At 33.7% G+C, this 144179-nt stretch overlaps 2 protein-coding genes and 1 pseudogene across 5 annotated transcripts in view; 1 reads left to right on the top strand and 2 right to left on the bottom strand.

The window, feature by feature from the left end:
- Positions 1-5417: 5417 nt before the first annotated feature.
- TINAG (tubulointerstitial nephritis antigen) lies at positions 5418-76896 on the bottom strand. 4 transcript variants are annotated; one of them, XM_039852874.1, is made up of 12 exons: positions 76562-76896; positions 69362-69425; positions 68604-68693; positions 63663-63777; positions 52906-53026; positions 50287-50437; positions 47975-48155; positions 46411-46456; positions 43167-43290; positions 28857-28964; positions 14241-14286; positions 5418-7009 (listed from the first exon to the last, which is right to left on the bottom strand). In XM_039852874.1, exons 1-12 carry the CDS (start codon positions 76689-76691, stop codon positions 6875-6877), a joined length of 1311 nt encoding a protein of 436 aa, XP_039708808.1. In that variant the 5' UTR covers positions 76692-76896; the 3' UTR covers positions 5418-6874. The 4 variants fall into 4 exon arrangements, 3 of the variants coding, with proteins under 3 accessions (XP_039708808.1, XP_039708806.1, XP_039708807.1); XM_039852872.1 differs by having other exon boundaries at positions 76337-76886; XM_039852873.1 differs by lacking the exon at positions 28857-28964 and having other exon boundaries at positions 76337-76870.
- Positions 76897-107605: 30709 nt separating this feature from the next.
- Positions 107606-144179, bottom strand: part of MLIP (muscular LMNA interacting protein) — a 122818-nt gene continuing 86244 nt past the window's right edge. The window contains exons 11-13 of the mRNA XM_039853081.1: positions 137255-137461; positions 116265-116318; positions 107606-107927 (exon numbers count right to left, since the gene is read on the bottom strand). Of these exons, the coding sequence (XP_039709015.1) occupies positions 107922-107927; positions 116265-116318; positions 137255-137461 (267 nt within the window). The 3' untranslated portion in view covers positions 107606-107921. The remainder of the gene's footprint in view (positions 107928-116264; positions 116319-137254; positions 137462-144179) is intronic.
- On the top strand, positions 129116-129234 carry LOC120595189 (uncharacterized; annotated as a pseudogene).

A 144179-nucleotide genomic window follows, 5' to 3' on the forward strand; every position in this document is an offset into this window, starting at 1 on the left:
CAACAAAAAAGTGAAGATACAAGTCAAATAATTTAATAAATCGAGTACATAAGGAACTAAATTCCACTAATCTCAAAAAGCTTTTCTTTAATAACTTTAGCAAATTAGTTATGGCTCATCAAAAGAAAGCTATACATTTCCTAATGAGAAAACCTTTAATTTTTTTGGTAATTAAACCAAACTTTGTCAGTAGAAATTATTTATTCCAGACATTGTGCTTGGATTGGTCATTACATGGCCATGTTTTGTGCCCTTCAGGAGACGAGATTATAGTGTGGGATATGGGGTAGTAAAGTAGTAATAACAGTATAGTATAACTCAAAAGCTGTTATGTTCCAAGATGATGTGTTCTACGTTCATTTGCTTGATCATTATTTACCAAATATTTGTTGTGCATAAAATATGTTTGTTACTAGAGATAGAAATACTGAGGAATAAGACATAGTCTTTACCTTATAATGGCTTACAATTTACTGGATATCATCTTACTAAGCCATAATGATTATCATTAGGAAATATACCCTTGAAATTGGAAGATATAACATTTGTGATTTTTTTACTCACAAGTTAGTGGTAGGTCAATGACCTGTACAGTTTTAATATCCCTGATGCCAGGATTTAAATACTGCAACTATAAGCCTGTTGTGTAGATAACTGCCACTTACATATCAAAAGAAAGCCATGTACTAATGGAAGATGGGGGTAATTGAGGGGGAGGGATCAGTTTATGAGCTATGACTGACCTGAAGAAAAAAAAGTGAGTGGTCTAGAAAGATGACAGCTCTTAGCCATGAACTAAAATTTGTCTATAACTTCCACATAGTGTTGGAATTTTGGAATTTTTGGTAGCTTAGATCCATAATAAGAATCCTCTACCATAATGATCATGAAGGCAACAGTGATACTAGTGATGGTAATAGCTGTCATCTATTTATAGCTTACCCTATGCCAAAAATCATACAAAATATTTTGCATGCACTCTCTTATTTACTTCTCATAATAACAAGGGTTATAAGTACTTATAACTCTTTTTTACAGATTCAGAAACTGAGTCTCAATGACTATAATTTGTTGACTTGCTGCTACATACAGCAAATGTACTTAGAAAGAGCTCATGTGGAGTCAAAAAGAGATGAGACCTTGAGAAAAAGGGAGAAAACCGATGAGGTCATTTAAACCCCTGAACCAATCATGTTTAAAGCTAGATACTCTTTCTTTGTCACCCTATTTTATAGGTGTCATTCCTTTCTGTCTTAAGCAAATTTGACTTGGAATTCTGTGCCATATTAACAAATGAGGCTTATTATGAATGGTTGGACACTCACAATATTCTTGAGATGTAGTGCTCATGGATGACAATTTTTGTCCTTCATTGAGTAAGTTTAAAAATCTTTGAAATAAAAATCTCTAGGGTCTTGGGCTCTCCTTAAAACACACATTATTGAAGCATAATTCTCTCACATACTTTAATGGCACTAATACACCACAGTCTTTGACTTTGTATACCAGTGCTCTGTCATAAGACATTTCAGACTGGCTCCAGAGACATGCAGCCCAAGCTGGCATTCTGAGAGTGGCACCAAAGGTGATTTGTAAAGATAAATTCTTCCTGCTATATCAAAAGTCAGAGGTTAGGGTATGCCAACTTCTCCCCAAGAGCTCATTATGGGCCTTATTATTCAAAACTATCTAGGCCAGTCTCTGCCAAAGTGTTTCACAAAAGAATAATTTGTGAGATAAGATAGGACAGGCACTGTATCTCTTGTGGGTCCCCTTGATATTTATCTAGTACCTAGCACAGTGGCTAAGTGCACATAATAAATCACAAATACATAATATGTGATTTAATGGGAATTTTTAAGAGAAAAGGGTCTTTGGTCTTATGTAAAACTATTGTGCATAATTACACTTGTTGATCATCACAGAATAGTATCTGCTAAAGATGAGTAAGGACTAAAATCCAGGCAGTTCTTTGCCAGACTTTACTGCAGGACTTCTCAGCAGCCTGTGAGTTGTGAATATTTAAAATGATAGCTATAATATCAGGCATAGCTTACATTCTATGTAACAAGACACTTTTTCTCCTTAAATCTTAGAAGAAACAAAATCAAGCATCTTGCCTCACAGAGGGTGGAGGTGACAGAGAGGGGAAGTATGACAGAGGGAAGAGTTATTGCCAATTTTTTTCTAACTAAAGAGGTTCTTTCTGATAGTGCCTCTGAGGAGAAATCCCACTTTATTATCTTTACGTGTTGACAAATGTTTAAACATTTCTACCAGATATGATAGCAAAACGATATACAGTAGTGTTCATGGCTAAAGATGGAAAAGCTTTTAACTTCATTCAATCACCTCATTCTTGATAGTGTTAGACTGATTTTTTTACCTCCTTTTTTGACTTCTCTGAAGGAACATTTGTGTATTCTTTAGACATCTCTTTCAGATACAATGGCATCTGATAGATTGATGCTTTTTCTCTCTTAAAATGTTTTATAAAATAGTAGTTTGTGAAATACTACCTTTTCCTCCTCTCTTCCTTTTGAAAATGGAACCTACTTCCACTGAATGAAAAATAAATGCTCTGAGATTGAAGAAGGGCCCAGCTGGGACCCCTGTAGTAGAAGCCTCACAGTGTCCCTGGCTTTACTTTTCCTTGCTTTATAGCTTAACAATAGATTGTCCCCAGTGGCTTGACCCAAAGTTTGGAATGTCCCCTGCTGTAGAATGTTGCCCTGAAATTTATGATGAATGCCCTTATGCTTACTTATCATAATCCTTCTGATCTAGCATTCTTTCTAGACTACTCCCATCTTTGTTCCTGGCTTGCTAACACCACTGGAGGACCACACTGCCAGAGGAATGGCTCCATGAAGCATGACAGTGCCCCTCCCCATCTCCCAGAACTATCATGCAGCCTCTGGAATAATGCCCAGATTTTCCTTTAAATATCCTAAGCTGGACTGAGAAAGGAAGGAAGTTTTGAAGGTGTTAACCTGCTGCCTTTTCAGATCCCTGGTGCTCTGACAATAAACACTTATTCTAAATAGCCCAACTCCTGTGTTGGCCTATTGGCTGAATAGCACAGGCAGCAGGAGCCCCAGACTCAGTTGCTCTCTGGTTTCAAGATCAGATTATTATAATCCTTTTGGTAGGCAATTGTGGCAAAATATCAGAGTTTTTAGAAAGTACTATGAAAACAGTGAGGAAAAGTCTTTCCCTACAACGATTATAATATATTCCCTATAGGTTAAAAGATTATAACCAAAAAAAAAAAAAAGTACTTGTAATAGCAAGCATTATAGTACTTAAGATATATTTTTTAACCCAGGAACTGAGTTCATGAGCTAATCAATTAATGAGAAACCATTTATATAAGCTTAATTTCCAATATCTATCTTGAATGAATCGAAATTTATTTTCTATGTTTGCCCTCTTATTTCTTCCTTGCCCATATCCTATTCTCCTTTGTATCTGATAAAGGTTGTAGGATGACTCTGAGAGTTTAATTTCACAACCTCCTGAATCAGTCATCTTTCAGCAGATCAACCAGTGAGAAGCATTGATGAAAGTTTGGAAGGCATGAGGAAATGAGTAGTCTCAGAGTCTTTCCCCTTCTTCTCCAACTCAGCTGGCAAATTTGGCAACACATGTTTTTTCATGACTCCAGCTTCTACCACACCGGCCAGTCATGCTTCCAGCTACCATCAGAAAGATAACAGCCCCTACATTCCAGTAGCCCACCTTTTCACTTTATACCTTCAATCTAGTGAGGATGTTGGCTTTCTACTATTGCTCATCTCTGAACCGGTTCATTATCCTCTGTTGCCTTCTCTGCTCTTCTATCACCTGCACAGCCAATTCTTTCACTGCAGTCCTTCTGTCGAAAACACTTAGTGGTCTCCTTTTTTCAGGCTGAATACCAACTAACGAACTTCATTCTAATATATGCACTTTCACGAGAATTTGTGAGTATACATTATAAAAACAGGGGAAGGCCTTTAATTGTTTAGAATAGAATGAGAAAAGCCTCAAAGATTGTGAAGCAGGAAAGGCCAGAAGCCTGATCTTCAAGATCATCTTACTTATTTCTTATATGTATTTCCTAATGACGCCTGAAGAAAGAGTATTATTCGACTGAGTGGAAAGGCCAAGCTTTGATTCGATGTGCTATATTGGGACTATTTTTTTCTTTTTCTAGAAAAAAAAAAACTATATATAATAACCAGTTTAAACTGGAACCCATAAAAAGTACATAAATAGTACATACTTCTGAGTAAATAGGAAGAAAACCAGATCTCAGTGCTCACAATATTATCCAATTTGAGACATATTGTCCTGGCTGAGTGAAATAATCTTTATGGACAATTTTTCTCTCATACATTCTTCACACAAAATAATAAAACCCAATATATGCAAACAGAGACAGGAACTCTAAAGATATATGCACCAAATGTATGGTCCTTTCCATTGCTCTCTTCAAGCTGAAGTGGGCAGGGCATACTGCAAGGCAAGAAAAGCCACTGTGTAGGAAGAGACCATCTAGTTATCAGTCAAATCAATTATACACACAGCTTCTCAGTCTCTACAGTGGGCAAAAAATATGCCAATCACTGTTTTCCGAAAGGTGATGACGACTCAGGGCTTTGGGATAATAAGTAGAACCAAACATGCTCTTTAAAGTTGTAAAAATAAAGAGCAACATTATTCAAAGGAAGACAGTGACTCAACAAACTTCAGAAATATTTTTCTTATTCCCTTGGTATACTCTGTCTCAACTAGTCTCTGTTTCTCCTTTAACTCTTAGTCTGTAATTGCTGAACAAACACATCTTCTATCTTTCTATGGAGCTTAGTATTGTGATATTTTTTTCTTTTCTTTCCAATCATTGGGATTAGTTTCCCTATCAGCTGGGATAGTTAGAACAGTAGGAAAAAATTTAAAACAGCAGAATATAAGCCTACAATCTAGAATCATATACCACAATGTGAAAATTAATTCCAACAATTTTTGTCTATTTACATAACAAGGACGAGGTTGGATCAACCTGATCTCATAAGTGTTGTTAAAAGCAGTTAGTCATCTGGCATTTTAGTGCATTATCATTTATTATTTCTTCAATCTTCAGTATCTAAGGAAGGTTTTAAAAGTGTTTTAGCACCTCCGGCAGAGAAACTATTGCTGCCCCGCCTACATTGCCTCACTCATGCCATTTCAGCCTGACATCCAAATACCAGAATATACTTTTTTTTTGCCTATGGGTATTCCCTGGACACTGCTTTTCCCACCCTCATGCCAGATCGGAACAACCAGGAAACTCATGACAACCAGGAGCAGGCCTCAACTACCAATTACCTTTCCAGGGTGGCATATATCTGAGGAATATATCAACAGTCCCCAGTGGGATAAAAACTACTTGCCTGTGGCAGTGCTTGGCTTGGTAATGCACCCTTTACTGTCTGCCTTCACTATCCCATATCACTGCCCTGCTCCCTTCTCAGTGTCCCCTTCACTGCCCAAACAATTTGTACTTGATGCCTTGTTTCAGGGGCTGCACCTAAAGGGATTCAAAATAAAACAAAATCAAATTATTCTCAACACTCTGGGGAAACGTCATCCAGTCCCCATAAGATGAATCAGCCTCATGTATATTTTCTAGGGAGAAACCAAGTGAATAGATGCTGCTTCTGATAAAGCTGCAGTGACTAAAGGAGAAAACAATAATTGCAGTAGCACTTCATATTTCTTTTTCCTCACAGCCTGTCTGGCTTATTTAATCAGGGCCGTTTGGGCACAAGGACATAGAAAAGCCCCACGCTGAAAATTAAGATGACCAAGCACCCAGAAATTAAGACTGTGGATATCCCACCATTGTCATTGTCATCGGCCATGCTCACTTACTGATCAGCTTCGCTACTTCATTTATTCTTTTGCCATTTAAGATGCCAGTGAATTATGAAAAGATTATATCTTTTCCCCAACTATTATGATGATGCTATTTCTGTTTTTCTGGCTATAGAGAACTAAAATAAAAATTAAATGCAAATTAGTGCCAATTTAACTTACTTTTTAGAGTCTCAAGCAGTGAACTGTGAAACGGTTGTGATAAAAGTTTATTTATTCTTTCTGACTCATGGCATCAAATTACTGTTTTGGGGGGATAAATATGTTATCTTTCCAAATACAGTCTTGCAGCTGATTTTAATAGACTTTACACAAAGGGTACTGGCTTCTAAAAATATGGGTGTTTATGTGTCTGTAGACTGTATTTCTATTGTTAGCCTCTAAGCTATTTCATTACTTACCACCTTCTCCACATTACAGGCCATTTCACGGTACCATAAAGAGTAGTTATTTTCTGTGGAGAGTTACTTTCCTTTTGGGTTTGAATTACAAATTAGGTTTAGGCAAATAAAAAGAAACAGAATGTTAGCTTACTGAGAGAAACAATTAATAACCTATTTCCATTGCTCTTGGCAAAACACAAACAAGCTCTGATTTAAGAAAGCATTATTTAGTTTAAAAAATTGTAAGGATGGTAAATTGATGTTTCCATTTCTTTTTTGTTATCTGAAGTCCTCATTGGTCAAAGATAGAAACCACATCATTTCTACAAAAGAATGCAATGAACTTTGAATGCAAGTGCTAAAGACATCCAAGGAAGTTTAAAGGCATTTAGCCACTCTGTTGTCCTCTCAATATTTTTATATACTCGGTAAAATAAAGGAAGCAAAGCATAGAGTCTAGGGTAAAACCAGAAAACATTATAATAATAAGGTGAAGACACAAAGATTCACTGTCACAGACAACCTCACACTGCTTAATTTAAGTTTAAGGGATTACTTCAAAGCATAGCCTATGGAAATTTAATGATAAGCTATGGTTCATCTGAACTTGTCGGTTGGCCCCAAGCTGCGATAATCAACTTTTCAATGTCAGACTCATTTACTCCTCGAAGAATCCTGAAATAGCCATTCTCTCCCCATGAGTTTCCCCAGGAATTGGCAACAATCTGAATAAAAACAAAAAAAAAGAAAAAGATGAATATCACACTTTGATATTTTTTACTTATTATGATATTTTAGACTTATTATGAATTATAATTATTAAGAACCTAAATACTTTCTAAATAAGAATAAAGGTTACATCATTCATCAGTTAGATTAATATGCATGCATATTTATGTTACCAATAGCCAGAATTGGTGTAATACCTCTGAGTCCCCCAGAGGACAACAGTAACATATGCATGAGACCTTGAAATGCCACATCAGAAGACACGCAAGCTTAAGTTTGTGTCTATGATATGACTGGCCCAATGCTAGACACTAGAAGAACAAAGACAAATGCATTATCCTGTGTTCAAGGAGCTTATGGTCTAATGAAGTACAGCCAATATAAGACAAGGTAGAAATATGCAAAAGGTGCAACTGAGGTCAACAGAGGGGCATCTCATTTACTTGAATGGTTCAGAAAAATTGTCATGGGGGAAGCACCACATGAGATTCATATTAAAGCCTGAGCATAAATTAACCAGATTAAAAAGGAAGAGAGGAGATTCAGATAAAAGAAAAAAAGAGCATAAACACAAAATCATGAGGCAGCATGAAACAGTGAAACAAAGCAATAAAATTGTTATAAAATTAGGTCATAAAACAGAAGCAAGTTGGTAGGTTACCCATCAGTTAAATTAATATACGTGTATTTATATGCTTGGAACAGGAGGTAAGGACATCTATACTGAGAAAATAATGGTGAAAATGATAGCAAGTTATTGAGTTGCTTCCAGCAGGAGAGAAAGATGAACAAATTTATATTTTGATTACATTTTTGCATGAAATGAGATGAATGAATTGAAGAAGGTAGATACAAGAGGCAGGGAGACTAGCTAGTAAATTTGTCATAATCAAGATGAGTGACTTGTGGAAGTGCAGGGAAAATAGAGAGAGAAATAGAGAACATATATAAGAAATAGTCAGAAAGTAGAATTAATAGGAATTAGAACTTTTGTTTTATTTTTATTTTTTAAAAAATAATGATGGTTAGAGAGTTGAGATAGGTCTAGAACATTTCCTTAGTTTAGAGCTTGAGGAAATAAGTGTACAGGGAAGAAAAAACATTAATGCAGTGTATAGAAAATATCATGAAAGCCAAAAGGGCATACGGAAAGGAATTATCTGACTATAACTAAATGTGACAGAAAAACTCAGTAGGATAATTACTGAAATTATTCATAGGATTTGCCTCACGTTCACTCTATACTTGGCCTAAGATGAAAAGTTTTCTCAGATGTGATCTACATTGGTATTCTCAAGGTATAGAATGTTACATTCAAGTTTTACTGCTTTCTACCATGTAAGAGAGGGTAGATTCACTCAACATCAAAATCGTCAGCCTTAATGAAGAACTTATTCTCATTTCTTTTAAGATTTGACTCTTTGCCTTCTTATTCTCCAGCTTTATTGAGATATTATTAAAATATAAAATATGTTTAAGATATACAATGTAATTAGATATACATATATATTGCAAAATGATTACCACAATAATGTTAGTTAATACCTGTTTCTTAATGTTCATGATGTGTGTGCATGTGTGTGTGTGTGTGTTGATAACATTTAAGATTTAATCCTTTATCAACTTTCAAGTATATAATGCGGTGTTGATAATAATAGTTACTGTGCTATGCATTAGATTCCCAGATCTGGGTGTTTTTACCCTTTGAACAATATTTTCCCATTTCCCCCAACCCCAAACCCTTGGCAACCACCATTCTCTATTTTTGAGTTCAACTTTCTTAGATTATATATATAAGTGATAACATATATTTGTCTTTATCTGGCTTGTTTCACTTAGCATAATGCCCTCAAAGCCCATCCATGTTGTCACAAAAGACAGAATTTTCTTCTTTATGGCTGAATAATATTTTATTGTACTATGCACGCACACACACACACACACACACACACACACCACATCTTATTAATCCTCTCATCCATTGATGAACACTTAGAGTGTTTCTATATCTTGGCTATTGTGAGTAATGCTGCAATAAACAAGAGAGTGTAAACATTTCTTTAATATTCTTTTTTTATTTCTTTTGAACATATACTCAGAAGTAGGATTTTGCAACATCATGTAGTAGTTCTACTTTTAATTTTTTGAGGAACTTCCATACTGTTTTCCATAATGGCTGCACCAACAGTGTACAAGGATTCCCTCTTCAGCCTCACCAGAACTGTTTTTTTGGCTGTTGTTTTGGTTTGGTTTTTTTTGATAGTAGTCATCCTAACAGGTATGAGATGATATCTCATTGTGATTTTGATTTCTATTTCCCTCGTGGTTAGTGACGTTGAGCACTTTTTCATGTACCTATCGGCCATTTTTATGTGTCTACTTTGGAAATACATCTATTCAAATCCTTTCCCATTTTTCAATCAGATTGGAGGTTTTTTGCTATTGAGTTGTATGAGTTCCTTATATATTTTTAAAATTAACCTTTTTTCAGATAATCGTATTGCAAATATATTGCAAATATATTCTCCTATTACATAGGTTTAATTTTTATTTTGCTGATTGCTTCTTTTGCAGTGCAGAAGCTTTTAAGTTTGATGTAGTGTCACTTTTTGATTTTCCTTTGGCTGCTTCTGCTTTTGGTATCATATATGAAAAGTCTTTGCAAAGACCAATGGCAAAGAGAATTTCTCCTCCTTTTTTTCCTTGGAATCTTATGGTCTTCAGTATTAAAGTGTTTAATTCATTTCAAGTTAATTTTTGTAGGTAGCATAATATAAGGGTCTGATTTTATGCTTTGTATATATGGTTACCCAGTTTTCCCAAAACCATTTACTGAAGAGACTATCTTTTCCCCATGCATCTCCTTGGTTTCTTTGACAATTAGTTGATTGTATGTCAGTGGGTTTATTTCTGGGCTCTCATTCTGTTCCGTTAGTCTATGTATCTATTTTTATGTCAGAATCATGCTGTTTTGATAACTCAAGCTTTATAAAAAAGTTGAAATCAGGAAGTGTGATGCCTCCAGCTTCATTATTCTTTCTCCTGATTGTTTTGGCTACTCAGGGTCTTTTGTGGTTTCATATGAATTTTAGGATTACCTATTTCTATGAAATGTCATTGAAATTTTGCTAAGGATACATTGAATTTATAGATGGGTGTGTGTTGTATAGGTATTTTAACAATAATAATTCTTCTGATCTATAAACAGAGTATCCTTTCATTTATTTGTATCTTCTTCACTTTCTTTCAATTTTTTACAATTTTCAGTATACAGATCTTTCATCTTCTTGGTTAAATTTAGTCCTAAATTTTTTTCATACTACTGTAAATGAAATTTTTGTTTGCTAGTATGTAGAAACACAACTGACTTTTGTATGTTGATTTTGTATCCTGCAACTTTACTGAATTTACTTAATCTAATAGATTTTTGATGGAGTCTTTAAAATTTTTTATATATAAAGTCATATCTGCAAACAGAGACAACTTCACTTCTTCCTTTCCAATCTGGATGCTTTTTATTTCTTTTTCTTGCCTGATTGCTCTGGTTGGGACTTCCAGTATTATATCGAATAGGAGAAGTAAGAATGGACAGTCTCATTTCATTCTTGATCTAAACAAAAAACTTTTAAACTTTCATCATTGAGTATAATGTTTGCTGTGAGTTTGTCATATATGGCATTTATTATGTTGAAGTATGTTCATTATATTTCCAATTTGTTGAGTATTTTTATTGTAAAGGAATGTTATATTTTGTCAAATGCTTTTTTTGTACTTATTAGATGATCATGAATTTTATCTTTTGTTTTATTAGTAAAGCGTATCACATTTATCGATTTGCATTTGTTGAACTATCCTTGCATCCCCGAGATAAATCTCACTTCATCATAATATAATACCCTTTCAATGTACTGTTGAAGTCAGTTTGCTAATATTTCATTGAAAATATTTGCATCTATGTTCATCAGGGATAATCATCTATAGTTTTCTTGTAGTGTCCTTACCTTACTTTACATCAGAGTAGTTCTGGCTTCATAAAATAAGTTAAGGAGTGTTCCCTGCTCTTTGATTTTTTAGAAGAGTATGAGAACTATTGGCATTAATTTTTCTTTATATGTGTGGTAGAATTCACCAGTGAAACCATCTGGTTCTGGGCTTACTTTTATTAGAAGGATTTTGAATGCTGATTCAAGCTCCTTACTTATTAATTTGTTCCAATTTTCTATTTCTTTATGAGTCAGTCTTGGTACATTACTTATACATTTCTAGGAATTTATCTATTTCATCTATGTTATCCAATTTGTTGGGGGAAATAATGGTCGAAGGGTACAAACTTCTAGTTATAAGATGAGTAAGTTTTGAGGATTTAGTATACAACATGGTGATTATAGTTAACAATACTTCTATTGTATGCCTGAAAGATGGTAAGAGAGTATATCTTAAATGTTCTCACCATGCACTCAAAATATGGTAACTATATGAGGCTATGGGAGTGTTAACAAACATTTTGGTAAGCATTTTGCAATATTTATATATAGAGAAATCATCACTTTATACACTTTAAACTTAAACTTACCTAAAACTTAGTCTCCTGTCACACAAATTGCATATGTATTATAAGACAGGAAATGTTTTCTTTTACTTCTCCTAGAAATACTTTATACTTTATCTTCACATATCATGAGAATTAGACCTGTAGCCATTTGTCTAGTTAATTGATCAAATCCTAAAGGATAATAAAACTTCCCTTAGCTCCCCCAAAGGGCCAAAGTGTTAGAGACCAGACAAAATTCTAAATTATAGCTCAGGTTGCCAGGAGTACTGGGACATTATCTCCCTCTCCCTCGGTATTTACATACTAAAAGGTATAAAACCCATCATTTGGAGACATTATCTGGTATGCATCTGGCCCCAGACATATTTATATTCCTCAGGTTTAGGGTAAGAACAAAAGACCCATCCCATTTCAACTTAATGGAATACAAGTTTTTTCACTCCTTCCAGAAAAGAAGGAGTTTGTCTGTCTCACTCCTCCATATAAATGAAGAAAATACATCGTTTTCTGTCTCTCATACATAGAGATTAAATTGTCACCTCTATAGAAAAATTCCATTGACTCTTATCACAGCACCTGCAAGACTAAAGTACGGGGGTCCAATGCTGTGACATTGGCTATTGATTTTGTTGTATCGGTTAAGAACTCTTTTCTTCTGACCCAAGTGTCTTCATATAAGTGGACTAGCATCTTAGACCTTTCACAATTCTTGATGAAACAGTAAAATAGTTTTTAAATATTTCATATTTTAATTAAACCAATATTAAGTTTTATACAAAATGAAAATAATTTTAGTGATGACTGGATTTATAAATTGTTATTCATTTACACATTCAACAAATATTGTTTATATTCCTACTATATACCAGTAATTTTGCACTGCTCTTTGTATACATTGGAAAATAAGACAGATATGATTCTGGTCTGAAATGAATATATAGTTTAGTGGGGAAAAAAAGTCAACCAAAATTTATAATAAAAAAATACAATAAATTTTCAGTCCGAGTCTTATATTTCTACCATTTACATGAAATAATGTATCTAAAAGAGTGACAGTAGAAAGAAATCCTGGCCATATGCCCATGAATTAATGTTTTCTTTGAAAATTTTTGGTAAGTAGTAAGTTCAGAATTGATAGTAACTACAAGAAATGTAGTTTAAAAGGATAGTGTACATAAAGAAGTACAAATTAGTAGTTGATAGTTGGGCACAGGGAGCATGGCAGAGAGAATGCAGTTAGCATTAATATGATGGCTAAGTGGAGGGCCAGGGAAGGGAGGGAGCAATTAGAGGGATCATTTTATGAACTATATAGATGTCTAACCAATGTACTGTATACTTGAAACTAATTTAAATAAATTCATTTTAAAAAATACATATCAGATTTAACTAGCACAGAAAAAAGAAAGGGTAGTGTACCTGTGTTGAACAAATGAGTGTGAGTGTGTATGTGTTTATTACCCATGAGGCTTTAGGATGGAAATGGAGTTGAAGGTAAGAAGATCACAGAACGTTTCCTTTACATTATATTCATATTTACTCAACACAGTCAAATTTACTCAATAAATACTTACTGAGTGCTTTATGATAAGAATTGTTGTGAAATAAATATATTAAAGAAATTTTTGGCTCTAAATGTTACATTATACGATTGGATAACTATTCAAATTAATTTAATAAAAATCCCATATAAAAATTTATTTGTAGATATTCAAATATCTTCTTTCATGTATTATGAATTTAATTCTTGAATATTAATATTAATTATTGGCTACTTCAAGCTTTATTTTAATAAGAAAAATGATATTTAAGAAAGCTGAGTTTAAAAACAAAGAAGCATCATTCTACTTAAAAACATAATGTTGCCATATATCAAGACAGATACAAGGTTAGGACCACATACTTGGGTGACTGATTTTTGTGAGTGACTTGTGGAGAACTCTAATTAACAAGATTCACTCTGGTAAGTACAAGTACTAATATCTGGTGTTTTGTTAGTTATAATAGACCCTCTACTGCATACATTCAAGCTCAAATTTCATGATGAATATCATTCTCTAAACTTTATATTATTTCTGAAAAAAAATGTATAATAATGTAAGGACTTGGGACAATTCATCAAAGTTTACTGTAATCAACTGAATATTTGAGCTAATATGTTGTAATCATTTTCAAACTGTTTCTTACATGTAACTTTCTATTAATATTAAGACTAGACATTGTTTTTTCTCCATAAAGAAACATGTACATGTTATAATTGGCAAAAGCAAAAACAAAACACTTAACCTTTATATATAAATAATTGACACAAATAGTACAAAGGTATCATCCATAGCAAAAATAATGTAAGAACGCAAAATTGATTGACACATATGACAGAAATATAACCATTACTTTAAGTTTAATATTGATAATAATATGAAAAAAAGTTTTCCTGTTGATTCTCATTTTGAAAACAAAATACTGGTTTTTAACAATTTAAAATAAGAGGATTTGAGGAAAATTATTACTATAATATTAATGATTACAATGACTTTTGTGTTGGAGAAAATACTGGCATTGCAAACAATATTATAGTGACTTAGGATGTGACTAAATAATGCAAAGCAGGAGTAGAGACACAGAAGATTCTAAAATATATACTTCATGGTAGAAATTCAAGTAGAGTTACATACCCAAAATTTTTCTTTTCGTCCCTGGGCTCCTCTCAGTGTGCCCCATCTACAAATAGTAATAATAATAAATATTGGTATGGTTAAAAATGTTTGACTTGCATCTTGATAAAATGTAAATTATTTTCAGGATTGTATCTTTTCTATTTTCCTTTGCTCCACCCTCTTTTACTATGCAATTGTCATTATTGCCTGACAGAAATGTGCTTGTATAGTTTTCTTTTTGACTACGACATTATTTACTTGCTCAGAAAATAGTCATTTATATCCAAATGGTTTGAAATCAAACTTATTGCTCAAAGGAGATCCTAGGGCAACTAGGGTATGAAGGTTTTATTTTGTTGTTGTTGTTTTTGTTTTATTTTTTATTCTATTAAAATACAGTTGACATATATTTATTTCAAGTAAAACATATATATTTGATAGATGAATGAATAAGATGTGAGATTTTATATATATATATATGGATGTGTGTATATATATATATATATAATATATATATAATATATATATATATTACCGAGCCATAAAAAAAAAAAAACTTGCCATTTATGACAATATGGATGGACCTAGAGAATATTATGGTAGTGAAATAAACCAGACAGAGAAAGATAAATGCCATAGGATTCCACAAAGGTTTCAAAATACTTAATGATGCCTACCTCTTTTACATCTAACTCTCTGAAACTCTACCTACCCTAAATGGCATAAACCACAAACCTCCAAGACTTGCGATACAAAACATAATGTAAATACAGAAAATTGTTGTAGATAAGAGAATTTATGTAAAAATATTAATATGTATATATTATTTTATAAACTGGCTATGCACCGAATTTGTACCTATAAAAATGAAATCCATATTCCTAGTACTGGCTCATTTTCAATGTAGCATGTAACAATTCATTAAGAACCCAAACCTACAATACCTCATTTTTTCTCTTGACTAAGCCCAGTGAGGTAGATATTACTAATGTGTTTTATTTACTAATGAAATAACAAGATTTGTCCAATATTATAGAGTGAGAAATGTTGAACCAAGACTCCAAATTCCATACTCCTCTTCATATCTTATATTGCTTCTCTTATAGAGTCCACAACTGCTGTATGTCCTGAACAGCATCAGTTTTATGCTGAGAAAACAGTGATGACCACTTTTACATGATTTGTGGATTGTGAGAATATAGTTCTGCCCACATATCACCCCATCGATTCAGCCCAAATCCCATCATCCGAGGTCCTTTAAGCTAAATCATGATGTGCCATTACATAACATTCCTGAAAGAGATACAAATTTGTTCAAATATTTTCAATATGTCAATTTACAGAAAGTTATTTTTCATAGTGCAGAATAGAACAATGTCATCATGGCATGGAGGCATTGCCTAAAAATGATATTCAAGAATATACATTAATGCATTTGGATCTTTTGGCATCAGAGTGAGGGGAAAAAAGTGATTAGGAAGGTAGGAAGCTAAAAAACAATTTTTCTTTCTGTTGTTCCTGATAGGAGCTAGGATTGGCAATTACATTGGTTGTCATTTCTCTTATAGTTCCCTGCTGCACACAAGGGTAGAACAGAACACGTTAAGATTTCAAATATTCTATGTAGATTAATGTATAAATTCAAACTGATTCGATTATTTTCCAAACCATTTTTGCAGTTTTGTAATTGCATTTACACACTTTTAAATTTTCTAAAAAGTCATCACCATTGAAAAAATTTACCAGTCACAATATGTGTCCCTAAACTTCAGCGATCATTATGTACTTTTAGTAGATGATATCTGAAACCTCAAGTCATTCATTTCTACTTACTTATCATGGCTATCAAAACAATTTCAAATAGGCTTTACCACTCAATTTAACTTTATTTCAGATGATCTGGCTACTACTTTAGCTATTTACATAAAATATAAAACATCAGACTGAATCAGGACGGTCAAAGGAACCATTCAACTCCAAAATTATACAGGCAGGAGAGAAACCCCATATCTGAGATCTCACCAGACCTGGTGAGAAGTTGGGGGCAGTCTTGCTTGAGGCGCTAAGGGGACTCCTAAGAAACAACTCCCAATTAAGGAAGAGGTATTCAGACATGGTAAACAACTCCCAATTAAGAAAGAGGTATTCAGACATGGTAAGATCTGTCCAAACTCAGCTCTCACACTGGACTCAGGCAAGTCAAATTTGTTATATTAAAACCTGAAAGACCTATTTTGCTAAAAGCTCTGCATATTCTATAACACACTTTAATAATACTCAAATAGAGGGTAAAACCAAATGTGGATAAAAGTTTCTTCCCCACTTTATAAGATCTTTCAAACTTCTTGGCTTCTAATGCATTGAGGATGGTTCAAAGGAAAACAAATATTATACAGAATATTTATAAAAAAAATTATACCATAAAATAAGAATTGCATTTATTAATAAGACTATTTTAGATACTCTGGAGACTCTCAGAAAAATTGAGACATTGTTTGGGGGCATGAAAATCCACAATTACATATGGAGTTAAGGTTTAGCAAAATAATGACTACACATAATTCTCTTACCAACAGATCAGAGACTAATTCTAAGGAAACAGAATATTTCCTCACAAAGGAGAAGAGGCACTTCAGATTGTAGCTTTATAATTTTTCTTTTTCTAGTACCACAAATAAATTATAAATGAAATAAACTACCTCAGTTTGGAGACACCTAAGTAACATAAACTATCACTTTAATTTTTGTTCGATTGCCTATATTTTTCAAATGTTCCTATGAATTTTGATTATTTAAATAATATTTTTAATGATATAATAGACAGAAATTGATTTTTACCTTGCAAATCTATCAACTCTTTGGAGTTGCTGTAAAGTTTTTTCAAGAAGTGTTGCTATTTATTATAACTTTAAGATGCATTGTGTAAAATACGAGTCATTTTTAACCCAGAGAGAATACCAGAATTCAAATTATTATAAAAAAAATCTCAAAATGGGCAGGAAAAAAAGTCTTTAAATAGATGAGGGAGGAAAAGTAAAGCAAGGCTGCTGAGTTTGATAGCTTCAGAAACTAGGATGCTTGCGAAAGAAAATTATTATTATTTTTTTTTAAAAAAAGGACATTAACCTTTATGCAAAATTCATATGGAAAAACATATCACATTCACCGCAGGAGCTATTGTGTAGTTCCCCTACATTATAGCCTCTGTGTCAAATGACAAGCAAGATTCATCCATCACAGGTTCTTACACATGTACTGCGACCTTCAGTTATCTTTTCTCTCCTCTATCTTCTCTAGACAGTTCTTGAGATGGTAATCAAATATCTCATAGAGTCGCAATGGGGTGTTGTAGAAAAATAGACTTGTGGGTTGTTTTCTAAATATATCATGTGCTGAAAGACTGAGAGAAATCACTTTGCCCTAGGTGATTTCCCATTAATACTATAGCAAATTCATGTAATTAAAAACTTTCTCCACACTGAAATGAAGGTTAACTGGTACAAAGCAAGAAGACTACTTATTCATTTACATTCATTTTATTATTATTCATTTATAGGAGAGAGCTCTTCTGACCTTTGAAGGGCATTTTTCTCTAAGATACATATGTTTCTGAATTGTGGTACTGCACTTTTCCATGACATTATACCAATAGGCTGAAAATTCTTGATATATGTATATATTTTCACAAATGTCTTCCTGTAAGTCAACAGCTGTCTTTGAGGACATGGGAATCTTCATTACATTCATATTTTCTCTAAACATAACTACACTCTTCTTTACTTCATTTGTACTTCTTCATTTTAAGGACTATTCACAAGCATTTGTTTAAACAGACCAAAACTCTAACCTCAGATCGTCTCCTTGACCTTGCTACTCTAAAACAGGTTGTACAAAAGGTTCACAGGTTTGAGAGATCTTAATAATGGCTTTTCTTGCCTCAAGTGATTCTACTTCATATGAAGATTATACTGTTCTTTAAAATTTTTTCTACCTCATTAAATTATTTCAATTATTTGTTAAGACCCACTAATGTTTATTTTCTCTCAAAATTTAGTTACATCTTGGGAAATGCTGGTACTGAAAAAATCTGGGCAGGTCCTAGCTCATGGACTATATTTCCTGAGGATGCCTGAGATGCCTACATTGAGTCAATTCTCACCTCAAGCAAATGATCATTTAATCTCTTCCTTCTGGATTCATCTTATATTCTCCTTTTAGGTAGCTCTAGAAACACTACTCTTTTGCATAATATGAAAATTCTTAGTGGAGAGACCATAAATTCTGCAGAGTAAAGCATGAAAACCCATTAAGGTATGATGTAAATTTTGCATTGCTAAGGTTATGACTGTCTTTATGCATGTTCCCTTTAAAAAGAATGTTATTCTTCATGATAACTGTGCTAAACAATATTAGATTTCTTTAAATCCTATTTTAAGGTATATCTAGATAACAAAATTATTGGAATTGAATAAATACTATATATGAGATTTTAAGTTACAATTTTTTATTCCCTTGGTTTTGATTTTGCCATTGAGGTTCATATATCTAGTAATGATCATAGATAACATGGAAATAAAAGAGAGTTAAAATAAAACTTTTTTAAGGTAATATTTATATTCCCATAAATAATCCTTTTAAAAGGAAAGCATAGAATCTCTGTGTACTTCGTCCGTTTATTTCTGCCTTTTCCAGCAAATACCGTTTTAGTACGGAGAACATATGTCTTTTGTCTTCAAGATACTGGCAATCCAATGAGAGTGTAGAATTTTAGTCACAATAAATAAGTGCAAAGTCACAAGAGAACCAAGAAAACCTCATCTTGGCCTTTTCTAAGAGCAGCAGTACTCCAACGTGACTGGAGAATAACAATGGGAATGGCAAGAAATAAAATCGGAAAAGCGGTTTTGGCACAGGCTGTCAAGAGTATTCGTGGTTACCCAGCATGGCATTTACAAAATTGGTAATAGAGAATCATCTGAATATAGGATGTGACAGGATCCAGACAGTCTTTCAAAGGGACAATTCTGGCATTAGCATGAGGGATAAGTTCCAGGGGGAGGAAGTTGAAAGAATGAGATAAATGCTGTAGTTAAAGCAAGAAATAATAAAATCTTGAATAAGAATGTAAGACCCACAAAGCAAATAGTTTATTCTTTTTTAATAACTGTGTCTCCAACACGTAGAATAGAGACTATCACATAGTCGACCCTATGTAGATATTTTTGAGCAAGTGAGTTGAAGTACACTGGCAGTGGAAATGAACAGGAGGGCACAGGTTTGAGATCTATTTTGGAGATAAAGTAATGGAATTTCTTGGCCAACTTATATTGACGGAAAAGGAGAAGAAAGAGTCAAGGTTAACCCTGGGATTCCAAGGTTGAGTAAGTAGATACTTCAACTGTGGCATTACTTGAGGTGTACTTCACATTACACAGAGATGTGTTCCCAGTGATCAGGTTGATTTCTCATTGCCTAAAACTGTAATTATAGAGTTGTTTCCTCTTCTTTGAGTTCCCTCTACTGATAGTGGTTCTGCATATTAACCTTTAAATTCATGGCTTTTCAGGATTTCTGACAGTTAAAATACTATAAGAATTAAGGAAAGCTGATTATTAAAAGAAATTGTGAAAGAGCTTTTCTGCAGAGTGAAGAATTCTTCTGTGATGAGAATAATTATTTCCTAACTCACATTTCAAGATCACATTTGCTTAGAAATCAAGTTCTTTAAAGCAGCAGGTCTCGCATCCATCTAAGAATCTAGAGTTATAAGCACACACATACAAATGTTTTATTTTATACTTGGTAGCTGTATTATGCTGTAGCAGAATCATCTAGACCAAAAAGTTGCAATGCTTCTCTGATGAGTGGTTCCTTATGGGGTCCCAGCATATGCTCAGTAGCCTGACAACAGGAATTCAAACTCATGTTTTCTGAGAAGATCAATTCTCTATTAGTGAATATAGATCCAGACAAATAAAAACAAAGTTTCTAAACAGTGGACATGTAAAAAAAAATTATATAGTACAGCCTACTAGAACAGGTGATTTTGGAAGAAAACAAGGAACAAATACATTTAAAAAAAAAGAAGAAGAACCCGATGCAGAACTCCAAACTTTCTTATTAAGGAAATGAAAGCTAGATAGGATACGAGTATAAAAAAATCACCACATAAGCCTCAAGTCAACAACAATGATATGACTACTCTGGACATAGGATATTGCTTTTAAAGGTGAGACTGCAGATAGGCTGTCAGCTCCCTTTACACAAGATTTGAAAGATAACTATAGTAAGAATAAGGCAGGGATGTGCAGGCTTTTGTTGCTTACAAATGTTCTACCAGAGACACTTAATAACTTCACTCAAAATAAGTCAAAATAAGAAACATTCGAGTCTAGTGACTGTGGAAGTATTGAATGTGATAGAGAGCTATCAGAAGGTATTAATTAATGCTAGATCAAAGATGACTGAAAATAGACTGCATAGGAAAGCACAATAAAATGAGAGCACTCCCCACACATCCTTCTTCATTTTCAACTGTAACAAAATGTAAATCAAGCCAGGTTCACTAAATTTAAGATCAGATACTTTTATTGATATATTCTACAAAGGAGCTTTCAATTTTACTATAGATTGGAGAAGCACATGGAGATTTCTAATAGATATTTTTCATTTGGAAATGTTAGAGATAATTGTGTACTCCTACTATTAATCATTTAACCAATACTATTTATTGAGTTGCTGACATATCACTTAACCAACACTATCTTACTATTTCAGGAACAAAAACATTGTAAGTATATCACATGTAATCTGACCAATAAAAAGGAGGTTAGAAGACATTGTCAACAAGATTGTGCCCAGTTTATGCTCTGGTCAGAATGCTCTGTTGTGGAACTGAGAGAACTATCTCTCTGCATTTATTATATCAACAGAATATACATTAAGATGTCCACAACCATGTGAAATGTGTGGGGGAGAGAGAGTGCAAGGCTAAAACCAGCCATCATCATCAGTGATAGTTAACTAGAGTAATATCTTATGAAGATATACTTTAAAGAAAAACTTCAGTTTTTGATGTTAGAAACAGAAATGACTTATCTTTTCATAAAATTTTAGCACTGGAAGGAGACTGAGAGATTATAGTATACTCCGGGGGTTGTCCAACTATGACTCACAGGCTAAATCTGGCCCACTGCCTGTTTTTGTAAATAAAGTTTTATGGAACAGTCAAGCTCATTCATTTACATATTGGCATGGTTGCTAATGGCAGAGTTGAGTAGTCAAGACCCTATTGACTCCTGCCCCGCCCCCACCCCCAAATTAATCCAACTCTTCCAATTTCTTGGCTTCATAGATAAGGCAATTGAGGCCCAAAGAGGTTAAGTAACATTTCAAAATTATATGGTAAGTGGCTTAATTGGTGCTTGTATTAAGGAGCAATTAATAACATAAGTGATCAAAAGTAGGACTAGGAGAAGGCAAAAATGGGTGGAATCATTTTCAACTGTAATGAGGGAAGACAGGATGGGCCTTAAATAATTTATAGGAAATAAGGACCTATCTGAGAAAAGAGCATGAAATAATGCCAGGAGCTACCCTTCAGGCATCCATAGAGAAATCATGAAAGGTTTGGAAAAAGGAGGATTGTAGGCAGCCATAGAAAATAAAGCAGGTGATGGTGAACAAGATGAACTAAAATGGAAAAGTGTGGGTGTTGGAGGCAGGAAGAACAGTTTGGCCATTATAACAATATTCCAATCAGGGTTCCATTCATCATATCTAACCATCTCATTTGTATCAAGAAATGTAATGAACATAATTATTATAATCATGGAGATAGAAAAGAATAATATTTAATGCTTTTATTTTGAGGATCAAAATAAATCAAAGTTGTCATTTAACATCACAAGTAATACTCATTCATCATCTGCAAAATTCATTATTCTGCAACCTTTTTCTTTTTATTGTAACATACACTTGACCTGATCTTCTCTTTGGTCTTATTGAAGTAGTCAGTAATATCCTACATATTTCCATTTAGAGAAAACATTGTAAATTGCCATAGCAATACATGCCTTTTAACAAAATCTCCCAGTTCGTTTATTCATTAGAATTGTCATATATATCATACTCCTAGAGCATAGGATACAATTCTGATCCTAGATTCTAAAATGGTAAGCTTGTTACCATTATATGCTTCCTAAAAATGTACAATGATTATATGCTTTCTAAAAATGTACGAAGTGCTCTCTTTCAAGGGACAATCAATCCACACTCTGACAGAAAAAAGTCAGAAGCCACTATATTTCCTACTCCTGATGTTCCCCCCGCCCAACCACACATCTCTGGAAATTCACAAACATACAATTTATCTAACTTCTATGTGAATTCTATTATATTTGGAATTTTGATAGGCACTTACTGGAAAAGGCACTAGATTATAAAACAACCCCCCTCCCCAAAAGAACTTATTAAACTAATTTGGAAGGTAGCACTGTACCTTAATAAAATTCCATTACACAGGCCCCCAAAATCTGAAGTACCCATGGACATTAAAACACATCTCAGCAAGAAAGTGTACTTTTCCAATAACTGGAAGCAATTCTCAGCCTTAGTGTAACCCATTGCCCCATTCTCTTTTAATTTAAGGAATTTGTCTATAATCCCTGTCCTCAACTGAACCATTTGTTCACGTACCACATCTTTCCTTGATATTTACCAACTAGGAAATTATTATTTCCACCCACATTGATTTCACACAATCTAGCAGAATTAAAGTGTATGTGACCAAATTCCTACTACTTATAGAGCTTTCTTGGTACAAATAGAATTATCTAAGGTCATGAAAACTGTATCGCATTTACCAAAGAAATGAATCACTTCTCCCACAGTCACATTTCTCTTCCCCTTCTCATCCTTATTCATCTACTTGTATTCTAAGAGTAAGCTGAATCAATTTTTTTAATGATAATAAATTGAAAAAATAAGTGTAAAATATATTATATCATAGATAAGTACTTATTCATGACATAATTAGAATCTGCTACAAATTATACTTTTAAAAAATATTTCTGAAAATAGATTTAGAGTAATAAAAAAGTTAAAGTATGAATTTTTAAAAATTAAAATGTAAAGTGAGTAGCCTACTAGGTGGCAGACACACTGTCTCATTAAATCTTCACAACAAGACACTGAGAAAAATTTATTATCCCAATATAATAGATAACTGAAATATAGAGAGATTAAATAGCTTGCCTGAGATCACACAGGAAGAAGGGCAGAACCAGCATTTGAACCTAAGCTTGACTCCAAAACCCATGTCCCTTATGCACCACAATGTTGTCTCCAGAATAAAGATTAACCTTGAACTACCTTGAAACAAACAAACAAACAAACAAAAGATCTTAGAGAACTTGTGTGTGTGTGTATGCATGTATACATATGCATGTTTTATAAGCTACACTTTTCTGAATGTCAAGAAGGCTAAGAATTATTTTTAAAACAACACTTCTACCGTGCCTTTATCTAAAGAAAAATAAAGCTTATCTTTTTTGCTAAAGTTATTCTATTTTGTAAAAGGCCAGTTTGTAGTAATGGCAGTTACAGAGTAGAACGGACCTGGTCAGTGTTTCAGATGACGAATCAATGAAAGACCAATGTTAAACAAGAGAAAATAAATGGACCACAAACTGTCCTGTCAATGTGATTCAGTACTGACAGACAAGAAAACACAATTCAATCAGCGCTGAAAATAAAAGAAAAGTAAAACCCATTTATCAGCTTCACTGTTCTCAGGTCCCTCTCCACCTCCTCTCTTCTGTCAATAAGTTCACCTCAAAGGATCCCAAGAGTCTGTGGAGCCTCCCAGTGGCTTCTCTGGATGATTGATTAATAGCTTTCCATAAGTGTATTAAATCAGTGGGTCTTGTTTTATTTATTAATGCTATCCATGTTATTTATCTCAGTATCTTCAGCACCTAGCAATCATTTCTCAATAAAATTTGTTGAACATTTGAGTTGAGAATCAATTTGGGGAGCATCTACATTAACTAAATAATTGTATTTTTTCACTTTCCAATTAAGGTTCAAATATTTTTCAGTCATTCAGTATAAAAGCCAAGGAATTATTTTAGCCTTTGTATAATCTTAACTAGTTCTTTTTAAATGTTGATTAAGTTTAATACATATCTAGTATGAAAACATGAATCTCAAGTATACTCACACAAGAGAAATTAAATTTGACAGGACTCAAGATAGAGATAAAAGTTCTAATATAATTTGCACCCACAATTATAACAGGTATAAATGCAAAGATTCAGCAAGAAGAATCAACTTGTTTATTCTTTTTCTACAGACTTTGATATCACCAAATCCAAAAGGCATTTTTCAAAAACAGTATCTGTTTTATATGACCTCATTAGCAACATTTCACACTGCTAACCATTCCTGCCTTCTTCGAACCCTCTCTCCTATGTCTGTGTAACACCAAGCCTAGTTCTCCTTCTCTGACTACTTCTCAGTTTCCTTTATGATTCTCTCCTTCTCCATTTGACTTTTAAATGTAGGGGTTTTTCAGGTTTTGATCTGTAATCCTTTCCACTTCTATGGCTTTAGCTACCATCCAAATGCTGATCGTTTTCAATGGTTTCTCTTTGGACTCATAAAATTCTATAGTTTCACTCCAGAAATATATATAATTAGTTATTTGACATTTCCACTGAGATGTCTATAGAAATCTCAGACTCAATATATCTAAATTAAACTCTTGGTTCTCCTACCTCCATCTGAATCTTTCCTACTGTTCAGTAAATGGAATATCTATGCAACCTGTTGTTCATGAAAAATACCTGGGACTTACCCTTGACATCTTCCTCTCCAATCACTATCCCATCCTCTCGTCCAACAAATTACCAAATGCTGTCAATTCTACCAGAAAATATTCATATTCAAAACTTATTCATATTCAAAACTATCAACCTAGTCCAACTATTAATATTATTTGATCAGGGCTTCTGACATTAATTTCCTAATTGTTCTTCCTGTTCCACCTTCAACCCCATAAATTCATTCTCTAAAAACCACATATAGCAATCTTTATTAAATATGCAAAATATGTAATTTTCCTGCTGAAAGTCCTTGAAAATTATTTCCCTAAATCTTGAGATGAAATTCAAAATCCTAATCATAGCAAGGCCCTGCAAGCTTTGTCCTACGCCTACTTTCTTTCTTTCTTTTCAACTACATTTTTCATGTTTGTTCCTCCTAATCCCTTCCTAGTAACCCACAGATAGTACCTAAAATAGTGAAACATAACATTTAGGGCAACATATCCTTCTAAGGAATGCGTGATAATTTACTATGGAACAGTAATATTTGTTCAGTAGTGACAATACTGATTGGCACAGCACCATGGTCCATCTCAGTGCAGTAGAGCTTAAGGAGAAGTATCAATATAGCATGACAATGGAACTAGGAGTTGTACACATCAACATGAACCTTACTTCATAATGTAGTCTGGAGATTATACGGGAGATCAAGGAGATAATGAGTGAGGCTAAGAGCAATCTACAGCTCTATCTGTTGGCAATCACACAGAGTCGGGATAGATTTCTTCTTGTTCATGGAGGAATTAAAAGAGAAAGGCACTTTTTAATTTGGTTTTTGGTTTCTCTAGTAAGTTGCTAATAGTTGATTTGCTTTTTTAATTTATCCTAAAATACTTATCATTTTTAAGGGAGCTTTTGAAAAACAAGAATATTTATGCTTCAGAAAATCAATACATCTGTTATTACAATAAAAGTAAACACTACAAATATTTTAATATTATCTAATTTAATATTATCAAAGTCAAAAAGGAGACAAAAATGTTAGTATATTCCAACGTAAAATGAATAATTTTACATATTGCATTTTTATCCCTTCTACACTCTCACATAACAACTTTTTTAAAAAATAGCACACACATACAGTAATCTCTGTGTATATTACACAAGTATAAGCATAAATTAGACAAATACTGCCCATAACTTTTGAGCTAAAACATCGCAATTTGTTGTTAAATACTTTTTTGCTATATATCCTTAAATAATATTTTAAACTGTATCAAGAGTAAGAGTATGGTGTTGAGTTCATATATATGAAGCACTTAAAACAGAACTAAGTAATTTAAACACTATACAGATAAGTTGCAACAACTGTTACTACTTTTATCACCATCATTGTACTATATTATTATGACAACCTTGATAAGTTAATTTTCTGGAAAACTAACTTAAAGAGCTAAAGTCAAACTATGACTATAAAGTAAATTAATAAAGATATAAAATAATTATTACCCTCAAATAGCTTTAAGGTCAGATAGTGTAAAAAAAAAGCTACCTTATAAATAGACTATTTTCTGTATCTATCAACATACCAAAATCAATTTCCTTTAAATTTTTTATTAATTTTTATTATTACTTGATATTATCTTTTTTTACACAAAAAGGTTCGTTTTATTTTCATTTCACTAAAAAATTTTAAATCTATATTCTGTCCAGGTTTCCCCCAGTGAAAATCAAGGAATGGTGTTTAATTAGGTATCTTCAGTTGCCACCCAAGAAACTCTTCCAATTGTACTTCTGACAAATAAAAGATATCTTATATTACCTATTTTTCTCTAAAAGTACTATATAGTCTCTTTACCCACTTTTAAGTATGTGACAGCATTTAAAGTATCCACATAGCATCATTGAAGCTAAAATTTTCAATTAAATTCAAACTTTGAAAGATAGCAAATCACAGAATGTAATTTTATACTCTATTCCTCAGTAAAATTTATTCTAAAGTCAATTACCAATAGCAAAGGTGGCTTTGTTTGAGAAATCTTGAAATAAAATTGCACAGTTATTTTATAATGTATAAATTTAAAATCTTTGAAAGTATTAGAAAAGAAACAGTGAGTCAATGTTTAAGAAATATTTAAATGATATCACTTGTTTATTATACCCATGATGGTTTTATTTTTCATATAATCAGTTCAAATTTTTTAGATCAGAAGTTTAGCTTTTATTCACAAGGAAGGAATCTGATTAACACTTATAATTTGAGAATGTCATTTAAAATTATTAGCCTATTTTAAATGTTATAGATTTGGGAAAAAATATAACACATTTTAAAGTTGTCGAAGTATATTTATATATATACATAATTACAAATATAGCCCACGATTTCCACTTTTGATATTATTACTAATAGTTAACATTTATTGAATGTTCTCATATATCAGGCACACTACTGTCTGCATGATCTCATTTATTCCTTACGAACACTCTTTTATCCCCAGCTTACAAAAGGCTAGACACAGCTAACTAAATGGCAGCAATAGGTTTTGATAGAAATGTATCTGACTTCGACATGCCTACCCTCAGCATTGTATTGTGTCCCAGTGGTTTATCAAATGAGATTAGTAATGAAGTGGCTTGAGCCAAGTATTGATTCTGCAACTAACCAGCATGTAACCTCTGGAAAATCTCTATCATCATGTTTTCTTTTAGGTTATTGGGTAGATAAAATTCATGGTTCTTTATAAATTTAGGTGGATAAAATATTTTAAGCTTGAAAAGTAGTAAAATTTTTAATCCATTGAATCAAATGATCATTTTAAGATCTATATTTAATATCATTTACTATTGAAATACTTGAAGCTGGTAACAAAAGTGAAATAAAATAGTTTAGCAGCCAGAGCTTCAATTTCAAAAGTTGTATTTCAGAATGTTATAAAGATCTTAGAGTATAGAGAAGAAAAAAATGTATTACAAAATAAAATTCTTGAAAAAACATTTCTCTAAAAAGAAAAACAAAATAAATTCAGAGTACTTAATAGTAGCCTTTAAAAAGTAAAAAAACTTTATGTTATCTTTTTTTATAGCTAAAACATACTAGTCAAATTTAAGTAAGTATCATTGGGAAAATAAACAGGAAAACAATTGGATAAATATTGAATATATGAGAGCAATGAAGCAATGCGAACACCATCTGGTATTAAATTAAGTTGTAGAAATTGAATAACAGATATGAATATTTTCAACAGGACACCTCAGAATAAATATAGAGATAATGGTAATATATAATTATATTATAATAATATAATGATGAAATCGTTATAGAGATAATGATGGGATCATGATAAATATATATAAGAATTTAATAAGCAACAAAAAAAATGCATTTTAAAGAGTACAGAAGGAATGAATTATTCATTGTGTGACCCTGGTTCTTTTACTCAGATTTTGGAGGAAACATTAGATCATCACCACACATTATTCACCCAAATGTCTTTCAGGTAGAATTTTGAATGAATTATTTTAAAAATAGAACTTTAGAATTCTTAAAAGTTTAAAATTAAAAGTTAAAGTATTGTCCAGGTCAAATTAGAAATTAAAAGTTAAAAGTATTATCCAGGTCAAAAATCATTACAAGTAAATTTATAAAAGCCAACAATAAGCTAGGATTTAGTAAATATAAAAAGCATGAATGTTTCCAATGTATTATGAGCTCATACATGTCAAGATTCTAAAAACTAAGACTATTAGAAAAATGAAGAAAGAGTTCACAGTGGAGGAAGAATTGCAAAGGAATAATAAATATATTCACCTTTTTCTAGGTTCATTTCCTACTATACTCTTCACTTGTACCATTTCTAATGAATCCACACTCTTAGGCAAGGTTTCCCTCCTCTGCTTGCATCCACTTTCATCTGATCTATTTCAAAACCAATGACTTACATTATACATTTAAATAAACAAATGGATATATATTATATATATATAATATATATCCATTTATAACACACACACACACACACACACAGACATACACATACACACACAGATTTTAAACACTTTAGGTCCAGGCAAGTGTATGCATGTATTGCCCAGAGCTCAGATCTGTCAGTGTGTCAGGGAAAGGAAGATTCCTTTTTCATTTTGAAAGTTCTTAAGTTTCTGCTACTTGTCTTGTAGCAGTTACTGAATAACTGATATAGTTTATTGAAATCCTATTTCTTTTTTTTATGACAGTTTCTGATCTAAGATTTGTCTTATCTCAAAGTTAAATGTCTCGGAAACAGGATGCTGAACTGAACTGCTTCCAAATGTGAAAGACTTTATTTGGTCTGTATTGGGAACATTGTTTCACAGGAAATGGGGTAGAGAGGTGTTACATTGACACATCTTGGAACTTTCACTATACACCAAACAATGTTGCTGCAAAGGCATGTAAGTTAATATAGAGATAATGATGGAATGTGAAGCAGACTCAGAAATAGCAAAGCAGTCAGTCAGGCTAGGCTCCAAGATAAGTAAATAGAAGAATGCCTTTCTGACTTGATCACCTCTTAGTCTCATTTTTCACTAGATTCTTCCTTGCTCTATACTCAACCCATATTAGGTTCTTCCAATTTCTTAAATATATCATATTCTCTCTCACTGTAAGATTGTGCATTTGCTGTGCACTTTTTCTGGAATATCCTCTTATCGTTCCATATACCTTTTATAATTTCTACTTGCTCTTCTAAACTCCATAGCAGGTGCCACCCCTTCCCAGAGTTCTCTCTGGCCCCAGAATTAGAGTTCTATGCCTTCCTATATAATGTACATCCTCACTACTCATTATAAATTCTGATACTATTTCTATCTCCACACTTAAGACATTGTGTATTAGCATCTGTATACTCCTCTATCTTTCTCTCCCTCTCCCTCTCCCTCTCCTTGAATGAATTTGATTGAAAACAGAAACAAAATATTATTGATATTTGTATTCTTAATGCCTAGCACATGTTATATACTTGAAAATTTTCTTTTTAACAATTTAAGTAAAAGTCTTTATGTACAGATTAAAGATATATGGTCAAAGCAAGTGAGAATAAAATTTCAGATGGGAAAAAAAAGGATGTACTTATTCTTACCCTAAGAACATTTTTATTAAAAGAGAAAATATAATATTTGCTTGTGAAAATCTATTTGGTAAACAGACATTGAGTGGCTCTTGACATTGGACCATCCTTGTACATTTATATAAAAATGTAGCATTGGTAGAATATTAGCTTTGAAGTCAGAAGGACATGAAAGTTTTCTAAAACATTCTCAGTTTTCTATTTCTGGTAAACTGGAATAATAATTTCATCTTACAAGGATTTTAAGTATCAGAACTGTGTGATAGTACCACCTCAGTGACTGTAGAGCAGTGATTCTCAAAATCTCTCAATGAAGATTCTCTAAAAACAGAACACATAATCGCAGAGGGCCTGGGAGATGTAGACCAACTCAGCTCTCCACACACTCAAATTCTGAGTCTTTTTTTTCCTTTAAATATATGTAAATTTGGAATTTTACTCCAATATTTAGCTCTATTTGATCTGATATTAAAATGTCCCTGCCAAATCTTTTACATTTACCAGCCATCTTTGAAATTGGGTAGAGCTATGTGAACGAGTTCTAGCCAAAGGAATGTGAATAGAATGATAAGGATCATTTCTGAGTCAGGGCTTTAAAAGAAGTAAATTTAAGAAGTCCTCTTCATGTTCTTCTTCATTTTCAATAGACTAAATGAGTCACAACATGTGGCTCTAAGAGATGGCAGAGCAACAAGGTAGAAAGAGCCTGCAGTCCCTGAAACCATGTGGAAGAAAGCTACCCCAAAACTAGGACCATCCATCTTGAACTATTATGTGAACAAGAAATAAACTTCTAATAATACTATTAAACATCTAATGAACTATTAAAGATTTTAAATCTATCTGTTGCAGCAGCTACCATTATTCAAGTCCATATTCCCTCCACCCCCCAAAGGAGAAAGAACTAAGCATTTTGCAGTTGAAAGATATCCTAACACCCAAATTAAATGTTTTTATATTGTCTATACTAATTATCACACATGCATTTGCATTTTCTAAATAAGTGTAGTTGAAATGTTTATTCAACTGTCTTAGACCTTGCCATGCATTAAAAACCTCTAATTAAAACATCTGCTCAGAATTTATTAATTTGCCTGGGGTTAAACATAACATAGCATGAAAATTTAAGCTTAACATTCAGTTGTTATTCAGAAAGGAAGAGGTAGAAAAAAGATAAATGGAGAAAAACAAGTAGTGGTCCCAATAAAGCTGTCAAATAATTTGTAATGCCACTAAATAATGATTTATGCTCCTGGAATTCTTCCTATTTATGATATGTAGAAAATATGGGGAAAATATGTTAGAAACTTAACTCTGAAGCATTATTTGTATATTCTCCTAGAGAGCAAGTATCTTTAGATAGATAAATGGATATCAAAGGTTTATGACTACAAAGTAGACAGTTAATATTACAACAATTTGGCACTAAGATAGTAAATTATGACTTTTAGTCACTCTATAACACTGTATTTGTAATCTGTAAAACATCACTTCTTTATTACTATTACTTTTTTAATAAATAATGATTAAAAATCTAAAAGGTAAAAAGGTAAATTAGAGAATCATAAAATCACTGAGATCAGAATTATCAGAGCCTCTAGTCCAATGATTTTTCTATTTTTTTCCAAATCCATCAACTTTCTTTTTCATGTCTTATGTTTTCTGTCCTTTAGCAATAATTACATCAATACTTATATCCTAACCCTTTGTTTTTCTGACTCTTCATTGCACCCATGAAAACTGTCAGTAGGATAAACTCGGCTACCCATTGCTCTTTGTGTGCACCCAAGCAGCTGACTGAAACAGCAAAATGCACACACAAAAGGGCAGACTGGTCCCCTTAGTGAGGCATGGTAGTCTCTTTAGGTTCCTCTAGGCAACACATTCTCCTAAACATCTAGAAGAACTTTGCAAACCCTCTCTATTCTCTTCAAATTTCTGATAATGGATCCCTCCCACTAACTCCTCCCTCTACAGATAACCTTATTTTCTACTTTCTAGTGGTAAGATAAAGAAGCAATCTGATAGGATTTTCCTTAATCTATCATTATATTAAATATTAAAACAATTAATCTTATCTCATCGTCTTTGCCTTTTCTCCTGATACAATAGAGTTGCTACTTAGTCTCTCTCTAAGACCAATCTCTTCACATACTCTGGATCCCAACCCTTCCAGCATTACAGCTTTCTCAAAAACCTTACACTGGCAAAAAATAAATAAAACAAACAAACAAATAAACAAACAAACAAAACACCTCGCTGGCCCCTTCTTTTCTTCCTTTGTAGACTCATCACTTTCTAGCCAGCCATTATATATCAGATTTTTCTATGGCTTAGTCTCAAACTTTTCCTTTTACTCTGTTCAGTCCTATCTATCTTCAACCTTAATCTCTCCTATGACCTTGAGAACAGTATATGTCTTCTCTGACATCAATCTGTATTTTTACATCTCAAAGGCATCTCAACATTATCAGATCCAATACTGAACTCCTTCTTTCTCTTATTGTCTATGTTCTATTCCAAATCTACATCGAGTCTGTCAGCTTTTCTCCTTAAATATTTCTTAATACTCATGTCTCCTCAACTCTTCCACCATCTGACCAAGTCTCCACTGTTATCTTTTACTTGGATTACTAGAATTTGCCTTTTTATATCACATTGTTATAGTAAAACCATCTTTAAAAAACACAAAAGAAGATCATGCCAACTTCCTGTTAAAAAACTTGAATGACTTCCTTTTTCTCCTAAGATCCTTAACCAAATACTTAACATGCTTGACTAAATTCTGTAAAATGGTCTATAAACGCTTGCCATCTGAGATTCAGCATAGTATTGTGTTCACATAAGGTTTTATATCCTCTGACACAAGCTGTTCCCTTTGCTTGTTTCTAAACAATCCATAAATCTAGCTCAGGCTTTTCTTCATTAGGGACATTTCTCAGATTCTAAAGTCTAGATCAAGTATTGTATGCCCTCTTACCATTTTCTACCCTGCCTTTGTAAAATGTATCATAATTTTACATTTTATGTGTTTTTGTTTAATAGCTAGTTGTACTATGAGATCAAGGACTTTTTTTTTTTTTTCCTCACCACATGCCTAGAACTCAACACAGCACCAGGAACATCATGGGTTCTCTTTTAATATTCGTCGAATATACAGAAAAGAGAAACTTTGAATTCATTCTATTTGTGCCCAATTTTAAGTCATATAATAGATTTGCATCAAAGTTTACAGAAATTTCTGACTTGATTTTTGGATAATTCAGTCAAAACATATGTCTTCACATTTACTTATTGGAAGCATAATCAATTTCTATCACTTTGCAGCATTTTTTATGTATTTTGGGGTGTTCAATTTAATTTTTTTAAAACTGACAAGTATCATTCATAATCTACTTGAAAAATCTTTTATTCTTTAATTAGTTCTTCTTGGACAATTTTAAGTTTGCTTTCTTTTTGGCTTCCATTCCACAATGATTTTGTCTCTTCTCTCTCTGAGTCACTACATAATATTGTTTATATGGAAAAGTGTTGATACTGTTGATTCTGAATAAACACACAATAAGTTTAATACAGAAAGTCTGGCCCTTATAAAATACAATTTTAATTATCTAACAGCTATAAAACAACTAGTAGAATATAAGTTTGATAAAGACCAGGATCTGTGTCTATTTTGTTCAGTACCTGGCACATACAGGTACTCAATAAATGCTTGTTGAAAAAAAAACTTTCACATAAAACATATTAAACAATAGAAATAATACATTCTAAAATTATTTTATTATTCTCTGTCAGTGATATATAGACTATATTCTCAATACAATTCTGTCCTATAAGCAGGGATGACAAAATGAAAAAAAAAAAAATCAATGTTTATCCCAATTATTTCTCTTAATTTTCTAAAATTTATAACTGCTTGATTTTTCTCATTTGAGTTCTAGTGGTGATTCCCAAAATGCCAACATTGTAATGTTTACAGTCACATGTAAAAATAATGGCATTCATTGCACTACATTATCAACTTCTAACTTAGGGATTAAAGAAAGCACAGAACATTTTGTGGACAGGGACACAGGAAGAAGTATAATAGATATAGAGATGTGGATAAAACAGGAACCGTAATATAGAGAACACTGGCAAGGATAAAAATCTCAAATACCATATTTTTTCAATTGTAAGGCATATTTTTCCCCCTACATTTTAATATCTCTAAAATTGAGATCTATCTAACAATCAACAGAATTTCTTAGTTTAATTGTTAATATTTCTTCTTATTATTGGTATATAAAATGATGCCATGTCTCAAAATATCTGCCATTTTTAATTCAAATAAATACTTTTTATAACTATAATATTCATAATGGGAATAAACAGAGGTTTTGGAAAGAGAAGGAAGAAGAGTAAATAACTTTAGGAACAAAGCACAACATTATAAGTTTTTATATACCTACCACAATCCTGTCCTTTACACGTACATGAAAATATATAGCTTATCACCTTATGGTTGGAATCTGTTGTGAATGTGTCTGTCTCATTCCCTAAACTCCTTAAGAGCAGTACTAGATATTGATCCTCCTTATATTCCTCAGTGCTGGCCACTTGATGGAAGTTTAAATTCATTTGTTCAAGTTAAATATAATAGTTTTGTCTTCTACAGAAAGGGCAGCAAATAGACTTTATTGCAATAAATTTGTAAGATACTTCATAAGAATATATTAAGCTCTCTGATAAGGGACAGTAACTTACTTAGGACATTTGATTACTCTCTAATTCACTGATGTATTAATTTTCTACATGCAGTAATTACCAAATCAGGAAATACTAATAGAGAAATTAAAATCTACTGCTCTGGGCACCTAACAATGCCCTGGTGACATAAACTATTTCTGAAAAATAAACATATTCTCCAAAAGTAACTTGCCAGAACTAGCCTTGTTAATTGTCACACATGTGATATAAATTTATAAAGGTCTGAATTTTCTAGGAGTTTATAAAAGTGAACATACTATTGCAATTGACACACTGAATGTGGAAAACATACTAATAGTGTCAGAATAATTAAATATAAACATATTCATATCTTGTGCAATGACAGTATGAGCAAATTTAAAAGACTGAAAATAACATAACCAGCATGGCTAAATAGGCGGTAGAGATGATAAATGTTCAGTTCTAATAAATCAAGGAAGATTCCTGTTGGCATTTTTAGTGTTCTCTGAATAATAGAAAAATGTATTTTAGTCACCAAGTATATGGTAGAAAAAATTTTCCAATCAAGGACATCACTAGAGAAGACAAAAATTGGTAATGAAACATACATAGGAGGAAAAGTTTAGAAGGAATGGGACTTTCAAACTGAAAAGAAGTGAAATTCAAGTAGAGGTGAATTTTCAGTTACAGTGGCAATACAAAGGCATTTTTATTCCAATTTTCTTCCTGAAACATTATTAAACAACTAAGAATTAAGAAAATAAAAATAAATCAAAACATATTTTAAAACCCCAGTACTTTCTTTCTATCTTTAGTGAACCGAGCAAACAGCCATAATCCCAAATAACAACTTTGAGGAAAAACAAAAAAAAATACATTTTGTTCTCTACCAAAGCAAGAATAGATACTGAGAAACGATACACGCCACAACCCTCCCCCTTCACCTTCAGGCCTGAATAAGAAAATTTCCCCTTAAAAGTATGTAAGACGGTCCAGAAATATTCCCTCAGGATCTTTATAATGAGGGCCATGAGCAGGCCCTGGCAAACTGGACTATGTCAGTTTCTTCCCATACCACCCATGAGAATTCTGCTGAAGAAGACATCACACTGGAAGGACATTGAGTTGCCAAAGTCTTGGAAAAGCCTACAGGGGGCAATGTTTGAATGATAAAGCAGGCTGAAACAAAAAAGAAAGGCATAGAATAGCACATGACAACAGAGATACCTGCAAGAGATGTATTGTGAGTCCCACCAAACTCCGGGATATGCACTAAGGGTAGAGTTGATTTGGTGAGCATGGATCCAAGAATTACAAACTTCAATCAAAGCTGAAGAGTGCCTCCACTCTCTCCTCCAACTTGTCTATTTTTTAACAGATAGCTGCCGCATTTAAAAATGAGTACCAAATGAGAACTAGCATAGAACATGTGCTAAAAGAAATCATTTTTTGAATAGAAAAAGCATTAAGCGTATTATGGATCAGCTTGTATTATGTGGTTTGGCTACATAATCAATGAATAATACAGACATCTCCTCTGTAGGAGAGACAGACAATACAGAGTCAACATACAAAGCTAATTAAATTAAACAGTATGTGAGAAAGTGATAATTGTTATGAAAAAAATTTAATAGATCGTGTAAGGGGAATCAGAAGTGCTGAAGGAAAGGGTAGATAGCAGTATTAAATAAAACAGTTACGGAAGCTATACTGAGCAGATGAGATCTGAGTAAAGACTAGAAACTAAGAAATCAGATGTTTGAGAAAAGAGTATTTTAGGCAGAGAAAGACCCTGATGAACAGGTTCCTGAAACATTAAAGGACTACTAGAGCAGGAAAAACAAGATACAGATAAATAGAAATTAAGATCACAAAGTTGATGAGGGTGTAAGCAGGCAGATAGGGGAGTCCTCAGATCATGCAGGCCTTTGTAGGCCATTGTAAAGACCTTTGCTTTTACTCCTAGGAACAAGATCTGACTAATGTCATAAAGGAACAACCTGGTTGTTCTGTTGAGAACAGACTGTTGAGGGCAAAGGTAAATTCAGGAAGACTTGTTAGAGACTAATTCAGTAATCCATGTACAAAAAAATAGTTAATGGTGGTTCAGGTAAGGGTGATGGTAGTTCAGATATTGAAAAGTGGTTGAATCCTGGATATAAGTTAAAAGAGCCAACAGTTTCTGACATACTGAAAGTGAGTTGCAAGGAGAGGAATAAAAGATAATTTCAAAGTTTACAGCCAGAGCACTGTTGTTGTCATCATCTAAGATCCTGTTCAGCAAGTATAAAGGAAAAAATTGGGAGTTTATTTTGGAAATGCTAAATTTGAGCCATCTATTTGGTATCCAAGTGTGGATCTCAAGTAGTCCATGGAATGTATGAATCTGGAGCTCAAGAGAAAGATCTTAGCTGGTCATGTAAGTCCATTTGGTGTCAAGTTTAAACGGTTCTCAAAGCAGGATGAGCTCAGAGACTGAAGAGTTTAGAGAATGATTAAGAATGGAAGAGAGAAAAGGACAAAGAACTGAGTCTAGGCTAGGGCACTCCAACATTAAAAGTATAAAAGTACAGGAAAAGAAAAGAAAAAAATAAAACTAGCAAAGAACATTAAAAAGTCACAGCCAGTAAGAGAAAAACAGAAGGAGGGGATGAGCAAGTCTAGATTCTAACTGATAAATATAGCAATGTGGAGGTTATTAATAATCTTTAAATAAATATTTTTATGATGAGTAGGGGAGAAATAAAAAAGTGATTGGAGAAGTTTAAAAAAAATAAACAGAAACAGAGAAGGATCAAAGAAAGTGAGTACAGACAAATCCTGTGAGGTGTTTGCTGTTAGAAAAGACCATAAATGGAGTGTGGAGGAAGTGGAGTCAAGAGAAAGTTTTTTTCTTCTTCCTTCTTCCTTCCTTCTTCCTTCCCTTCCTTCTTCCTTCCTTCCTTCCTTCCTTCCTTCCTTCCTTTTTCTTTCTTTCTTTCTTTTCTTTTTTTTTCTTTCTTTCTTTTTTTAATAATAGCTGAGAATTAATGGCATGTATATAATGGTAGAAATAATATTCATTATAGAGAAGAAAAAGGGGCAATTGCTTCTGCATATTCTTGAATAGTGAAAAGGGGTTGGTGTCAACACTATAGCAAGAGGGATTTAGGTAAGAGCACAGATACTTCATCTATGTAATTAGTGGGAACAAAGAGTAGGAAAGAGTATATGCTGATGGGTGGCATGTGTGATGCTGGGAGTTCTTTTTAGATGGCTTTAATCTTTTTGGTGAACTAGAATTCAAGATTATCAGCTAAGAGCTTGAGGGTAGAGGTACTGGGGAGTCAAGAAAAAAGGAAAGGGTTGAGATAATTACCTGAAGAGTGGGACAGTAGCAGAATAAAAATTCAGCCTATAATTGCCTGGTAGAATTAAATAACTACTTGAAATTTGTGGTTATAAATGAAAGTGAAAACAACATAGTTATGAATTTTTTCCAGCTGTGCGTTTACATGCACAGCTGCAGATGCTAAATAGGCCAAATTGAATTTAACTAGAGTTGAGATTTTACTAAGCCAAAATGATGAATTAAGCAAGGGCAGAGGAGTCCAGGGCATGTGTGAAAGATTATAATGAATTACCATGGAATTCTAGCTAAACAAGGAAGGTATTGTGTGCATTAAGGAGAAAAGGAACAGTTAAATAGCGGTCAGATCGGATGGAATAATTTATTGAAAATACGTATGGGGCTGAAGAACAGTTGGGGTTATATAGCAGAGGGAGTGGAGTGGAAAGAGAGGAAATTATAGAGAGTGAAATGCATAAATTTTAGATTACTTTTTTTAAAGAAGGCAGAGAAGAAAACACATAAAGAATATACAGCTCAAAAGGAATTATTCAGGGAATCTGGAGAAAAATATAGGCTGAAAAAAATTACAGACATTAAGTCTTTAAATACAGCTCATAAAAGATCTTAAAAGATAACAAAAGAAAGGGAAGAGAACAATTTAAAAAACATTTCAGAGGCAAAACCATTTGGCAAATGAACACCAAATACAATAATAAATGTTCAAGGATAGATGGGACAGAATAAATCATACACAATGAAATAATAAAGAATTATAATATAAATATTATTAAAAATATAAAAGGAGATAAAGAAAATCTAGCATGTTTACATTATGTACTTTTAAAAAGTGAATATATTTAATTCAAGGATAAAAGAAAGTTTAACAGAGTATTTGAGTAGAAAAGGTCATGTCACGTGTAAGGAGACAAAAACATTTGGTTGTCCAGAGATCTTTCTGCAGAAAAATGCAATGCTGGGAACCTTGAAGCAACATCTGCAAAGTTCTAAAGGCTTTATAACTAGGGTTTTATAGTTATTAAGAAAACAAACACTTTTTCAAGTGTCTAAGAAATTAGGGACCACAGACATTAAGAGCCCTTCTTGATTAAAAACAAATTACTGGAAAATAAAATTCACCAATAAAATAACTAATAAAAATTAAACTCAAGGACAGAAAAGCCATTGTCATAAGATATTTGCTTATCATTGATAACATTACTATATACTAAATTACAAATAACTGAATATTATGGTTTCAGAGTGGAATTCAAATTTTATAAGCCCTTAATATATAAAAATAGTAATATTACTAACACGTATAAGATATATGAGAGGAGGTGAGGTCAAAAGAAGTATAAGAATACTAAATGTCCTCATCTTGTCTGTTAACAAATCAATAGCTATAATCTGATATTAAATTATAAAGTTAAAAATGAGTTATTACTCTAATCTCTAATTCTTTTAATTTACTTTTTTTCTTAAGCAAAAGAGTTATTTTAGAAACTAGTATCTCTTGTGTTGAATAATGAAAACTATCTCACTTCATATAATTTTATTATATTTTATTAAATGCAAGTAAAATTAATCTGAATATTAGTATTTTAAAATGCCACTATCCTATGTTATCTTTCTATCCTTGTCTCTCTTTTTTATTATTAAATTCATTGGGGTGACATTGGTTAATGAAATTATATAGGCTTCAAGTGTACAATTTAATAATACATCATATATATATTGTATTGTATGCTGACCACCCAAAGTTAAATTTCCTTCTATCACCATATATTTTACCCGCTTTAGCCTTATCTACCTCCCCCATCTTTCCACCTGATAATCACTCGATTGTTGTCTGTGTCTATGAGTTTCTGTTTATTTGTTCTGTTCACTTGTTGTTTTCAGTTTTATATTCCACATATAAGTGAAATAATATGGTTCTCAACTTTTTTGTTTGATTTATTTTGCTTAGCATGATAATCTCAAGATCCATCCATATTGTTGCAAATGGCTGTATTTCATTTTTATTATGGCTGAGTAACATACCATTGTACATATGTACCACATCTTCTTTATCCAATCATCTGTCAAAGAGTACTTTGACTATTTCCACGTCTTGGATACCATGAATGATGCTGCAATGAACATCTCGGTGCACATATCTTTACAGGCAGATGTTTAAAAATTTCGGGGGTAGATACCCAGAAAAGAGATTGTTGGATCATATGGATAATTCTATCCTTAGTTTTCTGAAAAACCTTCATACTGTTTTCCATAGTGGCTGTACCAATTTGCAGTCCCACCAGCAGTGTATGAGGGTTCCTTTTTCTCTGCATCCTTTCTAACACTTGTTATTACTTATCCTGTTGATGGTAGCCATTCTAGCAGGTGTGAGGTGGTATCTCATTGTGGTTTTGATTTGCATTTCTCTAATAGCTAGTGAAGTTGCAAGCTTAAGAAACAGAACTGACCAGATGAAGAAAAGAATTAGTAATATCAGACAGAATCTGGAAACAATGCAAATGGGAAAAGAGAGAGACTTGAAAGAGAAAGACAGACAGACAGACAGACAGAACTCTACGAGAACTATCTGACTCTATCAGATAGAGCAATATAAGAATAATGGCTATACCAGAAGGAGAAGAGTGGGAGAAGGGAACAGAGAGACTATTCAAACAGATAGCCAACAAGAACTTCCCAAACCTATGGAAAGAACTGGATTCTAAAATCCAAGAAGCAAACAGAACACATTATTATCTCAATTCAAAAAAGACCTTTCCCAAGGCATATTATATTAAAACTGACAAAAATTAATGACAAAGAAGGAATTCTCAAGGCACCCAGGGAAAAGAAGATGGTAACCTATATAAGAAAACCCATTAGGTTATCATCAAATTTTTAAGCAGAAACTCTACAAGTTAGGAGGGAGTAGAATCAAATATTCAAACTATTAAAAGAGAGAAATTACCAGCCAAGAACAATATATCCAGCAAAGTTCTCCTTTAGATATAAAGGAGAAATAAAGACCCTTTCAGATACACAGAAGCTGAGGAATTTCCCACTACAAGGCCTGCATTACAGGAAATACTGAAGGAGTTATTCTACCTGAAACGAAAAGACAAAAATACAAAACTATAAATAAGATGACAGACAGACAGACAAAAACACATAATTGCAAACTTTATTCAGAGTTGGGTATTATACACTTAAATATTACATAATGGTTAAAGGAGGTAAAAAATATTTTCAAAAGAGAAGAAAACAATAACTACTGCAACTCAGAAATGAACTCACAGCATAAACAGAAATAATCTGAGAAAACAAAAAAAAACAGAAAAGGAGAGGGGGTAAACATCTGAAATTACAAAGGGAAATGGAGATAAGATGCACTCAGAAGAAAAAGGGCTACTATATACATAAAACTTTTTTTTTTACATAAACTTAATGATAACTACACATAGAAAAATCCAGAATTGAGACTTGTAACATAAAAAAGAGGAAAGATAAGAAAAAAATCAAAGAATACCACCAATAAAATGACAGACAGAATCTCTAACTTTTCACCAAGAATGAAAGAGACAGACTTACATGAATGCTTTTCACCAACTGTTAATGATGATTTGGGGAAGTATATATGACTAAATGAAAAAGTAAAACACCCAGTGTTTGAAGGAATATTGAGAAACTGGCAATCTTACATATGGCTAATGAAAACCTGAGCAAAATTTTCCTTGTAAAATTTTAGATAGTTTAGTACTTCATTTTTTTTTTTTATAAAATATATCTAGTTATCTATCTAGCCATCTTTCTTTATAGCTATATCTTTAGGGGATATATAAAAATACTCCAAACTTTCAAGAGAGGTTATCTCTCGATGGTGAGTCATATATGGCTGGTTATATATTTTTCTCATCTGCAATTTTTAGTATCCTACATTAACATGAAATACCATATATTTCAATTCTAAGATGCACACATTTCATATCCCTAAAATCGAGATGTGATAAAATCATTAGTATCTTAGATTCCATGAATTTGTTAATTTTGTAATTGAAATATTAGAGTACTTAAAATGAAGGAGGGATGATAATTTAAGAGACATCTCCCAGAGAATTAACTGGTCTATTTACCTTAGAATTGACTCAGAGAGTTCCAAAACAGAAGATAACAATTTGGTTATAGCAGAGGTTGTTCTTGTGCAGACTCAATCCAATTTAGACAGGAAAGACATATTCAACAAGGAATGAAATTAGTTACCATAATAGACAAGGATATTGGAATGGAAAAAAAAATACATAAACCTGTTTCTGTAGCATTTCTTTGAATTGGAGTGAGACGTTCTGAGAAAGAACTTACAGGTTGGGCAGTCAGTATGAGACTAAGAAAGCACTGGAGAAGTCTCAGATGGCCACATATTCTTTCTGAGTAGAGTCTATTGATGAAATTACTTACTCGTGAAATGCAACCAAATTTTGAAACTGTTTTTTGCCCTTGCAAAGCTGAATGTATTTTACTCGCAAATTTGATAAATGTAATTTCCACAATTCTCACAAAAATATAAAATCTTATATTGAATCAAAAGTGACCCCAACCCTCTCTTCCTGCTTAACTCTATCATTTGTAACTCCACCCAAAACCTTTTTTTTTTTTTTTTACCAAATCCTTTCCTTGATTATGCCATAAGTAGAATACATTATTTCAATAATATATTTCCCTCGGCCTTGGAACAGATTCTTAGGATATCTTTACAAGTAAGTGAGAGACAGGAAATGGTCATCTTTCCCAGAATTTTAAATCATCCTTTTGCTGAACTTTTAAATAATGACTAAAGAGTGTCAAGGCTTAGAAAATTTTTAATTTGTATCAGACTCTCTCATACAAAGGAGAATTCTGGTACCTATATGTATTACAAACACTCACTTTTAGTTTTATTTTCCAAAATCATTAAATGAAAATTTTTAAGAAATTTCCTTACCCAGTGAGTTTGACTGCATGTGTCTGAAGCTTTCGATATTTTTCAGATTTTTCGTTTGTGCTGGTAACATGTCTGTATATCCCAGACTTGTAATGGAAGAAATCTTCATGGACTTGCATTATGGCTAAAACAAAATCCGACAGGATAAATGACATGGTTTTAAAAAATTATCTTTAAAAACCTCCAGAAGTTCTCCCAGAACAATCAATGGGTAAATTGCCAGGAGTAGAACCTAAGACAGAATTTTGCAATACAGCCTAATTTTGATTCCCACTTCATTTAATTGGCTGCAATATTTTCTTGTTCTCTTATAAAAACAACTTTGAGCTGTTTGAATATTACTAAAGTACACATTATACCTTAAAGACACATTTTTTCTTAATTGATAGAGGCACTATTACTAAGAATTGAGTCCCTTGCAGTGAAGGCCCACTACACTTGGCTGGTGATTGCTATTTCTCCATTAACCTTGTGCTTTACCACAAGCCTCTTAAAACTCCAATTAAGCTAGCGGTGAAGGGTGAGCCTAGCAAACCAGGCTTAAAGTAATTGTCTTTAATCCTTAGAAATAAAAACAACCCTTTCTTGGTGAGTTTGAATAAAGAGCAAATCCTCAGCAAAAGAATACTTTGACAAGATTTCATCCTCCCAGCTCTGGAGAGCTAAGCCAATGTTGTATTCTTTAGAAAGTAAGAGCTTATACTTTATAAAGCTCTCCTTCATTTCCTCACCTAGATTACTTCTCTTCTATGTTGTGTGCTGTTTTGAAGGACTTGGGTAACTCGGGGTGAAGACTTTAAACTTCTCTTCTAGAAAATGTGAATTGAAAATATTTTTCATAATTGTGTACCTTCACAACTGTGTATAATGCTTGCCTACCTTAGTTTGGCATGCACTTTAAATAAAATAGAAACTAAGGTCACTGGCATTTGACAGATGCTAAAATGAAGCTTATACTCCAAAGTCGAACGTAACTTTTTAATGTTCTTCTTTTTATTTCATTTTTTAATGTTCCATGTCTTTTCTGATACTGTTCAAATATTCTCAAAAGAGGTTTAATTTTCTTTATCTACTTTAAAACATTCTCATAGGTTTTCTAAGAATTTATATAACTGAACTCTATACAGATCTTTGCTTTTGTTCTCTTTCCATAACCTAAGTTTATTTTTAATTCTACATATTTTAGAAGAATGCACACAGTGTTATTTATTCAGCATACTGTTGCCTTTTACATTCTTTTGTAGTGAGACCAGGGGAAAAAGCTATATGTTAGCCCAGCCAAAAATGTGCAGACAATCATGTTGATTCTGCAGCAAGATGAGTTAACCAACATTTATAAAAATGTGAGGATGTTGCTAGTGGTTTTTTGGAAGAGGTTTTTCCTCTTCTAAAGAAGAGTTGGCTTCTTTAGCTTTTCACACCATGAATAAAATATACTTTTTGCTGAAAAACACTGCCAATTATAAAGAAACGTGGGTGAGAAGCCATCACAATTAACTTGAATGCAGCTCCTTCCTTCAGTTTCTGACACCAAAATAGATTTGATGAATCCACAAACATATAACTATATAAGCTATCATAGTGCAATTTTATTTTTGGAAAACCATAGCAAGTTATACAGAATAATAATAAGTTTGAGGGTAGGATTAAGCCCACTGTCATTCCAGCTCTGTCTTTTGCCCCGGGCTCAGGTTGGCAGGAGACATGTTCTCAACAAACATTTGTTCAATGGATGTTGACTATTTTGCATTTCAATTTTATTATTTTAAAATTTTATCTATTTATTTTTGATTTGTTATGTGAAATTCACGAACATTTAAATATATGGCCATGAAAGAAAACTAAGGTGTTTTCTATTTTTAAATAATTATATTACAAATTTCTTTTGACAGAGAGAGGAAACTTAAAACAGTAATATAATGATCTGAAGATTCAGAGAGGTTAAATAACTTGCTCAAAGTCATTTAAGTAGCAAAGGTCAAAGTTAGATCTTCGAATTTAGCTTTGAGTTCAAATGGCTTCAAACTGTCTCACAAACTTCACTTATTGAGGCATATATTGAAATTACACATGAATTGTCCTGCTCTTGTAATAAACACCAAAAGTGATACAACTATAAGAAGAAAAAAATTATGTTAATGTGTTTCAGGTTTTGTGTAAGGTCCCTGGATTTTAAAAATTAAATTTGGGACATATCTAATGTAAGGTTCAGTTTCTCAATGAATGTTAAATGGTAATAATGATTAAGAAAAAGCATTCCAACACAATTTTAAAATTTGTAGTTCCTGCTAGATGTTGAATCAATACTAATTAGGTCAGCATTCAGAAAAAAAAAAAAAAACTGGCCAATAGTTCCTTATGTATATATCAAATGTTTTACATTTAATTTTGATTTATTTAAATTTCTTTGGTTAATTTAAATTTATTTGATTTATTCCACTGCATTGATAATATACATAGGCCCTTTCAGTGTTTACAACTTGAATTTCCATTGTAGACCTCACTAGACTTTTTTCTTCCACTCTCTCCAAGAAAATGTTTAGTACAGAGAATAGACACTGAGAATGTATCCTTATGCCATTTGTGGAAAATAAAATATAATAAGTAAGCAGAGGAACTATGTATCAGAGATAATATTATAAAAATCAGTCAGTGTACAGTAAGTCACTGTATTATTTTTTATTTACTGTTGTTTACTATGCATAACACATTTACAAAATTATCAAAATAGAAAGCCTTTATAAAACACAAATCATACAGGCTTATTTGATTTATTTTGAGTTTATAGAAAAAGGAAAGTATCTACTTTATTTCTATTGATAAGCCTTGATTTTTTTCAGTCCATTACCTGATCTATTTAAACTGAAAGTGAGAAAATTTCTAACACTATATATGATTTTTAAATATGACCAAACAATTAAATGAGCTCCATCACTTAGCATTTTATGTTTGACTGTCTGTTGGTCCATGATCACTTTGGAAAGATTTATCAGATTTTCATTAAATATATCATTAATATTTAAGGATTCAATTTATGGATGAGTTTGTCTTCTTAAAATGACACCTAATGAAGTTATTAGGTGAAGATACCTCCCATAAATGCACTGATCTTAGAACTGTTGAACTCTTATAAATACTCTAAAAAGAAAAATTTTCTTTCACTCAGCTCCTTTTACATGAGTAAAATGTAATGTTGTTTACTAAAGGAAAAAATAAGATACAATCATATTTAATGCAAGCCTACCTTGGACTGGTCCATTGTGTATGATTTCTTTCATTATTTCAGTTTCCTAGAAGAAAAAATATCAAGGGCATTTTTATTGTTATCAGAGTACTAAACCCATTGTCTGGTGTATAATTTTAGGTGTTATACAATCAATTTAGGAGTTATGCAATCCAATGTGCCTTGACCACTTGAGATTAATCATGCTTTGAAATACTTACATATGAAATGCCACGTTGATGAAGTTGCTAAAGACAAGATGTGCTTGTTTATTTCATTGACTATTGCTGATAATAATTTTGGAATGGAGAGAAAATATAATAACCATTTATGGTCACAAAAAATAATTAAGTTAAAACCATGTTTAATCAGTGGTGATTAGTGCCACCTCCATTCTTTTAATCACAGGAGCAATTTTAGATGCTTGTTTAGTGAAATTCCTCAGTGTAGATTTAGCATGCAAATATTTCTATGTTGCGACTCAATGTGTAAAGCAGCTCTTAGTATAGATCCAGGTCATTCATTCATTCATTCATTCATCCATGCACATGTATCACAGAGTACATATCACTGAAAACCAGGATAGAAACAAATGTTGACCCTACACCTATCCTCCATGTATTTACTTTTTTATGAAACAGAAAGACGGTAAACAATTAATTGCATTATAAAACAATAATTTCTATTATAGAAATAAGCAAAAAAGTGCCATCGATGCACACAGGAAAGGGAAATTAATCCCACATAAGAGTCAAGAAAACTTCACAGAGAAGATGAAATACTGACCTGGGCCTTGACACATATGTGGGATTTTGCCAGATGCAAACAGATGGAATAACCATTTGGGTAAAAGGAATCATCACTTGGCTAAGCAGAGAAGTATGAAAGAGCATGGCGTATCTAGAAAGCAGATAGTAGTCCTTATATCAGGAGCATTATGGGAGGGTGGAAAAATAGATGCTGGCAGGACATGAATCTGTAAAAGCAGTAGGTCAGAAAAAAATCATGAAAGCCTGTATGTTGTAGTAAGAATATGGGATTGTATTCTGCAGGTAACTGGAAGCCACTGAAGGTTCAGATATTCTGAAAGTAAGGTCTGGGTAGCACTGATATGGAGTAAAATTTGCCAGTGCTTTTAACATGACAAACTGGAATGCAAGAGAGTCTTTTTCCCATCACAGCTATTCTACTTCAATTATTTTATGGAGTAAGGCAAAGGATTGATTAGATGAGCTACTACCACAAAAAGTCAGTTAAAATGTGTTTGTTTTAGCCGTTATCTGTCAAGCATATTAATTAATTAATTAAAACATAATTTAAAAACTCTATTTCCATGGACATTTTAAAATTTAAGCCAATCATTTATACTGCTAATATTACAAAGATCAGAAATCATACCCAAACTGGAAGTCTTTAATGGAAATTTTAAGAATATAAAAAATTATATGTAAGAACATAGTATTACCTTAGAATTAATAATTTTAAGTAGTTTTTAAATAGTTTTAATAAAAGCAGACATATATATATAACATATACATATATGTTAGCAAGTCAAACATTGTTAATTCTTACCATTTAGACTTACATTGGAAGAGACTCTGTATGGAGGAGAACACTGGTAGATCCTATTAGATTTCTCGATGTTGTTGGGACATGGTTTTGTGGCATGCCGTTTTCCCCGCCCATCAGATCTACTTGCCATGGCGCAGGCATTATTGGTAGTATTTTGATCCTTGAGAAATGGGTAGCATGCGTGTGATACCAGCCTATGAGGAATAAGCAAAGAAGTTATGTAGTTTAGGAAAATGCCACAATATCCTATCTACATGCAGTTTTACTGAATTAAATACTTATAAAAATTATTCTGTCTACTTACATGTGTAACTTTCAAAATGTTAACTGATTCTAACACAGTTCAAAGACATTACGCTCTTCCTTACCCTCCTCTTATTTATTATATTTTTTAAAATCTTGCTTCAGTCTACTTTAATAAGAAATTCTACCTATAGTATAGAATTTCCTGAAGATAAAAAGTGACTGTCAATAAAATCTGTAGTAATATTAATAGGGAAAATACTCCTTCATTCTGCATCTATAGAAGAGCCAAATTTAAAATGCAAAAGACAATGAACTTATTACTTAGATGGGGCATTCTGATAAATTATGTAAATTTTAGAATTGAAGTTTTTTTATATTTTTGTTGTTATAGATACTTTCTCATAAGACTTCAACTATTATGTGTCTGTAGTTCATGACACTTTGGAGAAATAGTATATACTAATATAATAAAGTTAATAAAGTAGAAAGTTATCAGACATACACATTATACAAAAGATAAAGAAAACAAATTTAGTCTCTAATTTTGAAACTGAACATAGAAAAGTAGAAAATATTTGGCTTCAAATCTAACATAATTAGTTGACTATAGAAGCAGATGGCAAGAAAAATAAAGCAATGGAATTGGTTTTATAGATATTAAATGTTGATCTGGCCACAGAAGTATGCAATAAGATTGGTTCAAGAAAATTCAATAGTGTTCAATAGAGTAAGAAAATCTGAGCAAGGAGCATAATAAAAATAAAACTATGAAAAACACCAAACATTACATTAACTGTTGTTACTTTGGAATAATGAGTGCTATGGATTGAATTGTGTCACCCCAAATTCATATATTCAGGCCTTAATCTCAATGTGATGGTATTTGGAAATGAGACTTTTGAGAGACAATTAACTTTAAATGAGGTTATGAGGGTGGGGCTCATAATGGGATTAGTGTCCTTATAAGAAGAGAAAGAGACACTAGATCTCTCTCTGTCATGTGAGCACACAGGGGGAAGGCAAGCCAGGAAGAGGTCTTTAAGAACTGAATGTACTAACACCTTGATCTTGGGCTTTTCAGTTTTCAAGACTGTGAGAAATAAACACCTGTGTGTAAGCCACCCAGCCTCTGATATTTTGTTGTTAACCTGAGCAGACTAATACAATGAGGTTTAGTTGGGTCTCAATAATAATTTGTACTTTTAAACTTCTAAAGAGCTTTAATTTTTATTATAGTACAAAAGAGAAGCCAACCAAACACTATTACTCCAGGAAGGTATCAGCCATGTTGTCTATCCCAAGCAATCACTTTATTAGGCAACGCATATGAAAAAAAAAATTTTTTAAGAAATTTATTGAGACATATCTGACATCCATTATTTCATAGCACCTCACCTTTCTATGGCAGATCTGGAGCACTCAGTGAGTGAGGAAACAACAGATGAGTACAACATACATATACTATTAGTTATCAGCTACTGTTTCCTTAGCTGAATAGAATAACTCAGCTCTTAAGTAGATTAGCTCTCATAGCAGATAGAAGGATGATGTGTGGGTATCAGAATACATGAAAGTGAGAAAATGCAGCCTGCCTTTTCTCATCAAATGGGAAGGTGACAATTAATGATATTGATGAATTGAGGCAATTATATATTATTTCTTTATTTTATTCATCTGATTCTTAATCTAATTATTACCTGATATTGTCTATTCATCTTCTGGGTAACTAAAAGTTTCAACAAAGGTATCAGTAGTATCAGTAGTATCAGTTTTATCTATTTGCTTCATGAGGATTAGTAGAGCCATTTGGCTCAAAGCAACAAGAAGACAATGCTTCCTTGAGTCTTCTTTTTAATTTATGTAGGAATGTATACATTCTTCAAATAATTGTTTACAATAATTTATAATGTCAGTAGATACCAGATATAGTATATATTTAAATATAATATATGTATGTAGATTTACCATATATATATTTGTAGATTTTTGTAAAAGTCTTTAAATATATATTTTTTCCTTATTCTAACCCCAAGCTGTACTTATAAGAATCCTAGAAATACACGTTAGGCAGCTATTTACCCACGTTTTCTCAGGTACCACCAAGCCCTATCGATGCTTCCACTGCTGCATCCGTGACGGTTCTTGGCACAGCAAGAAATCAGATTCTGAGGGGATAGATTGGCTGTGTATCGACCGTTAGACTGAATTGCTATTCGGTCAGCTGCCACACCTGTTTCAAATAAAATATTAATTAATATTCAAATGGTACATTTTCTAATAATTTACATATCCTTTTTTATTTGAACTCTAAACTAGCCTTCCGAACTTTATATAATTTAAAATTAAGGCAAAATATCATTTATATATATGTATTCCAAAAAATTCAACTGTATCATAATTTCAGTATTAGTTTTTGTTCAATTTTGGTATTGCTCCATTGTCTTATCATCTTCAGAGACTTTTCTAGTTCTTTGCTTCTTTCATGTTTTATAGACTTCTAAATTCTTCATTAAGAAATCTGCCAAAGACTTGTAAAAGGTGACTTTTAAAGTCTCTTCCAGTCCCATGAACCTGCAGATTTCAACTAAAGGATAAGTGTTTTAAATTCTAATGGTATACAGTATGTTGATCTTACAGACATTTCTGAATCTCAGTGAAGGTTTAATCCAAATTCACTAGAAATACTTAGAAAAGGTCAGAAGATTAAAGAATGACTCAGTTTAGCAAATTGTTCTACACTCTCGCTTTGAAAATTTTTATTGGGCTTTACCTCTGAGAGACAATCTATTATTTTCCCTGCTTATTTTATTCTATCCCAAATTTGCTCTGTGGTGTGTATCACTCCCACCATTTCAACCTTTTACTTCTTCATCTTCAGCTTGATATCTTGCTTGAATTTTATTTGGGTGAATAATTATCTATCTATATCTATATTTTAATATTTTACATTCCATTTAATACCTTTTAGCTTCTTTAAAAGTCATTTTTTTCTTATTTCAACAATTTCCTGACACAATTTTCAAGATATTTAAAAGAACCTAATTATTCTTTTCTTAACATTTTCAAAAACTAGCATCAGCTTGATTTACCATACTAAATATAAAACTGTATACTCTGAAACCACAAAAATGTTGAAAACCTTCTCTCTGGTATTTTGATAAATTAGGTATGGGGACAAATCTAGACTTAGCTCTATTCTAAGGCCTAGGTCTGTGACCTAGGGACACCAAATCACAGTGTCCAAACTAGCCGAGGAAGTTACTCTCAGCATTTTAACACCAATGACTTTCCTAAGACATTTTCAGAAATACTGGTCTAACCTAAAGTTAAAGCAAAATTCTTATATATTATGTAGGAGATATAATACATTAACCATATGAACATAAAATTACATAAGATTTATCTGATTAAATCTCTCCCCATCCATCTGAAACAGGGCTCAAAGTGGTTCCTCTCTGGATCCCTAACACGGTGAAGCTACACATCAGAAAGTCAAGGAGCATTTATACTGGGGGAGCAGGCACTAGCATAGAATTAACAGAGGGAAGCACTCCAGAGGTGACCTTGGCCACTGGCATCATTTCTAGAACTAGCTGATACTATGAAGTAATAATATTTAGACAAAGATATCAGTACTTTTCTATCTCGAGGAGTGCCACCCTTCAAGTGGGCTCCTCTAAGAGTCTATGCACTTATTTTGAAATGATTTCAGTGCTTAGACTGTTTTTGAGTACTCTTGGAATTACCTTTAAAGCTTAGAGCATAGTTTTATAAAGATCTTTGACAGCAGCCAATCAAAATTATGTTAGGTCCAATTTAATTACTGGAATACTACCAACACTCCTTTGAGGATAATTTGAAGACCAAATCTTAGCATTAACCTGAGTATTGATTTATGGGATTTATGAGCTTATATGAAAATAGATATAAAAGAGGTATTGTTACATGTTTGAACTAACAGCAGCACTAATTTGGAAGCTACTCTTAAGAGACTAGTTATATCACTTTAGAGTCAGAACCTATATTTTGCTTTTATCTAAAATAAGATAAAACCCATTTAATCCATTTATTTAGTTCTGAATCTTATTATATATCAAATTAGTTTACCAATTTAATATATTTTTGAAAATCTTTTGAAAATATAAAAATTATATATGTTTTTGAGTCTTAATATTACAGGTATTATTATGAATGAAAGGAACCTTATACTCCTCTTCTTACCTGCCCTTAACTATAAAGAACAAACAAATTTTGGTAAATTTTCTTTGTTGCTCTCTTAATTTATTTTCTATTTAAAACTAGATCCTAAAAATTAGACAAATTTTCAGAGTAAAATAGATTTTTACATAATCTTCAGATTGCTTTCTCTGGTCAGAATAAGATTTTATTTTAATTAACCAAATGCAAATATTTAAATATTCTAAATTTAAAACCTCTTAGATAAGTATGTATGTTTTTGTTGTTAAAACAATATTCCATAATTATCTTATATAAAATAAATCCTTTTTGCCCTTAAAATAAATAAATAGATAGGTAGGAAGGTAGATGATAGATAGATAGATAGATAGATAGATAGATAGATAGATAGATAAATAAATAAATAAATAAATAAATAAATAAAAACCTCTTATACTGTCCCTAGAGTATCTAAAGTCAAAGAGAGACTTTATAAGGAAGCAATTAAAATGGCTTTATTACTTGCAGTGGAAAATGCCCATGACGCAGCACAATTTTTCTGATCCAATGGGCCATGAGTCCATCCAGGCCATTTATAATAAGCAACAAAAAACTCCGGAAGATCAATTATTGCAGGTACAGCCTAAAGAAGAGGCAGATGTGTCATATTTTTTTTTAAATATATCTCAATAACCATTATAAGAAAATTCCATGCCCTTTTGTAATGTTTATCATTGCTTTTTATTTTATACATTCGAGTTTTCTGAATGACATCCCTGAAAAGCATTAAAGATTTCTATTTCACATATGTTTAAAAATAACAATTTAATGTGGAGAATTATGACATAGTTACAAAGTCATAAGAATAATCCACAGAATGCTTTCTTCTGAATTACCAATAGTACAAAGATTTCGGCCAATGTTTCTGTCATCTTAAATCAGTTTTGGTTATCCTTGTGAAACACCGGGTGCTATTATTTAAATTCGGCCTCATAAATAATATTTACTTCGTGTCCCTCCTATATTCGAAAGTATGACTGATTTCATGTAAAATTAATTTTAAAACAATGCATTTGTGGCAATTATGCATTAACACAGTTGGAGCCCAAGGAACACCAATTTTACACCAGCTATTGGGAAACAAAACTGGGACAAATTGGTTGATATTTATAAAATCCTTGAAGATTAAAGAGGACTTCAGGAAGTGTATAATGCCAAATATACAATACCTTTATGTCTTAAGAGCTCATGTTTAAGTCCTGACGGAGTCAATGTCAGCTGCTGTCTTTCCAAGAAGTCAAATTAAATGTTACAGATCTTGCTCTATTCATGTCACTCAAAGAATATCTAAAACACAATGCCCTGTTTTTCCCCAAACTCTTCTAAAGATTGTTCACTTCCATAAACAATCAGGACTCTAACCAAATAAGGATCCATTTATTAATTTTTATCATTTATGCATACACACCTATGTGATATAATCAGGGCAAATATTATTCACTCTACTTTATACATGAGGAAACTTTTAAAATAAAAGGACACACTAAAGCTTCTCAGTTAAATAAGAAATAACCCTGAAACTAGACCTAGGTTTTAGAATTCATAACACTATGCTACATTTATTATTTCCTCCACTTTATTAGAAATACATGGATATTTTGCAGCAGAAGTAAAATGTCTATAAAAGCTAAAATTGTATTTATTAAAGTCTTACGATTGTGCATTGAACAAGTCAGGCTGTTGCTCCAACATCTTATAAACAAAATTACTTCCAACAAGTATATAATAGCTTTAAAGACGAAAGGAAAATACAGATGTACATGTTTGTTTGAAAAAGTAACCATCTAAAATATCTATAAATTTGAAATTGAATGATAGAATTCAATTTTTGTTTAAAGAACTATTATCACCTGATAAAAAAGTTATTAAATCCTGATGTCCATTACTAGTAACACTGCTATTTAGATGATAGAAGAAAAATGCAGAAAACATCAATCAGAGTAGAGTACCTGAACGATAACTTGAAGAGCAGTATAATAGAAATCTAGGTGCTTTTAGAGTCTTATGCCATTAGATTGACCACAATAAAAAATTATAATTGGAACAGAATAAATTTACTTCTCTGAGTAAATAGTTTCAGAGATATAGATTCACTCTCCAAAGGGATCTTTCTAACTGGGACAGAAATACAGTCATTCCTCCTTATCTGCAGTTTTGCTTTCTATGGTTTTAGTTACCCACAGTCAACCATGGTCCAAAAATATCAAATGGAAAATTCCAGAAATAAATAATGCATAAGTTTTAAATTGTATACTGGTCTGAGTAGCATGATAAAATCTTGCACCATCACACTCCATTCCACCCACAACATATATCTATGTCTGGTATATCTATGTTGTATTGCTCCCCATCCATTAGTTACTTAGTAGCCAATTCAATTATCAGATAGGTTGTCGGCGAGAGAGACCACATTCACATAACTTTTATTACAGTATAAATTGTTATAAATTGTTCTATTTTATTATTAGTTATTGTTGTTAATTTCTTACTGTGCCTAATTTATAAATTAAATTTTATCACAGGTACGTGTGTATATATATATATATATACATATATATATATACATATATGTATATGAAAAAATACAGCATATATAAGGTTTAGTACATTCAGAGTCTTGGAACTTATCCCCCATCGATAAGGGGGGACTACTGTACACATTTCTTATACATTACTCATATCTTTCAAATTTATTAGTGGTCTAGGAATGTGCTTTTAAGCATTTATAATACTAAGTTGCCTCAAGTTCCAAAAAAGAAAGTGAGCATCAGTTGTTATTTTTTCACTTTATAATTCCAATTTAATACCATAGGAAGGATATTTCCCTTCCATACTATTGAAGCAATAAAAATAAAACTAGTATTTCAAATACATTTCAGAAAGATTGAGTTATTTAGAATTTGACTTCTACATTCCAAAGACCACCTGAAAGCTTTGTGCATGGGAAGTACTTAATAAATATCTAATAATAATGAGGAGAAAATAATGAAGTAGATTTCATTTCAAGAAAAAATAACAATTTTTCCTTTGCGGGAAAATTAATTTATAATACCAGTATGCATTTGTTGCTTTTATGATTTATTCAAAAAATATATGTAAATGGCTAATCCTTTTCAATAAGATAAAGCAATAGAGAAAGAAGAAGTAAAACAACTTTTTTATTGAAAACAGATTTATGAACCCACTAACCCTGCTCAATTCATGAAGCTCACGTATTGGATCTACCACTTATTCAATATGTTTTCTTTCTAAAAACAAGCCCATAAAATTTGAGGTTCAATGGGCATATATTATCTTGCAATTTTATTTGCCCTATCATACTAAATAACCTTACATAATAAACATGGCAAATTTTATACCCCATGATTACATAATTACTATAGTCCCTTGTAGACTGTTTTTAAAGAGCTTATAAATAAAAAGATAAGCATTGCAGAATAACAGCTTTTAGAAATTGGCTTTAATAAATACTTTTTTTTCTTTTTTTTTATTTTTTTTTTTGCCAAAGCATAGTTTAACAAAGAAAAAGAATCAAGAAGATCAGCTGAGTGATAGAAATTTCAAAATAGTGGCTTAAAAAGTTAAAAATTTATATTTTAAAAAGATTTACACTATTACCTAGGGTGTTTTAAATTCTTTTAATTATAATATTGAAAAAAATTAGTCATAATCTAATTATATTTCCAAATTAACAGTAGTCAAATCTGAGGTTAAATTGGAATAGTCTCCTTACTTTGATTATTTCCATTTGGAAATTAGAGATTAAAGATATTGTGAACAAATATAAGAATTAAATGAGAATTTTTTTACAGTAATGCCTGCATTAGATTCAATCAAAACCTCTGAAAGAATAATGGAAACAATTACAGGGCAGCTTAGAATAAACTAATCAAATTCTGAACATTCTGGACATTCTTAGTATGAGCCCATATCTACACAATATCTACTATATGAGTCATTCCCTCTATCTCTAGTTGCACTTTCTCCTAGTTAAATTTGGATAATCAGAGTGACCTGAGAATCAAGGAAGGCAACAGAGAATATCATTCTGTCTGACCTTTACAATACAAGGCCATGAATACCAAGAAATTTCTTCTAAACTATTTGATATTGGAGAGGAAAGAGCTAATTTTCTTGTTGCTAGTGGCAAAATGAATTTTTCATCTTCAACAATATTTGCCTTTATGCCTTAACTCTGAAAGAATTATGCTTTGATACTTCTCTAGTTTGTATTCATAGAGTAATTTTTAAATGATCTACTTCTCATAAATGTCAATATTCAGTGATCATGCTATAGCAGGTAGTGCTAGTTCTTCTCCAGTTCTTCCTTTTTTCATAGACTTTCCCTTTATTCATAGTAATAGCAATTTTAGCTCAATAAATGCAAGCTCAAAAAAATGACTGCATTACCTAGCACCTCCTGGGCTACTACGTGTGGCTATATTACTAAGTGCTGACCTATTGGATGTAAACAGAAGTGTCACTGGAAGCTTCTGAGAACTTTCCTTAAGAGACTTCTGGCACTTTACTTTTACTCCTTTTTATTGATCTCTTTTTTTTTTTTTTTTCTTTTACTGCTGGCAGGAATTTGGGTATTATAGATAGACATGGAGCAGACTTCTTAAACCATTAGAAGGCCTTGAATATGAAGACTCTGGAAAATGGAACAAGAAGGAAGAAGGCTGGGAGGCCAACGCCACAAAGTGCAATTTTAATAGAGGACCACTCACCTCCAGATTTGTTGATAAGAGATCGATTACTATGTTATTTAAGTCACTATTATTTTGGATATTTGTCACTCTTGGATGAGTCAAATCATAACTAAAACGGCACATATTATCGACAGGAAAGCTGCTAGAGCAATACTATATTTCACTGAACCCAGGATATCAACTGTAAAAATCATCCCAATTTCAGAGGTAAAAAAATGAAGAAAATGTGCATCTAGAAGTTGATGATATTTCCTAAAATGAGTTTCTTAGAACACCAATAATGTAGTATGATAATACATAATTACAAAAGGAGTTAATTAATCAAATAGTTCTGAGAAACACTGGTTTTGAAAATTAAATAGATTTTTGTCCTCACTGTAATATTTTTTAATAAACTATCTAAGTTTTGTGCAGCTATAAGAAATGAAAGTAATATTCATGATTTTAAATGTTCTTGACCCAATGTAAAGTATTTTATTTCATGTTATTTTTACTGTGCAGCAGAATAAAGGACTAGTGTTTCATGAAATAGACTTTAGGGAAAACTGTGGTATGGACTAGATAGATCTAGGCTTGGGGAGGCCAGAAATAGGTACAGCAAATCAACACACCAAACCACCTCAGGAATCCACTTAATAGCCCCAAATATTTATTGATAGACAGAGAGAAAATGAATTTTCACATTTCTTTTCGAAGATTTGTCTTGTGATGATCAATTCATCCCCACGGTGCTGTTCAAGTCATGTTCAATTATATCACAGAGTTATGGATCAGACTGTGACTAAATATGGAAAAATAAAACTGTAAACTCAGAAAATGATTTGAGAGAGAAGACATTCATTCTGCCACAGATTCAGCTGAATAAGGAGTAAGGCTGGATGTATATTTCTAAAGTTCTCTGAAGGGTTTGAGGTTTCATTCTGAGGGAAGGAAAGAAAAGACAAAGGCTTGAGAAGACAGAGGCAAACGTTTTGGTTCTCTTTGGATTTCAAAACTCTTAAAATTCAGAGACAGCAAGAACAATTGGCATTCTATCCTTTCTCTGGATCTTTACTTACACAGATGAGAAGGTTCTGAGATGAGCTGAGGGACATGTACACTTAAAGAGGCTCCACCATGACATCTGGCTGTGCCCCTCTTCTGCAGCATCATTGGCACCTACTGTATTTTATAAAATTATTATAAAAACCCGACATCATTTGCTTTATGTTATGTAAGTGAAAGCTAAATATCAATTTAATGGGAAAAATGGTCATTTTTGTTCAATATTATATAAAGAACATAAATACATAACTGTATTTTTTACTTTTCTAGTCAGCGTTTTAGTTTCTATGGAGGCTTCTGTTTGCACAGGTGACAAACATTATTGGAATCAAATAGAAGATGCTTGTTCGGGCAGGGTTATTTCTAATCAAATCAAAAATTTCAATAACCTATGAAGGGTAAAATCTAGACATATTAATAATTAACTTTGATTTTTTCCAGAGGTACTTCTTATCCCTTAGTTCTTGCTGTCATTGAAATATATTTCAGACAGAGAAAAACAAATTCCTCCTATTACAACTAATGACTAGAGAAATAAATCCAGTCAATAAAATACAGTATGTTAGACAATGATAAAGTATTCAGGTTATTTAATAAATTTTCATTTTTCACCTCGATGATTAATGGTTTTAAAAGTTATTGTGTAATACATAAAATATTATTTTACTCTAACTTCCAACAACCATTAAAACTTATTTTTCCTCTGTTAGTAATGCCAACTAAAATATGCTAAAGTCATTTATATTGAGTGACTGAGAAAAGATGTACTAGTAAACTGTGAGGATGACAAAAAAAATTTAGAACATTTTTACATACATCAGTCTCATAACATATAAGATAGTGCAGCTACAGGCTTCTCAATGCTTTAATAGTTTCCAAGTAGCTTTACCTTAGATGCAATACTTATCTGTAACAGCTTTTGTTAACTTTGTTTTCCTTGGGGAATCAACAACAACAGAATTATTTTAAAAAATTTTAACTGAGTTGAGTATAGAAATAAACTCAATTTCTCCATTTCTGTTTGAAAATAGTATATTTCATTTCAAATATTTGCAATATTTATAATAGGATATAACACAGTGAAGTTTTTTGAAGTTATTTCTCAAATTCAAAAGCACTTGAATAGTATGTCTGGAAAAACAATCAGGTAGAGTTGTCGATTAGATTAGATTTGATACGATTTGATTTGATTTCGCAACATAGTAGAACTTTCAGGTTCACCAGAAATATGTAAACTCCATCAGAGTCAATAAATCCAGAGCTATATCTTTTCTTATGAAATAAAACACTCCAAATGATGAAGAGTTGGATAATTTAGTCCTTACAGAACTGGCCTTTTGCAGAATACTGCTATACTCCCAAGGTTAATCTGAGAGAGAAGGAACAATTCTATATATTATATAATGGCATTTCTTTAATGTTTTACTATAGTCAAAGAACTATACTAAGCACTTCTCATTCAGCACTTAATGCACTTCTTACAACCTCATGAACTAGGTACTACCACTATCACTATTTCACAGAGAAGGAAACTGAGGAAATAAGTGAAGGAGCCATGTTGACCCAAGCACACAAGCTCTGCAGCTCATGTCTATCACTCTATGCAGAATGGTGCCAGATGGATAAATGCAGCTGCCTACACATGCCTAGTAACGGATTTCAACTGTGATATCTCTGTTGGCTCAAGAGGACCTCAGTGAATGTCAGTTTTGCATACAGTTATAATTGGTTGTCTCCATTGTTTTCTTTCTGATACTCTGAGAACATTCTATTTTATCCCTGAATGTTCTTCTGCTCCCTCTAGCACCGTTATTTCAATATTTTAGCTTAAGTTAGCATTTTCTAAAGTATGCTTTGTGGAGCCATATTCTGGGGAATATTAACAATTATTATAAACAAACAAACAAAAAGGTTCTCTGATCTCATGAATTTAGGAAATAGTGGATGAAAAAATGTTAATGGAATAAGGATTCTCGATGTGTTTGATAAACTAATGAATAGTGTAAATCTTCAGAAGAAAGATATAATGCACCATTTCACAAACTTATTTGACCACTGATGGAATACCTTTATTTGCAATCTTTCAAGATCAGTGGTCCATAGAACAAATGTTGAGAAATATTGAAATAAGGTTTAAACCATGTCATAGCCTGTTTTGTATCATAAAATGTCAAAAGACACAATGAGCAGAATTTAAAGTTCTTGTGGGGAGCTATAGTTCTTCTGAAGGCCAGCTCCCAATCAGTCCCTTTGTGAGTCTATTCATACAACATATAACATTTCAATAGACTGACAGAGAAGGGTCGATTCATTGAATCGTTTTTAATATTTTTAGTGTAGAACAATTTGGAACAGAGTTGTACAATCAAGGCATGAATTTGAAAAATCTCAAGATAATACTTTGGGAAAAAGGTAAGCATAAACTGATTAGCTGTCATTTGTTGACCTGACACTAGACATAATACTAAAGTGGGTGAAGTGGAGCCTTTGTGTACAACGAGAAGCTATGTGGGCTAGGCAGGGTTCCTCTCAGTCTTCTTTCTTTCCCATTTTTTACTTCCTTTCATCCACTATGCTTGTACCTAGAGAAAACAACAAGTTTATATTTCCTTGTGTCTGCCCTCATTTAGGACTGCCATTCAAAATTCTTAATTACCTTTTCCAATCCTCCACTATCAACATATTTCTATTCCTCATTGTTCCTCTACAAAAGTTCATTTGAATTAAACTAATTCATAGAGATTAACATTTTTTTCATATTTATATGATCATGGAACTCTTTGTACAATGCCTATTGATATTTCTCTAACTCATCTTTGGCAGACACATTCTGAGAATAGTGAGTTAAGCCAAGGAAGTAATGAAGCCAGGAAAACAACCAGGGAAAAGAAAATCTTCCTCAGGAAGTGAGGATGACTCATGGCTCATCTTTTTCACCCAGGATAGAGAATTTTGTGAAACACAACTTGCATTTAGGTAATGTGGTCAAGGGAGATGTTTTAGAGCGGGAATGCAATGGAGTTTCTTAGCACAATTATTATCATTGTTGTCAGCTGCCTACTCTAACTGTACATAAACCATTCTATGTTGAAAATAATATTTTAAAAATTAGGAAAAAGTGGGAGGAAGTAATCTAGAAGCATATTCACAAAAGATAATTTATTTTTGATGTACTCAGAGGCATTATCATGAATTGGGATGCTTTCTATGTAGTTACTAGGCAAAGAATTAAACTAGTTTATAGCTCTTCCTGTAGCCACCAGTGTACTTCAGTTCATATTAACTTCATGTTCTTCCTAGAAGTATTTATATTTCTAATTTTCTTATATCTTATCTCTTATTAGGATGAGACCAACACTTAGAAACTTTAAAAGGCCCATGGTCCTCAAGCCCTAGAAACAAGGAGCTATTTCCTTGCCTTACATCATAAATGGGTAATCAAACTCATACAGACCTTACTGCTGAACTTTCCTTATTGCTTTTCTGGAAATACTTGGTAACTGTATTACAATAATTCATAGCATTAGGTAATTTAAATTCTCTCAAATTACTAAGCATCAAGGTTTTTCATTTAAATATCACCATAGTGACTTTTATGCAAACAAATCCCAGTAGCCAATGATGATTTAGAATTAGATTTCCTTTTCTATGCTATTTCTTAAGTGGCAACTTAAGAAAGAAATTTTTCTTATTTTCTCTAGAATATAAAATATTATAAGTTGCAAAAACTAAGACTTAAAAAGAAAATGTTAGAAATAATCTGGAGAAAATGTATATAAACACCCAAAAGAGTATTTGGCTACCTAGGACCCTCAATAAAAGCAAGAGAAACAGCAATCCTTATAAAGAGATAAATTTATTCTTCTCTTAAACAATTCTGCCTCTTTTTTATTCCAGATGAAGCAAAAAAAGAAAAAGAAAAAAGAAAACAGCCAGAAAAAAATGTAAATAACTCTTCTAATTAATCATACAGTTAGGTCACTAAAATCCATGAATCTGAACCACACCTCTAAATATTTTGTATTATACTGATTGTAGAAAAGATCCAAAAATACATCTCTACTGATCATTTTATAAAATTTGCTCTGGTTCAAAGATTAAAGGGCTTTTTGCTATTTTGAAACTGAATGGGCCAAAGCTGAAACTCTAGGGACTATATCGGGGGCAGATTTTTTAAGATGTCTTGGCTCTGTAATTTAAGTAATTCTGTGGTGGCTTTTCATTTCTCTCAATTTCAAAATGCCTTTACCTCTCTCAATTGCAATTTTCTTGTCTTTAAAATGTGGATAATTATGGTACCCACTACATCAAGCTGCTGTGGGAATTAGATGAAATGATGTATGAAAGTGCTTATAAGCATGCTTAACACACAACTACTCAATAAATGGCAGCTATTATTATCTTTTCTGATACTAGTTATAATTTAGAAGGCCCTACTGCTGGAATTTGAATTGGATTAACTCAGGGGATTACATCTCTCAAAAGCAAAGCACATTAAATGTTTAATGAGAAACCTGTGGATTTAGAATTTATCCAAGAGCAAACAACAGCCCCGCTTGCTTTGAAATGCTGAGAGCTTACAGGCAGCCCAAACCTGATATCTTCATTGCAGAGTGAAGAGGCTGCACTCCAGCAGTCTGAGAGCATAGCCCTGTCCTGGGTATTTGTTAAAGGGCCTTGAATACAGTCAACATCTCAGCTGGAAAGTGTGTACCTGAGAGACACCACATATCTCGGGTGATAAAACTGCAGCTCTATGAATTAGAGGTCTGTGATAACTATACGTGTAGAAGCCTCTTCATGAAAGATATCTATTATCAGATGATAACACCTCTTAAAAAGGAAAGGGAAAACCAATACAATAGTGCAAAGCATAAGAGTGTTAGGAAACACAACAATTTATTTAAGGAGTTTGCCAGGCCATCAGGCAAATTTTGAAGATGTTCTTTCAATGGAAATTTTTAGGATTTTTGAGGATAAACCTTTAGTAATCATCATAGCATACATGTCTGCAGTTGCTAGCATTTATTGTATTCTTCTGTAATAATGGTTAGTCCAAGAGATATCAGAACTCTATTTTGATGAATTTAGAAGATAATTGTGTTTACTTCAAGAAAGAAAAATAGGACAACTAATGAGTTTCTAAAGCATTGTGTCACTGAAGAGCCAATGAGTAGAAACATGAATTTCTATGAAATCATTAGAAATGTTAATGAACACACAATTGTTCTTGAAGATAGGAGACTATATCTAATATATAAACTGATATTACTGAACTTTCAGTCTACCTGAAATTTTGAGGGATATGATAATCATTTGGAAAGGTTTTCATTTATATGACAAAATTATAACTTTGAAAACTCAAAACTCACTATTTTAGTTATTTAAAATCGCTTTAAACACACATATGAACACAACGATACAAACACACACATTAATGAGTCAAACAGAGAAAACACTTACTGTTACTTCATTCATACTCAGAAGCATGGGGCTGGGTGGCAAGGTGCCAAGACGATATTTGAAACCTTCTTCTAAAGTCATTCCCCAGAACTGACTGTAGTTCTGAGCTGTCCATCTATCTTACAAATAAAGAAGAAAAAATATGTACAGATTACATTATATCACCTCTATAAATACCTGTTCATTTACATTTCTGAATTTATACAGAAACAAATCTCACAAAATTGAAACTATTACTGCAAGTTAGATGATGTTTATATAAGTGATGCATTATTGATTACTCTAGCAGTGAAGCATATGAGATGCTTTTTCTAAATGAGGTCTATTTCAATTATTTTTATAACTCATATGAGGAAACTGAGGCTATATTATATATGCTAAATTTAAGAATATGAAATCTTTACATGCCAGAATGGATTGAGTGGTAATAAGGTCAATATGTGCAGTTTCTTTTAAATATTAAATGCATTTTAAAAAGAAGCTTGAATGTACAGAAATCTAGTTGTAGAATAACGTAATAAGTTTCATTTATAATTTTGATCTGAATAGAAGTTGAACATGTAAAAAAAGTATGAAAAATTGAAAATAAAATATACTTTAAAAGATTATATCAGTGCTAATTATTTTATTGAAATTTATTGAACTATTTTATTTAAATATTAAAATATTCTATCACATGGGAAGTTAATTTATGCTAAGTGCTCAATCTTAGTTATTAATAATAACAATATAAGTTTAATTGACATAAAATTAGATTTTAAAAGTGTGTATTTTTCCAGAGACATATTTTGTCCCCTCACATGGAAAAAGGGTTGTTTTCAAAATCTAATATTGAAATTTGAGGACAACAAAAATTCCTTAAGAGATGACAGGAGTTGAAAAATGAGAAAAATGAAAGTAATTTAATTATTGTTTAAATTATCTAGAGATTGAGGGCAATATATTTTCAGTACTTAAATCTAACCTTTATCCTGTTGTGTTTATTACCAAAATTGTTTATAATGTGAAAGGCTAATATGAATGACTGAAGATAAAGCTCGATTTTTCATAATATGCCTAGCAAGTTAATACTTTTATAAGATTTGTTAGTTCATAAAACCTTAAGCAATTTTGACCATAATTTTAAAGTGCAATCTCCATCACCCAAGGAATTTCAACAACAAATCCTCTGAATATACTAGATATTGCTGCATTATTTAAGAGATTAACAGGCCCAGCCTTAGGCAAAATCAGAGACATTTTGGGTCATTTAATTAATCACTTAGCAAGGATAAGTACTTTTAAAACTAAATAGAATATAAGAGAAACAATAGGAAATACTAGAGGATATTGCACATAATCAGGGTAAGTACTGTTTATATATGTGTGTGTGTATATAGTGTGTGTGTGTGTGTGTGTAGCTTTACATGTACTAGGTCACAAAGTTAAATGTATGTTTTAATGAGACATGCTAAAAAGTGTGAAAGGTACTATCTCATACCATTCTCTTTTAACCTGGACTCATAACTTCCTTTTTAATCCAATTTAGCATTTATTGAACATTCTTAATTTGTCATGTTCCCTCATAAACATTAGGAACATTGAAATAAATTTCTTTATCTTCAAGGAGCTCATACCTAAAAAAGACTACAGAAGTAGAAATGACTTCAGTATGTGTCATTTATTATAAGAAGGTCAAAGTATGATTAAAGGACTCAAACATAACTCTGCCTGAGGGACTTGGTATAGTTTTTTGCAGGATGTGACTTTGATGCTAGGTGTGGAAGGATGAGAATGAGTTTGGTAGCCAGATGTGAAAGAAGAGAGCATTTATTCTAAATAAAGGCAACGCTGGAGCAAAGCATGCAGGTTTGAAATTGAGTAGCACATTTAAGGAATAGCAGATAAATGAAATGCTTGAACTATCAGAGGGGCTAGGGAGACAGAAGCTGGAAGAAGGTACAGAAGAAGAGGCAGTAAAAAAACATTTGGGTCAAATTTTTATTTATTCTAATTAGTATCATTTTATTCTATAAATGATGGAGTGTCACTGAAAATTTTAAGAACATGAGCAGCAGAATCAAACTTTTGTTTTAGAAGGATAACCATGAAAGTATAAAGGATTGATTGGAGTTTGGCTAGTCTGGAAACAGAGAAAAGTTGGGTCATTTCAAACTAGATGTGATGAAGAAGTACATTAGAATATAGCAAAGGAATAGAGGAAGTAAATATTTAAAAGAAACTTTGAGTGTGGAAATTATGAGTTCAATGTCTGAGAGTACAGAAGAAAGAAGAACCACACACACACACACACAAACACTTAAAATTATCTGGCTTAGTTGACAATGTGGAGGAGGCTGCCAGGAACCAAGGAGAGATCAAAGAGGTTAATCCTTTCAGTTAGTTGTATGCTGATTTTGAAACACCAGTGAAAAATCAAGGCCAACATTCTGGATTTTTGAGATCATAAGAAAAATCAAGTTTAGAGAAGTGATAAATTAAAAATGGCCATAAATTTTTCGTAGCTCTTTCCATCCAGAGATGGAGTCTATTTTCCCAACCTTTGGATGTGGGCTGGCCTAGTGACTTGCTTTGCCCAATAGAAAGCAATAGAATTGATGCTGTGCAAAGTTTAAGCTTAGGCCTCAAAGACACTCTTCAATTTTCCACTCATGTCTTATTAGAAGACCGTCATTATGTGAAGAAGCTAAGCCTCGCCTACTGCAGACACGTGGGCCCTCCAACAACCAGCACCAACCACCAGATGGGAGTGAGATCATCTTAGACAATTCAGCCCCAGGTGACTCCAGGTATCTGTAGATACATGAATAACTCCAAGAGAAACCAGCAAAAGAGCCTTAGCTAAGTCCACCTAAATTGCTGATGTGAACAAATGAAAAGCTTGTGGTTTGAAGCTGCTAAATTATGGAGTGGTTTGTTGTGCAGCATCAGATCACTGAAATAGTTATCTATCTCTCTTTGTTCCAATAACTTGCTGATTATTACTTGTGCCACTAATTTGGCACCTATTTATTGCCCTATCTTTAGAAATCCTTTTACAAAGTATGGCATATTGACTCCTCAGCTACATAGTAAATTCCTTTAAGCCAGAAATTATTTATTTGTATCTTTAGCAGTGCCACAAAAGAAACACATATTTTGTTTCTATTACTTGATTGCATTAAAAATAATACAGGGAATAAATAAGCATTGTAGTAGGTTATGTACAATGAATAAAGACTTGAATCTAAAACACTACCAAGATGTGAGAAATATATATTTTAAAGCAAAAGTTGTATCTATTTCTTTGTAGGCTATTTTAAAAAGCACTTAAATAATGAATGATATGATTCTGTTTTCACATATGAAAACAATTTGATCATGAAAAACAGAAGATATCTGAGAATTAGAAATTTCTTTTAAATTCAAGAACTTCCTCCCTCATCGTTTTCCCCAATAATTAATTTCAGTTTTTTTCTTCATGGCTGTGTCCTTTACTTAACTTTTTTTTTCTTTGGTCTGTGTTTCCTTTTGCTCCAATTGTACTTCACTTTTTATTCTCCTAAAGTCATCTATGTTTGCTACTAAAAGGAAAAGCTAATGCTTCTTAAATAGTCCTGGAGTACTATGACAATACACAAAGGATGGAAAGAAAATTCTTTCTTTCAAGGAAGATAGCAGCTTCCTAACAGCATCTGTACTCATAAATATGCTTTTTTACCACATTGCTTTAGACTGTGTTTCTCATGGGTTCTGTGACAGTAGAAAGGTAGGCTGCTGATTATGGCTTTTTGGAAGTTTGTGCTTGTGATTAAGATAATTTCTCATGATGACACATACTCTTATGTTATTTTAATGATTTAAGTAGCACTCGGCTACAGAAAATTATAATAGATTTTCCCTATAAATACTTAAAAAATCTGTTATCATCTAAAATATTAAACACTCACTCATGCACACACACACACAGAGACACACACAGAAGAATTAAGAATATTAATGTCAACAAATGTGACTTTCTAGACTTCATGTCTTCCAAGAAAAGACTCTGGGTACATTAAAATACAGTGTCCCCATTGTGCTGGGAAACATTTGTCTTATGTGTGGAATGAAATAATATTTCTAATTTTTAAAAATACATTTCAGGATTATTTTGCTTTTATGGTTGCTTGATAATAAATCTTATGTGAAATATTTTCTAAAATGTAGAAAATTTTATCAGGGTTCTATAGAGATTTGATCAATGGCAGTGAAGAATCCTGAGGCAGACACCAAACAGCCTATCCCTTTTCCTTTCAGTTCAGTGAAGAAAGCCAGTGTTAGCACCTACATCTTAATTTCTTCATCATAAGTGGAAAAGCCACCTAATTTCTTAATCTGTTGGAGAGCATCAGTTATTTCCTACTCAGCCCTATCTTTAGTTTATTAGCAAAGTAAAGTGTCTCAATCTGTCTTCTGATTCAACTGTAAATGAAACTGGCTATCAGCCATGACAGTGAAATTGTCTAAAAGGGCTGATTGGAGGTTAATCAAAATATAATACTGCCCTCATGGGGCTAGACTCTACATCAGGAGAGCTGAGCATGTGATTGGATGGGTAAGGGCGGCAGCCGAGGGAAAGATGGTAAACATAAATAAATCAATTATGCCTACTTTCTGATTTGCCTGATACTTATCCATGCTAAAGCTTTCCCTACTCTCCTCACTCGGGCCATGATACTGCTCCTTTCTGAACAACTTAAGACCATGTTCTATATTTCTTCTTGGTGCATTTTAATTTTTTAATATTCCCCTCTGTGCATTCCAACTTTACATGTCTTTCTATCTCCCTTCCCATTTCTTTTCCACTCTTTCTTTTGAAATAATGATTATTTTTAGAAGTAAATGAAATGAAATACATTGTTTGAAATGTGAGGAGTAACTGAAAGTGCTAAAAAGCATAAAAAGCATAATTTCTCTCACCCATAGTCTCCTTTATTGACATGGTCAATTAATTCTGGTTCAACAAGGCACACATGCTGGGAACATTTCCACTGCTGACCTGAGCATGTGCTGCAAAGATATAAAAATTAAAAAAGTGGCCTGGCCTTTATGGAGTACATTTACAAAATTAGTAACCAGAGTTGTACATTGTTAAGACATAAACCATATTTTGATTAATGGTAGCCATGTGCCTATTTGATTTTTGGCAAAAAAAAAAAAAAAAATGATAACACACGCATCAGCTACAATTCAATATGTTCTTATCTTCTAATCCAAGGAAAGAATAAATTGACTATACATTCATTAAAGTTGAAAAACAAGACAATTTAGACTTTAGAGTCAATGTATTTGTAATAGGAAACTGTCTACAGGATAATCCTTTTAAGGCAATCTGTTTTTATATATAGTTACTTTGTTTAAAAACACACACGCCCACACAATTTGCCTGTAATATGTCAGAATGTTTATGATTAAGAGGCATATTTAATGCAGTTCTGCTGTATGATAAAGGCCCACTGTCATGAACATCAAACTCAAGCAATAAAAACATATTCGAGATTAGATTTTTCAATATTCATTAAAATTTTATATGCTTATAAAAAAGCTACGGATATGTGACACTTTGACTTATAATTCTATCTGTATTTAAGTATACATTTTGTTTCACAGATGTTCCTTTTATTTGAAGAACACACACAGACAGTAGAATTCAGTTCTGTGTCATTTAAATTCATTACCAGGAGTTGCAGTTTTCTTTAACTACTGATCCTTCTTCATAATGTTGACCATCTCTGAGGCAACCTGTCAATATAACATGTAAATAAATGAAATTTCTAAATCGAATAATAAAGTACGTTAACACAAGTAACCTAAAATTGTGTTTAGTTTTTCAATTATGCAAAAATACGTGGTGTAGATCTGATGTAAATGCACATCTGATTTGTGTCAAGGTTTTTACATTGAATTCTTTTGGGCTTAGTCCATGAGCTTTTATCATTAAACTGTATATTATATTCCAACAGAGAAGATCTGTATAGCATGAAAACTAGATTACCAAGGAATTAATCACTAACCACACTCAAAAAATAAGGTGTTTAAGTAGGTAAGCAATAAAACAATGTTTGAATAAATATATGTCATTTCTCATTTTTAACCAATTTCCTGTCTTCCCTGAGAACACTCACTGGAGGTGCTTGTGGCTGCAGTGTTTACCCCGAGATAACTCGTGGATTACAGTCTTAACCATACTCCCAAAATTTGCCATGAAATATCTCACTTTTATTATTTTTGCATCGCTCTAGTATATTGATAGTCTTTGGAAACAAATGACATCATTCTGTTTATAGAATTTTGCTTTTAGTAGTTCAATCACTGAAAATGTGGCATTCCTACACATGATGTTAAATGAATGCTGACAGCGAGTTGCACTTTTTTTTTTCTAAACCAGAAAAGGGTTAAAATCTAATCAAATCTCACAAGTGAATATGACTAATTACATAAAACTAGAGGAAGGAGCTCAAAGTTTTGGACAAAATATGGAGCTATTTCATTGAATTCTCCTGACAAAGATAAATTTTATTTTGTCTTCAGTATTTAGATCAGGAGAAAAATTTGTAGTAGGAATAAAATTGTAGCCATTTGTGTTCCAAACACAAATGTTTCTTAACTATTAATTGATACTAGTTGTTAACTAGTTAATCAGATTATATAAACTACTCAAAAGAGATCAATGGTGAATCATCATATTATGAAAGTCATCAGTAAGATATTGTGAAAACAGTACCCTGGTTACAAATTAATTCCCTCTCAAAAATGTAACTTATACAAATTTAAAATTCATGCCCAATTAGCAAAGTAGCAAAATTCATTACTTTGTCATGTGAAAACTTTTTTGACAGAAACATTTAATTGACAGATTACATCAGTTGTTCCAATTTAAACAAAATTAATTCTAACTTTTTTGTCACTCATCATAGGGGAAAATCTACACTAATTTAGGAAGCATTCTAAGGGACCTGGTGTAACTATCAGGCACAATGTCACAAAAGCAACTTATGGAATTAGCTATCCTCTGATTTTTCAAAGAATTCTTTCAAAGGAAACATTTCACAACTGCCTCTCTTCATCATGAATTATGTTTTCACAGTCCAATATTTTGCTTCATAAATCTAAAACCTCTACGTATTTGTGTCTATCACCTCACGTGGATTTTTGACATTCCGCACAAGAATGAAATCCACCTCCTTCCTGGACCACAAACTTCTCAATCTAGTAAACTCAGGGGAAGGGGAAAATTCAACTTTAAATCAGGTTCACACTTTTCGTTACTACTCAGGACTAGACACTTTTAATAAATGAACTTATACTACATTTGCAACCTAAAGAGACCCTAGAACATTTTATTACCTAGGAGCAATAGAAGATTCATGCAACAATTTGGGTTTTCATTCAAAGTCAAGGGAAGTACTTCCCTAACTAGTTTTAAAGGGCGAGTGGGGACAAATCAAAGCTGATTTTTAATCATCCCCATGAATTTTGCGTATCCAACATAGATAATAGATACATAGATAAAGGGAACAGAACAGAAATCACAAAGGTCTTAAGGATAAAAGACTTTTTCTTCTCTGACCTGTATTCTAGCTAACAGTTTTGGAGTCAAGAGAATGCTATCACCAGGCTTACCCAAAATAATTAGTACTAAATTAATATTAGCAAAAGTTTCATTTCTTGGTCATCTTTCCTTAATATTAAGTCAGAGCTGACTATAAAAAACTGTGTTTACTACAATCTCACTTGAACACAAACCATAATCAGTTGATCCAAGGCTGGTCAAGGTGCTGACAAAGTAGAGAACTGGCTTCTACACAATTCAGAGACACAGTCCATTTATTTCCTATACCTCTACTCAACTCAATGCATCCCCCATTTCTTACACAGGATTTAGAGAAATGTTTTTATATCCACGTTATATCATTTCCTGCTTAAAATTCTCAAGTTATTCTCTATCCAATTTAGAATAAACCCGAATTTCTTACAGTGGCTTATAAGACCTTACCCAAAATGGCTCTGCCTTAATCTCTGCCCACATCACTACTGTTGTGTGGGCTAGGGTAGAGTTCTCAGAAAAATAAAGGATTTGCTCATGCAAATCCTAGTACTGAGGATGAGAGAAGTGGATGGACATAATTTGGAGGTAAAGCAAATCGGACTTGCTCATGCACTGAGCTTGAGGAATAAGGAAAAAGGGGAATCGAGGATGTCTCACTAGGATTTTGGCTTGAGCAATAGAGGGACGATGAAGCTCTTACAGAAATAAGGAATAGGCTTATGGTAAGAACATCAAGAATTCTGCTTTACATATTTCAGATTTAGATTAAATCTAGGTTAGCCATCCTAATGGAGAATGTCAAGTGGATTAGTTTATGAAAATCCAGAGTTAAATCAAGGCTAAAGCATAAGTTTGAGAGACAGCAATATACATATTTTTTGAAAGTCTTAAGACTAAATAAAAGTCCATTTAAGAGATCGTGTATAGGTAAGAGAAAGAGGTCCAGGACTGAGCTTAAAACACTCCAGTCAATGGACATCCAGAAGAAAAAACTGGAAAGGAGTGGTCTGTGAGAAAGTAGAAAATTCAGGAGGGGGTAGAATCTTAGAAAGCAAAAGAAGAAAAAGTATTTCATGTAACTGGTCAAACATGTAGAGTAGTACGAGAGTAGTGTCAAAAAAGGAAAAAAAAAATAGACATCTGGATATGGATATTGTGTTTAGTAATACTAAATGGTCAATACCCCTGCCAGGAAAAATGTCAGTGAAGTAGTGAGAAGCAACACTTTGTAGGAACAGGTTGATGAGAGACCTAGAAGTCAGGAAGCAAAATAGTTCCTTCAGATAAAAGGAAAGGAAAAAATGGTATAGTAGCTGGTTAAGGACCTGGAATCAAGGGAGGATTTTTTCAAAGTTGAGAACTATAAAAACACATTTTGTAAACTGAAAGTTTACCCAGGAGGAAGAGGGGAAATGATGCTTTAGGAGAGAGGGAGAAAGAGAAGGAGAAGAAACAAGAAAGGGAAAGAGACCATTGTAATGGTGAAGATCTTGAAAAGACAAGAGAATATGGGATTCAGAGGTCAAGGGGAAGAACTGACTCAAGGTAAGCGGTAACTCAGAAGGAGGTAGGTTGAAAATTATGCTGCAGAGATGAGAAAATTTCTGGTGGCTTTATTTTCTCAGTAAAATATGTATAAAGCATGTCAGAGTGAGTTAATCCAATTGGTTACACCTATAGCATCTCAACAACAAAAAAAGAGTAATGACTGTTTAAGGGAATTTTGCAACTTTAATAGTCACTAATACAAAATAGTCGAAGAGCGAAATAGTTTATTGATTTGAGAAAAGATGATAAGATGTCTACAATTTATTTTAAAATACTTTATTATAATGTGTTATAAATTCTGTACTGGACTAAACTTCACTTTAGGGAAGGCAGTTATTTGCTCTAATTAAGATTCCATATCCCATTAGTGGTTAATAGCATTCATTGTGAAAGGCAAAATTCCAGGGTGGCGTCTACAAGTGCCTCTATAATCCATCTTTTGATAAACACTAGAGTGTCAGTATAATGAAAGTCAGAAATGGGCTTTCATTGGCAAAATTAGTAGCTTGTTAATCAGTATAATGAATATAAGTAATCAACTCTTATTGGTTAAATTAATAGCATTCAATTTATGTAGATGAGATAAAATATTTTAAAGTCTCATCCCATTCTTATACTCCATAATGTATATGTATCTCTTAAAGTCAATAGCCTTTTAACTCTTAGACCTGGTGTCCTAGAATTGATCTTCAAAAGGTTCTGTGTCCAGCTACTGGTAGGAGAATTCCTCATTCCCTGATATCCACTATAGTGTAAGAGTCCTACCTCTGTAATATTATCACATGTCTCTCCAATAAATTTTTCATGCAAAGTAAACATGGGAACATCTAAAAAGACAGGGACTTGAGATTTCATGAAACTTACAAAGGTTGTATGAATTGATTTATGTCTCCTTACCAATATATATTTTTGTAACTATCAGTACATATGGCAGAACTTGGACTGTGACGTATCTGTGATTAAAGAGGCTGTGAAGAAAAAAATAACCCTCATCTAATTCAAACATGTCAGTAGCTTATGTAAGTCTTTTACCAGTGTGAACATGAGTTGTACATAATCAAATTAGTTTACGTCTGTTCACAGTAGATGGTATCCTAGACTCTTTCCTTAAGATCTGCTACACCAAAAGATTCTGTCTGGATAATCCACTCTGGTTCTATTTCAAACGCTATCACTTCTTTTCTGCATCTGACATTTGAAATCCTTCGATTACTGGGAGTTACCATCAAAGATGGGTGAAAAAAACACAGATACACTCTACTTCCACTTTATACAAAAGGGATGTGATTTTGTTTTATCCATGTAAATAGTTTTAAGTCACTCGAATAAAGAGAGCTCTGGTTGCAGGACAAAAAGCAAATAACCAAAGAATAATATCTATTACATCAGTAAATGAACAACTTCACATCTCAGAGGAAAGTCACTTTATACATGCAAAAAAAAAAGTATAAATAATGAACCACTGTCTTTTCATTTTAGTTAATTTTTGCATGATTTTTAATATTGTGTATGACTCTTCTTTCAACCAGATACTCCCATAAGCAAGATAAAACAAAAGAAAAAAAATTACCTCCATGAGAACAAATGTAGTCTAATGTGAACTTTTTGCTACTAAATAAAATGATTAATTGCTTCCTTCCATAGTGAAGGAAATAAAAATTATACCTATATAAATTCTACCTATAACATGTTTCCAAATTAGCTCTCAAGAAAAAATGAACATTGAAGAAGTAGTAATTACTTTTCTAAATAGGCTATATGTCTCAAACAAGAAAAGCTCAAATACATTTTAACACATCAAAAGCAAGCAGTTTATACATAATATTTAAACTCAACACCCATGAAGCCAACCCTATTGCTATTTAAATCTTATAATGAGTTCTCATAACAGAATAAGATCCTAAATCCTTAATATAGCCTGAAAAACCTGGCATAACCTGATTTCTACTCACCTCTCACCTCATCTCATGTTACCACCAACCCTCCAGTAATAATCACTGTCCAGAAATCGTGGCCTCCATCCAGTTTCTGGACCACACCAAGCTCTTCAGTCTCAGATTTGCAACAGCTTTCTGATCTTCCAGTCAGATCACTTTTTACTACTCCTTGAGTCCCAGCTTAAATGTCTTCCTTCACCAGCCCTACCCCAGGTTAAAGTTGTATATTATTCTACATATTAATGTTATATTCTGATACCCTTTCTCACAGCACCCTAAATGTTTCCTTCAGAGAATTTATCACAATTTGCAATCATATAGGGAATTCATTAAATATCTTATACGTACATCCCCCAATTTGACTGTCACTTCAGTGGGAACAGTATCTTGATTTTTTTCCCTCAATTGTTGTCCAGCTCCAAATACCATTCCTGGCACAGTGGAGACATTCAGTATATAATTTCTGATGAACAACTAGTTTAGACATTTCTAGTAGAGTATCTGCCACTTTTTAGAAACAAAATAAATGTTTGTGAGCTGCTTATTGATAAAGGCAAAGGCCTGGAATAAATGACAACTCTGTGGAAATTTTATCATAATACATATGTGTTTTGAAGAAGCATTTCCTCAATTTTTATAACAAGATGACACTATTGAGAATGAAGGCAACACCATCTGGATTTTGAAATGAGCTCTTGATTTTTAAATAAGGATACAAATCTTTATTTACTGTCTTCTAACTGTAATTTCTAGTCACTATAATCTGTTTACAGTAGTGTGACAATGCTCTGATTAAACCTGCATTTCTGCTGTGGACATTTGACATGTTGGGTGACTGAAAAATAGGGCCTCAGATAAATGTAGCAGTAAAATTTTGTTCTGTGTTTTGTTGCAAATCTTGATTGTTCAGAATAAATGGCCATTCTCCTATAATTAGACACATATAGTAAATAACATCATTCTCCTTATGAATTATTTGTATTTATCCACTTTTACAATTACTCCATGTGAAGCCCTCCATTGTTTCTAATAGTTTAAAAATCTCTGATTAGTAAAATAAAACAAAAAATACACTGAAGAATCTATTTGTTATTAGTTAGGCAGGGCCGGTGGCTGACTTTATTTTGCTTTTGTACTGGTTTTAATGGCATTACAATACCACAGATTTTAATGCTTGTAGGTAGAATTTATGTAAAATGTTACATGAATCTGCAGATGATCATGTGACTTTCATGAGATTCTCTAAGAGATTACATTCAAAAGGCTTGAGATTCCTGTTGTCAATATACTTGACAAAAAAAGAAAGAAAGAGTTTTAAGTAACTCTTACATAAATTGTGTGTTTGAAACAGGATCCAGACCAGCATTTATGCTCATCACACCAGAACTTTCCTGAAGGTGATTATATGATTCAGGTATGCTGCATCTAAACCAAAGCATTTTAACAATCCAAAGAAATTTATTCTAGTGATTGCAATATTCATTTTTAATTTGATCTCTAGGATAGGAGCTGGGAGAGAAAGAGAGAGGAAAGAAAGAAGGAAGGAAAGAAAAAAAGAGAAAGTTTGACAGATCTTGTTATGAACGAATATAATGCTTAAACACATTCCCAAAGCCTACCTTCTGTATACCAAGGTGTTGTGTGAGGAAGCCATTCTTTCTCTCCACGGCAAAATGACTTGTAATCAGGACAGCAATCAGAATTTTCCCTTTCACAGAATGTATCACAGTAACACAGTGCATTCACTTCATAGAACTGAGTGACACAGCTGTCATCTCTGTCTTCACAACAACCAAAACTTCTACAGTATTGCCCTTTGTAAATGGCTCTTTTGAATCGAGTACCTTCCAAAATGGTGTGATTCCTAGTGAAATCAGCTCCTGGGTCAACTTCTCTTTGAGATAAATACTGTTTCTCCGCCCAGATTTCTGTAATTAGGTGAGAGACAATTAAGATCTTATATCCGATCCACATTCTCTAGAGGTCTGGTATGGCCCCCACTTTCTTGTTATAGCCAATATATAACTTCTTGAGACTTCTCCTCAGAGTCTGATTTCTAATCATCAAGACAACTCTGCCTGATTCCTGAAACTGCTCCTTTACTTGAACTGAGTATACTTCTTGAAGTTAAACATTAATCAGGAATTTAAATGTTTTCCCAAGATAATGTAAGTGTTAGAAATAGACCGTTGTTGGTCCCCCAAAGTTAAAAATTTATATTTCATGTCATAAAAAAGTTCATCACCATAAAAATAAATACATAAAATCTTATGCATAGGTAATACACTGAATATTGCCTGCCTCCAAAAAATCTAGATTAAATAAAAAACCTCTTTGGCATACATATGATCCAAATTACGGTTTCAATAACCACTGGCAAGGTGTAGAAAATTCAAAAGTCAAAATCACAATTGTTTACTTCAGCTACTTCAACTAAAATCCAGGCTGTCATGAGTTTGCCTGCTAGGTTCTTTCATATCAGTAACAGTTGCTCTAAGTCATGCCCAGTCACACACGGGCTTTATTTACCATCTGTACTCCATTTACCTACCAGACGCATTACCTACCAGATGTCAAGGTTTAGTGGAGCCTAATTCAGCTAGAAATTCCCAGAGGGTGACAGTTCTCTCCACCTGAGTTCCTACTTGACATCAAGGTAGAAACCTGCAGTATCTGAAAGGCAGTTTATAATTAAGAAAAGTCAATATGCCGTGCTAAAGAGCTGCCAGGGGTGGGAGTCGTGAAGGAATCTCAAAGGTCAAAATGTCCTTAGTGTTTCGGTAGAGCTGTGCATCTACAGTAAGATTTTCTGTGCTGTATTTATTCATTAACTATAATAACTCCCTTTGGATTGAGGGTATGAAACTAGCAGATGATGATTCAGCAAAGGTGGTTGGGTGGCCTAGTGGAAAAGACTTGTCTTGACAATCAGAAAACTTGGACTCTGCTCCCTGAGCTACTGTTTAATTGGCTTTATGATCTAGGGTTCATAATTTGTTTCTCTGGTCCTCACTATTTTCCTATAAAACGAGGTCTTCCTCTTCAAGGCTAATTCATAATTCCAACCCTTTAAACTTCTTCCTTGAATTTGCTCCAGAAATTATTCAACTCACACTTTTAACTTCGTTGTTGTACTTTCTTCTGGCACCTAATCTTTTTTGTTTTAATTTTACATTATCTTGGCATTTCTCCAAAATCTCCATCTCTCCAACCCCAAAACTGCTGCCTCCACTTCCTTGTCATGCACTGAGTCACTAAATTACTGCTAAGTTCTGCCTATATTTCCATCTACTTTCACCAATGACCTAACACCCAATTCCCATAAACCTGTATTCATCTTTATCTTACATGAATCTTCTTCAGCATTTAGCCTGTATAACAGCTTTCTTAAGAACAGAAGCCTAAGAGTTAGACTAATGGAGTTCATAACCTAGTTTTATCACTAACTATAGTATGTCTTTGGGAAAATGGCATAGTCACTCTATGCCTCAATTTCCTCATCTACAAAATTTGAACAATAACTTTCTATTGTATCAGGCAGATGGAAATTTAAATGAAATACACAAAATATTTAGCATATCACCCAAGCTAAATAAATGTTAGTTATCATTAATAAGTGTACTATCCACCTAGAAACTCTTTCCTTCTTTGCCTTCTATGCTTTTATTCACTCTTAATTCTCTTCCCATTCTCCATATTGCTCTCAATTTATCTGCATACTCAGGGACTCACTTTCTTCCCTCCCAATGGTCATTTAAAATATATTTTCACTAACATTCTCAATCTTTCCCCTCCCTGGTCTTCATACCTCATCTTCTCTCATAACTTCTAGTACTAAATCACCCTGAAAGCCATGGGCCAGAAGACTTTATACAAAGTAGACCTCCAAACTTGTTGCCTCTCTGACCTCAATTTAAACCACTTTACATCTTGCTCATATTGGTCTAGTAATTACTCTAGCCTTCTTGCTACTCCTCAACATGCTAGGCAAACGCCTATCTTAGAGCCTATGTAGTTGCTGTTTCCTCACTTGGAACATGCGTCCCAGATATTTGCATAGCTCCATATCTCACCCCTTTGAAGTATTCTTTCAAATACCTTCTCAGAGAAGTGGTGCCCATATCCCCTATCTAAAATTATAACCCACTTCAACAATCCTGTCCCCATTTTCTATGCTTTTGACTAATACATTATAATTTTATTGATCTTACTTATTTTCTGTATTTCTTTTCCAGAATATAAGATTTTAAAAATCATAGAACTTTGTCTATTTGTAATTTCTGTTCATTGTTCTATCTTCAGCACTCAGTGCCTGACACATATTAAGCATTCAGTAAATATTTATTCAATTAATGAATGAATTTACAATTTTCATCTGCCCCTGTACCACATCTACTGAATACTATTGGAGATGCTCCATTAGCCCACAGAATTGGCACTACTACATATTTTTGGATATTTATCACAACTAAGCTCTTAAATACTGCTTATATTTTTTATACTTGTTTCCCATTTCCCTCAGTAGCTATTACAAACTTTGCTTTCCTAACTTACTAGAGGTTATCACTCTCTTGACCTTCTCGCAGAAGTTATCAAGAAAACAAAGAAGCAAATGTTAATCCCACCCTTTCTTGTCATCAAACCCATAAACTTATCTATGCTTGCAGTCATCCTTCCCATCTTCCTTCTAGTCTCAAAAGATGAGATGTCATCCTGCTCTCAGACAATTCTTCCACTTATGATTTTTAGTCTGCCACCATTTATTTTATTCCTTCGCTTCTCTTGGTTCCTATCCATCTTCAACCTCTCTCTCATCCAATTCCTTCAGTCTGTTCATTGGATTGTAGCAGATACTGTTGTCGCCCTGCCAATATTCCCACCAGCCTTAGCATTTTTGAACAAGCTAACTGAAATTCCAGCTTTGTGAGTTATTGATAAGAGCCCACTCCTCCCCCTATCCCACTGCAAAACAAGCCAGCGTGCTGAAGAATTAACACCCTCCCTGTAACCCAGAAGCAGCTTTTACACAAGGCCTAGAGGACTTGATGTATAAGTATCCCACTGTCCATACTCTTGGATGCGTTACTTCAGATGTCCACACATGCATAGCCCTCATGTTGAAGTCAGAGTGGGAGTTCCATAGGCAGAAGAGATTGACTGACAGTGGTGCCCTAACTTATTTGTTTGCAACTCACTTTTTTTGCAGTTCAATACTGCAGCTTATCACTATGTGGTAAATGTTATCTACCAATTGTAACATCTCATTTTAATTCACCCTCTCTAAATTGAAAAAAGCTTTATAGCCCTGCAAAGGAATTTCACAATGAAAATGACATATCAACACAAGAGTTACTGCTAACATATTTCTTTAGACCGGTGCTTTTCAATAGGAGGTAACTATGCCTACCAGGAGCAGTTAGCATAGTCTAGAGACAGGTGACATGAACATTTAGTGGATAGAGGCTAGGGATGCTGCTAAACATCCTAGAATGCATAGGTCAGAACTCACAACAAAGAATTTTCTGGCCAAAGTGTCAATAACAACACTGTTGATAAACCCAAATTTATACATCTTACAAAAAATATTTTTAATTAACAAGAAATCAGAAAGAAATTAAAATACCGTATTTACTTGCAACTGGAATTTATATAAAGGTTGATCAGATGGACATCCAACAAATAGTTGCTTTGAGATACTAACTAATGACAACAGTGCACATAAACTAGAGGTGATCTCTCAAAAATTTTGGATGCAGTGAATGTATGACTACCAAGGTTAGGGTCCACCATGCCACACCCTCTTCCATTTGACCATTCTCCTTGGATGAGAGACAGTTTAGATGAGACGAAAAGTGCCACATTCCCTCTTCTTGTGATTTTTACAACCTCCATTGCACAAAGAACAATGGAGGAAATCAGCAGCCTTAAAGATTTTTCCTTGGAGGGAATGAAGCCAATCGAACAACTTTTTAACACAAGATTTTAGCTGGATGCTACGTAAATAAACCAGACTGGAATTTTTAATCAGGTTTATAATTGGAAGTTTAAATAGGCAAAATGTAAACTTAAAAAGGGAGAGAGAGAAAAAGAGAGAGACATAACAGGAAGGTGGGCTTGCTGAAAACAGTTTATCTTATTGGCTTAAATTCTATCACTAGAGATTTATTTCTTTGAATTACAGAGTTTGCAAAAGTGTACTGTGGTAGTAAGTGCTCTTTGGTGAGGTAACTTAAATAATGTGAACTTACCTTTGAGAGTTTGGGGCTTGATCCCTTCGCCTTGACAGGAGATCCAGAATGGTCTCGGGAGCACTGAGAAAGACTGGTGAAGATTATAAGAAAAGGACAGGGAGAAGATTTGCTGAAAATGAAATGCTCTTTCTTCACATATTGGGCTATCAAGTAATTATTTGAAGCCACCTTCTTATTTCTACTCCACTTAGTCAATTTAAATTTTATAATAAAGGATTTCAATGACACATAAAGAAAACTTTTGAGTATAAGGTGCAGTGTCTTTGGATTAAGCTGCTGAGAAAGACTGGAGGATTTTACACATTATAATTACAATATATATTTGTATATATATATATATATATATGTCTTATAATACACAATACATATTGTGTTACTGTGTGTATATATACTCTTTTGAACCTTGCAATAACTCGTGATGGCAGAATTACTATTATCCCTATTTTAGTTTTTACAGATGAAGAACTAAGACTCAAATGATTATATAAGGCCAAAGTGAGTGATGGAGTGTGTGACTCCAAGCTTGGTTCATACTTTCCTTCCCCATCTTACCTTTCTGTCTAACTGTCCATTGAGTTCTCTTGACTAAAGCCTGGCTTCAGCCCCTGATATGAATAATCTTTCTAGATCTTTTTCCAACTCAGTGATTCCTGAGGTGTAGAGAATGTAGAAGAGGGTGGAGATGTAAGGAAAGATCATAGAGTTTTTCACTGATTGGTTATACATTGCTAAAACACTCAAATGAAACTCCACTTTTCTGTAGAAGTTTACAAATTAATGCAGATTTGGCTTCTAATTATACATTGATGAGAAAATTGGAAAAAAAAATTAAAACTTAGTAGATCTATAAAATGGAAAAGAGAATCTTGCAACAGCTCCCTAACAGACAATAGTTCAGGATTCTGGGCCTAGGTCCAATCTTTTAGCAATTTTGTTCAAAGCCTTCTAACTTGTCTTGGTAATTAAACAGATACTGTGGATTTATTCTTCTGTTTTTTTTTTTACTTTTTTGCAATAGCAATTTCAACATCCTCTTTCATTTTTTTCTTTTACAATATGGACTTGCATAATACAGTGATTTATGTAGTATTCATTTGCAGATTAAGACAGTCCAAAGAGAACGTTTGGTTTAAACCATCAGGCACCAAAGAATTCCTCTAGTGGGCCAAGAAGATACATGCATTTGGGTCTGAAAGGATGAGAGTGGGAGTGAGTGTGAGAGCGAAAGAGACTCCCAGGCAAAGGCTGCATTTTAACTTCTACTCTCCTTTAAAGGCCTCCTAACAGAGGTTTTGTTGCCAATTCTTTGCCTTGATGTGAGCAGGGTATGAGCCATTCAACTTCATGAAAAAAAGACCCAAAAAGAACTCCCTTCCCAACAAAAAAAGAAAAAGAAGTAGGAAAAAAATGAAGGCAGGGGGTATAGCAAATTATAGTGGAGAAAAAGCTAACAAAAAAAAGTTATTACAAGAAAAGGCTGTCCTTCTGAGTAAGAACAAAGTTTTCTTTTACATCAAAATCCTAATTTCAATGTATTTAAACAGGAGACAACAGGAAATGCAAAAAGTTACCTCTAGAGCTAATAATTTTGTAATTAATGCTTTATTTCACAAGAGACACTTGAAAATAAGAGATAGCCCTGACATTTAAGTCTATTTGCATGCTTCTAGTAGTATAATGCTTTGAAGAAAGGCACTTTTATTTACTCATATTTTTACTCAAAAAAAATATATATTTAACTCCAAATATATTTCTGACACCACTATAGTCAGGGGGTGCACATAATAATAAAACCTATTTTAATGCTCAAGGAACAACTCAATATAGCCAGGGAAGCCAAGTTGTAAATATATCAATGCAATGAGCCTTGATAAATGTTATTACAAGGACACGTAGAGAATTTAATGAGAGCACAAAGGAGGTAGTAGGCAATACTTACTGTGGAATTAGGGAAGACAAAACTAAGAAAATTACATTTCCATTGGCTCTTAAAGAATAAATAACATATTTGCTATGTAAGGTAGTCAGAATTTCTAGACTGAGAAATGGAATATAACAAACACATGGCATACTTAAAAAATTGGCAGGGGCCACGTTATTTTTGGACCTCAAATGACAAGGACATTGTAAATATACATTAAAAATGAAAAGGGACATGAGACAGTTGTTGATTTTACTCACCCAACAATTTTTTAAGTAACAACGTAAACTTTCTTTTGGGAAAGAAACATAAACTTCATTTTTTTTCTACTGTTCTCTCATTCCATGTTGGAAATATGAGTGGCCTAGGGTGGGTTTCAGATTTCTTGCATGAGTGACTAAATAGTAACATTAGCTATAGGCAAAGCACTTTACAGCAAAGATTATCTTAGTTTGGAATCTGTTGTTTGATATTCTGGTGGGTTATCCCACGAAATTAGACGGAGATGTCTAATGGGAAATTGGCTTCCTTCTTTGCTAGGTTTAGAAGTCATCAACATACAATGACAAAACTATGGAAGTGAATGATATGACCCATTATCAGCCAGGGCTGATGCATGACTCTGTAAGATATTGGAATAGCCTAAATGTGTTTGTAAATGTATTTGCAAAGAATTTTATTTTAGAACTTCATGGGCCCTACTGAAAGATTTTTTAATCATGTTTTCCATAAACTACACAAAAATTCCAGTGTCCTTCCGGTATTTGTTTTATGATGGACATCATGGTATTATCATAATTATTCTTAGCTTTGGATTCAAAAGAACATCAGATTGAAATTCCTTACCAGCCATGACATTGATCAAGTTAGTCATCTTCTTATAGGCTTAATTAACTAAAATGTCAAAATAGGAAGTATAATACCAATTTTATGGAGTTGCTTTGAGTATTAAATAAAATTACGAGAAAGTACTGGAACCATGCAGAAGTTCCTTAACTTGCAAAGGATCAGTCTACAAAAGGTTTATCCAAGTCAATGTGTTTAATATCCAAGGAAACTCAAGATTTTAGCTTGTAGTTCTTTATGCATTTCCTCTAAAATGAGTTAAAATTAAATATAATCATACCCATTTTGCTAATTTATACTTAATTAGGAATTTTTTTCAAAACATGACCACTTCATCTATATGAAAATGTATAAAAAGATCAGCCACCTTCTCAATGATCTCTACACAGGTGAAAGGGAATTCCTTAGCACATGGGAATAGCTAATTTACTGCCTCATCCCTGGTTTTAGCGTGCAAAATTCCAAGAAACTTTGAGATTGTATTATCTCCGCTAGCTTGGGGCAATCATCCTAAATTTACAACACCAGCACACTCAATGCTTAAAAGCTCTTTTATTTACAAATCCACAGCCTCACTTCTGAACTCCTAACCCAGTGGTTTACACACTGGCTGCAGATTAAAGTCACCTAAGAAGTAAAAATTATAAAAAATAAAAGTCAGTCAGGCCAGTCTCCAGGTCTTATCCATAACAATTATTTCACTAGTACAGTATAAGATAGGGTCAGGCTAAAAACAGTTGCTGGAACCTCACCCTCAAAAAACTGTTTCAATTTTTCAATCACTTTTCCTCATCTTTTGCCTATTAATTTCAATGATACAGATACAGAGTTTTCAAATATTTCATGATTTGTGATATGTCCTTTGGATTCCTTCTTACTGAAAAATGAGTCATACCATACACTTGTGCAATATTCATCTATTTTTTTATCACTTTATAAAAATTATAAAAAATCATCTCATCACATCTTCGCCTTTTGGGAAATTATTTGCACTTATCTACTATGATGGGGTTAATCATCATCATAAATTACCTCAAAACTAACACATTCATAGCAGACTTCCTGTCTATGACTTAAGAAACACAATGACTAAAATGACCTAATATTACTACTAACACCATCTATTAGTGGTGAGAACTTCTAATTGCAGCATAGCTTTGTTCACATACTGAGAGTCCATAAATTGAAAATTTATAAGTAGAAAAGCTTATGTATCAGACTCAATATATATTAGTTTCCTCTCTACATGATTTCCTTGCTCGGCCCCTCCCTTTCCTGTCATTCACTTTTGGATAATAAATGCATTAGGCAGATCTTGCCTAATCTTAAATTCTAATCTCTAGTGGGCTATTGATATTCAGTGATCATATTTCTTTCCTTTGTAGGCTAGGAGAGAATTTGTAGAAGAGTTTGTTCTCATGATCCTCAAGGTATTCATATTCCACTTACTCACAGAGATGGTGATAATAACCTATTCAAAAACGATGTTGAATCAGAACAGAATGAGGAAAATGAGGTGAAACACTGCGTGAGATGGATGTGTGTGTGTTGAGAGAGGGTTGGTGGTTCCAGACAAGGACAAGTGTATTTGCGTCTCCTCAGAAATAGGCACCTTTTGGTGCATCATTACAGGTATGGTATGCTGTGGGTTCTTTCTTCCCCACCATGAGGCAGGAACCGCAGCTGACTGGAAAAGCTGAGTCATTTTGAGCAGCTGCTCTAATCAACATCAGAAGAGAGAGAGGGGAGGTGTTTCTATTGTCACAAATAAAAGAGAAATGGAGACTAACAACTCTTTCTAAAATGTTTCAAATCTCAAGGACAGAAGGAAAGAGAGAGAGACATCCCTTACACAATATAAAGGGATATAAAAACACACCTGAAATGATCCCGTTTAAAACAGTGATGTCAAGAAAGTACAGACATACTTCAGAGATATTGTGGGTTCTGTTCCAGACCACCATAATAGAGTATCACAATAAAGCAAATCACAATCTTTTTTGCTGGTGGAGGGTCTTGCCTTCGATTTGTAGAAAATACAATACTTATGAAGCTCAATAAAGTGAAGCACAATAAAAGAAGGTACGCCTGTATAGGATTTGGAATCTAAAAGAAGCAAAATTGGGTTCTGGCTTGGGCCTTTACATTTTGGTGTATTCCTTTTAGAGGTCACTTAATTCTTCTCCTACTCAGTTTGTAAGTAAAATGATAATAAATATACCAGTTCAGCATGTTTTCTTATATGTAGGTTATCTGTGTGAAGGACATCAACAGTGCAGACCATGTTTAGGCCGAGCCAAGCCAGAACTACTTCCCCGTTTCTGCCCCTTTTGCAACATGCTGCAAATCTCATGCCTGTGAATTTTTGCTACGGAACTCAGTTTAGGTATCTAATGGCTAACTGGTGAGCGGCAATAAAAACATACATCTGAACAAGAATAGGCAACTGTTTAAGCACAATGCAGGCTGAATTCATATCACATCCTATCTCTGCTGCCATTTCTATCCCCAAAAAGCAATACAATCTGCAGCATTCACAACAATCATAAAATTTACCAAACAGCTCTTGTGTCTAAACAGTGTCTAAAATAGCGACAGTCAGATTACTTTAACAGTAATGTACTGGTACTTATTGTACATTCATATAACCAAAGTGATTCCTTTAATTTTTCAAAATAACTCCTAATTTAAGTCTGAGACATTACTTCGAGGAAAATAGAAATTGGTTGCAAATTTTTAATAATTGTTTGTCTTGCCTATTCTTCTACCTGGTTGAAATTGGCTCTTCTACTTATATTCAAGCATGGTGCCTACAGTATCATGAAGTAGGGGGAACAAAAGAAAATAGGTTTATCATGTATGGTGATATTGACACTGACCTATATAGTGAATGCAATTTTATAAGTGAAATGCAAAGTTTTCTGGAATGCCATTGTTTTCTAAAAAGGACCAGAAAGACCAGTACTAGGAAAATAATATGCTCAGATCATTTTAGATCAGTGTTTAGAAATCTCATTCCTCACATGACTTCACTTATTGGCTATGATGCCTTTCAAAATCTATGTCTTCAGTCTAGATTTTACTTCAGATTCCTTTCCCACATTTTAACTGCATACCTGGACATGTCTACTTAAATATCTCAGTTACCTTAAAAGAAACATTTCTAAAACTAAATTCACATTCTGCCTTTTCCACTACTCTCTCTTTTTGCCCCAGCCCCCGCCCCACACACACAACCCACAACACACATTTTTTCTATGTTCCAGTATTTGTCAGGATAGACTAGCTTATTCTGTGAGAACAAACAACCCCCAAATCTCAAAGCATAATATGTAAAGTCACACAAGGCCTTTCTCTCTTGACTGGACAACAGTCTAAAGCAGCTGTCCTCCATGCCGTGACTTAGGGTTCTCTGTGGCTTTAACATCTCAACACATGGCCTCCCTTCTTCTTGTCAAAGAGGAAGAAAAAGACCAGAGAGTGGCACAGAGGTTTCTACTGCTTCACCCCAGAAGTAACATACATTACTTCCATTTACAATTTATAAGCCAGAGATAGTTACATGGTCCCTTCTAACTGCAAGAGGTTTGCCAAGTATAGTTGTCCATGTGCCAGCAAAAAGAAATAGGAAATAAAAACTACATAGCATTTTCTTTGGCCAAATTTCCTACTTCAGATTCCCAGGCCAGAAACTATAGCTTCACCCATCTTTCTTGCCCCCACTTTCCATTAATTATTAAGTAGATACCTTTAATTCTGCTTTCTCTATATCTCGTTAATTGGTTGCCTTTTCTTTATTCTAACCTCCGCTTCATAAATTCAAACTCTCATCACATCTTTGACTGCAACAACTTCCTCACAGTTCTCCCTGTCTCCAGTATCCTTTCTCAAATCAATTCTCTACACAGCAGCCATAGTGATGTTTTTAAAATACAAACACGATTGTATTGATTTAACCTCCTGCTTAAAACGCTTCAGTAGCTCCCCATTGCTTTTTTTTTAAGCCCAAACCCGTAAATATGATCCATAAGCCCCTGCATTACCTGATATGTGCTTACTTCTCTGATTTTATCTTTTGCAAATTTACACCTTGTAGTGGATGCTGTGATGTGCCAGCCAGATACCCTTTCAAGTCTGAGGCACTTATTTCTCCAGCCAGTGAAATGTTACCAGCTGATAGCTCACAGCTGAAACCCTTTTCTGGAAATTGCCTTCAACCAAAGGAAGCTGCCTCACCCAAGGTTACTTCATCCCTGAGACAACATTTATCTGAGGTCAGGAGAGAATATGAAGAATACAAAAACCATCTCCATGCTTTAATTTGTGACAAATTTAAAGACCCAATCCAGTTCCAGAACTCACTAAGGAACAGCTCGAGACCTGTGTCACAGTCCAACTTCCCCCACTGCCCAATCCTGCTACTCTCACTCCCTGACATGTGTTATCACTTCCTAATAACCTCCTATATGAACATCTGTGTCTTACCTAGAATCTTTCCTGGGAAACCTAAATCATTTCTCAAACTCTGTGCTGCAGCCATTTGAAATACTCATAGCACCCCAAATATGTTTTTCCTTCCTTCTAAACCTTTGCTCATGTGGTGTCTGAGGCCTGGAATGCAATCCCACCTCATTAATTTTGCATGAGTAATTCCTACTTATTCTTAAGGACTTGAACATCTCATCATGTCAACGAAGAACCTCACATCTACAAAGAAGCCCTTTCATCACGTTCATATGAAGGATTGCATATAGATCCTTCATCCCACAAAAACTTACCCAGACTCGGAGCAATGCAATCTTCTTATCCAGCTTCATTACAATCCCTTATGAAGTGGGGTCATGAGTACTCTCATATATGCAATGAAAATGTATTTTGAGTGACATGATGCACCTGCCATAAAAATGTGTGGTCCCAGGTATTTTGCTCTGGGCTTGAAGCCCAGAATACATAGTTGTTTTGTTTTGTTTTGTTTTGTTTAAATTCTAAACATAGTCCTTGCTATCTCTCTGGGTTCATTAGCACCTCTTGTTGATCTGGAAACCTCTGGATCTTCTTAACTCTTCACGTGGCCCTTGGGGAGCTAGAGCACTACCTGGATTCCTCCTGCCGCACCTCTAACCAATCATTTATGGACCATTTGTTAGTTGCAACAAGCTGAAGCCTAGGATTCCTCCAGGGATCTTCAGCTTCTCCTGTGTTACAGCTTTCCCTCTTCTTCTCTTGCCAACATCAAGGACAACAGCTGACATTCTACATCTTGCCCCAATCCTGAGATCTCTCTACCCCTGGCACAGAGAGTCTACCTTTTCAATTCAGCTTTCTCCTGTCTCTTGATATGCTAAAGGAGGATAAATTAATTTAGAAAACTGTTTCCTCTCTCGAAATCTCTTTTAGAGCTACTGACTTCCTAAAAATGTCAGAAAGTCAGCTTTAAAATTTTAGACTGAGTGGTCTTTTTTCAAGCAGTATTTTGTTCTCTCTTTTCCTGGAGCCGGAAGCCTGGTGGCTCAATTTGAGTTGGGAAAGCGCTGCAAGAAAATACTTCTAAGAAGGATATGAAAATGTGTGAGTTCAATATTTGCAAAGAATTGTCCCCCATTACATTTATGCATGTGTCTGCCACTTCAAAATTTAAGTTTCCTGTCAGAATTTTTATCTTTGCAAATTCAGTGACTAATCTAGTGCGCAGCACATGACAGATGCCTAAACATTATTTGTTGAAGGACATTCAGAATATCTCTACCTCCTATTTCAGATCTATTGTGATGCTGCTTTTATCCCAAAGAGCTCCATCTGTTTATCTCTTTAAACTCTCGCCTCTATTCTCTTTTAATCTCAGCTGAAATTCATCCTCTGAGATACTAGTCTCCATTTTCACCAATAATTCATACGTTTTAGTATGTAATGTAAGAAAAACAGGCTAGATCCTTGTAAATATTGAAAAACATACTGCTATTTTTAGCATTAACTTGCACTTATGGTATATATTCCACATATTCATTTTCGATGTTTATTAATTATTTATTTTTTCCATCTTCTTTACTGTCCCCGACTCTAAACTCCTAAAGATAGAAAATAAACTTTTTATATCATTTGTCTTTATAATTTTTTTCTGCATACAATTTAAAAAATAATGTTAACCAGTACCCGGAAACATATAAGTAAATGAATTAGATTTTGAATTATAAATAACTTCCAGATATTGATTCCAATTAGAAACTGAGGCACACAAGAATTACTAAACCTGGCAAAGGCTACATAGCAGTAATAAAATGAATAGGTAACATTTATTGAGCTATTATTCTGACCCAGACTACTCACGGCATCTTAGAAGATTACTACTGTAAACGTTTCCATTTTATAGGTGAGTTTAAATAACTTATCCAAAGTCACACAGCTGCTAAGTATCAAAATCATAACTCAAGCTAAGACAATTTAGTATAGAATTCATGCCTTTACTATGGTACAACCCTCTCTTCTTTCTGCATATCTGAGTGATCTTTTTATTATCACTGCAAAACACTGCTATACACACTAGTTTTCATAATGAAAGGATTATGTTTGTCACACACCAAAGTTGCTTAAATGGATCCTAAGAGCATAGTACTTGAATCTCATTTAGAATCCTCTGCTTGTAACCGAGTCAAACTCTTCTTGGGGTATACTTTAACAGAAATTTTCACAAACTATTCCAACTTACTTAATGAACCACATTCCTTAATAAATCTAAGGTAATCTAAAAATTCACTAGAAAATCTGTATCTGAACATCATTAGAACATGGATATACTTACTAGGAGTAAAGAATGCTGCTGGAAACATACATACAATGAAATCCTTGAAAACAGGTCATTTATTTCTAAGCGCTGCAGTGACCAGCCAGACTAGCAGGCTGTGAGTTTTAATATCACTATTCATCAGTCACACTTCTTTTGGTTAAAAGTAACAGAATTTAACTAGAACTAATTTAAGCAAAAATAAGTGCATTCATTGGAAGGGTGCATAGAGAGCTTATGTAGGCAGGGAGGCAGGTGGTCCATGGGAATCAATAGAACCATTGGCTACAAGGCAGAAAGATTGGTCCCTCTGATCTCTATTTCCTTTCATCCATTTCCTTCATTGACTCTCTGCAAATTACATCCCTAGCTTTACCTATATTCACTGTGGAAAATAGCTTCAAAAGTTTCTGAGAGTGTTAGGTATCCAGACAGCTATATAGAGGATGGAATTAATTCTCAAGTCAAAATCCTAATTTCATTGGTCCAGCCTGAGACATGCACCCATCATGACCAGTTAAATGTGAATTTAGCTAGGTTCTTGAGCCGGGGTTTTATTTTTGTATAATTTAATTGTGACTTTGGAGCAGCATTATAACAGTTATATGTATATCACAGCTCCCCTAATGACTGTGTGAGTGGTGGGTCAGTATGTTGGTGGAAGGGCTGGGGAATTCCTAGAAAAGAAAGTATGAGATAGATAAATTAACAGGGTTCAGCTCAAATAAGGAAGAAGGAAAATATAGCTATAATTCTCCTATACCTGGTTATGTCATAGATATTGAAGGCATAAAAGAACAGTATTCTAAATCGCAACCTTAAATACTCTGTTTTCCTGCATTGAATGAGCATATACATACTGTATCTCTTCCTTCACTTGGGCTACTCCTGACATAGAGTTTGGCTGAGTAAGAATCAGGCTAAAAGGAAAATAAAGTATAAAGATATTATTGAGGGCATGTTAGTAATATGAAGGAAGGCACAGAAACTAATCTTTACTGTGTAGAGTACTATATCAGCTCTTTTCACTTATCTCATTTCATCCTCAAGGCAACACTATAAAGTATTTGTAGAATATTTTCATTTAGCAGATGTGAAAACTAGGTTCAGAGAGATAACTTTCCTAAAATCAATTGTAATAAGTAAAAAAACAAAGCAAAACCAGAATTTAAACCCAGGCTTTAGTCTAAAGGCTGTGTCCATTTATTTTTATCACAGAAATGCATTTTAAAATATAAAAGAAAAAAAAATCCTTAAGCTCTGAAGAATTTTGTTAGCAAAATATAAAATAATCTTGTAAATCGTATAGATGAAGAAAATATTGGTAGCATCAGGGCAAAAAAAGAAAGGAGGAAAGCCCTAGGTAATGAGACTCATGAAGCTGAAATGTGAAGGCAAGATTGACCACAGAGGTTAATGTGCAGTGACAGAATCTATAAGACATATTATTTCATAGTTCAGAAATTCCATTGTCTATTGCCTTCAAAAATAATGCCATATAACTCAGGACTTGGACAGCTTGGTTAATGAATAGTGTTAGTGAACTTTGAAGCTCTGACCACAGCTCCCTGGGCCTAATGGTCAGGGTTCACAACATCATCAATCACTTTTGGTTAGTGAAACATTGGTTGGTACATATTAATCAGAGAATCTCAAAGTATAAATTCCAGAAAGGTTCCGAGATGTCACTTGACAGGAGTTGGGAGGAGGAGATGGAATCCTCACTTCACAGATGAGGATACTGAGACTCAAGCAGAGCCAGCGACTTTGCCACACTCACACCAAGAATCGGTGGTGTAGCCAGTGTCCTAACTTCTATACAGTCCACCGAGAAGAGATCCCTGTGAGAGAAGGGAACGAGGCTGTCAAGTGTTGAGAGATGAGCCCCAGCCACAGTCAGAACTGAGCCAAAGGCAGAGCCAGTATGTCCCCAAATAGAGGACAAGCCCTTACCAGCAGGGTTGGGGCCTGTGGGCTTTTGTGGGGTCAGAGAGGACTTTTTCAGATCAGCTGCTCTGAGTTTAACCAAGTTATCAAAACACAACTCAGAGCCCTCAGATTTACTCAGACTTAATAAAATGATCATATTCAAAATTTGTTCAGTTGTGAGAACAGTCTACTGTTCTAATTATAGGAAAAATATTTGGAAAGAAACTTTCAGTTCACCAAGGCAAATTTTCTCTTCAACACAAGGTTGGTCACCATATAGTGATTTATTCTCTCAAACCCTTCTCCTGATAGAAACTTGTTACCCCTCTTTTCTGAAACTTTTAATACAATAAAAACATGATACCGAAAACTCTTCACTCTGGCACATATGTAGCCCTCTGGCTCCACATTGAACAAGCCTGGATATCATTTAGTTTTAGTTCAGGTTGGTTCAGAGCCTCCTACCCACTCTTTCCTCAATGTATTGACTCTATACATTAATCAATTAAAATAAGAGACAGGGACAGAGAGAAAGAATGAGATTTTAATTTGTTATGAATTCAGTTTACTCCAAGTTCACTTTGGGTGCACATGTTTGGTTTTAGCTTGGTTTGGTTTTGCTTTTCTAATGTTACTTGTGCTTAAATAGTATCTTCATGGAAAGAGCTGAGGTTTAAATACCAGAAAAACTCAGGAACCCTTTCTGCAATTCCTGTACTGTACCCTCCTCCTCTGCCCCTGATGCCTTTACACCTGTAGTTCCATCTGCAAATACTTCCACCCTCATCATTGGCCTGGACACTGTCCTTCATCCTCCAGTATAAGCTTAGCCCTCCTTTCCTCAACAAAACCACACCCCAATCCCACTGCTAAACGCTCTGTTTTGCGTCAAGTCTGCAAGCAACGTAAGAGCACTGAGTAATGACCTCATATGTTAGTGCAGGCCAGCCCTGGCACAGTGCCTAATAAAGATACTCAACAACAACAACAAAAAAATTGTAAAGTGATCGAATGAATCGATTAATTAATAAACCCCAAATCAATCCCCATTTAAAGCTGTTTTTACCACCTGAGTTAGCCAGGAATCCTTAGCTGAATAACATTCAACTCTAAGGAGCTTTAGTAACAATATGAACTTAGATATGTTAACATCTTTGTGTGTAACATCTCAGTTTTTCATCTGTAAAATGGAAATAACATTAGTAAATAGGGACATAATACATGTAAATAAATAACTTAGAGTAACACTTGGCACATAATATGAATTTAATTTTAACTATAATTGAGGTGATGGTGAAATACAGATGGGTGAATAGACATAGAATGGGTGAATTATGGATTATGGAAAAATAATATACTTAGTATTTACAAATATATGTTCAGTATTTTCTATTTTTTTATAGTTTACTAAATTGTTACACAGTGAATATCCTTATAACAGGGGTCCTCAACCTTACAACTGTGGACTAGTATCAGTCTGTGGCCTGTTAGGAACAGGGACGCACAGTAGAAGATGAGCAGTGGGCAAGGGAGAGAAGCTTCCTTCATCTGTATTCGTAGCCGTTCCCCAGTGCTATTATCACCTCCTCAGTTCCACCTCAGATCATCAGGCATTAGATGCTCCTAGGAGCACCAGTCCCTGGTGCCAAAAAGCTTAGGGACTGCTGCTGTATAACCACCCAAGTCAAAAAAAACCAGAATCTCGCCGGGGATCTCCATATACCTCATCCCAATCACAGCATCTTCTCTCCCTCTTAGATTCTGTTCTTGCCATTTTTTCTCATAAATTTTAAAGTTCATTTTAATCTAGAAATTAGATTAAATTAGAAAAGGCTCCTCTTTCATCTCTTTCTCATTCTATTTATTTATTTTTACAATGTTTTTGCTAAAGAGCTTAGGCTGCTTGTCTTGTTTCCCACAGTCTGGATTGTGTTGATTGCCTCTTCATGAAATCATCCAACATATTCTTATATCTTCTTTATGGCCTGGAAATTGGCAGATGTAAGTAGAGATTTGATCAAATCAGCTTCATTTTATTTAACAAAATGTAGATAGTGACATATACTTTAATCGGGAGGCACATAATGCCCAATTTTTCCTCCTTTTTAATGTTCGCAGTCATTGATGCTCAATGCATAGATCTATAAATTCATTGCTGGTTGCAAAATAATAATAGTCTATCATTTTATTTTCATTTATTAGCTGTAATAATAAGAGGATACTTCCTTTCATTTACTACCTGGTGTTACAACTCGCAGGGGAAAGTCAGGATAAACCTTCATGCTTTCTTTTTATTTACCTGGTTTTCAAGATAAATTAGCTTTCTGTCATCTTCTGACATGATGAATTACTTTTTAATATTATTATAAACTCATGGGTTTGAGTCCATTTCAACTTTATTTTTGTTGAAACTTAAATTGTCCCATCTTTGGCTAGTAAGAGTCTCTGGGTTTGCTCCTGAGCGCTTCCAACATATAGCTGTCTTCAATAGCTTTCCTGCTGATCTTGTACATTTCCTGCACTGGAATATAAATTAACTATTTGTGCGAGAAGCCCAGAGTTTCTTTTGATGGGATATAGTATTGGAAAACAAGAATCAGTTTGCTAGAAATTCTATTGATCTTGGGTCAGTCATTGTTTCTAGGCATCTTTGGTGGACAGAGTTAGGAGTTTTTAACTAACATTTCAACTCAAAATCAGGATTATAGGGTGTTTAGTTTTCTGTTTCACCTCTACACCTGTTCTCCCACACTAAGAATATGGTTTTCAAACATCCAGGGCCTGATAGAATTAGAATACTCCTCACTTATTTATTGGCTTTCTCCTACATTCCACATACAACTGTTTCATAATAATGCCACCAATACTACTACTATGCAATGTGATCACTAAAAACAATGAAAGATATTAAAAGCACTACAACCAAGGCCATTATTAAAAACAACTAAATTGTTCTGGTTCCAATTCCAAAGAGCAGAGGATTTCTTTTACACCACCAAGAAATTCTCTGGACATCAACTAGGTATTCTACAACTCAATTCTGATAGCGTCTACAGAGACATATTGTTAGATTCCACAGGTTAATATTCAGTCCTATAACCCACCCCCCATATACATACACACACTAATTGCAAGCCCACATTGTTACTTGTGCTTCTGACTAACTGGCCATACATAAATCAGAGGTTCCCACTACCTTCTTTGGGTTCAATTAATTTGCTAGAGAAGCTCACTTAACTCAGAGTGACATTTTACTTACTAAATTGCCAGTTCATTATAAAAGCTCATAATTCTGGAATAGCCAGGTGGAAGAGATGTATAAGACAAGGTAAGGAGAAAGGGCACAGAGCTTCCACGCCCTCTCTAGGTGTGCCACTCTCTCAGCAATACCACATGTTCACCAACTCAGAAACTCTCTGAATCCAGTCCTTTTAGGTTTTTATGAAGACTTCACATAGGCATGAATGATTAAATCATTATCCATTGGTGTTTGAACTCCATCTCCAGTCTCTCTCCTTCCTCGGAGGTCTGAAGGTGGGACTAAAATTTCCAACCCTCTAATCACATGGTTGGCTTCACTAGCAATCAGCCCCTATCCTTATGGTCTTTCCAAAAGTCACCTTATTAACATAACAAAGGAAACCTTTATTACTCTCAACATTTAGAAAATGCCAATGGTTTTGGGAACTGTGAGACATAAAACCTGAACAAAGACCAAATATACGTTTCTTATTATAAATCACAATATCACACATACATTCCTTATTCTCCTGCCATTTTTAAAAATGTCTTACTATATCTATGCTATCAAAGCATGTCTGTGCACACTATTTCCTCTGGTCTTAATTGTACAACTAGCTATCTCGTACTTACTGCTTACTTCCACGTCTATAATCCCATGTCTGTCTAGTCATTCCTGATTTTCTGAAGCTCTTTCACTGGTGCATTTCTTTTTTAATGAGGCTCCTAGCCGCAATGTCTCCTGAGTTCTCGAATATTGGCCCATTTGTCAGTGTCATTGTCATTTATACTTGAGGGACAGTTTTGCTGAATGTAAAATTCTTGGTCACATTTTCTTGAATATCTTAAATATGGTACTCCATCTTTTTCAGGAATTTTTTAATTTTTGACATTAATATTGAAAACTTGGATAATAATCTAATTTTCTTTTTCTCATAAGCCATGTGCTTTTCTTGCCTAGATAGCTAAAGAAATTTTTGGTGGACATTTTACCTTGAATTTCTTTTATTTCTTTATTTGTTTTTTTTTCCATTGCAGCTTTATTAAGGTATAATTCACATAAAATTAAATCGCTCCTTTAAAGTGAATGATTCAGTGCTGTTTTAGTATATTCACAAAGTTGTACAACTATCATAATTATCTAATTTGGAGATATTTTCATCACACTCAAAAGAAACATATCTATTATCACTCCATGCTCCAAACTCCTGGCAATCACTAATCCATTTTGTGTCTCTAGAGACTCGTCTATTGTGTACATCTCATGTAAATAAAATCATACAATATATCAGCCTTTTATGACTTCTTTCCCTCAACATAATGTTTTCAAGGTTTATTAGTTCTGTAGCACAGATCAGTATTTTATTTTTTCTGTTGCTAAATAATATTCCACTGTATCAATGTACTGCATTATGTTTATTCACCAGTTGATGGACATTTGGGTTGTTTCCATCTTTTGGCTATTATGAATAATACTACTATTAACGTTCATGTACAACTTTTTTTGTGAACTTTTTTTTTTCCGTTGGATACATACCTAGGAATAGAATTGCTGAGGCATATGTTAACTCTATGCTTAATATTTTATCTTCATTTTTTTTTTTTTTTTTTTTTTAATATTAAGTGTTTTTCTCCAATTCATTTATGGCATTTTCCTGTGAGGTAACTTCCATTTGCCAAGAACAAATCTTCACAAATGGTGGATTTGTAAAAATGCTTTGGGTGATAAGTAACATAAACCCAATGTAAAATGGCTTTATTAATAAGCGTTGGTTAACTGAGCAATTCAAAGGCACCATCAATAACCAAAATTCCCTCCACATTCTACTTTTTCATTTCTTCTCAATATTGCAAAATGACTGCAATAGCTTAGTGGGTTTCCTCATATCAATGTAAAAAGTCAGAAAGATGAACTATCTGTTGATTGTGTCTCTTTTAAAATTGTGGTAAAAGCACATAACATGAGATCCTATAAATTCTTTAGACTCTTCACTCTTTTTTTATTCTTTTTGTTTTTGCTCCTCTGACTAAGTAAGTTCCAACAATTCATCTTTGAGTTCACTGATTCTTTCTTGTGTTTGGTCAAATCTAGAGTTGAACCCCTCTATCGAATTTTGCATTTCAGTTATGGCATTCTTCAGTTTCAAAATTTCTGTTTGGTTCTTTTTCATACTTTCTTTTTGTTGAAATTCTCATTTTGTTTATGCATTGAACTCTTGAGTTCATTAATATTTTTATGATTGTTATTTTGAGTTCTTTATCAAATAATTCATATACCTCCATTTCTTTAGGGTTAGTTTCTGGAGATCTACTTTGTTCCTTTGTTTGGCCCATTTTCCTTGTTTCTCATGTTCCTTGTAACTTTGTGTTGGCATCCCATATTAGAAAAAACAACCATGTCTCTTTATGAACTGGCTTAATACAGAGCAAGACCATGAATTAGCCTTGCTACAGGTTCTGGGGACCTCTCAAACCTTTTCTATGGGTGTGCCTTCTCTGAATTTGTATATGTGTTTCCTAATTAGGATTTGCTGGTTTGTTTTTTTCTAGAGTTCATAATCTCTTGCTCCCTCTGGTGTCTGTCTGCTCACCACCATACATACCACCCAGCTCCTTTTTGTTCTCAGTAGGCCCCAGGCATTTAGAGTATACCAGTTCCAATCCATGCTCCCTGAGACAGGTGAGACAGAAACCAGTCCTTTGAGCAACCACCCAAAAGTCAGAGTGTTGGATATAAGTCCAATCTTTGCTTTCCCTACCCAGGAAGGAGCCAGGAGCTGAGTGTTTGCTCTCAAGCCTATGTTACTATACCAAGAGAGGAACTACATGAGAAGGTGCCATGAATTTTCTACCAGTTTTGATGCACCTGGTTTTATGCTCACTTGGGGTACAGTAGCCTCTTAACTAGCTTCTGAATTTCTCACAAAGGGAATTAATCCAGATATTGTTGTTGAATTGAATTTCCATGAGAGGAAGAGAGAATGAGGCATCCTATTCCACAATCTTGCTGACTTTATTCTCCTATAGTGTCTCATTTTAAGAGCTAAGAATTCCTTACTAGAAGATCCCAAATAGATTTTTTAAAAATCTCATTGACCAAAATTAGATCCATGTCTCTTCTTAAGCTGTCAATGACAGTGGGTTCCAATTGTACTAGGAACCAGAACAAGTAAGTTTTAATTCTGGAAGGAGAATATTGAAAAGAGAGTATTTCATTCTACAGTTTAAAAAGTAGGGGCTTTTTAGAAATTTGTAGGAAGGAAAGATGCTGTAGAACACAAACCGTGTTAATATCACAAATAAACAATGTTTTGTGAAGCCTCTGTCTATTTAACCAATATGGATCAGCAAAAATCAGCATGTCAACACCATGTAGAGGCTTAATCTTTCATGATTCTTTTAAAGAAATACATAGGGCAGCCAGAGTGATCTGTTCACCAGACCACTCTCCTATAGCTGGGGTCCACTCACAGGACCATGGGACAATCCTCTAGGAACAACTCTCTGAGCATCTTAGTGAACCTGTTTGACCCAAGCATGGGATAGAGGATTAAGATATCCTAAATGGATATTACTGTTGACCTTGACTCATTTCAGCAACCAAGAGGAATTCAGACATTTTTGAGGAAGGTACTCTAAAACTCAGCTCTCCCTTAAGTACAGAGCCTAGAAAATGGACCTCACTTGCCCATGGATAAGGGGAATACTGAGGATCTGAGCTGGTTTAGACATCAGAGAATGGTTCTTGGGAGGAAAAAGAAGAGCACAGAGAAGAGTGTTGTCAAAGAGCTAACCTGCAACAGTTTGAGGTAGAAGTGATAACAGGTTTCATCTTGAACATAGACTACAACTATTTGATTATGGCTGCCTGGAACTCTGCGTGGATGATTCTGAAGCCAAACCTAGATTCCATAGCTCAAGACCATGATCAGGAACTAATTCTACTGTGAGTACAGAATGAGGGATAGGAGAGACTAATGTCAGATGTTTGCCATCTGACTGGAAAGAATTGTCTCAACCCCTCCACCTTCAATCTGTATAAAGGCTTACATATATAATCTCACTGGTATTCATTGATCTGTTTAGATTATTCTAGCACCATAGCTGCTAGTGATGTGTAGTACAGGACTGTGCTACTTGTGCGGGTGTGTATGTATGTGAGAGAAAGCGTGCATGTGTGTGTGTGCACGTGTGTGTGTGTGTGTGTGTGTGTATTTGTGTGTCTTGGGAAGTAAGTTGGGAAGCACTTAGAGATGGGGAGAATATGACTGGATTAAAAATGAAAGATTTATTTGACAACTCATCTTTTTTTTTCTTCGCCCACTGGATTCCTATCCTTGAATCTGGTGACCGTGCTAACAGGCTGTGACACTGCCTGAGCCAAAGGCCTAAGATGACTGCCTAATCAGCTTTTATACCCTGAGAACTGACAGAAGTGTTTGTCAGGAAAATCTTCACTTAGATTATATCTGGGCTGGCCCTCGTGGAGAAGGGAAGTTTTCTTTGTAAGAAATATCCAAAAATCATTCCCCAGAGCAGTTCAGCAAAGCAGAAATTTATCAAATATACAAAGAATTTTTCTGAGTTAAGTTCTGGCTCTAGGCATACGTGGAGATAGGATATAAGCTAAAAGGACCATTCAGTCAGCCACAGTTTTCCATTTCTAATTTTTATTAATTGAAAAGATAAAAATTACTAAGAAAATGGTCTGACATGTAAAGCCTAAAAAGGTATCTTGTGAAACAAACATGACTTTGGGTTTCAGAGTTAATATGCAACCTTAGTCTCATATACTCTATTCCATTTAAATCCACTAAAGTAAGCACAACTCTCACATGACCAGTCAATAGAAACTGAAAAGTTTTCTGGGCATTTTTCCAGAAAGTAAAGTGTATTTTCAATCAACAGCACTTTTCACTGTTTCTCCCAATATTACTATTTACTTCTAAGATAGAGTGGAAAACATAGGTCACCTTCATGAGAGTTTATTATTCAATACATAACTACCAATGGAGACCCCCAAATGGTTCAAGTTTAGTGAACCCCCATGTCTTTCCTGTATAGGATATGCTGGGGCTTGAAATCTCCACAGCTGTAACAGAGACTTGATTATGGCAAGTTTTCTAGAATGTACGTTCATAGAGTTAAGGGATCAGCACCTAAGGTAAGTAAGTGTCAGGTCAGAGCCCAAGATTTGGTTAAACTCAATTTACAAATCTGAAGGGATCCGAGCAATAAGGGAGAGCCTGAACGTGTCAGTGGCCAAGAGGCAAAGTAGACAAATACAAATTTTATGCTTTTGTTTTTATTTCTTTTACTGTGATGTTTACAATTTGCTTAACTTCTGTAGTATTTTCACTTTCTATAAAAGAATAAAAGAAGGGGAAGAAGCTGTGGTAGATTTTTAGCTGAAAATTTTAGATACTACTTTCTATAGACTTATGGCATAACAATATTATTTTACCTCTTTGGAAGGGCTCTGAGGGAAAAAAAAAAACTTTTTATTTAGGAAAGTTAATAAGCCACTTGGCTAGTTAGGGAGAACATCTGAGAAAGAGATATTAAAATAGTTGCATAAAAATTAAGAAGTGATCTATGCATGGAACAGAGATAGGGAGAAGAAGATAGAAGAAGGTAGAAAGCTTCTGGGTAAAAGCTAGACAGGATATGACATAAATGCTTCATTCCCTTTTAAGAATAGGGAAGTCTAAAATCCAGTTAAAATAGTCCGCCACCTGATACCACACTATAAATCCTTATCTCCCCTTCCTTCACCATTATACACAAATCTCCAGTGAAGGTCTATTCCTTACCTTGTTGGAAGGGATTTTTAGGTGGGGATTATCAAGTTAAGAGGTCTTAACTCGCAACAAAGACATTTAAGAGTATAGTGGCAAGATGAAAAGTAGAGGATGGATATTCCACAGAGGCTCAGAGTTTGTTCTAGAGGAGATTAAGAAAAATATATGTTTTCGAGAATTCATAAAAATCCTGGAGAGGGCATTGGATGTCTCTTACCAAGAAGGTATGTGTTCAAGCCAGTCTTAACTAGAAGTAGCATTCAAAATACGCTACTGAGAGCAGTTTAGCAAATGTATTCTGAGATGGTACATAAATCACACTGGCTTTCTTGACTTTTCAGGGAACAGCATGGTGTAACAGCAGTTTTCACATCAGAGCGGTAAAGCACACTGAGAAAAAGGGGTGAAGGACATCTGGAATACCACCGAAATGCATATTATCTCTAAATTCTCTTTTATCATGATGGAGTGCTGAGTGAGGCAGAATAAAGAAAAATACATAGTCCTTCTTCAGAGTTTAAGAAACAAGTCACCTTGAGGCAGATTTTGTTAAATTGGGAAGAATTGCTTGAACAGTATGGGGCCCATCAAGACTGGCTGAGAGAGGTGGAACTTGGATTCCCAAAAGGGAGTTGAGGTGCATAAAGGAGTCTTTGGCCAAAGGGAACCAGAGCACAATGTCAGGATGTGATCATTCATATTTACTGCTCATAGGGCTGGTGGAGATGTGAGCTATTAATTTGAAAAATAAAATAATTGAAGATATTTGCAGCCCAGGCTAATGGAGAGGTTCTCACCTGTTATGATCTCTATTCAGTGGTTCTTAGTGATGTTCCCTTATAGAAGGGGGTGTTTTTTTCCAAAGGATTCTTATTTATTTGGCATGTGGTGGGAGAAAAATGGAAAAACATTTTTAGCATATGAAAAACTTTGGAGCAAAAAAAAGACCAAAATTCAAATCTACTCTTCACACATCCTAGCCTTGAGATTTAATCTCCCTTAACTTCGGTTTATTTCTCTCTATTACTGGGGCAGTAATGTCCACTTTGTTTGCCTTTGGGAAAGGTTAAATTAAAATAAAGTAACATGTGTAGATGAGTCTGTCTCTGATATTGGGACTTTCAGGGGCTCATAAAAGATGCTAGTTCTTTCATTCCTTAGTTCCAATTTGTGTATGAAAGGAAAATGAAAGAAAAAATATAAACTATTCCTTTAATCATCCCTATTTCATGCCCTGTATACTTGACTTGAAATTCATTCTAAATTATTAATATTTATGATCAAAACAATGGCGAGTCTTTTTCCCTTCTGCAAAATAAGGCAGTATTTTGCCAATTCGAGATTACTTATTATTCCTATCATAAACTTAGCCTAACTGCATTCAATTTAATTACATTATTCACCCTTAATTGATTGATGCAAAAACATTTAATATATGTTCTCTTATTTTCTCCCATCACCAATAAAATAAACAATGTCATAACATGCTTTTCTTAACCATATAGAACATCCTATTCTTTCCATTTATCTACTATACTGATCTAAGGATCTGTGGCTATCAAAATTTGCATAATGATCACCCAGAGATCTTATTTAAAAAGCAGATTTCTGGGCTCTACTTCTTTTATTCCGATTCGATAGTTATGGAAAAGGACAAGAAAGTGACTTTAAAAACGCATCTTCACTCATTTTGATACAAGTATTCTTGGTCACTCTGAAAGATGTAGCTAAGACTGTTAAGAGGCCCATAGTGCTGAAACATAATCCTATTTTCCCCAAATTATTCTGTTCCTCAATTTCAAAACTTAGAGTCAAGGTTCCTAAAACTGAGCAACAAAATTACACTATTATTTTAACTGGAAGGAAATAAGAAAAGAAAAATCTAGTCTGACACATACTGTGCAAATGAAAACACTGAGCCTCGAAGAGTACCCAAAAAGTCACAAGTTTATCTTGGAATTTTTTACCTAAGACTACTCTATTTTCTCTCCTACGTGAGCATGGTGTCTCAACATCCATGTTTGCAGTAAATACAACCTTAAGAGTAACTGTGTGCTTGTGCATTATATGTGTATGCTTGTCAAAGATGAAATCCTCTCTAGACAAGTTTAAAGCATTAAAAATAATTAAACATTAATAATTTAAAGCATACTCTAATAATATAAAATTTTTTCTGCTCCGAGCTAAAGGTCACTTTAAAATTATTTACTTCACATGTATTTTCATCATTTTATCAATATGATAAATTTGGGCGAGAGCTTTTTGGAGAAAAGATCATCCCAAATGGAACTGTGATTTTCAACTTTTATTTTTAGAAGCACTAAAATGCGATACTTTAAAACTTGGATTCATCCTAGTTCAGGGTAGGTCCTTGAACAAAAATCACTGTAGCAGTTCAATGCATTTTGTTTAGAGATTCAACTGTTTTTCTGCAAGTAAAATCTGTGATTAGTGGTAGAATAGGAAACTCTGAGAAAAACATACATACATACTATAATGTTCTCCCTCTTTGAAAAATGTCATTAGTTTTGTGCATGAAAGAATGATGGGAAAGAAATTTCCTTCCTAAGATTATTAACCTAGAATATAATAATTAACAAAGCTGGAGTTTTCTTGGTGGTATACTTTCCCAAATTCTATTGAACCTATCTAATGTTTCTTTAACTGCAAAAAATTTTAAAATATTTACGGGACGGCCTATCACATATTGTTCAAAATCTACTTCTTTTTCTAATCTTAAGTGACTCAAGTAAGAAAGTTGCATATATTATATCTGTTTCACATATATCTGTTCTTCAAAAAAATATATGCTGCCATCTTTAATTTCTACACTATTTCTATAATTTTTACCTAAACTAGAATTGATTAAAAAAAAAAAAAGACTGAAATGTGACTTCTATTCCCCTGAATAATTTAATTCAGCTCAAATTTATTTGAAAATGCCTCCTAAGCCTTGTAAGAAATATTTTGCAATCTCATTCCCATTATATCCCTTCTTTTTTCTATTAATACTTTCACAAAGCATGCTCTTGGCTAAATATTGCACAGGGGGTTCTTTCTTCCTTCCTTCCTTCCTTCCTTCCTTCCTTCCTTCCTTCCTTCCTTTCTTTCTTTTTTGTATCTGAATCTTCTAATTTCATTTTAGAGATTCTATTCAGTATTTCTGTCCATCTGTAGACACCTAGAAAATTTAGTTGTTTTGTTTTGTTTTTACATTATTTACTACTCCCTCTGCCTGTTGTATGGTTTTATTTTCTATTTTTTTCCACAGATTTTTTAGTCAAGAGATATCTGGACTCAGTTGCTTCAGCAATAGTTAAAAATTTTAAATAAATCCTTTGGAAAACTTTTATAAGAAGAAATTAAAGTGTGTTCATTAAAGTATAAATAGAGAAAAATTGATTTCTAGTCAAATAAATTGAGAATAATATGTTCTAAAACATGAGAGGAAGAGAATGTTTAATTTTACAACATACCACAGAAATATGTGGAAAGTCCTAAAAATGTAATATATAGTTTAAACAAATTCAGTAATATTTCTTAATTATTATTTGATTATTCTAAGGCCTCTAGACTAGCTCTAAGCAAAACAATCTTTCCTTCTTAATTTCAAATAGATTAAGGTTGTTTCAAATATGGAAATTCATGGCAGTCTAGTTAAAGAAGCATTTTTGTTTCCATTACTAATTGCAAACTTTCTGCTTGTCTAATAAATACATTTTTCTGAGAATATTGGCTTATCATATAAGCTTTCAATTAACTCTAGCTTCCTACACTTTATTTCAGAGACAATAAAGAACAATATTCAATAAACTTCCCATTTTTCCCAAACTAAAATTTCACCAGAAATAAATGATAGGTTCTACTGGGTATTTATAATTAAAAATAAATTTAAAAAAAGCTTCACAAAGAAAGAAATCATCACTATATAAAGATTGATAGTCAAGCTTTAGAATAACTTCTCCAGTTTCTTTTCCTCTAAGTGGAATTAACTCTAAGACATGTTCAACCTGTGTCCTAGAACTTCCCAGTGGGATGAACTTCAGTTGCCCATTGCTGTAACTGGCTTTATAATGGACTCTTTATTGGTTCCCTCCTTTCCCTAGTTCACTCCCTTACTTTTTCACCAGTGTTGTTTGTGCTCACCTATCAAATAAACTGTTTACACAAATCCTTGTCTTGGAATCTACTTCCCCAGAGATGCAAAAAAAGACACAGCCTCAATGTTTGTCTATTCCTTATTACTGGTTCCCATCCCCTTCCTCCTCACAACATCCATTGTGTTCCTAAGTGCCTCAGTGCATTGAATGCTAGTACCAACCAACCCCAAAGCAGCCAATTCTCCACGTTCTCCCAACAACCAACACTTGCCCCTCTTGTACTTATGCTTTTAAGACTGATCTTTGCTGAGAAACTGAATAGATTAGACCATGATATTCAGATGTAGCTTGTTTTAGTAGAAATAACATTGTAGGAAAATCAAAAGATCTTATACTAGGTTTACCATTCACTACTTTGGTGCCCTCAGTCAAAAAACCCTTCAGTTTCAAGGTTTTCATCAACAAAATGGAGACAATAATACCTGGATGACAATTGCAGTTAATGAAAGGGTATAAAAGTCTCTGAGAATTGGAAAACTTGGTACGAATAGGGCATCAAGTTCAAACAAACTTCTTGTCTTAAAAGTTGCCTTTAGTGATAGCATAGCCTAGCATTTCAAAGTTCAGACCTTCAAAGGCAGAGAGGAACACTGGGGATATAAAAGCCTAATCAATTGCTGGTAAAAACAAAAATGGGTACATATATTCTAGAGAGAAGCGATCCGGGAGGATTTAGTCAAATTAAGTACATGCATATTTACGATTAAACAATTATAATCCTGAGTATATATTCCAGAGAAATTCTCACCAAGGTTCACACAGGGACACATTCAAGGACATGTATTACAACCATCCTTGGCAAAGAGGAAGCAACCTGAGAGACCACCCCCAGGGTGAGTGGGTAGGAAAAATGTAATGGGGGCACATCATGTGGCTGTGAGGAGACAATCCACTACACATTTGCAGAAGAATGTGTCTAGAGCTTTAAAACCATAGTATTGAGCGAAAAGAAAAAGAAAAAGAAAAAAGAAATAGAATATAGTATAGCTATAATGCCATTTACGTTTTTGAAATATATGTGTAGACAAAGAAAAACGTACATATTCTAAACATATGTAAGTGAAGAATATATATATTAAACACATAAGAATGTGTTCGTCACTCACTAATTTAAGAGATGATGAGAATTTTATATTTCCGGGTACCAGCTGATAACTGACAACGAAGCATTCCAAGATGGCAAATGGAGCATAAAGAAGGCTAGTTACTCTTCTCTGGCAACTCTGCTTTGCCCTGGGGTGGGATGATGGGGATAAAGCAGTGATCTAAGGGAGCTATGGCTTAGACCGAGCTGACTTCAGGGGGAACATAGGTTATGTGCAAGGGGTAAGTAACTCAGCTTTCACTAAGGCTCTTCTACTACCAGGAGCTCACTGTGAAATTGCCATGGATTCTTTGTTAGTCCTAGGCTTCTCAATTGGGCAGAAGGCTGTAGAAGAAAACCACTTAGAGAAGACTAAGACAGACAACTGGGAAGATGACTGAACCTGGCCAATATGTGAGCATGGGTATGTTGGAGGGTGAGCTCCCAGGATTGTCCTCCCAGTGTGGGTTTGCTCTGTCTTTGCTGTTCCCAAGATTATGAGTACAAACTGACTCTGAGTAGCCTTTATAAGAATAATATGGTAACAGAGAGAAACGTTGGAAACATTCCCATGACACGATGCTCAAGATCACTGACCTGCCCCTGATACATAGCCTGTCCTGGCAGCACAGAACTCCAAGAGAAAAGGAAAATAGTGCATGTTATGTGAAATACCAATTTCCTGTGTCCAAGATCTCCCCAATGAACCCCTCAACATTAGCATCTCCTGCAAGTTGGCAGAGACTTATTTTTTAAAAGTTATTGTTCCTTTTCTTTACATGTTAAAAATAAATGAAGCAAAAGGGGAATAAAACCTGTTTTGGTAAGTCCTGTATTTATTAAATAAAACTGGTGTTGAAAAATAGTCACAACCATTCTTCTATTTACCCATGATTCTTCTTTATTTGGCTGCTAAACATAGGGGCATGTTAGTATTGCTGTCAGCTTACTAGAAGGCATTAAAAGCTCTATCAATGGTTCAAGAAGTTGTAGGTAAATCTTTCCAGTGCTGGGTGTTATTAGAATACTGAGATGTTATATGCTTGCAAGAAACTTTTTTTTTTTTTTAGTTCCATTGCTGCACTGCTAAAGGGAACACTCATATTGGGCGGGGGGAGTTAAATCTAGCAAATGCCTAGCACCAGCATTCCAAAAACTTTAGCGCGGCCTGGATTTTTAGCTTCTGCTCCAACTTCATTGCTGCAAAATAAGAGAAAGTAGTTGTCAGGCAATAGACATAAATGAATTTTTAAAAAATACACCCAAATATTTACACATTCACATTTAGGCACAGTATTCTCATATTAAAAAAAAATAAAAAAGGTTTATAGTAGAAAACTTGCGTTTATTTTTTTCCCTTAGTAGCTGTTTTTTTGTTCCACAGTTAATGACAATAAAGACACGCAGCTTAGCTTCACATCAGACCATGACCTCTTGAGAGCTCAACAGAGCATTTCTGGCCTCCTACAAAGGGTCACGATGGTTATGAAGGGCCAGGGCGGCCATAAGGAACAGCACCACCACAATCCACCCACAACTCCTCATGTCTGGATCAGATGGCTGCTGCCTTTCCCATCTTTTAACATTGTCTTCATCATTCCATAAAATGTAAACTCTAAAACAAGGAGATGAACTGGTATTGAATTAAGTCGCAGCTTTTGTAAAATGGAATGTTACAAAAGACAGAGATAGTAAATGAACCTCTTGCTTTTTCCCATATATTGATTCCATTGGCTTTATAGCATAGTTATATAGTAGGGGAGTGATTCTAACAATTTATCCATCCAATCTCTATGTGTTTCTATTTTATAGGGTTTGACTGTATGGAACAGTGAAGATAAACAGAACTTAGTGGGGATGGCTATTAGCAGATTATAGAATTCAAGATAAAAAGTATAAAAGAAAGCAGAAGACATGAGGCCAAAAGAGACATTTAGTTCTAAAACATTACTCTGATAGAATGTGATAGAATGACATCAATGGAAGGAAATAACCTTAAGTTTATATTTCCAAATGCCAACTCATGGCTGACAATGGAGCATTCGAAAGTGGCTGGTGGAGAATTAAAGAGGTCAGTTGCTCTTCTGTAGGCAACTCTCCCTACTTCGCCCTGGTTTGGGTCATAGCAGAAAGAAGCAGTGGTCTGGGAGAGCTGTGGCTTACAGCTGGCCTCAAGAGGAACATGGGCTGTATGCAAAGGGTAAGCAAAGCAGACAGGAAACCTGAGCATGGCATGGCCGAAAGGCTAAGTAGAATTGTGAAACAGATATATTCTGCATCATTTAGGAAAAATTGCATTTGTTAGACTAGAAGGAAGAGTTAGAGAAAGAGCTACTAAAACAAGGGGATAGCTCCATTACCACACTGATTTATTTGTTCTGGCCATAGAAAATCAACAGTCATGATATAAGTGAGTTGTAGCTTTCATCATCTGGGATTCTCTGAAGCTTTAGAATGAAATGAGGAAATGACTAAATTATATCTCCTCCTTTTCTTTCTAACAAATAAAAACTATGATTTATTTAGATTTTCCAGTAAGTACACATACTTGGTAGCTAGCATTACAAGAGATTTAAAGAAATCATCATGATTTGACTAACACTTACCAAATGCTATATACTTTATATGTTAAGCACATTACATGCATTAGTGCAGATCTTCACCATAATCTTCGATCTCATTTTAGAGAGAAGGAAATTGAGGCTCAAAAAGATTAAATATCATGCTCAAGACCACAGTATTTAAAATGAAACTCTAGTTTTTCATTTTCTATTTGTTTTTGTTGTTCCTATAGTCATTAGTTTGTCTTAGCCATACTAAAACATATATTATATCTGACTTGTCACCCGAAGAATTCAAACAGAAGATATATAAGAAAATACTTGTAGACAGGATTATAAAATTAAGTAAAATATTGCACTAAATGCCCTCTAAATTCTTTTTCAAATATAATTTTATAATTATACAAATAATTAAATCAGATTGAAGAGGAATAAGTAGTTCATCCTCTGACACCATGCCAGCAAACTCAGCACTAATTCTCAGCCTTCCTGAACCCACGGGCAGATCAGTAATGTTTGTCACTGCAATTTAGCAGCTGGTTTGAAATGATGCATTATGCTATGAGAGGAAAAGTCATGTTTATAGACATTTTGTGAAGTTTTCACTTTCCTTTGCCAATCTCGATACAGATAAAGAGCTAAACAATTTAAGAAAAACAAAGGTGACATTTAAGAAAAATGAAAATCATTATAAAAAATAAATTATTTTTGTCAGGATAGCACCCTGGCAATTAAGGTTAAGTATTTTATCATATTATCAGTTGGACGATACACTTATTTTGGATATTAAAAAAACCCATAAAAAAAGGTAAAAAAAAAACCAAGATATTTAGATCATCATAATTTTGAAGGGAGTCAGATTCCCAAAATACTTTTATGTAGAGTTTACTTTAGGTAATAAGTGATGTAGTGTTGTGAAACTTTAATCCCATGTTACAGAAAGCATTTTTATTAAAGAATGTGCTGTAGACATTGATTTTTCATTTCCTTTTATTACAAACCATCTATGCATACTCTTCTCTGCCAAATGGAAGCAAAATGAACTCCATACATATTCTCGTAAATATGAAGCCTGATTTCAAGTACACAAAGACCAAATTTCCAGAAAACGTGTATTGTGATATTATTAAGTGCTGTAATTCTTTTTTTTTTTTCCTGAAAGATTTTAAATACATTTTGGACATGTAAATAACCACTAACGTTGGTGCAAAAATACAAGATCTAGTATCAGAATTTATTATCTATAAACCAGAAACAATAAAACATTTGGTACTTAAGGTCCTATAAAGGAATCCTGATAGAGAATGCAGGTATAATGGCCTCCAGAGAGCACAACATTAAATCTGGAGTCAAAGACATTTAATATCTGGATGACCTGAGCTCCAAATAGTTGTTAACCTGGATTTTATTTTGTTTGTTTCTCTTGAAAAACTAGCACACAGAGGAATGTAAGCCTTCCACTTCCTGATCTTCGCTCAGCTTTACCACAACTCACTGTGATACAAAATCTAATATTAATCTACTGAGGTAACTTAGAAAGAGAAACCTCAAAATTGCCAAACCCTCACTTCTCCTATAGTAGATTAAACTGAGTCCCTAGAAAAGAAAGATAAGTGAGGCTTCTTTTTTGGGGGTGGCGGCAGGGGTGCTACTTCAGAGTAAAATTTCAATTCTACCCTTGTCAACCAGGTATAAAGACAAATAGCATTAAAAATAAGAGGCTTGTTGAAAATAAGCCTTGTTGAAAATTAGGTAAGAGATTTCCTACCCTCCTTTCTTAGAGCATTTACTTCAGAAAACTTGTCATTATAAGTACATCCTCCATTGTTTGAAATGTATATGTCCTTTTGAAAACTAGATGGGCCTTTCGTCAGCTTTAAGACCCAGTGAAGTCTTTCTCAAGGACTTAAGAACCAAGTAAACATCCAAGTGAGATCGAGCCCCTATCTCCTAGTGTCTGAGGGAGGGTAAGAGCCTAACTTTAGCTGATACCTGACTCCAGTTGTAAAACTATCTCCTGCCATAAAGATATGAGAAGTTTATTTTTCCTTTGTGTAAAGCCAGTCACAGGTGGTCACCCGCATTACCAGGTGTTTTAGGATAAACTATATGTGATAAATTGTACCGTCAAGTCCTCTTATTTGAGGATGAATTGAATTATTGTTTCTCTTGAGAACATGTATATATGGGTTGTACCTGCTTGGCTATATATGAAGAGTAAGACTTCTTGCTGACTTTGCAATCTCTTAGTGATTGTTTGTGATGCCTGTCAGATTTGGTTTCAATGTTTATTCAATAATAAATTGTTTTCCTTTTTCTACTACTTTTGTAAAGAGGACTTCTGGGTTGGCAGAAAGATTTTTTTAAAAATTATATTTCCCCAACACAGGCTGGGTCTTATAACACAGAAAAGTCTTTTGATGACTTTTTGCTGCCAAACCTGGCGGTAGGATGTCCTTCCCTTTATTGTTTCCTAGCCTACCTGTATGCCTGGGCAAGGTAACTATCTGTTCAGGCGCTCATATTAGGTGTTTATAAGATAAATTTACCCCGGCCCTCTGGCCAGTTGTCTATCAAAGCATATGAATCTTCTTTTAATTAGCAGTTAGTAATATTCAGATTCCAAGTTCTTGCCTGAGACTACAACCTTGAACTCTCAAGGCTGATAAAACTCCATCTATGATTTATTAAAGCTTGATTGTGAGAAATAATATTTATGGGAAATTGCCTGAAGAGAATAGAGTAAGCTCATTCTTCTTAATAATTTAATTTTTACCCTTGAATCAAACCAGAAAATGAGAGTGGTTTCCATGGACAAGTCACTTATTTTCTCTTTTCTGTATTCTCATCTGAAGAATAAATATAGAATGAGACACTTGTCCCATAAGATTAGAACTTTAGACATCAATGGAGGTCCTGGAATTCAAAATAAAATGAACACAAAAAGCTTATATACGCCAAGCAGTAAATCAATCTTAGTCACCTTGCTAGGAGAATTGTTATCTTGCCGACCCTTAAATGTTTATCAAAAATCTGCAAAGAGGAGTAAGAAAACAGAAGAATTTGCCAGGCATGTGTTTTATGGGCAGTCTAGTGAATGATTAGCTCTCAGGTTGTGTTAATAAAAAGCAGAAATAAAAGGTCAGAACCAAATGTATCTAATCATGTTTTTGGAAATCAATTGACTCTTAAGTTAAAAATAAAATAGGCCTAGGGCTGCACATAGCAGGTGATGTGAAGGGTGGCTGGTCTGTTTGTATCTCATTTCCCATTATGACTTTCACAGTTAAACCTGTAGAAAGAGCAATGGGTTATAGAGTGGTTGTGAATCAAAGAGCTGCTGAATTCACAAGACATGAAGTATACAATGAGAAATAATTATTGCTGCTTAGAAGAATTTAATTTATTCTAAGTAACTCAGAAATCATTTATCTCAGGCAGGGAGTTTGTTTGAAATTAGATGGTGTTATATATGCATCTTCTTGGAGATTACAGTATTGGTGTAAATAATTGAAATCTTTGAAAGTTGATCAGCCAGCTGACCACAGCAGTCAAATTGATTAATTAGGGATCTAATCTGCTTGTCTGAGGGTTCATCAATGAGTATTTTTTAAGTACCATGTAAAATGCTAAATAAAACATTCTTTGGAATGTATTACCTCACCAGACTCAGCTTACAAGAAATGCTATTCCTTATCCTAGGTTATTTCCCAAACCTTGTATGGAATACAAAGAAAACACAAAGTATTAAAAACATAAAGTACTAAAGAAATTACAGTGAATCTCAACATAAAACAGATCTCTCAAAATTAACTTATACCATGGATTAAAGCGCATGTTAAACCTTTATGACATTAGACAGGAATATGTGATCCAAATTTTTATTAATTCAAAGCTTTTTCTGAAATTAATTTATTATGATTCTCCTGCTTTTACTTTCAGATTTTTGTTTCCAAGACTGAATAGCTATTTAACTGGCTTTCCTAGACTGCCAATGAAGAATCCAGAATTTGAGGATCTCCACTCTTGCACATTTGAATCATTCGGGAAAATTTTAAAAGAGCAATTTCTTTGCTCACCTCTAGAGATTCTTGATTTAATCTGCCTGGACTGGAACCCTAATCCTGGAGCTCTTAAAAAGTCCCAAGAGAGTCTAATGTTCAGCCAGAGTTGAGAACCACTGAACCAGATGATAAGTGGAATTTTTGTTTTGAGCTGGTTCTTTTAGATGCACTATAAAGTATGGGACTTAAAAAAAAAAAAACAATGAACAAACTAAATCAGATGAGTCTATTTTTAAGTAAATTATCAAGATAATATTAAAAACTAGTATCAACAAATAGCATAATCAAATACAAGAAATGGGAGACTGATAATAAGAAAAACAGACTGCTGTCATTAGAAAGTGACAGAAACTAAGATGTAAATTTGGAGATTTAATCAAGGGTTCTTTCATAATCGTTTATTTGCAGTGGGATGGTAACTAGAATGTTTTACTCCATAAGCCATACAGTTATAAGACCAGAATTGCTATATACAAACAGATAGTTTTCTTGGTTGGTGCTTTAGAGGTAAATAAATAACAAAGAGAGGGTTTGGGGAAAATATACAGGTCAATATTACAGTCTGACCACGTGTCATAAAGAATTGTAAAATTCATTGCTCCAAAATGTGCCAAATTTATTAAGTAAAAAAACAGTATACTAGAAGAAAAGGTCTTTTTGCTTAATTATTTACATATTTTTAAAATAAGAACAGTAACTCACTATCTCTCACAATTGCTAAATTTCAAACTTAAGTTTCTTTTGTGTTTTTTTTAATATATTCCAAACGATTGAAATCATTTTTTGGCAATTTCCTTCACCAGCTTAATTTTGTTTTGTCTCTAGGGTTGCAATAACTGGTGCAAAAAAATTCAAATATTACAATACTACATCTATTTGTTCTTTTTGCAACATAGTCTTTCAGCATTACCTAACATTCAGAAGTCCTTAATTTAGTATTTATTATTCAAACTGTATGCTTTTGTTATTTAAATAATCAACTGATCCTATTATTGTGTAGAAACGTTCATATTGTGTAGATATAGCTATATGAACTTGATCCAAAATTGTGTTTGAAAGAAAGAAAACAATTGTTTTAAATTTACCTGAAATGTACAAAATTTATTCAACCATCTCCTATTTTGGGACATATATATTTGTCCAATTTTTCACTATTACATAATTTGCCACAATCACACTGAAAGGGCTGGCACAATTGACAAACTAAATATCCTTAATATATAAAGGAAGTTTACAAATTAATAAGAAAAATATTATTATACCAGTATATAAATGCATAACTTAATGCAAAACTAAATAGACAAAAATACCAGAAAATACAGAATTTTCTAACTGTAAATTAAAATGAAAGATAATGTCCCCTTTTAAATTGCAAATATTTAAAATATGATTTTAAAAGGGAGACAGATATAGATAGTATAAATAGAGATTTATATAAAGATACAGAGCTAGAAAAGTTAAAGTGCTGAAGAGCACAGGCTCCAGTCTATCAGATCTGGATTCCTGATTATGCAGATACTTTCCAGCTCTTTGGCTTTAGGCGATATACTGATTTCCCTCAGCCTCAGTATCCTCATCTATGAGGTGGGAATAATAATAGTACTTAAAATGTTTTGTGAAGATTAAGTAAAATAATGCATATAAAGTACATAACACTTTTTAATATATAGTAATCTCTCAGTAAATTGGCAATTATAATAATTCTCAATGTGGCAAGTGTACATGGAAATAGGTATTACAGCAAGCTCCTGGTAGAGTGAATTACTACAATTTTTCAAAAATGCAATTTGGCTATATGTATCAAAAGTCTTCCATATGTTCATACTCATTGAACCAACAATCCTATTCTTAAAAAATCAGATATGTGGTCAGGGACATAAATCCACACATATTCTTAACTCACTGTTTATATTTTAATTACTAATGTTATAGCAGAGAGACACATTGGTCTTGTATGACAAAGCTTTTGAAATTTATAGAAATAAGGATGTCAGTTTATGAAAAATAAATGATATGCCCCAAATTGTGGAAAAGATGTTTTGGGGAAAATATTCTGATTATATTTGAAATTTTACTATTTCTACTTCTTTTGTACTATGCTTTTCCCTCACCTAAACTTGGAGGCTGCAAAAACGAGCATGCATCATTTGTGAGGGTATCTTCTGAAATAAATGAGTGAGCATATTTATTCTTTTCTTAAAGGTGTCTTCTAAAAAATTACTTTTTTTTACATTTACCACTTTTCCTGAGAGGATGTAGAAGAAAAAAAAACATTGTTCAATTATTCATGTTCTTGATTAACACAAAATAAAAATTTCTCTACAGATTTTTTTCTTTGTCTCTCTAGTATAGCATTTATAAAAATAAAAAAAGAAATTTTTAAATGTATTTTTTGTCTGTCATCCCAAAATGTGAAAGTGGTTGAAGGTTTGCATGAAATTTAGAGGCTATGTTTGAGTTGGTATGCTTTTGTCTGTAGGCTACCTGCCATATGCAAAATCTACTTGGGGGTTGGAAAACTGAGACACCATAAGATGCTGAGAACTTTGACTCAGAAGATATACCATAAATATGGGACATCCACTGACCCTCCAGAAAAAGAAGACCACAGTGGTTTCACAATGTATCCAAAGAGAAAAATCACAAAGACAGTCAGGATAAAAGGAGTTAGTTTGTGATCAAGGTGCTACATACATGGGAACCTCTAGTATTATCTTCCACATTGAGAAGCAGCAAAATTTATTATTTAGCTATCGAATTCTTCTGAACAACATGGAGTGAGCCAGGTAATTCTATCTTTAAAAAAAATTGACAATCTTATTAATATATTTTTTAATGGAATTGGTTTATTCCTATAATCTAATATCACATTGAAATGGATAATTATATCTCCAGTTGTATCTTACATTTACCTCTTTGGAATCAAGAGTGTCATGTTCAGGAATAGCCACCATTGGATGACTCAGCTTCACAGAAAAGATGCCAGGATGTGATGAGGGATAGAAATAAGGAGAAATGAATGTTTAAATTTAACTTAGGCAAACAATAACATAGGTATACTATTGCTGATCATAGTAGATCCTACCAAATATAACCATTAAAATTTGATTGTTGAAAACAAAGAAAGATATTCTTAACATAGAAAAAAATAGGCAGATGGTGAATATTTTGGGCATAGGACCACATATTATTTATTTTTCTATCACACGTAAACTCTAACAATGCTTGGCATATAGCTTAGACAGTTATTAAATGTCTATGGAATGCATGAATTATTAAAATACATTAACAGATGTCATTAAGAAGAAACAAAGTAATATATATTTCAACTCTCACAATGGTCCCCATTTTGAAAAGTTCCAAAGCAAAAGAGAAAATCATACTCAGACCCACAGTAAATGCAAATTATCTACAGAAAGTAAATGCTTATTTGAAATGTAAAGCATTGTACATTATTATAAATAATATTCTTATTAAACAGGGACTCAAAAACATTGCAGTCTCACCAGATGTTATTATAATGTAGGTCACAACATAGTGACACTACCAAAAGAGAGTTTCTTTTGCTTATATAAGAATTTTTATTATTGTATGGGTCTTCTGAGCACTATATACACACTTAAACCTATTAAGATAGAAGTCATAGATAAGCAAGAAAAAGGGACATAGATAAGCAAGAATGAGAGACATACATACAAAGAGAAGGGGAGAGCAATCATTGGTAATAAATCTATGTATCCCTTTTTTTCACCATCTCTCCTCACTTTAGAGTAACCCCAGTACCTGATTTAAAAGAAATATTTCCTGTTTCTGCTTCTGCCCTGAGCAAATCAGAGCTATAGAAATGATTGACCCTCTTTTACTCTCAATAGGGTCCTGATGTGACCAATACATTGTGGAACAGGACTAGCTCCTAATACTCCAGGGCAATTCAGAGGATCCCAGAAATTAGCCTTGGCCCCAGGAGGACACCAACACTGGCTGCTGGAGATGCCAAGGAGGTCCCGCCTCACATTTTTTCAGACTTCCCTCTCTTCTGGCAGATTTTCAAGAATGGAGCTTGCTTTTATTTAAAGCTAAGGCTTCACTAAATCCTAGCCATTGCACTCTGTTTCCAACTATGAGATCCTCTGAGTATCATAACATCAGGACTCCTTCTAGCTGCCTGACACTGTTGCTTTAAAGAGAAGCATAGTCTGGCTCCTGAGCCAACTAGAGATCTAAACAACATTTCAAAAATCAGCTGAAAGCCTCTATTTTCTCCTGTTCATCAGGGTCCCCTGAGATCCCAAATTTGTATACCACTTCCAACCTCAGGTCCAGGTCATTGGCCCTGGAAACAGCAGCATCTTTAGCATACCTAGGCTAAGTGGTATGATAATTATATAAATCAGTGGAGTTTGTACAATGTCAAATTTTCATTCTTCTAGTCTCCTAAGATAGAATAGGATAAATATTCTGAAATTTGAAAATGTTGGAACACTCCCAATAAAATGTTTAGTGAAATTGGAAAAGCAAATGAGTAATTATGTGTTATCTACTTTTACATTCCATTTCTTCTTTTCAATATAGGTATTCATTCATTTAAATCTATTTTCTTTTCATCTTGAATTTTAAAATCTTGTGTTAATTAATGTGTTAATTATCCTAATCAACAAAAGAGGACAGAAAATGACTGATCCTAATTAATTGATAATCCCCGAATCATTTATATTTGGCTTTGGCATGTTTTTTTTTTTATTTATGATCTTTTGTCACAATAGATTTGCCTTTTATTACCCTCAGTCTGACCAAAAACATTAAATAAATGTGATGTTGCTAATGGATTTAGTCATAATCATTTATTATGTTTTCACATGATAAATTCATTATACGTATTTGTTTATTTAGTATTCACAACAACCTGGTGAGGAGAACACTAATTTGACCCTGTCTCACAGATGAGGAAACTAAACTTGAGAGGCAGAATGACTTATACAAGGTCCAGAACCAGTAAGTGGCAGAGCCATGGCTGGAATCCAGAGACTGTTTTTTCAAAACCAGTGTGAAGTGTTAGTTATGCCCCTGGGGAGATACTCAGGAGCTGGGAGAGCGGGAGCCAGGGGAAGGGAGTGATGTGTACCATTTTACAAAAGGCAAGCCACATACTAAAGTCAAGAGTGTCCCTTTCAGAGACCAGAAGCAGTTCAGGAGTAGCTGGTCTAGCTATGAGAGGTCACACAAGGGACACAATACAATGGAGCTTACATGTCAGATAAGGAGGCAGGGCTTCATCCTCTAGGCAGTGAGAAACTATTGAAGTACTCTAAATAAGAAAGGGGCATGTGTGATCAGATTTTCATTTAAAAAAAAAATGTCACTGTGGCTGAAGTGCAAAATATGGATGGAAATTGGAAGATATTTAAGTAAGAAAGAGAGAGAGAGAGAATAAAAAAGGTTTAAGTTAAAGCATTGCCTTGGAGAATAGAATTAGACTCAAGTTTTTCTGGTAACCCCAGGTCCCCCTACCCTCTACAATGAATCAAGAAACATCAGGCAGACACATTGATATTTGGAGAGAAATAATGTTGAATGTTGATATCGCTGCAGAATGCAGAGATTTTGTAATGCAGGAAGATTACAGATGTTAAATGGGGAGAAAAATAAAACATGGTGTGAAAATCTTCTCACAGTAAGAGTGGAAATAATGAACCTAAAACATTTATATAAATTCTGTATTAGTAAATAGCTTTCTATCTATATAGAGAAAGTATATTGAGAGAGTAGGTGAATACCGAAGGCGGGAGAGAGTCTTCCAAGCCTGTTTACGTGGTGGTAAATTTTCTGGAGAACAAATGACTATTTTGCATCCAAAAAATAAAATATGAAGTTAATAATTTTATCATCAGATGATTAGTCAACATAGAAAGATAGATGAAAGGGAAAGCTCAGATGAAATGAAACAAAACATACTATTATCCTGGATAGAGACGCCGGTGTGTAACAGGCTAATTAGACCTTTGCTCACTCACCATTGTGGAATCATCGAGTGGTATTTGAATAAGATGTTCGGTTGATTTTTACTATATCCTTGTAATATAGTAAAATTATATTACTATATTACACAGCTGCCACCAGTTAATATACAGTCTTGTGAAGTGTTTATTACCAGTGTAGGGTTTTCTCATAACTGTCACTGCTTCTCCAGAGGTAACACAAACTTGTCTGACCAAGACACATGGAACTCCCTTACGCTAACTCCCTTACTCTACAACTAGAAAGAAAGGAAATTTTGCAAAATGTGGTTAAATCACTTAATTCTTCAGTCTACCTGAGAAATGGAATTCAAAGTTCTAACTTTTTTTGAAACAGCTCTCCCTCCTGCACAAAAATGAAGTAAGTTTCCTTGTCTGCCAAAAATTATGAAGCTGAGAAAGTATTGCAAGAAAGGTTAACATTTTAAAATAGCCAAGGGTGCTACACATGCTATTCGGAATTCACTTCTTTGGGATTTTTGTTTGTTTGTCTGTTCTTTGTTATTGTTGTTGTTTTGCTGAACCACATCCTCTTGCAAACCTCCTTTACTCCATTTGTCTACATAAGATGTACCTTCTATTTCTGTCTCCCCACCTAGATTTGTGAACTACTCAAGCTCGAATGAAATCTTCTTAAGAACATCTCTTAAAAGAAACCTGACAAATTACTGTAGCAGTACCCACATGAAATATTGTGTTTCATAACTTTAAGTTGTCATCATGAGACTAAAAGCCATGGGAAATCATGTAGATTATCTATTATTCATCTTTAGTCTTTTGCACCTGGCATGGGCCTCCCTGAGCACAGAGTGGACACTAAATAAGAACTGAATGAATAAATTAGTAAAAGAAAGAAAGAATGGAATGGTTAGAGAAGCAAAGAGGGTTTTCCGACTTGCAGAATTTAAAAAGTCCGTATTAATGAAGAATTAGGAACCTTTACTGCTTTCCTAAGTCTCCTCATTATATGAAACTTTGTAAACTAGAGATCTTTGAACTATCACTATCACACATGTGTGTTCTCTTTGACCCTCACAGTTCTTCTACTTTACAAAGAATTGAATTTCATTGTCAGCATTTGAGTTCACAGATTGCAGGTTTGTGTTCCTTTCTCTTGAACTGCTCAAAGGTCTTGCAACACTAGTCTTGCGATCATCTTGACCTGTGCAACAGCCTGCCCTTTTTAGATGACGTTGATCTCCATGTCAGCACAGCCCCACCATTCCTACTAAGAGGAGGCCAAGTGTCAGAGATCACCTATTGCGCTTATACACATATATTCCTACATCACTTACACACATATATTCTTACATCACTCATTTAGGGGATATGGCCTAACTAAATACATGAGTTTTTAATCCCTGATTTACAATATCTACCAGTGCATAGGAAGCACCCAGGAAGTCTTGGAAATTTCAGATGCTGACTCAGTAGGTCTGAAGAGGGGCCTGAGAGTCTGCATTTCCAAGGGGCTCTCAACTGATGCGAATGCTACCATAGGCTGAGGGGTGAGGCCATAACCAACACTTTTGTATGGACTGATGCAACTGATGTTTTCAAACATTTATCTATTCACAACTGAAATGAACTATACTCAAAATGTCCTAATCATTTAAGTTGTACTACAATTGTATAAGTAAATAATTTAGCACGGATCTTTTTTATTAATTACTTGAAAATGTCCTAGGCACTCTGCTAGGTGTTAGAGATGTGACAGTGAACAGACATTGTCCTCGCCCTTGGAGACCAATGCAGTGGAAGAGAAATATTAATTATATAATCACAAATATCTAGAAACAAATACAAAATAATTTTTTGAAGTGTTTTGAAGTAAAATTTCAAAGTGCTATGTTCATAAGAGATAAGTCTGATCTAATCTAGAAGGATGAAAGAATCTCTTCCCCCAGAGACTGAAAAATAAAGGATAAATCTCCTAACAGTGATAAGGAGACTGAAAAATAAAGGATAAATCTCCTAACAGTGATAAGGAGACTGAAGGTTAGTAGCTAAAAAGAAATTACAGTTAAGCTGAGTGAAAGATAGGAAGAAAATTCGGAGTGAATGGGTAAAATGAGTTGTGAGAATATGAGAAACTGAGGCTGGAGAATTACCATGCAAGTATTTTGCACGGTTTGACTCCACTTAGGAAGCAAAGGAGTAAGCCTTGAATATGCTTATTAAATGAACGAAGGCTATTAAATATGAGTTTATCTCATTTTCCAAAAAGATTGCAAGCTGCTGGAGGTTAGGGCCCATCATATCCTAGCACTTTTTCACCAAATAATAGTTGATTGATTTCATCGCTGAAGATTCCATGTCTTGGGACAAAACGTGGGTTGTGCTCCGAATTTTTCTTTAGTAAGGGCAGTTCACAATATGCACTTTGAGGAAAAAGTGGTTTTTAATGACAGTCACAAACACACTACTCCTATTCCTATGTTTTGAAAATTTCATCTATATTCTCCTGAAATATTTTTTAAAAATTACAGAACATCAGTAACTTAAATATTTATTTTTATAACTTAAATGTACAGTATCGATTTTTCTTAAATGCCTAAAGTTTTATGAGTTTGTTTATGCCACTAAATTCCTACGTTACCTTACGAAAATCACTTTGTCTCTAGGCCTCAAGTTTCCTCATCTTTAAAATTGGAGCCCTAACTAGATGAGTTCCAGCTCCTCTTCTACTTAGATAATTCAATGAACCTATAATGCTTAAACAAATATCTGTTAGTTTATAGATGACACTATCTTAGGAAAAAAGTTCTTCTTTTTTGGAGTCTCTTATACTGAACCATAGCTGTGGTAGAAGTGATGCCTATCACAAAAGTAAAAATAAATTCTGTGGAACCTTACTTTGGATCCTTAATGTCGTTTCTTAGCTAAGACACTTGTTCCTTTTATGAACTTTTATAAACACTATCAAGTTTCACAACATTCCTTTGTACATTCTCTGAGTATCATCACATACTCAGTTCAAGTTGGGTACATGTCAATCATTTTATAAACCCTCAGAAAACTCACTGTTAACTACCAACATTAATATCATTACATTGGAGTTTAAGTGCCAGTAAGTCTAATACCAGTCTAACACCAGAAGGAAAACAAAAATTTTCTGCTCTGATCTTTGTAAAAGTTCTTCTGAGATATGGCTGAAAATTCCAAAATTACACTATTTTCTTTTTGGCCTTTCCTCTTCCATCCTCCAATTACCATTGTCTAAAGAACAGCATAATAAAATTCTTTTTTTCCATCCATGATGTGTTCAGCATGTTTTGAAAACAAATACCACATCCCTGCGTTTACTCACATTTTTCATCTAGAGTTGCTTCTTTCTCAACTACAAAACCACTTCCCCAAGGGGATTAACTACACCATTTACTTTTTTCATTGCACAGCTCCCAGGTTGTAATGAAAATGGAGCAGAATCTATATTCCAACACCATTTTAGACCTCAAAATTAATTCCAGAAACTGAAATTGGAACTGACAAAGAAGCCATATTTGTTGTTCTCTTTCTTTCCTCTATCCTTTAGGACACAATTAGTTGCTTAGTACAACAGCAAAAACATCATTTTCAATTTTTTCAATATCATACTAACTTTAGTACAATCATAAACCAAATGTCTTTTTTTCACAAAAGACAATGTGAAATTGTTTTCCCCCTGTTCTTTCTCTTCCATAGAATACAAGGGGTACTAGCTATTTTATTCCAATATGACATATAATGGAAAAAAATAACTCTGTATATGACTCTCAACCTCATAAATATTCTTCAATTTTTGCCTTGCCTTAGTCCCATCCCAATTGTTCTTAATTTGCAACTAGTTATCCCAAGTTGTAAGAAACCTATCCCAGAACCCAAGAGTGTGTCAACAGATGTTCAACTGATGCATCACAAAAATTTGGAAGAATGTGTCTTAAGAGGAGAAACAGGCATGACCATGATGGGAGCCAATCTATGTCCTCCATCTCCAGAGAATCCATGCCAGACCCCACTCTATTTTCTCCAAACACTATACTCCCAGCAGCATCTTTGAGAATGATTGGGGGAGAGGTGTTGAAGAGGGAGAGAATGTGTGAATAGTTGATAGGCATATGAGCTGAGGACTGTATGCCTAAGAGTAACTGGAGAACTGCCACCAGTATGGTGCCTGCCAGCTCTGCCTCTTTGGAATTGGGCCCTATTCCTTCATTCCCACATCTCCCTATGCATTGTTTCAAACTACATTTCATGAATGATGTAGGTACTTCCTAACACTCTTACCATATCTGTTACACATCTCTAAACTGTCAGTTCACTCACTGTTTCCAGTACCCCACCCATCACCCACCCTTGCCCCAACTATATCATCCTGCTAGGCACTGCAACTCAGCCTTATGTTGTAGCCACTCCTCAGGGATTTTGACAGCCTTGCTTTCCTGAGTCTAGGATCTCCCCTCTGGAGAATCTTTTTTTAATCCCTGCTACGTTCCTACTAGAAACACATCCTAACAACCATGATACCTCTTTATTCAAACTTCAAACCAAAAAATAGGTAGGGTATCTATCGATTGCTATAAAGCTCATAGAAAAACTCTATGTTTAGTTAGGTTATGTTAGTAGATTTTAGCAATTCCAAGTGGGAGATCTTTTGAAAATTAGGATAAAAGTGCTAGAATATAAAATTTGTCTAAGATTTCTATTACCTAGAACTTGATAAACTGTTAAAATGTCATTCAAATGTGGAAGCATAAAATATATTCTGTTATAAATGGCCTTAGAAAATTTGCCAAATAAAGACCCACCTTAAAAACTTTCTTGGATCAAGGTCTCAAGTAAGAAAAATAAATACAGGAGGATGCAGCAAGAAATGATGGAAGGCAGAGTAATAAAATAATCTGGATAAGAGTGTTGTTGCCATTAAAAATAAAAAAAGTCATGAAAGACCATAACATGTCATAAATAAAATCTAGAATTGAATAATCAACATAATGAAAGTCCAAATGGACTTACCTTACTAGGAGAAGATATAGATACTGATGTGAATGTGAATGTGGACCCTAAGTGAATGGTCATCATAATAACTAAATAGAATGAATAAATTTTAAAGTAGTAAATTAAAGCCACACCCTTTGTATGCAAAACTGGAAAAAAGAGGTAAGAAATTGTAATAATGAGAAATGTAAAACAATGTGGCAGAACTAAGGTCATGCAATGAGATAATCTCATACATTAAGAGAAGGGTCTCAAGAGAAAAAAAGCACAAGATCAGAAAATCTGTGGTCAACAAGAGATACACACACAGATAAGAAAACATAAAGTTGAACATAAATGGAGGAAAAGATTTATCTGTCAATATGAACCAACATAAAACTGGAATAACAATTTTATTATCTTTAAAGTAGAACTTAAGAAAAAAACTTTGTGAAATAAAAAAAGACATTATATACTGGTAAAAAATATCAATGAACAAGAAGATAGGACCATAATAAACATATATTCCTAATAAGACAGTCTCAAAGTTTTAAGATTTTTCCTTTGGTTTACTTCTACCACTTTGAAAGCAAGGAATGGCTTTACACTTCATTTGAATGCCTTACGTGCTCAGGAAGTGTTTCAGCGCCCAATGGGAGCTTAGTAAATATTTTTAAACAATGTGAGGAAGAGTCCAACCCCACAGGCATATCTTTATTCCACAAAAGAGATTTCTGTTTGATTCACAGAACATAGGGAACATATGGCTTTTATGAGGGCAAATGGGTATTATTATTTGATGGCTATAAATAAAACATCTGAGTTGTACTTTAATAGGTTATACAAGGGTAAACTTCAACAAATTTAGCAATCTGAAATAATTTTATGTTCATATTTTAGTAAAAGGAATAAAACAATGTTCACATTAAACAAGATGAAGCGGAACAGGAAATTTTGCCCTGAGGTTTCAAAATAAGAGATTCTTTTACTGTGTAAACACCACACGATATATATGACTTTTGTTGCACAGAGTATATAAAAGGATAACAAAATAAATTAAAGCAATGAGAAACAATTAGATTCAAGAATTTAAAACTAATAAAACTGATGTTTTTGCAGGTCAAGAACTGTTGAATAATGGCAATTTCATGTAAATCAACTTTTTTAAAAAAGCAATAGCATTAAAAGAAGGTTAGAGAAGGAACTGTGTGCTCAAAGGTTGAATATAAATATATATGTATGTATAAATATATAAATATATATTATAATATATATTAAATATTAAATATTATATATTAAATATAGAATATATATATATATTAAAAAGACTCGATTTGCAAAGATAAACGCCACCACCAGATTTTCATTATATTTCAGGGCCCACAACTGCCTCCTTCCAAAAACCATTGCCTTCAGCTGAGAAGAATGTCCTAAAGCTGAGTTACTTGACCCTCTCCCCACATCAAGGCTCATAGCCAACGAGTGGCTGATAAGACCTATCAGAGGTCAGCTCCTTTGCCTCAAGGTAGGATAACTTTGCAATTTCTACTACAGAGCCCCCTCCCAGTGAATTAGGTTTCTCTTTGCCCTTCCCGATGAGGACTCACTTTCTTTACAGGATGCTTTTCTGAAGAGCGCACGTACTCAATAAATCACAAAAGCCTGAACTCCTATCTTCCACTCTGCTTCTAAGGAAACTGATTTAAGAGACTATACAGTGGGTAGTAAGGGGTAGGTGGCAGCTGAGTCCTGTTAAATGAATTTTTCCCTAGTGCCTCCATCTGCACAAGGTGAAAACTGATGGCAACTTATTTTCTCTATGCCTGTAGAACACAAGTATGGTCAATAAATTCTAAGGGCCAACATGTTATTTTACCAGAGCTTTAAAAATCATCTTTCTCCAAGTACACTTTCCTAACTAAAAATGCCTTCCAGCCTGCCTCCTACCACATATCTCTTTCAAATTAGCAAATTCTTAATTTTTAAAATGACTTCATTAAAAAGTATTACAATAAAAAAATTCAGCTAGATGACAGCAAATATGCTTAGGGTCAGATATATAAGAAATTAGTTATTCTCAGTTTTCTGGAAGAAATTTAAAAGTCAATTGTGCTTAATTTGAGTACATTTTAAGAATGATGGGCAATTAGATAACCTGAAACATGCCTGGTTTCAAATGCTAGCCTGCCAAGGCATCTATTGTGTTAAAATGTTCTTTTTGCCCTCTAGTGGAGAACCTAACTATATATGATTGATACTTCATTTCTCAGAACTGCTTCTCTTAAAATACCTGCTCAGTGGCATTCATTTTTTATTGCTAAAAGTCCAATTCATTTGCATTTAACCATTTTGAACAGAATGTTCTTTATGAAAATATTATACAAATTCATCCAATTTGAAAATGATTTGGCATAGGCAAACAGTGCCCATGTTCTGGTTTCCTGAAAAATTAACAACCAATTTTGAGTTTATAAAGCTTTTTCTCCTATTCCACCCACCTCAAAGTTTTTATATTCTACAGCATCTTAATAGTTATCCAATTCTCAATAACTCTAAAAGTTGTCAGAAAGTTTTAGAATTGAGAGTAAGGCAGTTTATATCTGTGATGATAGAAAATAAATAACCTTGATTTATTCACACAGGAAGATTTCTAATTATGTAGACAGAACACCAATAGACATTATTAACAATAAAAGGAGATTTTACCTCCCAAATTCAAGATGACTTCTTTTCTGTAAATATAGCTGCCTCAGTAAGTTTTGTCAGAATATTACATGTATAGTGGTTCTCCAAGCCACTAACCTTTGGAAATGTGGCTGCCAAAAGAAGGTTGGAGCCTGGGGATGAAATGTAAAAAGCATCATGTGGTTCATGCAAAATCCAAGCTCTGCCAATAACTCACACCATGCTCTTGGATGTGCCACTTTGCATTGTTAGTCCTTAGTTGTCCTGTCTGTAGACATAAAGAAGTCGGATGGCCTTAGTGGTGAGTTCCAGTTCTGAGGTATATAGGGCTGTTGTTTGACCAGATAAAAGCCTATAATTCTGGTGGTGGTGGAGAAGGCGGTGATGCTATTTCATGAACAGAACAGATGTTTTTTGTTTTGGGGGGGGAGAGGGGTGGGCGTAGAAAGTATCTTAATGAAAATCAGTGAAGTACCTGTTTTTAAGTTAGTTTTGTGCAATCTTGTACAAATTCTTTACACTTTTTGAGCCTGTTTCTTCATATGTAAAACAATGGGGATAAAACCTACTTTATGATTGTTTTGAAATGTAAATAAAATATTCTGTAAAGTAAGTGGCATGTTTTCTCCTTTTTTTAAATATCATTTTTTTTCTTACAAAATTTCAGCAACCCCTCGATTTGCTCCCTGCTTTCTTCTCACAAATCCAGATAATGCATTATTCCCAGGAATGCAGAAGTTGTCTGGCAGTCTTACTTCTTGGTAACTTCAAACTATACTTCCTAACTTCAGTTGCTTTTTCAATATCTCTTTCATTTTCTCAACCTTGTTCTATTTCTTTCTTTCCCACCTGGAAACCTTCCCCAATGTTATTCCTTCTAACTGAAAGGCCTCGTCTGTCCCCAACCTTTGCTTCTTTTCAGACCTCACACATCAGTTCTTCATTAAGTCTTTCCTGATTCACTAGACTAGATTGAGACCTCTGTTATATGTAGTCATAACTACTTGACCATCTTCTGCATTGCCGTTGTCACAATTATCACTAAGTAATGAATTTTTGCTTATTTGTTTAATTTCTTTTTCTTCACAAGTAGAGAATAAGTACCTGGTTAAGGCCCTTCAGCTTTCTATCTCCTTGTTTTCCAGTGCATGGGTAGCGCAGACACAGTACTTTGTAAATAAGGGAGACTCAATAAATCTTTGTAAAATGAATAAATAATCATGCTTAGTCAACTTTCAGACTCCAGTGTTTTTAGCTGTCATGTTGGGGGAAAAAGGTTACAAAATCTATGCTCTTTGTTACTGGTAGAGAATTAGGCTATTAAACAAGGTTTTTGAAACCTCGAACCAAATCATGTAATTTAGGGTTCATTTTTTCATTTTGAAGCTATGAACAACTGTAAGCTGCTTATCTGAAAGAGACATTGCTTTATTCTTGAAATATACTTGTAAAATAGTTTTCACATATTTAGATCTAAATATTTATATCCTACATTAGAAAAACAAATTTTTATTTCAAAGCCCCTTCAGCCTTTGAACCAGTAGGTAAAAGTTGGAATTACTTCAGATTTTCTAGCTAAGTCATAATCTACTTTAATTCCTGTTGATTGATCTCTGTTAAAACATCAGAAGAAATCTTAGGGGAAAAAATCACCTTGCAGAGGAACAACTAAAATATTCAACCCTTATTGGAACTATGTCTGTAATATGAATATTTTAATTCATTTATTGGATTTCTGTGGATTCTCAGAGTCAATTCTCTGAGTAACTATGCAATGATTGATAATACCACTTAAGATATTCTCAATAATGGTAAAAATATAAACTTCACAAATAGATTAAATTAGAAAATAAACAAGTACAAATGGAGAAAAAGAATGTGAAAGAGAAAAGTCAACATTTATTAAAGAAGCGATGCTCATGACCTAGGAAGCAGCCTAAAACCAGTTTATGGAGAAACTTGTCCCCCTACTCATTGTAGATATAAAAGTTTCTTTCTCTTCTTTTTTTCTACCCCATGCACACAACAGCATACCACCACGAAGCCTCATCAGAGATTCAGAAGTCTGTGCTCCAACCCCCTAATATATGGCAAAACAAAAGACAGTAGTCTAAGGCTATACTACCATGAACAAGCCCGATCCCGTCTGATCTCGGAAGCTAAGCAGGGTCAGACCTGGTTAGTACTAAAATGGATGACCACCTAGGATGACCAGGAGATGTAGGCATAAAAAATAAAAAAAATAAGGGATTGTAAACTGACAAGGTCCTTGCAATCTGTGAGGTCAACCAAGGTTCTGTACCTAAAAAAGACAATAAAGCCCAATTCCCCCAAAGAGTTGACTGTTTATTACCTAAACTCTGTGTTTACCATGCATAATATACTTCAATAGGTAGTTTCCATCAGTGTTTTAATAGATGCCTCACCCTTGGCTTAGTATAAATGGACTGGTCCTTTACATAGAAAAGATAAATAACAGATGGAATAGGATTGAAAACACTGTCATTTTGCCTTCTTGTCTCTCTCTCTCTCTCTCTTTTTATTGCAGTAGAGTTATATTTCCTCTTTATTTTTACTCTGCCATCTCAAGAGCAGCTTCTTGGAAAAGAAATTAATAAAAACTCGTCAGTTAACATAGCATAAAGATAAAATATATTTCAAGTAAAATACTTTTTCTTAGCAAAAACATAATTTTAATATAAAAGATCGTTATATTTTAAAATCTCTTCTTATGAAAAAGGGCACTTTAATTTCTTAAAGTAAACCTTAAGAAAGTACATGATGGCAGCTATGTTATTTTTTCAAAAAGAAATAACTTTTAATAATTGAAGTAGTGCAGTGGGAAAAAATATGTATTTTATGATTCAATAAAATAAAATCCGTAAGTACTGGATGTATAAACATTCAGCCCAGTTGTAAATGTTACAAGCACAAGAAGGTAATATTGATTAAGAACTCAACATTTTATAACTTATTAAAAAAAAAAAAAACTTGTGACCTAAGTTAATACATATACTATTTAACAATGTGTTTTCTTTTACTTACTAGGGGTTTTATGAAAAAAAATTATAATCAAGCACTTGTAAACATATTAATATAAACAGTTTTCCTTTGTAAAGTTATTTTTTATACTGAAGTTCGTTTTCTTGCTGAATCATTAGAGAATTTAAGAAGCAAAAAAGGAAAAGTTTGCTTTTATAGAAGAAGCATAGCATTTTCAATGAGGTAAAAACTTAAGATCATCAAGTTCAGTGTAAGTTCTGAGTTTAGAAGTTTTAAGTCTTAGAAATGAGCATTTTTCTAAAGCTTCTCACATAATTTTGATGCAATTAGCTTAGTTCAAATCCTAGACTAAGAGTTTTGGAGCCAAATTTAATACCCTCTTTTACAGATGAAAAAAAAAGAAACCCACAGAAAAAGAGTGAAGTATGTGATACAATAGCATTTTCGTAAATTAAATTATATACACGCAAAATAACAGAATTTCTGAAAAAATATATACAAACAAAAATATGTTAGTATAGGCAATATGGGCAAAGAGGAATGAGAAATCAGAATTAAAGGGAATACATGTGTGAATAAATTAAAAACATTAAAGAATAGGTTATAAAAAAGGAAAAGACATTTTAGATAAGATTAATGTTTTATTTAATCATATTGATGGAGTGGAAATAGGAGTGGGAGTAGGAGTTGTCAGGGCTGGGATGGGTTCTGGGCAGGAAGATTAGAGGTAGAAGATGAATAATTCTCTCCTGCTCTGAAGTGAAAGCTATAGTGGGAGAAGGGAAGTAAAATGGCAGCACAATCACAAACAACGCCCCCAAACAATATAATTTTTGAAAACTGAAAGAGTAGATATTCTCAGAATTGCTGTGAATTTTCTCCTGGGGCTTCAAAGCTGTCTCTCTGTCTATAAAGATTTTATGTTTTCTTGTAAAACCTCTCAAGCTTTCACTGTAAATAGAGCCTTTCTGAATAGGAAATCCCAGCCTTCTCCCTGCCAACAGATCAGAAAAGCCATCCCAACTATGAAGGTTTAATTTTCTCTCCTCCCAGTTCTATTCATAGACCTGCCATGTGTTTTCTTATTTGTTGCTGGTACTAACAGGCAGAATAGAGACTCAGGGGAAACAAGGATGAGTGATAACTTCCTGTCTACATAGCCTCTAGTCATGTTAAATAAAAAGAAGAAAATAGTAGTTAAAATAAGAAAAGAGAGAAAAGTACACAAAACTGAATACTTAAATTGGAATGTGAAAGTAGGCCAGAAGAATTGAAATTTGGGTTGACTTAAAAAGACAGGGGTGCCTCAGAGATTATGAGAGCAGGAGATAGAAAAAATGAGGCAGAGGATGGAGAAAAGAATAAAAGTTATGGAGGGCAATAAACTTTCTACTTTTTGTTCATTATATGTATTTTAGATTTCTCATCTGAGGGCCAAGGAAGTAGTTGAGACACGGCAAAGAATTCCTGGTGCCCAGGAAGAATCGTTCTAAATGAACTGACCTCTCAAAAAATAGAAGGCAGACTCCATATATACAGATGTGTTGTGCATGGTACTTTATTAACTATGAAGATAAAAATTTTGAAATATATTCCATAATGGAGGGAAAGTTGGTAAAATAGCTATGGATGAGATACGATTTTAAGATAGTAACTCCACACACCCAGCATATTTCCTTTGCAATCTTTATTGTTTCAGCAGTTATACATAGCCCAATACATATCAAAACATATATCAAATATATCTACGTCTATATCTCTATCTATCTATCTATCTAAAACAAAAATAATTCTCATGAGTTTTAATAGCCAAAGTTTTGATTTCCAGGATCCTGGACTTCAAATTTAGATCATAAACATAAGATTTGTGGATATATGTAATATAAATCATTGGCCTACCTATGTCACCTTGTTAGGTAGGTAGTTAGTCAGACATGAGCCACAGGGGAACAAAACAATGGAGGCCCAGCCTAAAGACTGCCCAAAGAGACAAAGGACAGAAGGGCCATAATATATAACTGGTTTAATCTGACCACAGACCCATGCACAAAAGGTACTACCCTAACCTGCCCACGACCTCAGCCTCATTGTACCTTTATTATAATACCATGTTTATGCCCAAAAGTTCATGAATCTAATTATGACAGACTGAATTCTGGGTAAGAGTATGCGCGCTAGGCAAAGTGTTATATAGCAGCAAAGTGTCAATCAAAATGACCTCACATGCCAATCACCTAGGAATGCCTTTGTAACCACCCATCACGCCCAAATATAGGATAGACCTTTCTACTTCTGCGTGATTACAGCTTTCTGATGAAAACCCATGTTCCTCTCTTGGATCATGCACTGCCTTTCTAAAACATACTTTTAATAAATCTTTTCTAAATCTCGCTGACTCTTCGCTGCCAGAAGAAACGAGGAAAAGTGCTAATTACACTTCTGGGTTGTTATCCCCTCCATGTGCTGGGTAACAAGTTCAAATAGCCCCCAAATGGTAACAATTTCAGGACTTTGAACTTCAAATTGCTGGTTTCTGCTTCTCTTTGCCTGAGGGCTCTTTCTGAGGATTCAAGCTCTCCTCCCCCAAGCACAGCCCTTGAGCAAGGACTAGCAGAATTCCCATCCCCCACTTCAGATTGCCTAACTCTGAGTTGTATGTTCCACATTAGCTGCCAGAATTACTCAGTAAACTCAAGCTCCAGTTATACCCACGATGGTAACTTGCTTGATGATATATCTTTTATTAGTTGCCTTCTCCTCCTCGCCTCAGTTTCCCACACCCCTAACTGGCATTTCTGAGACCAATTCCCAAATTAACTACTAATATATATGAATCTTCTTCTCAGAGAAAGCCAAAGATACAAAGGATTCTCATTATTCGCAGTAGTTATGTTCTATAAATTCACTGAGAACATGAAATTAGAAAATATTGAACCAATTCTCCAAGGGGAAATACAGGACTATGTTCCTACAAGTTTGATTACATTTTTATCAGTCAATCATATTTTCACTGTCAATCAAATTTTCACTGTTCTTCACATGTCCACAAATGACCATAAAAGTACAAGCAAGTATTGATTTGGGGGTCACAAATAAATTTCAATGAGTAAGCAAATTCACAGATAAACTCATGTTGAGTTCCCTACAGCAAAGGGAGTAGGAACAAACGATTAGAGAAGGATATATAGGGTATCCAAGCTGATGGTTTGTATGTACCCTCACAAAGTTTATCTGCTCCCAGTATGCAGGTGAGAATGTTTTTCCATGCATGCTATAGAGGCTCAGAAGTAGCTAACCTACAGTCAACTAGGGCAAGCTGTGCAGGTGAAGAAAGAAGGATGCAGCAATGTACTCTAAGACTGATGGTCATGTATCAAGACAAGATACCAGAGTCCACATGTAGCAGAAAAAAATCAGATCCTCCTGCCTTCACACTCCTACTCCACCTATGCTCTCATGCTAAGGCACTCCATAAGTTCACTGGAAATTGGATACAGCCCTCAAAAAAAAGGAGATTCTCAATGGACTAAAATTGTGCTCAATGTATTGATAAATCCGTAAATTGACTCAGATTTAGTTTCTGCTTAAAATAGAAATAATCATAAATATACAAGCATCTTGGGCTCTTACTGAAGAAATTGGATCATTTAAGATTTGTTCATAATTAACACATATTTATTGCTATACCTATAATGTGAAAAAACAGTTTATTAAGCATATCACATCCTAGATGGACACTAAGACAATCACAACAAATAAAGATGAGATAATCTATAATATGCATAAGATACCTTGGTGCAGGTGAGTATTATAGAAATTAAAAGGAGAAAAATACCACTTTGAATTTTGTTGCATGGGGAAACTTCACAAAGGAAGAATAATTTGACTAGGTCAGAAAGTATAAGAATGGTTTGCCTAAGGAGAAAAAGCAAGAAGGTATTTTATATGGGGAGAATGATAATAAATAGTATTGAGAGATTATAACATGACAGACGTAACAAAAGAAGGATCCATTCAACTTGGTGAATGATTAGTCATAAGTTCAAAGTAAAAAAATCATAATAGATCAATCAAGTTTTGAGTTTGGAGACTGAGAATTGTGGTACCAATGACAGAAGTAGGGAAACCAGAACAGAATGATGAGACAAAATGAATGATGAATTTAAGGTGATAACATAACATCCTGGGGGAACTGACAAGCAAGCAGCTGAAGTTATAAAACTAGATCTCAGAGGAGAAGCAGAAGTGGATCTGAGAATTATCAGTACTAAGATTAATTACAGAAACCTGTGAGTGGGCGAATATCTAAAATGAGGCCATTAGAGAGAAGAGGTAGAGGAGGAAAAATGACCACAAAGAAAACAAATAAGAAACAGTGAAGGAGTTGGGACATACATATTATCCCAAGAGGAGAGCGAGGAGAACGATTCAAGAGTTTATGATCAACTATGGCAAACATTACAAGGGATAACAGATAGAGGACTAAGGAAATTCAGCTGAGTTTGATGACCAGCAGTTTACCTCCAGATAGCAATTTCAGTAGAATGGTTGAAGTGAAAGAAAGAATAGGTTAAAGAGTATATAGAAGGGGAATGGAGATAATGGCTACAAATCACTTTGAGAGAAAGAAATTCTTGAAATTACTAGGTTTGCAGCATCATCAAGGAAAAAAATGAGGAAGTGTTTAAATTTTTTTTGAGGTTTCTGCACACAAAGAGAAGGGGTCCAATGGAAAAAAAAAACAAATGAAAATTCTGGGAAGGCTTATTAATAATAAGACCTAACACTTATGTGCTTCTTGTTATGTTCCAGGCACTGTTCTGAGTGCTTTGCATGTATTAGTACACCTTAATCTCATAATAATCTTATAAGGTGACTACTACTATCATCTTCATTTTATAGGTTACTAAATGGAGGCATGTGAAAGCTAAATGACTTATCTAATATAACCATCTAGAAGGAGTGGGGTCAGGAAATTAACTTTGACAACTGACTAGAGACATCATACTCTTACCCACTGGGCTATATTACTTTCAAGAACGAAAGAGTAATGACTCCCCTTATGAGAATGGAGGAAAGAGAGGATACACTGTTTTATTCTAAGATGAAAAGGAAAGTACCTGAGTATCATTACATATGATATGACATCATATGATACAGCTGTATCTTGAAAGTAAGAGAAGAAAGTAGGGATTAGTGGGACAATTTAGGACACGTAGAGTCTGATGAAGATTTAAACAAGAGGAGTGTGCACTACAGATCTAACAGGAGAATAAAACCTGTTCAACACCTTCTGTAGCTCTAGTTGATGAGAAACCATCAAAGATAGTTAAGTCAAGTTCACTGTGGCTCTCCTGGGGGAATGGTGGAAATATCTGAGTTTGGAGATGAGCTCAGCAGATAAAGTTGTAAAATCAGGGGATGACATCAGGGTATTGAAAAAAAGTTAATTTAGATGGCAGATTATGTTTTACCATGCCAGACAAGAAGTTATTTCAAGTAAAAAAGACAAGTTTTTATAACTTAGGATGCTATTGGCCCAATATTTATAACACAAGGTTTGTAAACAGATATCGAATTGGGTAATCTATATATTTTAATAGGAACAATTGGATTATAAGACTAAGCAATTAAATATTCCATCAAGAAATATTGTCTTATATTACTATTATTATTTCCTATGTAAATGTTTTTAATTCAATATCAATAAATCTCAGACTCTGAAAGACAAAGTCTATTATGAAAATTGTATAGACTGAAAATAGCTGTCCAACCTCAAATGGCTTTTATACAGTCTGACTGAGCACAGGTTAAAATGTGGATGAAATATTGACTCTATCCTTGCTGACAAGTTCCAGAAAACATCAAACAAAATATCGAAAGAACAAGGTATTAAATGCAATCGATACCTATAAAAATCCAGTTATAACCTAATCATAGATGACAATTTATAAGAAAAATGGTATGTTATTATCATAATTATTAACTCTATTTAATAGCTAAATGCATCTCATAGATGTTGGCAAGCATTAAATCAGGAAGAATTACAAATAATATAAAATCCTTAAAATTAATATACTTTCTCTGAAATAACTTTTTCTAAATCAGGAGTAGGAAACAAACAAAGGTCATAAAAATGTCATCCTGAACCTTGCCCCAAAAACATTTTCTTTGCAGAAAATGGATATTTTAAAAGTTTAATTCAGGGTTGATCATTCAGTTATGATAGATGCTATTAAATATAAAAAGCAACTTTTTCCTCATGTAATTGTGTTCACTTTTTAGATGTCGGTGTTTAGACTGGGTTTATGAACAGTTTTTCAAAAAAATGTTTCAGGGCCAAAGGAATATTGTTGAACTACATTTTGGAACATATGGCCTTGATTGATTTCCAAGTACGGAGGTATATTTCATAAGATATAGAGAATTTGATAAATAAACGCTTTTAAGTAAGATTTGAATTTTTAAAAAAGATTTAATTGCAGGTTGACTTTGATGAGTCAATTCTTTTAGGAAATTTTCAGGGTCTGAGAGTCTGTACTAGCCAGACTGCCCTTACAGTAATGCTGATAAGAGGAAAGGACACTTACATGTAAGCCTTGTGTGGTATTGACTGCTTGCTTCTAATAGAACACTTACGATTGCATTCCAAAGCCAACTATAAATATTTCTGCTTGTTTGCTTAATATATATGTATATATTTTAGGTACTGAACACATAACTTTTATATATATTTCATCACTATGTATAATGAGGCAGATAGACACATTTTAAAATAAAATGTTAATGTTTACAGATACCTGTGAAAATTTTAAGTATTTCTTTGCCCATTGACTACAATTATAAGTGCTTTTTCCTCAGGCATTGTAATTTAAAGAAGCTTTTTAAGAACAGTAAACTAAGACTGGGTGACAAATAAATAATGGCATAGAAGATAAATTAATAATGGTATCTCACAAGGTTTTAGAAAACTTTTTGGGATTTCCACCCTGAGCTAGAATGTGAAACAGTGAAGAATGCAAATCAGGAAATGACTTTGAAAGGAGAAATAAATATTTAATAATTTCCCAAGGTTAATTATTATTTTTGTAAGGTCATATGCCTCCACACATAGATTAAGATTAATATTCTTAATCTATTTAAATATTTTTAATATCTGTTTCCTCCACATTTAAGTTTTAAAAATTAAGCATAAAGAAAGTTCACAGTACAGAATAATTCCCATTTCAGCAGAGTATTCTCACCTTATTGTATGCGTTGTGACTAAAGGGGGTATGAGAATTCTCCTGTTCATCAGTCAGTGAGAAGGAGGACAAATGACTGAAGGGTCCTGGGGTGAGACAGTCGGCATGTGAGAGGGTCTGTGGATGCAGCAGGGACTTAGCAGGAGGATAGAGTCTAGTCTGATATAAAGGATGGAGAGAAACAGGCTTGTGAGGGATTGTCACACCCTGGGAAGAAGAAAGGCAGAGTATGTTAGTGGACAAAAATCAAGCTCACTTGGAAGTAAGTCTAAATATTATAGACATTATGTCAGAATTCATTACTAGTAAGAAGAAAACCTCTTCTTATACTCAGGTCCCTCACAAGATACCTGCTTTTACAGTGCGTATCATTTGTCTCTTTCAATAATTCCAGTCTATCTCCCACCTCCGGCCTCTTCTGCAGAACTAAACAGTGTATCCTAAAGAGTGCCAAGTTTGTTGTTTTTGAAAGTACTGAGAGGAGAAATGTTTAAGGAAGGAGAGAGCTCATCCCCAAAGGGGTTGGGTGGGGTTAGAAAGTCTTCGTTAAAGAGGTAGGTAAGAGTGGAAATTAACTTAAGGGTGCTTGTGCTTGGGTCTAGAAGAAATTGGGAGAGATAGGAGAGAGCATTGCAGAGGATATCAACATGTGAGTAAGGGCAAAAATGCTGGGTCAATACATATGTAACAGTTATTTCTGAGAAAATGTTTTAAAGTGCTTTTCACTAACTTAAGAATTATCTTCTTCGATATAAAAATACTTAGAACGAATTTCTCAAAATAAAATAAGCTTTACTTAGGAGCTTGATATTTTAAAAGGAATTCATTATCTTGATTGATTACAGTATATCCTGCAAAATTTCAACAACAAGAATTTATGAAGCAAATACTATCTTTGTTCATTGGAAAGAAATTAGCAAATATGCAGTGAATAAATTAGCTGTTTATTAAGGAATTATAGATACTGCAGCATTAAATATCAACAGAGACATCAGAAAATTAATGGTACAGCCAAATCGGATACATTCACCACTCTCGAAAAAGCCTACTTTCTACTCAGCCATCTGATTTCTAAAGCTATTTTCATTGCAACACCAAAGGGCATTTTAAGGCACTATGGGCTCTTTTTATTAAAGTCTGTACATCTCAGACTCTTTTCTGCATCCTGGCATTTTAAAGTTACATCCTTTTGTGTGGTTTGGAAGTGAAGGGTGAAAATCTACTTTTTCTTTGCTTCCACTGTCCCAGTGTGCCTTTGGGAACTCAGAGCACCAATGGGTAAAGTTATTGAAGCCTTTAAATTCATTCTCACTCCCTTCTTCCCACCTCTTTGATAAAACACTTTTTTTAAAGGCAGCACTTCTTTTCAGCTTCCTTTTCCTTCCTGAAGTTTATAACAATTAAACACTGAATTATAGCATTTCTGCTACAGTTTTAATTTAAAACAACACTGTTCATAAAGTCAAGAGCAGTTATAATGCATTTCTTAAAGAGTGACTTCTTCAGCTGAGATATATCAACATTTTACAGATGCTATCACAGAAACCCCAATTTACCAAAAATTTTAATAATCTACATTTCATTAAGATCAAGCCAAGATAAAGTGTCTCTTAATTTTGAGAATATAGTATAACTTCTTGCTTATCAGCCCTAATTTTGAAGAATCCATATGCATTTTAAAAACAGACATACTTAAAGCAACAGCTTCATATTTTGAATCCTGATTTGAACTAAAAATTAAGAGTAGCAGAAAGGAGACAGAGACCAAAGTTCAGAATACTTAGAACCCACTAGACTCTAAGCTCCATGGAGGGCAGAGATCATCTTCTTTTTTTCTTATGGAGTCACTCATATCTATTGCAGAGCCTGGCACAAATGTTACATGGTTGAATGCTAAGAGCAGAAGGAAAGAGAATGAGTGTAGAGAGAAGTAGCAACACTCATCCGTTAGGAAATGACAGCTGTACATAGCACTGTGAGGACCACATGCCAGGGAATACAGTCTAGTTCTTTCAACCTCATAGTCCTATACTCTGTGGTCCTTCCCCAATCCAGGCAGCTAAAGCTTAATTTCATAATCATATCTCAGGATAAGATTTTTGGTGGTGACAGTTAAGGCAGAATTTCAAAGAGAAAGCAAAGAGTCAATTTTTGGATTTTGAGGTTCAAAATTGATTTGGGGAACCCATGGCAGAGGTAATCTTTCGATAGAGAAAAGTTTTGGGTTTCAAAAGTCCAGGATCCAGGACATCAAGAATATATAACTAATCAGAGTGAGAATATGAAAAGTGTGCTTAGATTGGGGGAGGAGACAAGAGATAAGAAGATGGAGGAAATAGAGGGAAGCAAAGAGATTAGAAATCCCAGCGTGTGACCGAGAAAGGTCCCTATGCTCCACCATCACAAGTGGGCTGAGTCCTGGGGTAAAGTTGGTGGTGGTTAAAATAATTCCTGATAAATTAGGGTAATCAGATGTTAGAGAAGACATATGTGCTGTATTCCCAAGTAAAACTGGATGAAATGACAAGACTCTCAATTTCTCAGTGTCTAGTCTGGTAGGGGACCCACAAAATAGAAGTGTCTGCTGGGTGCATCTGGAGAAGGAAAATAGTCCTAAGAGAGGTCATTTTGAGAGTGAAAGGAAATTTTGGAAACTGGCTGAATTTTAAAACAGTAAGGGATTCTTTCATCATAAGAACTATTCTATTTCACAAAATGGCAGAGAGTGTCCAAGTATAAATTGTTTTAAAAAGTTGTTACTTGACTGATCCCCGCAGATCGCTGACTTACTGTGAGGAGATAGAATCTCCTTTATAAAAACATGTAGTAAATTAAACTGTTGTGCTCTTCTTGACTTGCATGCCATTCACTACTTACTTCAGAAAACACTGTCTTTGTTAGGACAAATAGGAATTGACCATGGTTTCATTATTTGGGGGTAATATTTTAAATCTAAGACACCCTGCACACAAATAAGAACTAATTCTGACTTTATTGATACTAAACGCATAGATGTCTTTAAACTTATTTTTTAAACCCACTTTCACTATTTTGAAATTCGGAGCATGCTGTGTACATACAAGATAGATTTTATATTACACCATTACAAACTTCTTGTTATAAGATTTATATATTTAGATGCATTAACTGCAGCTTTCGTATTGTTCATGTTAATGAAGTGTTAAAATTTTAAGAAAAAATGATCTTACAGTTTTTAATATCTTGAGATTTTGTTCCATGGAAACTATTATTGTCTCAACAAGGAATTTAAGTGAAAGGGTTGATGTTCTGCAACTAAATTATGTTTCTTATACAGAGCCTGTCACCCAGTCTAACATCACCTCCCAGAAGAAGATAGAAAAGCAAAAACTATCCCCAAAATTTCTTACAGGGATTATCCTAAAGTCTTTTGTGATTATGAAACAAATAAATCAAATTACAGTGTCATTTGCACTTAAAGAATGCAGAAACTGGAAATCCAGAAATGAAAGGGAAGATGCAAAGGCATCTTCCCTTTCATTTTAAAAAGCGGCTTTGTTTAAATTTTAAGTTGTCAACTTAGCCTTTCTACTTAGGATTTTGCAAAAGAAAAATAGCTGTCAAGTTTGCCAATACAAAAAAAAAAAGTAATTTAAGTAGCAGATACCAGAACCCTTAAAAATACTATCGAATATGTGTGCATGTGTTTTCTATAAACACACACGTACGCACACACACACACACACACACATACATATATTTAATCTCGAAAAGAAATTATCTTTCCTCCCAGAGTTTTAGTTTAAGGAAAAGCAAAACAAAGTTATAGTTATTCAAAGGGAAATAGTGATAATAAATTATAATGATGATTTCTCAATACTCTATAAAGAAGTAAATAGGAAGTGATTTTTAAAAGAAAGGGAAAAGTCAAAATGAAAAAAGATTCACAACCAAAATTGCTCAATCCAAAAGGAAAAAAAAGGGTTGTAGTAAACTCTATGGTAATGGGTACAATTTGTCACAATTTTCACCTAAACAATAGGTTAAGACTTTCCATCTCCAAATTTATGACTTGAGTAATTCTTGCTACTTTTTCCTTTTTGGGGATCATCTAAGGATATGAAATATTAGGAGAGTTTCAATAATATTGAAATACATTAACACAAAATTTTGAATAAGAAGGGACCTTCATAAGTATTTTGTACAATGCCCTCCTGTTGCCGATGTATAATAAGGTCCAGTATCAGGAATGACTTAATCCAACACCATGCATTTTAATTATTATAAAGATTGCCTGACTTTTAAAATTTTCTCTTTTAGTTGATTGCCCTGAAAGCTAACAATTTGGAAAATACAAGAAAGAGGAAGAAAGGTCTAGAAAGATGAGGAAGCTACAATTTGCTAAAATATCCAGAGCCAATGAGAATGTAGTTCCCTTATTAAACAAGGCTATCATTATGAGCAGAGTTTATGGCCTGTGGGAGATTCCATAAATAGAGGCTTACCTACCTCCTGTGTATATCAAATAGAGAAAGGTTCTTAGTTAAAACATAAAAATATGGCACCTAATTAATGTTAGTTGAACTAAAATGCCCCTGGTAGGAACAGTATTGAGCTTCATTGGTCATAGCATTTTTGGATCTAGAAGGCAGCCAGGAGATGGTCTAGTCCAGGGGTTTCTCAGCCCCAGCACTATTAAAACTTTGGACAGGATAATTTTTTTTTTGTTTGGGAAGACTGTCCTGTACATTGTAGGATGTTTCACAACCTCCTTGGCCTCCGCCCATTACTTGCCAGTAGCACCAACCTCCCCAGTCATGACAACCATAATGTCACCCTGATTGAGAACCACTGGTCTAGTCTAATCTCATTTCATTGATGAGGTTCATGTTTCACAAATTTACTAGGTACAGCTAGTTTACCACAGCATCACAGCTAGAACTCACATTTCAGAGTTCTTTCTGCAAAACCGAGCTTCCCTAGTCTCCCTTTGGTTCCATTACACACTAAAATGAATAAGATCATCATATCCTGCCTGAATATGAACTCTAAAATGAGAAAGTGAAACTAGCCTGACCCTATAAATACACTGTGAATGGCCAGTCTTTTGACCAAAAGCAATTCCTGAGAGCCTGAAACTCCTGGAAACTATTCAGCCAAAGACTGAGAAAAACACCTCTATTTTTCTGAACTTACTCAATAGAATATCATATATACTTGCTTTTATTTGAGCAGGTAAATATGCTAAGCCTCTCAATTCTACTAGATAAAAATAACTGATATTTCAGTTCCTGATAAATTGTTTATTTTCTAATCAAATGCAGTTTTCTATTTTCAAGGGAAAGTAAGGTAAAAAGAAAAAAATATTAAAGATCTAAAGGTCCACTAGACAAATTGATATTTGGATGGTTGAGCTATAATAGATTAAATTTCACTTAGGATGTTCATTTTTGGAGATTAGAACATTATTTTGAAAAACTCTACAAACCTACAGTTCTCCTATCTCTAAGAAATCACTTATTTTTAATTTATAAATTTATGACACATCTTCCTTTCTATGTAGGCTTTGAAATAAAGAAAAATACTTTTTTTAAATCTTGTTTTCTTTTTTCCATATAGTATTTATTTTAAATGATCTATTTCACCAGCCTGATTTTAGTTTCTATAGGCTAGATTACTCAAGCTGCATTTGTTTTTTTCTTTTTTTAAGGGAATCAAAAAGCAGTTTATTTAACAGTTTTAGTTCCCTACCTCATTCTCTTCTATGCATTCTATTGGTTGCTCTTCTCATTTGGATTTATTGTTTTCTCTGCCTTAATATTCTACTTTATCTTGGATCACAGAAAGGAAGTAAAGATTCCCAACTCTTCACATAACTCACATTCTAACTTATATATCTTTGTGTGACCCTGAAATGTGTCATCATTCAAAGTCTGTCTAATCTCATTCACACTTTAAAGTATGTGACAACCTCTCCAACAATTAAGAGATTATAATGTATGTTTCAAACACATCAATCGTAGCATACATGTTCAAAGACTACATCCAATTTTACTGTGTTCTCGTCTATACATTCTACCTTGATTCCACTTCTCATAGATCAAAGAAAATATTCATTAAAGAAAATCACAAGCCCTTTACTCTGACTGACTGCATTTCTTAAGGATACTTAGTAATAACTATCTTCCAAATCATTTTAAGGCAGTCGTGGAATTCAAATTATGTATGGAGGGAGGGAAGAGATTAATGTAGACAGTGTCCTAGGAAAGGGGCACTAGTTTTACCAAAATTGTCTTATGTATCACAATACAAAACCATATCAAAGGCATGTGATTGTTACCATCTACAATTCTATTCACAGGTTGACCCTGACTCAGAATTTTAAGAAGTTTTTGTATAGAGATTCCTGTGAAATAAAACATAAGAATGCATCTTTTTCTCATGCCAACAAATAAAACTTTCTAATTTCTGAATAACACTTACTTTGGCTATTACTTAAAATTATTTTACACAGATGCCTTCTCTTTTGACATTCTAACTATTGTCTAGTACTTTTCAGATGAAACCAATCTAGAAGTTTTATATCTATTTTAACAAGGCCTTATTTTAAAACTGGATTATACTTTCTATGAGACGTTCTAAATATAGCAATGACCATCTCTCTTAGGTAAAGATATCTGGGGACGTCATGAGTTAACAAAACATAGAACACATTTGCATAAACCTTTCAGATTGTCATTGTTTCCCAGCTGATTGGGATATAGTTAGACACTATTTATTTACTAAGCATTTATTAAGCAACTAATGCTTCAGACATTAACCAAAGATCAGAATTCAGTTGCTTAACTAATTATTAGAATTATTAGTATAATTTTATTATCATAGAAGTGACAAATATGTCTTTTTTGTGTTCGTTTTAAAGCATGTAAAAATATCTTTAAGATTC

The sequence above is a fragment of the Pteropus medius genome, unplaced genomic scaffold (assembly GCF_902729225.1).
Source record: "Pteropus medius unplaced genomic scaffold, Ma_sr-lr_union100, whole genome shotgun sequence".
Classification (NCBI taxonomy): domain Eukaryota; kingdom Metazoa; phylum Chordata; class Mammalia; order Chiroptera; family Pteropodidae; genus Pteropus; species Pteropus medius.

Excerpts from the sequence above, each read along its gene's own strand:
- TINAG (XM_039852872.1), bottom strand. The coding sequence starts at position 76,691 with ATGTGGATCGGATATAAGATCTTAATTGTCTCTCACCTAATTACAGAA. Across the intron at positions 48,156-50,286 it reads TGGTACCTGAGAAAACGTGG|GCTGGTATCACACGCATGCT; the intron begins GTAAATAGCTGC and ends TATTCCTCATAG. Across the intron at positions 14,287-28,856 it reads GGAAATGAACCTAGAAAAAG|ATGGGGCACACTGAGAGGAG; the intron begins GTGAATATATTT and ends TACTATTTGTAG.